The sequence below is a fragment of the Eublepharis macularius genome, chromosome 19, assembly GCF_028583425.1.
Source record: "Eublepharis macularius isolate TG4126 chromosome 19, MPM_Emac_v1.0, whole genome shotgun sequence".
NCBI lineage: Eukaryota > Metazoa > Chordata > Lepidosauria > Squamata > Eublepharidae > Eublepharis > Eublepharis macularius.
Window position 1 is genome coordinate 24,376,247 of NC_072808.1, and position 144,179 is coordinate 24,520,425.

The following is a 144,179-nucleotide window of genomic DNA, read 5'->3' on the forward strand; positions in this document are numbered from 1 at the left end:
TACATAGGTTTATAATTCAGTTCTAGCACAGAATACAGTACTTACCAACATGAGATGTAACGACATTACTGTGAAGAATGCATGCCGAGTGCTCTGCCTGGGCTTAGACTGACATGTTTAACATAAAAAATATGTTTTAAATGACCTTACATATATAAACATGTGATTGCCACTGTCTTTGTTGTCAAAGGAGGGGTTGTAAATTAAATTGTTTGCGTTTAACAACCAAAAAATGATAGAGACACCCATAAAGAAGGAACTGTTTTCTTGTAAATTTATAAGGCAAACTTTTTATATAATAAATAGGATACAAGGGTACGGAGGGAGGTTGGTGGATTTTTTAAACATATACATATACATTCAGACGGATTTTGTTATTTTCTTACTGAAATTATACAAATTTTCCTTTAATAAATTTCTTTTTTTTCTTTTTTTTAAATATAGTCAGTGCTTTCAGTCTTTTTTTTTTTTTTGGCTGTACACAAAACCTACAAAAAGAGCAATCCATTTTAAAGTTTTATTAAACAATCTACTCAGAGTTCTTAAAAGTAATTGTCCCAAAAACGCATCAACCAAATGAAAGGTGCAATCAGGAAGCAAGAAGGGGGGAGGACAGACTGTGAACAACAAGCCTTTTAAAATTGATTTCAGGAAGAATCAACAAAATCTGCTACAATCTCTGCTTCTATCCACTTCTAACATGACAGTAAAATCTGGAAGATTCTTGGATAAATTTTATTTCATTTAGACCAGAGATTTGCTGCGGATGGGTCAGAAGTCCACATCGATAAGTACTCATAGCAACTCTTCACATTTTTTTTTAAAAACCCAATCAAACTTTTCCAGACACACAGAGATCTCCTCTAATGGTGATATCCATTCAGCTCTGAATCCATTCAGCAGAAATATCATAGCATTCCCCTTCATTGCCCTTATGGCAGTAAGCTAGCCTGTCCCCCCACCAAATGAGTATTTGTATGAAGGCCTCTAACCATTTCATTTGCCTACTGGTGGCGGACTGACAGAAACAGAAACTATACAAAATACCCTGGAAATACTTCACATCCCCAGCGAATCTCCCTTTTCTCTTTACTGCCAACAGATAAAGCACAAAAAAGTATACTACCCCACCCTTTTAAAATATATACATATGTTTGAAATACACTCAAAAATCTGAAGCGTTTGTACCTGGAACAATTACTTTACAGAAATGTTCACAATACGTACTTGTAGACCATCAAAAACACACGTAAGGTTTTCACCGACATTCTTTTTTTCCTGGGGGGGCAGGGGTAGATAAAACCCTACACACAATGAGAGTCTCAAACACCACAGTTTCTCAGAGAAAAGACTAGCAGAAAGGAAAACAAAAAAAACCCCAAACCTTCCCCCCCAAAAATCTGTGTCTGGAATTTAAAAAAAAAAACTGAAAACATTTTAAGAAAGAGAAAGGAAGGACTGCCACTGGGTAGAGAGAGAGAGTTGGCTACGGAGGAGTAAGAGCTGTACAGGGTAGCAAGCACTCAGCATACATTTAGTAACAGTCCTTTGTAATATTTGGTCATATGGTGATCACTACTAAGTTGTGAAGCGGAAGGAAGTTGGTTTGTTGTGAGCGGCATGTCACTTCATGGAAGCCAGGGGAGGGGGGGGACCCATCCCTCCCCCAGTACAATAAAGGAGGAGAGAAAGAAGTTGCCAAGGTGGGTGAGGGTTTTGTGTTTTTTTTGCACTCAAGGAAACCAAAAGGACAAAATTTCCAACTCATCCACTTACCCTTCATGCAGATATGTATAACTGGAACAAGCGATGCCCATCTGTATGAGCTTGCCAGTGTACAGAGTGGGAAATAATCTCTCCCCACCTCTATTAGGAAGATATAGTCAAACTCCCCCCCCCCCCGCCTCCCCCGCGTAATTTGTGCTCGGTCTAGTTACCTTTGCTTTTGGAAGAACGGCAAATTTAAGTTGCTACCTCCCGAGCAGGTATTGCTGATTCCACGACTTGCAGGTGGAAGCTGGCCGAGAGCAACACATCATCACCTGCAGCCCTCTGCTGAATGGTCCCTTATGGGATGTCGTGAGAACCGGTTAGTCAAGCGTTGGCAAGCCGACCCCTTCAGATCTACCTTCCCTTTGCAAATGCATCAGCCTCCGATCTGATTCATGCTAGCAGGGCCCTGATGTTACAGGTGCTAATTGTGGTTGGAAACATTATATTGTTTTATACAAAAGTGCATTATTAAGCAATTATACCACTCGCAGGTACAGTCACACAAATATTGGGAACAAAAAGGGCAAATGTCCACTGACTGCCCACATTAACTGAATTAAAAGGCAATTGTAAAATACAGAATTTTTACTGATTTGGGGAAAGATTTAATACGCAAGACGAAGCTCCCACAACATCCACTCAAGAATCTGTTGCACCTTCTTTACCCATCCTATTTCTCTGTGATGCTGCCTCTGCAGGCAAAATGAGGGTGGCCTATAAACACGCAACATCAAAGACAGAAGAGATGGCTGTGAAAACGGGATCCAAGGTTGTGCCAAATGAGGAGCTGGGCTGAGAAAGAAGAAACAAGTTTCCAGTGGTAAGAGAGACATTATAGTGGAGTGCTGCCAATTTATACTGGCCAAGACACAAGAACAGGATTAAAAGGAGCTACTGGTCACAGACAATCTCTGAAAATGATGGAGGTGAGCCAAAAAAGGCAAGTAAAAAAATTGTTCGCTGTGAAAAAGGAAGAGATCTACTCTATCAGAAAAGCATTGTATCGTTCACGTAAGAGTCAAAAAGAATTTTCATAGATGAATGCTAAGCCAAATTGTTCTTCAGAAGTGGCTATAAATTCCAGAGTTAAATCATGCTAGCAGCATGCATTAGGGTAATCTCCAATTGGAAATGCAAGATTTTCTGTTAATGGAGGACAGAGTTGTGACTGAATGCAACCCTCTCCATATCCCCGAACGCTGCCCCACTTCCGCTTCACCATTTCAAACATAAATAATTGCCCCCCACCCAATTGACTGAGTGCAAAAAAAAATTTTTAAGTTGACTATACTCATCCACTTTGCTTGTGTTCCCCTCCACAAGACAAAGAGGCAATCCCCTTCCAAAAATGTAGGAAAACAGCCAGAGCTAAAAGGCAGTTCAGCTGTCAGAGAGAAAAAATTACTGGCAGGCAGGTTTGATGGGTCAGTTTTATTCCCCCTTGTCCTATGATACTGAAAGACCAGAAAAATGGTCAAAAAGCGATATATGATTTCTCAACAGACCGTATCGTTCCTTGCTTGCCGATCTGTTTTCCTTCGAGCGGTAGTGGCACAACAAGCAGAAAAAAAGCAACCCTTCATTTATATAATGCAATATACAGATATATAAAATTAGACAATTTTTCTGTTTCTACTTGGTGCCTTAAAAAACACACACACACACACACACAACAGAAATTAAATCCCCAAACAAAAGAGAGTTAGGCCTAAGGTTAAGCTCTACACATTATTGAATAATAATTGAAACCGACGAGCAGTTTATTTTCACTTGACACGAACATCGGGGTGGTGCACGATGCGAACAAGGGGTAGAAACCTCCTGTGCAGTCCCTCAAGCGCCGGACACTCTCGCCCCACATGAGTCTCCGAGGCTGGGCTGGGCGGGCGGGCCGGGAGCATGGGCGGAGCTCACCTTTTTCAGCCCCCTGTTTCCCTGTGTGTAAGTAGACCGAGACAGCCAAATGTCTTTAGGACAACTCACTCTACTGAAGTGGCTAGATTCAACAGCATCATTCACACAACAAGGGGGAGAGGACCAGGTTCCATTTCATATCCCGCTAGCTACCCCGCCATTTCACTTTACCAATCTGTTTTATTGGAGATGGGACACGCACACGCGCACGCACACACACCCAGGCCTAGAAACTCGAGTTGTCAAACAGCTGTGATATGCAGCAGAGAGCTGGCATGCAAGGTGGCTTGGGAGAAAAGGACTTGCAAGACGGCGGGGGGGGACGACGACGACAGATGGACGGACAGGCACTGCTGCTGTTGTCGGGATTTCTCTGACACATTAAAGATGCCTAATCTATTTGCAGGCACAGACTGGATCTGAACAATACCCAGCCTCAGTTGCTCTCTTTTCAAAAATATATGGATTTCTATTTTCTAGTTTTCATTAGACTCCCCAACAATTTACATATATAGAACTTAATCTCTCCTGTGTAACACTGTGTACGAGACACTGCCAAAACCAAGCAGTCTTCCCATGGGCTTCTGGTTCTCTTTTGCAGTTATATTTTCATTCTAAAGGGGCGGGGCGGGGCGGGGCGGGGCGGGGGGGGCAAGCAAAAATTTCTCTGTTGGCTTTAAAGTGCATCATCTTATCCAGAGAGAGAGAGAGAGAATGAAAGGGGGGTAGTCAAAAAGGCAAATCAACTTACATTTGAAGCAGCTCTAGCGGGGAATGAGGGTGGCATGGCAAAGAATTACAAACACCTGACATAAAGGAGGCACCTGTATCTTTCAAAGCTGCATGGCAGGGAGAATTCAGACTGATGGGGCTTCACCTGCCAGTGTTCCAGAGACAGCAAAAGTTTCATTTTCTATCCCACTTTGTCTAATAGGTCAAAAAGCCTGAAAAGCTCTTCCAAGGCTGCAGACTGCCCACATTGGTTCTCTGTGACAATGCAAGCAGCTTTTCCAAGGGAGTGAAAGAAAGGTATACTGTCCCTCTACCCAAGATAAGTTTGTGCCTTTTTTAAATCAAGGAAAAGCCCTTTGATTTGTTTAGAACAAAGCCATTTCTTCCCTATCCCTCGTATCTTTACATTTTATGCCATAGCATCATTCTCAGACAATCCACCTCTGGCAAACGCTTTAAAAAGTCAGTTTTCAGATCAGTTACTCTTGGAGGTACCCTCCAGAGACAGCCAGCAGTAGCAGACTCCAGCCCAGCCTTAAAGTGCAGTCACATAGGGGACTCTGGCTTTCATCCAAGAAAACAGAATTATAAGCCAGTCCAAAATTTACTGCAATCACTGAGAGTTTAGTAACACATTACATTTACCCCAGGTTCTCCCTGGTCTACCAGGAAGACATATGCTGGGAGTTCTGTGCTGAAAACTTAATTCCAGGCACTCATGGGTCCAATTCCAGGCACCTGGGAATCAAGTTCCTGGCATGAAACTTGCAACATGCCTGATCGTGTGGATCCAGAGAAAAAATGTAACATGTAATTTGGGAAGAACAGAAACCAAATCTGGTCTTGACTGGGGTGCAAGAACCCTTGGAAAAATGGGGAGTCCTGCTATGAAGTCAAGCCATTCAGTCCCATCAGTCCTACCCTCAGAAAGACAGGCTCTGTTACGACTACTGCACTGTCCCTTATTTAAACTAAATAACCAAAATAAAACTAGTTCAGCTGCTGACATACACAGAAGAAATTTTACTTCAGTGTCTGATGAGTAGATAGGGGGGAAAGTTAGGTTGCCTTTTTTTTAAAAAAAATACTTTTTTAAAAAGTATTTTTTAAAATGATGACACTCTACTCCCTGCCAAGACTGCTGACTTGGACCCATGGACGCCATCTTGAAAATGGGCACTTTGCTGTTGTCCAGAAAAGGAGGTACAGATTCATTCTGTGCTGCCTATGCCACTTAAAACAAAAACAGACTTGGGTGGCCAATCTTCTTTGCAGAGCCTTCTGCAATTCTTTTCTAGACTGGGGAGTGGGGAGATGGGTGACCACCACCAATATGAGACCAAGTTCCCTCTCCCATATATGCTACACTTCTGCTGAGCCCTACTTTCTCGGAGGGCGGAGAAAGGGATGCTCAACTGCCATGGAAGAGCTTGGTTGCCAAACACCAGCAAGTCCTTCGAAATGGCAAAGACTAGGCCTCTCAGTTCAGCCTCATCACGTACTAACCCCAGCAGAGAGTTACAGGTAGTTTTACACACATTCAGCTACCTTCCTGCCCCACAAGTAAGGTGAGGAGGTGAGCCAGTATTCGGTCAAAGTCCCATTCTCCCCATCTCACCCCGCCCCAATATACACAGGCACACTCCATACAGCTTTCATGCCAAAGCCTCACAGCAGGTGGGCAAAGGCCTCCGTTAGTGCAAACAATTCCCTAAGCTGACATCACTGACAAAAGAACTGGAAGAACTTCTCGTTTTAACTCTTCACATGTGACAAGCACACACACACAAACGCACACGCTTCGGCACACTCAGATTGCTTTAACGAAATCAAAGGCCTTTCAAGACACAACAGGGAGGGAGGACATTCTTACAAAGCTGCCCCCATTACCTCCCCAGCGGTCTCTTAGCAGCAGAACTGTCCTTGGGTGAGAGGAGGTCAATCCTAATTGCTGGTCTGAATGGGAGATGGGGGAATATCAGCTCCCACGGCACCACAGCCCCATCTCTCTCGCTCACGTGGACATGCATGCACACATCCTACTGAAAACTACGGAACTCCAATTAAGACTGGACAACTACATTACATGGCACTAGGGAGGTGGAGTGGAATACACACATTGTCCCCTGCCCCTCCCCTGATCTGTCCATGGGGCCTCTGTAATGTGGAGGGCAAGCAGGATCAGGGAGACAGGCCAGAGTTTGTTGCTGCCCTTCTCCTGCCAAACAGTTTGCTTTGTCAGTAGTATATGCAGCAAAGCCTGGCAGAAGGGGCCTGGGGGTGGGGTGGGGGGGTGGGGAGAGGGTGCCCCCATTCTGTAAAAAAAAAAAGTGCAATGTGGCTTCCAGCCCTGGGAGGCATGTCTCTGTACCCCACACTGTGCTTGTCTGCATTAAAAAGTGGGGAAAGGAGGGGGACAGAGGAAGAATCGTTTGGGGAAAGCTGACTGCTTGGAAGCAGGGGCACTGCAGGGAAAGGGGGGAGTCCTACAGTTGCCTGGAGTTTCAACTGGGGTGTGGGGCCGGGAGTGCCTGTCCCTCTCTTTGTTTCCTCTGGCGCTCACTTGCTTGCTCACCCCCCTCACAGTCAGCTGACTCGTTCTGACACAGGCGTCCTGGTGTCCACGGCCTCATCCCTGTTTGTAGGCCGGGGCATGGCTGCAGAGGATGACACAGTGTCTTTGCGCTCATGTTTGTAGGGCACTGCCGTGCCGCCAGGCTGAGTCTTAGGTGGCTCCTTGGTGCAGCCATCACTTTCGGGAGCCTTTTCTTCTTTACAGCTCTTACTGCTCAAGTCCTGGGGTTCAGCTAGGAGGCTCTTGCTGTCCTTGGGGCTTTCTGGGGACTGAGCTGGGGGGCTGCCATGGGGCTCTGGAGGTGGCTGATGAGGAGGATGGTGCTGATCCTTCTTGCCAGGGGAGGAGGAAGAGGCAGAGGATGGAACAGTGTTGCCACCCCGCCCCTTCGGGCTGCTTTCCTTGCTGCGCCGCCCTGGGCTCTTAGCAGCTATTCGCTGTCCCTTAGGGCTCCGCTCGTCTGTGTTGCTTGGAGGAGGGGGGGGGCGGCTTGGGCAGCTCTATGCTGACCGTCTCACGCGTCTTGCGCTTCTTGATGGGAAGCACAGTTTCCTGGACCGCCTGGACCACTGGCTCTTTGACTGCTTTCTTTTTGGCCTCAGCTGCTGCTGCTGCTAATGCCGCACTACCTGGCTTACGGCCCCGTTTTTTGGGCACAGCCTGAGGGTCAGATTCAGACTTCCGCTTGCGTCCGGGACGCTTAATAACCATGACTTGTGCCGAGGTGGTGGCCCCACCTGTGCCTTCTGCTCTGGCCCCTGCTGGAGAGGACTGTAAAGGCATCTTGACCAACAGTTTTCCCGGACTCTTCTCCATCACCCGCTTCACCTGGACCCCTTCTGAAGCAGCTCCTTTGGGCTTGGCAGAACCACTCCCTTTGGGCCGCCCTCGCCCCCGACCTGTGCCAGACGTTTTTGTGGCCTTGGGTTTCTTGGGAGGCTTTTGCTCTCGCCGCGATGGACTCCCACGTCCAGTTACCGTGAAATCAAAATCGTTGGGATCTAGAGAAGTGTCACCCACCTTCTCAAAGTAGGCGATGAGCTCCACTTTGGAGCGGAAGGCTTTTCCCTGGGGGCTATAGTTACAAGGGTCAGGGGTATGGGGAGGAAAAGGGGGAAAAGAGGGAAGGGACAGAAAAGAAAAATTAATAGAGTTCCTTTATAGACATATCCCTTAGATTATTACACACTTTCAGCATGCCTTCCTCTTGCAGAAATGCAAACAACCAGAAATCTGCCAGGTTCTGGCCTTCCAATCCTAAATTAGCAGCACATCAGCAGTTCCCAGACGGTAGGGATGCCCTGCCGGTGGACCTCCCCGCTGGGAAATATCTCTGGCCAGTGTCTTACTCAGCCTTATTCTCTGACAGTTTGCACCTTCCTTTCTAACTGGATGGCTGACGGCCAAGTGTACAAAAACACCAGCACAAAACCCATGTCTACGCCTTTAGTATGTCCTTACCTCACTTCCTCAACAGTGTTACAAAAGCTGCTCTTCCTGATGGGGTCTGCTTAGACATGCTATGCAAAAAAAGCTGCACATGGCCTTCTTGACACTTCCCAAGCAAGATGAAAGCAGAAAAATGTCTGTCTGTCATCTTGGCATAACTGGAAACCACACACACCCTTTCAAACTTGATTTTATTTTGTTTTTCAACATTTTATGGTGAAAACTTGTAGCAAAACATAGAACAGGTAGGAACAGCTGCAACCTACACAGAGCGCACAACCACAGTGGCTTGGCTTAAAAACACTTGAAAGTTCTTACTTCTTTTTTAATATTCCGAAATATAAGAAAGCAATATTTGAGATGTCAACATAATAAAAGTGATTTCTCCCCCTCCCACACACAATACAGGAGAGGATTTCAATACACAAAGGTTCTCATAAGATGTCCTCAGGTAGTACCTTCCAAATGATCCAGTTTTAATTCTGCTAGGACCCCTAGAGAGCAATCCTCAGCAAGTCTGCTCAGAATCCTACTTAGGTCTGTCCAATGAGGCTTACTCCCAAGGAAGTGTTCTTAGGACTGCACTGTTAGCTGGTATTAAGAGACTGTTCCAAGGATGAAGAAATAAACGTATCTAATTCACAGTGCTGCCCAATCTGTGCATACTTAAATCCAGAAACATGGCTAGACAAAACAAATCTTTCTACAAATCTGAGAAACACCTCAGGTTTTGCAAAAGAATCTGAAATTTTAAAAAAAACCATGGGAGGCATTTCTTTTTTTTAAAATCTCCCAATATGATAAAAGGAGCACCTGCAGCTTTATGAAATGGATACCCCCAGAGGCAGTTGCTGGGAATCACAACAGAATCCTGAAGAGTTATAATATAGAGCAAGAGTGGAAACGTGAATAGTTAATATTTTTTGCTGATAGGTATTTTAGTCATGTCTGAATACTCAAACATGATGCAAAGCTGTATTTTAAAATTAAGTAATACAGCGTACAAGTGAGAAGAACAAACAAGACTGCTTTCAGATTTATACCTGGATAGCTGGGATTCAGCATGAGAGTAATTATGGGGAGAAAGCAGAAAAAGGCAACAGAGCCCTCCCCTTTCACCCATACAGCGGAGTCAAAATGCAAAATCAATGATCAATGTATGATCACTGAGAAGGCAGGCTTCACAAAACATTGGGGGAGACAGTACAGAATGTTAGGGCCAAGTGGAGCAAAAATATGTCATGAACTCGTTTAAATTTCAACATGAAAAGCCAATTAGTGTGAGGGCAGGCAGTCGTTATTCCGCGCTGTGTAGAAAGACACAGCATCTGCTCAGACGCACTTCTTTTCACCTGCTGCAGAGCTAAAACACAGCACAAATCAAGTTCTAGTGTTACCCTCTTGGTGAGCTCTAGTTTAGCTGAAGCCTTGGAAAGCACCTAAACAAAACAGCACTGGCACTCACTTGATAAGGTAGACATCATACTTCCCCGCTGAGCGACCAGATTTCCTCTGCTTGAGCTTGCGGGTCCAGCCTTCAGGTAAGGTGGGGTCATCATACATGGGCCCACGGTCCCGGATGACAGAACGGCGCTGCTTCGGGGAGGCCGAGGCTTCGGGTGCGGCTGGAGCAGACCCAGCTTCTTCCGACATCTCTGCCTTGCCTGCTTCAGCGGGTTCTGCAGACGGCTGTGCTGGCTCATGTTGCTTGTCCTCCTTCCTTTCCTTCTTGGCTTTCTTGGCTTTGGAGGATTTGTCCTTCAGACCCTGCAAGTCTTGGTCCTCAGACTTCTCCTCCCTGCAGGAAGGGGGAAAAAACCCTCATGTGAGCACCAAGCATGTCACAGAACAAAATGCAAATGGCATGGGTAGAACAAGCCCCCTTGATACAGCTGCTGCCAATACATAACCAGGATCATAGTCAAAGAATTCCCTGCCATACACGCACACGGAGGAGTCAACGCTTAGAAACAAGGGGCGGGAGCCTCATAGTGGATTTTTTCCCCCAAATACAAAATATACTAAATGCATTCTTCTTCAAACATGACAAATACTTAAATATTCCGAACGTACTCTACTCACTGATTTCAGTGGGCTTAGACTGGGGTAATTCTGTATAGGACTGCATAGCTAGTGCACCACAGGAGAACTCTGAGCTATCAACAGGCAGTCAACAAAAACAAAGCAAAATTCAGTTCTATTGTATACAGGTGGAGATCGAATGCCACTGAACGGGGTACTCTGAAGGGGGGGGGGCAGAGTACACTCCTGCACCATACACATTCCTTTTCCAGCAGAAATTGTGAAACGTACTATATTGCCATATTAGGGTGAGTCATACTGAAAGCTGACATGTTCATATAGGCAAAAGCGCAGTACAGGTTCTAAACATCAGTACAGATATATGTTTTAACGCTTAGCCCTGTTATTGGGTAACCCATTTTCTCCCCTCTCTAGGAACAAGACCAGGTTTTCTGAAAGATCAGGAATGAAATTAGGATATGTAAGAGACATCTGCATGTAACATTTTGGAGGAACATTGTAACTGTTGGGGGCTAAGAAGGTTGGATTGAGTTCTTTAAAACACTTATAAACCTTTCTTTTTCTGAAGCAAATGGAGCTCAGCTTCTTTAGTTTCCCACTACTGCCCATTTTCCAAAACAAGGGAGGAGGTAGTCTTGAAAAAAGTCTCCCAGGAATTCAACCAACAACATCAGCAGTATCTCAGGGCCTGGCTCATTTGTGCCTGAATGAGTGCTTGGGAAATCGCCATTTTCTTCTCAGCCCTGCACAGTGTTGGTGCCCAAAATCCTGATGCCATCTCTTCAGAATTTAAATACTTTTCCAGATTTGCTAAGCAGAGAAGTGACAGACAGGAGATCCCCCCCAGGAAATCCACCCAGAAACGTTACTAGAATATGGATGATTCAGATCATCCCAGGGCACACAATTCACATAGCCAGATCTAAAGTAACAGCCTCCTATTCCCGCCTCCCAGTCATTCCTCCTTCGATGCCAGAATTTATTCTTTGGCCTCACACTTCTCTTCACACAGAAGAGAACCCAGCAATAATGATAAACAGAAAGACTGGAGGCAGTCAGGAGGAAGTGCTGAAAGCCTCCAAGGCTATAATTACCGTTGCAAAAATTCAAACCATTTGTAAATAAAGCTGGGGTAACAATCTTTGGCAGAAAACACTGCTGGCTTTTCTTCAAGAGCAATGCAAGAAATCCTACCCAAGACTGCACGCTGCTGTCCAGTTTATGCTCCTGTTTATATAACTGCAATGGCAATGAGAAGCTTTTACTACTTAAACATCGAATACATTTTGGTTCCAAGAAAAGACAAAACGAGTAGTGCCATCCACTGGTGAGCTGTGTCACTAGCGCTGGTGGCGTACAAGAATGGATCAGCAGCCCTTCTATGAGGCTCCAAGAGGTCATGATGTTTCCAGCACCGGCCAGCCAGAACGTATGAGCATTCCCCTACATGAAGCCTCACCTGGACAGAAAATACTCGGAGGGCAGGAAGGAAGTCCACTTAGAACCCTTTCCTTTAACATGCTGTCCTTCAGCTATCCGTCTGCAGTGTGCCCGATTCATTGAGCGTTTTACACTCTCTGTCACCAGACGAAATACCGCCAGGCACCGAGCTCTTCCCTCTGTTCCAGCCATCAACGCCATTTGAGAAATGCTCGTTGCTGAGCAGAAAGTTTCTCATGCATGGAGGGCAAACTCTAAATATTTGAAATTCCACAGCAGTCTCAAATGGTACAGGGACAAATATATCACTGAGGAGCGGACTGCTCATCATCTGTTTTGCATTCAGTCATGAAACAGCGCTGAATTAGTATACCCACACAACGGTCCTTTTCCATGCAGTGTGGCAAACACTTGCAAGAGCTCAGGTCGAAGGAAGGCAGACATACAATGCCACACTGCTCTGCGTATTTCTACCTTTTTCTGGATAGCAATCTTCCTCAGAGTATTGAATGAGAAAGCACACCGGAAGACACTGAAGTACTCTCAGAACATTGTGTGTAAGATGCCATCAAGTCACAGCTGACTTTGGGCAACCCTTTCAGCAGGCTCTAAATGTTACATATATCACTAAAACACTTCTCAAATATATGGCAGCCAAGGTAATTGTGTTCTGAATTAAAACTGAGAACTCAATGCACTCTTGCACATGAAAAGGTTTACTTTGAGAGTAGGAAAGTTTATTTTAGAGAATCACCCACCTTCAGAGAGTTCTATTCCTTATGTGACTGCATGATAACTTGTTTTTAAAATATTTATCCTATTTTTCTCCTAACAATGATCCAAGATGTATTCCACACATGCAAGGGAGTCATGGGATACAGATACGACATTTGTCCATCTTTTCTCTATTTTTTTTCCTGCGCATATCCCGCAATTTATTTTTTAAGCTGCTGTCTAGTTACTGCTGCAGTGTGCTATGTCTGTGTGAAACACCATAATCCTGTTCCGCTTCTCATACCCTCCCCTCTTCCTTTCCCCCAGGAGCTGATCCGTCTGTCCACCTGTAATCTCTCCCACCCTCCTCAGCTCCACAAACTTTTTTCCGCCATTCTTTTTTCTTTTTCGAACGGGCAGTAACCCTGGGACATTACTGCACTTACACTCCTTCTAATTTGTAAATTCTGAATCTAAAAACTCCAGCTAAATCTTGGCCAGCACACAGAGAAGTTTACAGAGAAGGGTCATAGCGCTGCATCTTCCTCTCGAATGGCTGTGGAAACTGCTCTCTCTCTCTCTCTCTTCAGCTCTCCAAATTTCTGACTCCCCCCCCCCAATCAAATAGGGTAGTAACACTGAAACGGTACTGCAGTAATATTCCTTCTAATTTCTCTATTCTTAATGTAAAAAACTCATCTTGGCTGGCACACAGGGAAGTTTTCAGAGAAGGACAGTAGTGCTGTGTCCCCCTCTCTCAAATGGCTGTGGAAACAGCTCCCTCCCTCCCCATCTCTCCACATGCATCTTTTTCTTCGTCTTTGGTGTTAGGAGAAGCCTGAAACAAGCCCCAAGCAAATGAGCATCCAACCCCCCCCTTTTAAAATTAGGGGTGAAGTTGCAACACTGTGCGACACCCCTGCATTCTGCCCCTTTAAGCACAAGGTGTCCCACTACCTAACGGCAATCCACCTTCCCCACTGATCACTTCTTGGGTTCACTTTTTTATTTCCTTTCTTTACAACTAGGGCTCGTGTTCAAAAATAAAAAACTGGTGGGCACGAGTCTGCCCAATCAGTGAATCCAGGGACAGGGAGAAGGGGGTGGTGGTGAACAAACGGGGCTCCAACACTGCAACGTTACTATGCATGCTCTGTTTGTTTGTTTGTTTTTTAACTGACCCCAGTTCCAGCCCCTCAAAAAGGTGGCCTGAAACAGACACCTTTCAACTCGTCTGGAGTAAGAAAGCAGACACCAAATCGCTTCGAGGTCACACAGTGCAGACACCAAGCCCAAGGCGCCCAAGCCAACTCAACGCTGATCAACGTAGTATGGGCTTAAAGCGTGCCATGCAGAACGGGCCTCTGTCCCAACTGGTGTGAAGGCTAAAATTACTCCTGGAATTCATCCCTATGTTTTGAAAGCTGTGGAAAGACATGCTTTTCATAGATCCATCTCGTATACCGCCTTGCCTCTCTGTTAGAGAGGTCTGACTAGTAACTTCTGTAACTCTCAAGCTCAGCTACTCTACATGAGATTGCCTCTTGAGGACAATTTGGATGTTTCAAGCAGTACAGAAAGCATGTTTGTTTAAATACTGATCAGCCACAAACGATATGCAACAGCTACGATACTGAACTAGTCAAATACCTGCAAGTAATACAAAGTATTAGTTTAAAAATAAAAAGTAGCAGAACATATGTTTAGAGCAGCAACAGCTTTATGTATAATTTAGCAGAGCTGAAATTCGAATTGCAGTCTCTCATAGTCGCTTTACAAAGTTTTCCTCAAAAGGAACGTCCTTACTATGAAGTATTTGTGATGGGCAGATTAAAATTATCTTTCCCTCCTTTATTCCTTTGAAGATGTTTCTGAACGAAGCAAATTACCAGATGAAACCAAACACTTAAATGAAAACTGCTTTCATTTCGTTCCACCAGTTTCAGTTGATACAGTCTACATTTTAATGGTGTTCAACAGAACAAACGCATCTGTCACTTCCTGTTTGGGATCCATGGAGGTCTAACGCAGCTCCACTTGCGGAGCTGACCGGACTGCCGTTTTAACCGGCCGGCGGGGTGAAAATAGCCCGCGGCCGACTGCTCTCAGGCGGGGAGCAGGCAAAGAACGCTCAAGACCCTAGGGTGAGCTAGATCTCGGACGAGGGGGGGCTCTACACAGCGAGTCTCCCCCCGATCCTTGAGGTCCCACCTTGCGACGGGTCGGCTATAATCTCTGCGGCAGTTTTGGGGCCAATTCGGCTGGCATAAGACCTACATACCCAAGCATCGATTGGGGGAAGAAGCTGAGAGGAGAACTTAAAATCGAAACAGCGATTACAACCCGAGAAAAGTGAAGAGAAGGTAAAGATCATTATCTTCTGAGACGGGACAGATTGATAAAAACAGAGAGGAAAAAAAAGTAGATTTTTAAACTGCAACAGACTAGTGAAAAGGAGGGGAAGACTCGGCAGGAATCGAATTTAAAAAGAGACTAAGTTTAAAGAAGTTATTAAAGAAATGGGACTATTGTTTTGAATACCTGTGGCTTTGGAGCTGTGAGAAAAAGACACCATCGCGAGATCTGCTGTGGGAAGACGGGAGACAGGAAGTGCGTAATAACAATAGAGTGGCTGGAGAGAAGCGGCCCTTGCTGGAGGGCAGGAAGTAGGGAATCGCCATTTTTGAAAGGGGAAGGGTCGCGGCTTCAGCGGAAGAGGAAGTAGGCCATCTTGGATTACAAAATCATAGAGAAACCATAGAGAAAAGACGCCCGACATTTTGGACTCTTTAAAACTTAATTTCTATAAGAAGACCGGGACATTTAAAATAGAAAAACGTTAAATTTTACGCCACGGAGTTAAGGAAGAGAGCGGATTCGTGGGAGCGAGCTAAAGCAAGCCCCACGATGTCAAAAAAAGAGTGGCAATCGGCAATAGAAAACCTGGATAAAAACCTGGACAAAAAACTTTTAGATATGATTAAAGAACTTAAGGACACGAAATTGGAGCTGATAAAAGAGGTTAAAGAGGTTACACAGACAGTAAAATCGGAGCTGTCAGAAGTGAAAAAAGGTATGGAAACAATACGAAGTGAATTACAAGGAACGCAGCAGAGAGTTAAAACAGTAGAAGACGCGATGGAGAATTTAGCAGACACGCAACAAACAGAGATGAGATTGGTGAAGGGGAGAATGTCAGTTGCAGAAACTAAACATATGGAGAAGCTGCTACGTTTTCGTGGCTTGCCAGAAGTGGAAGGAAAGTCAGCGCAAGAACAGATGACTGAGGTGTTGGCTGAGTACCTGGGGAAGGAGGAGGAGGAAGTTGTGGCTATCCTAGATGTGGCATACCGTGTGAATTCGAGAATAGCAACCCAGAGGAAACTACCAAGAGATGTGATTGTGCAGTTTACAACACGAAATATGAAAGAGAGGATTGTGACAAAACAGTTTCAAGATCCATTGGAGATTGATGGCAAGACGATTATTATAATGAAGGAACTGCCCAGATCAGTGTTACTGGACCGGAAAAAATATAAAGTGCTAATTCAGATTTTGAAGGACATGAAAATCAGGTACAGATGGGAGTTACCGGAAGGAGTGTCCTTTGAGTTTGGAGGGGCCAAAAAACGCATCAGATCTGAGCGAGAGATGGAGCGATTTATTAAGGACAATAAAAAGACTTACCAACAAGATCATGAGTATGGAGTGTAAAGTATTATCTTGGAATGTAAATGGACTAAACTCACCGAATAAGAGGAAAAATACTTTTCACTGGCTACTAAAACAAAAATGTGACATTGTTTGTTTGCAAGAGACCCATATCAGAAAGCAGGATGTAAAATATTTAAAATCTGGAAAATTGGGCAAAGAATATGTAGCGGCCTCCAACAAGAAAAAAAGAGGAGTGGTGTTGTACATAAAAGAGGAGCTACAGCCAAAATTTGTTATGAGAGATGTGGAAGCTAGATTTGTAGCAGTGGAATGTATTTGGAATTTAAAGAGAGTGTTGGTAGTCGGACTTTATGCACCTAACGGTGCAAAAGAAAGCTTCTTTGAGGATTTAAGGAAGCATTTAGACGATCTTGCATACGACCAGATAATTCTTGCTGGAGACTTCAATGGAGTGACAGACTTGGAACTAGACAAAAAGACTACAACGGCACAAAAGAAAAGAGGACTATTACCAAAGCTTTTTTTTGAGTTGATTCAACAAGAGACTCTTGAAGATGTATGGAGGAGAGAATATCCTAAAAGCAGACAGTTTACTTTTTATTCTGCAAGGCATTCTACATTATCAAGAATTGATATGATCTGGGCCTCAAAAGACTTAGCATTATGGACTAAGGAGGTAGAAATAATGCCTATGGTAGGCTCAGATCACAACCCAATTATGTGGAAATTTGGAAAAAAGAGAAAAAGGAAAGCATGGAGAATAAATGAGGACTTGTTACAGGAAAGAGAGAATATGGAAATACTGAGAAGAGAGACAAAGTTTTTTATACAATACAACGTGAATAAAGAAGTACCAACCAATAAAGTTTGGGATGCTTACAAGGCGGTTGTAAGGGGCATACTAATGGACTTAAATGGTAGAGCAAGAAAGAAGAAAGAGGAGAAAAGACAAGAGATTGAGGAGAAAATAAAAGCCAAAGAAACACAGCTAAAAAAGAGACCAGGGAAAAAGAAGGTATACCAGGAAATTAAAATACTTCAAGAACAGCTAACAGCAATGAGCAATAAAGAATTGGAGTGGAATCTCAAAAGACTGAATCAAAAAGCGTTTGAGGGTGCTAATAAACCTGGGAAGTACCTGGCATGGCAATTGAAGAAGAAAAGGGAAAAGAAGATAATAAATAAAATTTGCGAAGATAACAAAACGTATTTGGAGCAGGCTACCATTAGTAGAGCCTTTTATAAATTTTACGCTAAGCTGTATAATAAAAAAGAAGTAAACAAAGAATCAATAGCGTCATATTTGGAGAAAACCAAACTTCCAGAAATCTCGGAAGCTTGGAGAAATAAGTTGAATAGTGAAGTAACTGACGAGGAAATAAGTAAGGCAATACAATCTGCAAATCTAGGAAAGGCGCCAGGGCCAGATGGACTTACGGCTAAATTCTATAAGACAATGGCTAATGAACTGGCACCATTCCTAAAAGAGGTGATGAATGGGGTTTTAAGGGATCAAAGGATTCCAGAAACTTGGAGTGAAGCGAATATATCATTGATCCCAAAAGAGGGCCAAGACCTGACTAATGTGAAAAATTATAGACCTATATCGCTACTCAACAATGACTACAAAATTTTTGCGAAGATATTGGCGGAGAGATTGAAGGGGTGGCTCTCGGAAGTCATAGAGGAGGAACAAGCAGGCTTTTTGCCAGACAGACAAATAAGAGACAACTTAAGGACAGTGATCAATGCTATTGAATATTATGACAAGCGTTGTGACAAAGAGGTTGGTTTCTTCTTTGTTGACGCTGAAAAAGCGTTTGACAATTTAAACTGGGACTTTATGTTTGCCACTATGGAAAAGCTACAATTGGGAGAAAGATTCATCAGAGCAATTAAGGAAATTTATAGAGACCAGACTGCAGCAATTGTGGTGAATGATGAATTGACCAAGAAATTGACGATAAGTAAAGGAACAAGACAAGGTTGCCCGTTATCTCCATTGTTGTTCATTTTAGTATTGGAGATTCTGATGATACAAATACGTCAAGATGATGAAATTCGTGGAATAAAAATAAAGGACTATTCATACAAGGTCAGAGCATTTGCGGATGACATAATGTTAATTGTAGAGGACCCATTGGAGAACATGCCAAGAGTGATAGATAAGATCAAGGAGTTTGGAGACTTGGCAGGTTTCTTCATTAACAAAAAGAAGTCAAAGATATTATGCAAAAATATGACTAAGCAGAAACAACAATTGTTAATGGAAACAACGGATTGTGAAGTAACAAGTAAAGTGAAATATTTGGGAGTCGAATTAACTGCAAAGAACATAGATCTATTCAAAAACAATTATGAAAAACTATGGACTCAGATAGAGAGAGACTTGATTAAATGGAATAGATTGAATTTGTCATGGTTGGGTAGGATTGCAGCAGTTAAGATGAATGTGTTACCAAGAGTAATGTTTTTGCTACAGACAATACCAATCATCAGAGACTCCAAACAATTTGAAAAATGGCAGAGGAAAATATCAGATTTTGTTTGGGCAGGCAAGAAGCCTCGAGTGAAAGTGAAAGTTTTACAAGATGCAAAGGAAAGAGGCGGAATGCAACTGCCCAATCTGAGACTTTATCATGATGCAATCTGCATAGTTTGGTTGAAAGAATGGATGACATTAAAGAACAAGAAACTATTAGCCCTAGAGGGATATAAAAAAATATTTGGATGGCACGCATATTTATGGCATGACAAAGTAAAGGTCAACTCGATGTTCCTGCATCACTTTGTTCGGAGAAGTCTATACATAATCTGGAAGAAGTACAGAATTTATCTACAAGAAGGAACCCCTTTGTGGGTGGTTCCATATGAGGTGATAGACCCGAGAGCTGTTGATAATGAACAACAATGTTTAACGTATAAAGAAATAACTAAAACTGAAGCATCCAAACTTAGAATAAAGACACAAGAGGAACTATCACCTAACTACGATTGGTTCCAGTATAGACAGATCAGAGACTTATATAATTCGGACTCTGTAAAGGGAGGTATACGAATAGAGAATTCGGAACTAGAGCAGACCCTTCTTAAAGAAGATAAGAAAAGAATATCCAAGGTATACCAAGTACTGTTGAAGTGGTATACCGAGGATGAGATAGTTAAAACACAAATGGTGAAATGGGCTATAAACTTTAATAAAGAAATAACAATGGAGGCATGGGAATACTTGTGGAAAACTACAATGAAGACAACGACATGTATTAATATCAAAGAGAATATTCATAAAATGATCTATCGTTGGTACATGACACCAAAGAAGATTGCGCTAGGGAATTTGAATACTTCTAATAAATGCTGGAAATGTAAGAAGCATGAGGGCTCCCTCTATCATATGTGGTGGTCGTGTGAGGTAGCCAGGCAGTACTGGGGGGAAATAATAAGAGAAATGAGTGAAATTTTACAATTTCAAATTAATAAGAACCCAGAACTCCTGCTACTGAACTTGGGAATGGAGGGAATTCCAGCCCAACACAGGACGTTGATATTTTATATGACAGCAGCAGCTAGACTTTTGTATGCGCAAAAATGGAAAGTACAAGAAGTGCCAACTATTGAAGATTGGACTTACAAATTGCTGTATATGGCTGAAATGGACAAGATGACAAGAAAATTGAGAGATCTGGACTCAGGGCAGTTCAACACAGACTGGGAGAAGCTGAAACAATACCTGGAGAAGAAATGGGAGGTGGGAGGAAAACTGTGGCAGTTTGAGAACTACTGAAGTATTGAAGTAGAGGGGGGAGACTTTACCGGGGGGAGAAGAGATAAATGTGAATTAATAAGCAGTCAGATTAATAGATTGACATATATATAGATATATATAGGTTAACAAACAGAACATAGAGAAAATAATTAATTATAAGGACTGAATATAAGGAGCGATTAACTAACAATATTTTCTTTTTTTTCTGACAAGTTTTGTACCAAACTGAATGTCTGAAGATATAGATGGGTCAAATTGATTGACTACGTGAGGAGAGATATATAGAACTATTATAAAAAGATAGAATGAGTAATATATATAGAGAATAAGTCAAATTGTTTGATATAAACGAATGTATGATCTATATGGTTTATGATATATAGAAATACCTGAAATTGAAAAATTGGGATAAATTGTTTATCTAAGATAGAAACAAAGGCTTACAGTTTGGGCATATAATGTTAAAAATAGTTAAGGATGTACTGCTTAGAATAATGGAGAATATATATTTGTTTTAGATAGAGGAAGCTAATAAAAGTAAGGGAAAGGGGACAAAGGGTTGGAAAGCTGTTGGAAGTCAACAAAAAGGGGGGGGAAAGGGAGGGGGTTAGAGATGAAAAAATTGGGGAAAATTGAATGTAAATGTGGAAATAATGGATTCTAACCCAATAAAAATTTTTCAAAAAAAAAAAAGAACAAACGCATCTGTCTATGGAGCTGTCTAACCTCCAGGAAGGCATGAAGGCATCGGCTGCCAAGGAATGGGACAGCTCCACCTGGAAGGACAGAGCCACCAGAAAGCACAGCAAGATCAGCACCTTCGGCGCGACTGGGATGCCCCTGGGTGCCACGACCTGCCCCTGCAGTGCCAGGGCGAGCTCCTCACACAGGGCCTAGACGGCAGTCCAGGCAGATGCCATCCAAGAAGGGGAGGGTGCTGATTTGCTCTTGGGACTGGCGAGCTCGGCCACTCCTCCAATGCCTTCACGCAGCCCCGGCATACAGCGCTGGCAGGAGGTGGATGAGCTGCACTGCCTGGATCGGGGCCGGCAGCAGCGGGCACCAGTTCAGGGCATCATTGTTGGGTCCTGGGGGAGGTGGAGAGACAGATGGGCCCTGGCATCTGGGCTCCTTGGGGCCCTCGACCCCACCTGGCCCATCACCCAACCCTCACTCCCTTCTGGCCCATCTGTGGCCAGCAGTTTGGCATCGCCATCCCAGCTGTTGGGGTCCATGGCATGGAATGGCTGTTAGGGGCAGCCAGATATCCAGCTCCACTGGCTTTCTCGTGGCGCGCAGCCCCTCCTCCAAATTCCTCTGGCAGGGTCTGCCTTTTCTGCAAAGAACACTAGCGGGAGCAGTTCCCAGGGGCAACCTAACTGGACCAAGGCCGAGAAGGCACTTCTCTACAGGTTGGTGGTGGAGCACACTGAGGTCATTCTCACGACAGGCAGGGGAACGTCGGCCACCGCTTGCAGTCAGGCCTTTTGGCTGATGGCGACGAAGAGGGTGTCTGCCCTGGGGCAGGCCATGTGGATGGAGCACTCCACCTTGAAGCGCTGGAATGATGCGCTCCCTCACAGCCAAGAGTGCCCCTTATGAGAGGGCATTCAAGGAGGGTTTGCAGTGACCCAAAGTGGCTATGCAGGCTGTGATCCCCCCAGTTGTTGTTAGGGGTCTCAGTATTGAGGTCCTTTCCGGTGAGTCCGGGGATGGGACTGGTGGTGTGGAGTTCTAACAGCAACTATAAACTAATACGGTTATTTTCCAGCATAGGCAAAGAAGCTGCCAGGCTAGTCCTCTCCAAAATCCAAACACAAAAGCCACATATCCTTTATTAAGACCAACCACCCAATACAGTGTGCAAGCTTTTGAGTACTGTAGAACGTTTCTTCAGGCTGGATGTTAAACAACAAGAAGGGGGAGAAAGATCTTTCAGGACATGCCCCAAGGGCCTCTTTGCTGTCATCAGCCTGTGCAGAATGTCTTGCTGGCTTCAATGGGCACAGGATGTGTTTGGCTGGCATCAGGCTGTGCCCTAAGCGTGCTGGGATCAAGCAGCAAAAAAGGAAGCCCTCCCACTGAAAATAAAACCACCAATGATAAAGTTAATAAAAAGTACCACACAGTGTTTGGTTTGGGATTTTGCACACTAATCAAGTATTTCATTATTTGCTTGAAAAATACTCTTCACTGTTACTGTACTGGGGGCTCAAGACAATGTATACTGCTGAATTTTGGCACCTACCACTGTCATGTTAACTTGTTAAAATGCCTGGGACCAGCCTGATCTCTCATTACAGAAGAGTGCAGTCTCTGTCATGTTTCCTAACATTTAGCCACACTTCCTCCTTTATGACATTTAATTTGATATTTTGTGGAAACACATTTTCAATACCAGTTGGCATTTGGGATACCAGAACAAATGCAACAAAGGTATCACAAAAGACTGTGATGCACTGTTCTTGCTGGAATAAGCAAAACTGCAAAAAGCCACTGAACTGGTCAACTGGGGCAAAATTTCTTTTTTAAAAAAATCTCCATTCAAGCAGGCAGAGAGAGCTCTATAAACCTGGTAAGAGTCTGATAGCCTGAAAGAGGAAAGTAAAAGTACCACAAGCACGCAATTAAAATGCTATGAGCTTGGTAACAGTTGTTCACCCATATTCACAGGATGGCTTTAGCCACTAAGTGTCTTTCAGCCCAATATACGTTACAGAAATCTTGGTGAGACAAGAGTCCAATAGCACTTTTAAGACTAACCAACTATATAGTAGCATAAGCTTTCGGGAACCACAGTTCTCTTTATCAGATGCATCTGACAAAGAGAGCTGTGGTTCTCGAAAGCTTATGCTACTATGAAGTTGGTTAGTCTTAAAGGTGCTACTGGACTCTACTATTTTGTGACGACAGACTAACACGGCTAACTCCTCTGGATCTATGACCTTGGTGAGACAATGTGTGTGCATGGAAGTAAGAACTAGGTATGCCACCCTGAACTCCTTGGAAGGACAACTGAAAAAAATGATTAATTGATCAGTTCTTACAGGCCTACAGGTAGCACACAATGTCTCCCTCCTGAGGAGCACAAGGTTTTACAATGTCTTCCTGTGAGATTTTTCATATCTCTAAGAGAGGAAATGCCCCTATAATTGAAATATGCACACATATCCCATATAAACCTACTATGTAAAGTTCTGCAGTAAACCAGAAACAATGGTCTGTGGAGAAAGAGAGGAATAAGAAAGGCAGACTAGTAAATAAATTTAGATTTAGTAAATAAAATAAAAGGGAAGAGTCAACATCTGAAGAGGAAAGAAGAATAGAAAGAATTTAGCACTGCGACTAACAAACATTGCATGACATTTCTAGTCTTTTTTTTTTAAAGAGTTCTACTGCAGACATTGCATGTAATTTTCAGAGGCCCTAAAGGTTATCTATCAGGTATGTTGAACACGTAAAATTGTATTGTAATGTAAACATATATTTATTGTATATGGAATAATGTTTTAATGTTTATTTATAATGTTTTTATTGTTTTTAAACTGTATGTTATTAATTGTATGTTGTCACACCGCCCTGAGCCTGTCTGACGGGGAGGGCGGTCTAGAAATACAATAAATAAATGAATAAATAAAATGAGTAACGCAGGAGGCAAACCTAAGAGTCTCAAGACGTGCCCAGCCAACTAACCCCAATTTCATGATAACTGACATTCCCTCTCAAGCTAAATAGACTGTTGATTGGGATAAAGAGTGTGAACTAGAAGCATTTATTAGAGGGGGCGGGCGGATGCAGATCCTCATGGGAGAACTGAGCCAACTGCTGTTGAAGACCTGCCGTCCCGGTGGCTCAGTACAGAAAAAGGTTGACCAGTAGATCGCAGTTCAACATCCCCATTGCTGACAGTTCCCTCGCTGTCTCAGCAATTTTAAAAAGGTACTGGAAAGTACTGCGAAAAAAGCCCTTTCTGTTTAACTGAGAGACCACAACAGAGCGCAGGAAGACAGCTATCTTAATGAGTCCTCGCGGCCAAGAAGAACAGAGTCTCAGCTAGCCTCCAAAGTCATTAACTGCTAATCTGTAGGCAATTCTTAAGAAAATATAATATACGGAGCAGATCCTTACAAAAAAAATCATGGCAGTAAAGTCAGGTGTTATATGGATATAAACATATCCTTGGAAAGGTACAATACACCTTGGAAAGCCTGTTGAGAGAAGTACTGCAGCAGATTGGGGCAAGAGGAACTCTTCAGTTTACAGGAAAAAGAGTTTCGTCTCTAATGGCAGAGGTGGTTTTCAGGATGGGGAGAACTCTGCTACGTTTTCAACTGAATGCTTAGTTTTGTTAGTTCAGGGTTAAGCTGGCTGGGGATAAAGGTCTGAAATTTTCATAAGGTTGCCACCTGTTAAACTTGCCACTGCTGCACAGAGAAACCCACAGGAAGCCGCTAAGTCATAATCTGAATCCCGCATTAACCTCAGCCCAACTGTAAAAGCTGTTGGCTTCAGCACAAATGGCGACCAATTAAACATCTATGTTAGCTGTGCCCAGAGAAGCGGTCTCCAGTGCTTTGTACAGCTCCTCTGATACTCAGCCTGATCTCCCCCTTGGCAGAAGTCTCGATCAAGTCCAGGTCACTTTGGCCAGAGCTGGTCGGGAATAAGCTCAAAAAGGGGGCTTCTGGTTCCAGCTAGCATTCTTTAGGTCACTTCCTGTATACGCCAGGCAAGGAATCCTAGGCTGACCACACTGAGGATATAGCAAAAGAACAGAGAAGAAAGAAAAACTCAAACTTTCCAGGCCTCAGACGCATGCTTCTAGAGTCTTAATCTGTTGTACTCTATTTATAGCAGACATTCTTGGCAGATGAGGCAACAGCGGATCCCCCCACTCCAAATAAGGAGTCTTCAAGCTCTGGGAACTCCCTGTTCATATAGCCAGCTGAGTTGAAAGGCATACCAGCTCAGCATCTGGGCCACGACCCCCGCTCTGAAGGGCACTGAACGCGATCTAAGGGACTGCCTTCAACTCTGCAAGAAAAAGTGCCCCCTTTTTTGACTAAGGCTGAAGCTATTAAGACTTAAGCAGAGCTATACATTCTTCAACGCTGCAGCCGTCTTTAACATGAAAAGTGCATGCTTTCAGGACAGAAAGATGGTCCAATGCAGGAAGTGAAGCTGTTGACTCTGTCATGGACTCACCTCCTTAAGGCCAGCCACATTCTTGCAGCTGCAGCCCCAAGTCCTCCATCCTTAACATGAAACCTAATATTGCAAAATTGTCTTACAGAGTTGAGAGCATTAGTGAGATCACACATGCATGACAGAAATACAGGGCTTTTTTTCAGCGGGAACACAGTGGGACGGAGTTCCAGCACCTCTTAAAAATGGTCACATGGCCGGTGGCCCCGCCCCCTGATCTCCAGGCAGAGGGGAGTTTAGATTGCCCTCCGTGCTGTCGAGCAGCACGGAAGGCAATCTAAACTCCCCTCTGTCTGGAGATCAGGGGGCGGGGCCACCGGCCATGTGACCATTTTCGCTGAGGGCAATTTAAACTTTAAAAAACTCCCCCCTTTTCCCAGCTGACACAAAGTGACGTCATTGCGCGGTCTTGAGTTCCACCACCTCTTTTCCCAGAAAAAAAGCCCTGCAGAAATATATAATTTCCAGGATCCAGGTTGCTGTCAGAGGCTAGCATCTGCCATTGCCATGCCGGAGGGAGGGAGGCGGAGGTTCCCATGAGCTGACGGTTTTCACTATCTTGCTCCTAACGCTGGGGAAAAAGTCTCGGTGGCCTTGGAGGCTTCAAGGTCCTGTTCAGATAGTTCCCAGCAGTAAGGGAATCATTCCACTGGGCCTGTAAGATGGAAATGTTCCACCAGGCTTTGATGGCTGAGGCAAACAGGTCTCCTCTCCGGCCTCCTACTGCAGGGGAGGGAGCGTCCCCTCACAGTCTTTGCTTTTCTTATCTGCTGTTTTCCATCGCCCACTGTGGGCCCAAATCACTATATGCGAGATTGAGCAATGTGCGCTGATAAGAGTGGGTTGTAAAACTGCAACTACTCTCTTTATGCTCTTTTTAATTGCTTATTTTTGTATTTTTAAATTGATGTGATCCACTCTGAGCTTGCTTGCAGGGAGAGCAGACTATAAATTTGATGATGATGATGCACTCCGAAGGGCTTGAAGTGATGTCACTTCCAGTTCAAACCAGTTAAATCCAGCTGTTTCCTAAAGAATTGTCCCTTCTGAGTGACCATCACTTCTCACTGGAACCAGAAGTGACATCATTTCAATCATGTGTACAATTTTGCCATGTGCCCCACCTCCCTCTCCACATCTCCCCCCACTCCCCACAGATGAGTGGTGGCAAGAGGGCAGCAGCTGGGAGCAGGGTATCCCCCACCTCCAACAGGGGGCTTCCAGCCATAATTCAAAAACATCTGCCTCTGAAGGTAGATTTTTAGCTCATAGTCTCTTTAACGCCTTCTTAAACCTCCCACAGTTTTATCATTAGTCTCCCTCATGGTAGCACCCACTGCCTGTTCACAAAATTCCAAAAGGACTCGCAGCTTTCAACAAGATTGGGAACCCCTGCCTTAGAAGGGATGAATAAAAGGCACAGACAAGGAACAGCTGGGTCCAGGCGCTGATAAACAGGCTCTGAATATTCTTTTGTTCTACATCTACATCTAAGAGAGGACAGAACACCCTCACCCATCATGAACATGTATTGCAAGGAAACAGCGGTTGGCTGTTAAGCAAAGGGAAGAAAAAATGTGACCTTGAATGCTAAATCTGGAAACAATGCAATTCACATTTGTAGCACAAGATGGTGCTAAGGTCCTACAGAATATAAAAGCGTGTAGCTCTTTAGTCAACACAGAAACACTGTGGTATGTTGGCCACACAAACTAAACAAGAGCTACCTTGTAGGACAATTTTGTCCTGCTGAAGTCCTTATCTAATCTTTGCAAGAATGGGCCCAATGTTCTTAGATACTCTGAAGTGCTTTAAAAGTTGAACATTTCAAGTGCTTCAAAATGCTCACACACACCTTCTGCAAAGGAAGTAACAACTCTGAATTAACCACCAAGGCACTAACCTTAGATTGGGATCTGTTCAGATGCTTGTTGCTCTGAATTTTTTGCTTCTATTATTCACTTGATAATCATCCCAGCAAGCAGTTGTATCTATGCACTATTAATTGTCTCACTTTGCATACTCAAGCTTAAATTAACATACAAAGGTACATAGCAGAAGGTGGGTAGATAAAAGAAAGCCACTCCCAGGTAGTGGCAGCAGGGAGAAGGGAATTCTTGTCCTTTCCTTGGCAGAGACGGGGGGGGGGGGGGGGAGCAAACTGGGTGGGCAGGCAGACGGAAAGTCCAGCATCCCCACCGCTCTGCTGCTCTTTTATACCCAACTGTTCATACAAGTGGCTTTTCCTCATTTCTATAGGCTGTCAGTTGGGCCTCAGCAGGCAGACACAGAGAGAGAATGGAAGGTGGACTAAATTCTCTGACAGAAGTTTCCTGTTTCAAATTCCAACTCTTGTTCTGTTGTCATTTCAGAAATCTCTACATAACTGCAACAATTTAAACCGGATTACATGTTCTCTGAGGCAGAGGACATCTCGGGTGTTCCCAAAGCAGTGACTGTTTCCTGGGTAAGATATCATCTCCGTCCTGGATCACATGCTGTGGGCGGCCCTGGCCAAGTCAAATATGTTCAGCTTGTAATGCTTCACGAAGGTGGAAACAGACTATGCAGCTGCCCTGCAGACTTCCCCTGTTGATGTATTCTTTTAAAATGTGGTGTTGGTGGCAGCACTTCGCACGGAGTGAGCTGTTGTCCCTCTAGGTACTTCCATTTTAACTGCTTTGTAGGCCTCAGCGATACAAGACTTGATATTGGCTCCTATCGTTGACATAGACATTTCCCCCCCAGGTTTGGTGGGGATGTGTTGCTGAATAAAAAATCAGACTTCCGGATAAGACTAACCAACTTTACTGTAGCATAAGCTTTCGAGAATCACAGTTCTCTTCGTCAGATGTATCTCAAAAGCTTATGCTGCAGTAAAGTTAGTTAGTCTGAAAGGTGCTACTGGACTCTTTTCTATTTTGCTACTACAGACTAACATGGCTAACTCCTCTGGATCTATCTCCTAGTAAGGTAGGCCTTGAGAGATTTCCTAACGTCCAGATTATGCCAGTCCTTTTCTTTGGGATGTCTGGAGTCCAAACAGGAGGACAGAACGCTGATTTCCTGTGATCTGTGGAACTCAGACTAAGCTTTTGGGAGGAAGGTGGTGTCACTACAAAGCACCATCTTGTCCCTGTGAAAGATACATAATTCTGGTTTGACTGATAAAGCAGTAAGCTCCAAAATCCTTCTAGCTAACAAGATTGCAGTGAGAAAGATGGTCTTTAGTTTTAGCCATTTTAAGGGGATGTTTCTGATCAGTTCAAATGGTTAACGCTGAAAGTACTAAATGGAGTCTCCACGTAGGAAACTGATGGATAGGAAGAGGTGAGCTCTTCTCAAATATGAGCTTTTGGAAGCTCAAGCCCTCACTATTCCAGCAAGACAGAAACACGATAAGGGCTCCAAGAAACCAAAGTAGATGAACAGAGAGCTCCAGAATAAGCTAAGGGAGAAAAAGGAAATGTTCAGGAAATGCAGAGAAGGCCAGACCTCTAAAGAGGAGTATATGAGGGTTACTAGGTACTGCAAATCAGCCATCAGAGAGGTCAAAGCTCAGTATGAGCTGGGTCTGGCCAGGGGGGGATCTCAACAATAAGAAAAACTTCTACAGATATATAAGAAGCAAACACAAGGTAAAAAAGGCAATTGGACAGCTGTTGGGAGTAGGAGGAGAAACTCTGATGGAGGACAGAGAAAAAGCAGGCAAATGTATTGACTTTTTTGCCTCTGTTTTCTCCCTGAAGAACTCAGGCACATCTAGAGATGGTAGAAGACATGACAGGATACATGGGTGGCTAGCTGATATTGACAGAGAGGTTGTGGAGAGGCCCCTGGTAGCACTGGATGAATACAAATCCCCTGGGCTGGATGGTGTGCACCCAAGAGAGCTCAAAGAACTTTCTAGAGAACTTGCAGAGCCTCTGTCCATCATCTTCCAGTTCTCCTGGAGGACTGGGGATGTGCCACAAGATTGGAGAAGAGTGAATGTTACCCCAATCTTAAAGAAAGGGAAGAAGGATGACCCGGGAAACTACAGGCCGGTCAGTCTGACTTCTCTTGCTGGGAAGATATGAGAGCAGAGTTTAAAGGGATCAATCTGTAAGCATCTGAAGGACCACTTAATGATCCAGGGAAGTCAACATGGTTTTGTCCCAAACAGATCTTGTTAGATCAACCTAGTTTCCTTCTTTGATCGAATGACGAGCTTACTGGATCGAGGAAACTCTGTTGAGGTGATTTACCTGGATTTCAGTAAAGCTTTTGCTAAGGTTCCCCTTGACATTCTAAAGAGTAAACTGGAAGACTGCAGACTGGACTATAGAGAGTTTGGTGGATAGGTAACTGGTTAGAGGACCTCATCAAAGAGTAGGGGTCAATGGTGTTTCATCAGATTGGTGTCCAGTGGGGTCCCACAGGGCTCGGTGTTGGGCCCAATACTTTTCAATATTTTTTATCAATGATCTGGATGGGGTAAACGGGGCTACTCATTAAATTTGCTGATGATACCAAATTGGGAGGAGTGGCAAACACCCAAGAAGATAGAGTTAAAATGCAACAAGACCTGAATATTCTGGAGAAGTGGGCAGTTGTGAACAGGATGCAATTCAACATAAAGTGCACAGTATTACAGCTGGGCCACAAAACTGTGAAGCACAAATACTGGATGGAAGATACACTTCTGGGTAGTAGTGTATGCGAAAGAGATCTTTGGGTAAGAGTGGACAGTAAACTAAATATGAGCAGCCAGTATGATGTGGTGGCAAAAAAGGAAAACTCAGTCTTGAGTTGTATCAAAAGGGCCATTGCATCGAAATCGCAGCAGTTCTGGAGACCTCATTTAAAACAAACTCTTGACACTGGCAGTTTTTAAGAAGAAGCTGGATGAATATTTGTCAGGGATGCTTTAGGTTCATCCTGCATTGGGCAGGGGGTTGGACAAGAAGGTCTGTATGGCCCCTTCCAACTCTGTGATTCTATGAAAACCAAGAGGGTGCAGAAGAGAGCAACAAGGAGGATCAGGGGTCTGGAGACAGCCCTACAAGGAAAGGCTGAGGGCCTTGGGAATGTTTAGTTTGGAGAAAAGGAGATTGAGGGGGGATGTGATTGCTCTCTTTAAATATTTGAAAGGCTGTCATTTGGAGGAGGGCAAGGAGCTGTTCCAGTTGGCAGCAGAGGATAGGACCCGAAGCAACGGGCTTAAATTACATGCAGAAAGGTACTGGCTAGACATTAGGAAAACCTTTTTCATGGTCAAAGTAGTTCAAAGGTGGAATCAGCTACCTAGGGAGGTGGTGAGCTCCCCTTCACTGGCAGTTTTCAAGAAGAGGCTGGATGAATATTTGTCAGGAATGCTTTAGGCTCATCCTGCATTGGGCAGGGGGTTTGACTAGAAGGTCTGTATGACCCCTTCCAACTCTGTGATTCTGTGACTTAGTATTGTTGCTCCTTGTAGGAATCGCTTTATGTGAGGATAATTGGACAGAATGATCACCTCCACTGGGGGAAGGACTGAACTTGAGGCCAATACTTGTTTTCAAAGTATAGCTGGTTTGAGACCTGTACTGTGTTCAGGAAAGGATGTAAGGTATCCTGTTTCTTTCTTCTAGTCTATCTAAGAAAGGCCTTCCATATCAAATTGTATATTCTTATTGCTGACTGCTTTCTACGGGCTAAGAGGATGTTGAGTGTGGAATATACTCTCCAGGCAAGAGTCTCCCTTTAAATTTCTAGGCGGTCAGACAGAGCCAATCTGGATGGGGGTGCCAGCATGTCAGGTTGTGTCTCTTTGGCGAGAGGCAGTGTGGTTGATATCAGTTGTAGGGTCGAGAACCATGGTCATCTTGGCCACCACAAAGCAATCACTATTATCTCCACTTCATGTTCTGTAATTCTTCGTAGGAATTTGGGGATTATTAGAATGGGAGGAAATGCTTATAGCAGACCCTTCGGCCATTGGTTCGTCAGAGCATCTGTCACTTCTGCCTGTGGATGGAAATATTGGGTCATGAATCTCGGGAGCTGATGATTGAGATGAGATGCAAAAAGATCCATTATTGGGGCCCCCAACTGATCTGATATCATCAGGAGTATTTCCTTCGTGAGAGATCATTCTCCTTCCTGTATGGTCTCCTAGCTTAGCCAATCTGCTTGGATGTTGGCTGTGCCCCTGATGTGCTCTGCCTGAATGGATGCTAAATTCGTCTCCGCCCAGAGACTTGCTTGCTTGCTTCCTTGAGAGGACATGAGGACTTGGTGCCCCCCTGCTTCTTTATGTAGGCTTTCGCCAAAACATTGTCTGTGCAGACCAAGATGTCTCAGTTGATTATTTTGTTCTTGAAGTGGGTAAGGGCTAGACAAATTGCTCTCATCTCTATGACGTTAATTGGAAGTTACTTTTCATCCACCGACCAGAGGCCCTGTGTTGGGCAACCCTCCAGTGTAGCTTCTAAGCCTGTCAGGTTGGCATCTGTGAGGGGTGTGTAGGATTATAAACCTTGTAAGAGGTTGTTCTCTCTGGTCCACTACTTCAGACTTTCCTTGACTTTCAGTGGAATTGGAATCGTTGTGTCCAATTTCTTTATTATTTGTTGCTGGAAGGGTCTGAGGAATGCCTGCAGTGATTGTTGTGGGTTTTCCGGGCTGTATTGCCGTGGTCTTGGCAATGCCAAGACCACGGCAATACAGCCCGGAAAACCCACAACAACCATCGTTCTCCGGCCGTGAAAGCCTTCGACAATACAATGCCTGCAGTGGTTGAGAATGCATCTAGCCCCAGTGTATTGCCTCAATGTTTGCTACTAGAAGGCTCATTAGTTTTGACTAGATACGTGAGCGGGGATGTCTTGTTCTGGATCTTTTCTTTTGTGAGAAACAGTAAACATTTCCTGGCGTCGATAACCATCCCCAAATGCTATAATCGTTGAGAGAGTTGTGTTGAGCACCTGCTGGTATTTATGAGAAATCATGCTGCTGCAAATAAAGTATCAAGATTTGTGTGTCTTGTCGTGACTTTACTTCTGAACTGGATCGGATTAGGATGTCGTATAGATATGGATGGATGTGAATCCTCCTCTCTCTTAGTCTCACCACTACATTGATTAGAAGTTTGGAGAAGACCACAGGGGCTGTTAACAGGTCGAAGGGCGTGGCCCTGAATTGAAAATAGTGATTGTTTACACAGAACCTCAAGTATCGTTGGTGTGATGGTAAGATTGGGTCATGGAGAGAGGCCTTGGTCAGATCCAATGACATTAGGAACTCCCCGGGTTGTAGAGCCTCCGCAATTGAATGTAACATCTCCATGTGAAAATGATGTAGTTTTATGAATCGGTTTAGAAACAGTTGTGCAATCCCCATTCTTTTGGGGGATTATGAAAAATATAGAGTAGATCCCTTGGCCTCTCTCGTTGTGGGGTACTGGTTCTGACTCTGATGTCTAAGAGACACTGAAGAGCATTTAGAGTGATAGCACGTCTCTACGGGTTCTTGCAGAGAAGGGAAACCACATGGTGATCTAGTCATTGGGTGTAAAATTCTATCAAATAACCTCATGAGACTACCTCCAGAGTCCAGGCATCTGCCCGTGACTCAACCCAAGATGGGTGGAAGTGAAGTAGTCATCCCCCACCAGAATCCCTCCGGAGTCAGGACTTGGAAGTCTTGCTTTCCAGGTCATGTCTTTCTCTACGTGTCGCTGGTTGTCTGTTTGAACCAAGTACCAAAGGTCAGTCTCTCTGATCTTTTTAAGGTTTTAGGGATTGCCTTCTTGTTTCGGGTTTCCACCAACATCTTTTCCAGTGCATCGCCAAAGAGTTTGTCCCCCTGGAAGGAATAGGCCATCTCTATGGATTTTGAATATAGATCCACAGGCCAAGCCCTCAACCAGAAAATTCTCCTTGCTACAGCTGCTGAGGCTAAGGCTCTGGAGCAGAAGGTCAGTGCATCCTGAGTAACGTCTGCTGTGAAAGTGTTGGCCTTGAGGATCCTGGAGGCCCCTTTGTTTCCTGAGAGCAATTGTATTCACTTCTGAATCCACACCACTGACGCTCTGGACACCATGGATGCAATCGCTGTGACCTTGATGGCCATCGCTGTGGCCTCACACACCCTTTTAAGTGCGGTCTCTCCTTTTTTGTCCAGGATGTCTCTGACTGTTCCCTGACCATCTTTGGACAGCACAGCCACTGGAACATCTATTATTGGCACCTGTAACAACTCATTAGCAAACACAGGTAAAGTATATAATTTCCTAACTGAGTTAGGAAATTGTTTACTGGCTGAAAGCATGGCCCATTCAGCCTTAAGCTGTCTTTCAAAGAACCCAGGGAAGGGGATGACATTTCCTGGGCATCTACTCTGGGGAAGAACTCCCTGTTTCCCTTGGGTCTGGATTTATAGCTGTCAGATTTGGGATCCTCCTCAGCTGTGGGAGAGTCACACAATATTAAGGCAGATAATGTCTTAGAAAGAAGGTATTGGTAATCCTCAGCCTTAAATAAGTGGGCTGATTGCTCTGGAATGGGAGAACAGAGAAGAAAGATGGGGAGGAAAATTAGAGCTAAGAATCTTATTATATAAAAGGCAAGTCGTATTTAAGACAACTGACCTTTTATCCTGGTGCGCCTCCAGAGGGCATCACTGTAGTGGGAAGCTCAGGCAAGGCAGCCCATCCCTCCAGAGAGCACAGTGCAGTGGGAAGTTCAGGCCAAGATCAGGCACGGAGCAGGTGGCAATGCCACCCCCACCTTCACCTGGCTGGGATCAAGAGGGAGCAGGTGGCAATGCCTACCCCCCCCCCCGCCTTCATCCGGCTGGGATCAGGAGCAGAGCAGGTGGCTATGCCCACCTCCCCCCATCACTCGGCTGGGATCAGGCGTGGAGAAGGCAGCAATGCCTCCCCCACTTCACCCAGCCGGGATCAGGCAAGGAGGAAGAGGCAATGCCTGCCTGTCTGCCCTCCCCTTTCTAAAGCCCATTGTATTTCCCCCAATAATGGGCTCTCTCTCTCTCTCTCTCTCTCTCGCTCTCTGTGCATGCGTGTTAGAAAGAATAAAAGAGCAGAGAGGAAGATTAAGTAGAGTTAGGACTGCTTATCATGACGCCTCTAAAGTTATCACATATTTCATCGAAATTGTCGCCAATGTGCTGGAAAGGATGCGGAGAGGCAGGCTCCTTTGCCCACTGTTGGTGGAAATGTCACGTGCTTGACAAATTTTGGAAAGATATCTTAGCAATAATTAAAGTGATAAAAGGTTATGTAATTCCTCTCTCTCCAGAATAAATTTTTTTGGACTTGTGGGAAAATCCTTATGTCCCTAAAATTAGAAGAGACCTAATAATAATTTTACTCACTGCTGCTAAAAGCATCATTGCTTTATTTTGGAAATTAAAAAAAATCCCAACATCAGAAATCTGGTTTGTCAAAATCTGGGATCATTTTATTTTAGAGAAAATACATGACAAAATATATCAATCTGAGCATTTCCCAAACAAACAAACTTTTTAGAGAAATGGTTTCCTTTCTTCAATTATATAGGTAAGTACAATCTCCAACCTAATTCAAAGCTTTCAATCTACAATAACAGTATAAGATACTGCACAAGTTTTGCTTCTATTTTGTTACCTGTATGTTTATCCTTTTGTGACTTGTTTCTTGCTATCTTATGCTGTTCACACTTAGCTACGATTCCTATCTGTGGATTTTTCTAAGTGTACTACGCTTTTTATTTGTATTGCGTATATAATCTATAAAGTTAAAAAAAAAGGACTGCCTATGTGAGAGAGAGAGATCTGCTATTGAACTTCTCTCCTCTGAGGCAGGAACAGAACTGAAATGGGGGTGGCCAACACACCAAACAGGAAAAGGAAGAAATTAATACTTGCCTCCTCGATTGGATATTGGGAACCACCCAAGATGTCCTCCATCTCAGAAGGAGAACACTAGGGAAATTCCTCAAAACAAAAATGGAACCAAATGGGGGGGAAGAGGAACTGAAAACAGAAGAACTGAAGCCAGATCCTACTAACCATCTTTTCTATACCAAGATTGCAGATTTCTTTTGAGCAGGTTAATATACTCCCAACCCATGAAATATACAAATTACCTCATTTGTTTCTAAGATGGTTTTCATTAGCTACATCCTTTTTGTGCCTCCAAACATCCAAAAGGTCACTTCTATATATCAGATTTCTCAGTTCTGCCATGGGGGCTTTTAGTCACTTAACACACATGCACAGGACTCAGGGGGGGAGAAAGTACATTCTCAATTTTTGTGTTCATTTGCACAAATTCTGTGGAACAGGCAGCTAGCTGCCTCTGCCATTTTTAACAAAGGCAATTAAAAAGAAAAAAATTCCAAGTTTTACTTCGCAGATAAAACATATGTAAGGATCTGCCAAGCAACTCTCAAATGTCTTCACTGTAGGCAGTAAAAGAAATTCATTGAAAAGCTGCTAGTCCCTGAGCTTACTCCATCTTTGCCAGGAATAACGTTCTCATGCAAGCATCAAACATGCACAGGCTGTGCTGAAATCCTCCCCCTCCCAGTCTAAGGGCTAGCTAGCCTCAGCAGGAAAACAGCAGAACTGATGTATGGGATTTTCAAGGTCGTGGTGGTGTCTCAGCTGCACCATAGAAATAGAAACCTCGAAGGTCTACAGAAAGTTGTATGTAAATTTTGTAAAATTTTATAGTTTTTTTGTAATTTTTATAAAGTTCAGTGCATAATACAAAGTGCTAAAGCGCTGATAAATAATTCATAATAAATATACCATGCAATAATTCAATAAATATCCAATAAATAATTCAATACAGATACATGCAATCCTGATCAAAAAGTCCAACCGGTTTAGTTTCTCCAATCAGATGCTGCTGTATGCACTTGAGATGTTGTACGTAATGTCTCTTCAGCCCAATTTTTGGCCTTTGGCTGTAACCACTAGACCATGCTGTCTTGTGAAGACGCTCCAGGAGGACATTAACATCTGCACAATAGAACCACAGGACAAGAGACATTACATACAACATCTCAATACCCAGAGAGCAGGAATCCAGCTTCCAGTCCCCCTCCCTCCAGTTTGGTGTAATGGTTAAGAGCAGCAGAGCTCTAATCTGGAGAATCGGGTTTGATTCCTCACTCCTCTGACTGAAGACAGCTGCGTGATCTTGGGTCGGTCACAGTTCTTCTAGAGCTCTCTCAGCCCCACCCACCTCACACGGAGATTGTCATGAGGAGAATAATAACGTACTTTGTAAACTGTTCTGAGTTGGCATTATGTTGTCCTGAAGGGTGGTATATAAATTGAATGTTATTAGTATCATTATTATTATTGTCACCTCTCTTCCTGCTTTGCCACATATCTGTAACCGTGCCCATAAGAAGTAGGAAGAAGGATCGACAAAGAGGCAAGCAGTCAGGAGAAAGTAAGTGAGACATATGACTACCTCATTTCTGAAACTAACACACGATTAAGGTGACTGGAGATTCTCTAGTCTGCAACCTGGCAAATTCCATTCAATTACCAAATATCAGCGTATCGCTGCATTTCTTACAATACTCTAGTTACAAAGTTCACTATAACAACAATATTATTTCCTACAATAACCTCAGCCCCAAACCCACCAATCAAGAAAGGATCCTTCAAATTGCTATTTTCAAAGCTAGTTATAAACATTTTAAAATCTGAGAGAATAAAAGGCCTCTGCAAAGAGACTGAAACAAATAATCACTCCTGTAGAACTGAGGCAAAAAGTAACAAAATGCTGTTACTACAAAACTGTTGCTATCTACATATTAGTCTCCTCTCACATATACAGAGAGCCAACGTAACAACCAGATGTTTCAAAAGAAAAAGGTCAATTAGACCAGCATGACACAACATGTCTGTGATATCCCCAAGCCTGCAGAATACATTTGAAATTCAAGACCACCAAAAAATGGTTGCCATTGGAGGGAAGGTGCAACAAACGTCCATCTTGTGCTCTGGACCCTTTTCAATCTGGTTAGCCTGGGTTATGGGGTCATAGATGGCTCTGGTAGCTTCAGTTGAATATAGACAAAGGCCATGTTTTGCATTGCTCCTCCTGGATCTATCTGCAGCCTTTGATACAGTAGACCAGGCCATCCTGCTGAGGCAGAAGCAGGTATCAGGAAATCTGTCTTGGACTGGTTCATCGCCCCTCATGGGAGTGGATGCAAAGGGTTGCTGCTGCAGACCAGCTGTCTTCAGTGTGGGAATTATCTTGCAGGGTTCCACCAGGAGCAATCTCATCCCTCATATTATTCAACCTCTATGTAAACCAAGCTCTGAATTCACCTGACTGGTTTTGATTTGACTTGTACAGCCAAAGATAAAATTCTTATTTATATGCCTATGTGGGAGAACAGATACTGTAATCAACAATCTGATGTGGAACTAACAAGTAATGAGATGCTCCAGTGACCTCCATGGATGAGAGTTAAACCACATCCAAGGCACGTAAGGCAGTTAGTTCTCTTAGGTGTCTGCCAGAATTAAATCAGCCACAATCAATCAGTCAGCAGTTTTCAGTGGCTTCAGTATTTCCCTTTAAATGTAAAGCAAAATAAGGGGAGCAGATTATTATCTTTAAAAATTTACAAATATTCCAATTATAGTAATTTCCACCTAAAGATTTGCATGTATCATTTAAGCCATGTTCCCCTGCAGAATTTGGTTTTCCCTACTTTGGACAAATGTTCAAAGACTTTCAAAATCTTCCTCAGTTCAGAGGACTAATATAAATGTTTTCTTTTAATTTTTCCTTTTTGGGGGGGCTCTTGTAGCTCCACAAAGGGATTGGAGGTTGAGGGGGGGGGTAATTAGTTTTTTTCTGGTTGTAAAGTTAATGTTAATGTTAATGTTAAAGTTAATGTTAATCTGCCTCTTAAGTATTCCTTGTTGTAATGGTACATTTAGAGTTATATTGAGCAAATCTCAGCCATGGGCTAAAACGTTTGTTATATCCTGGTTAGCAAAATACCGCTCTTATAGTGCTTTACTGGATGTTAAAGCTGGTGTCATAACTGAGAGCCTGCAATTTGCACCCTCAATATATTCATTTTTTTTTTACAAATCAGTCTCTAGCTTTCCAATGCTGGATACTGCTAAAGTTATTACTTTAAACTGCAGAAGTCTAAATAATCCTGTTAAGCTTAGTCAAATCACATCTGCCGTAATTAAACAACACTCTGACATTTTATTTTTACAAGAAACTCGTTTTAAAAACAAACAAAAAACACAGGTTCAGTCTCATTTTCAGGCCCCCGAGTCCTCTAAAGCTAGAGGAGTAATGATTCTACTCTCCAAAAACGTCAGGTACCAACACCTAGATACTAAGGCTGACCCTAGAGGGCGTTATATCTTTAAAAAAGGCATTCTGGAGACAACCACAGTAACTTTAGCATCCATCTATGCCCCCAACAACAGGCAGCTGCAGTTTCTTCCGGGAACTCTAGACAATCTCTCCTCTTTTGCAGAAGGATACATGTTGGGTGGAGGCAATTTCCAGGAAAAATAATTCCACAGAATCTTCAAAACTTAAATTCATACAAGACAATTTCTCGTTCTATGATATTTGACGTTCTTGCCATACTATTTCTCTGCCCAACGTAATACAATAGAATTGACTATCCAGGGCTTTTATTCTGCCAGAACGCTCTGGAACAGAGTTCCGGCACATCTCTGTGTGTGCTGCCTCACCCTCTGATCTCCAGATGCAGATCAGTTCCCCTGGAGCAAATGGCCATTAAGATAAGCCTTCTCCTGAGAGGGAGGGAAGCACACGTGGTGGGAGGGTGGGGGAACAGCCTGGAATATGCTGCTGCTAAGCGGGGGAGCACTCCCCCACTCGGCAGCAGCCTGATCCAGGTCGAATCGGGCCCAAAACAGCCCATATTGGGGCCAAAATGGCCCAGATCAAGCCTGAAATGGCCTGCTGGGTGGAGGCTCTCTTGCCTGGCAGTGGCCTGTTCCAGGCCGACCTGATCCTGACCGTTTAAGGCTCATTTGGGCCCAAATCGGCCAGGATTGGGCCGCTGCCGGGCAGGGGAGTGCTCTCTCATGCAGCAGCAGCCCATTCCAGGCCAACTCAGGCCCGAAATGACCAGGATAGGGGCTGAAGTGGCCAGGATTGTGCCGCTGTTGGGTGGGGGAGTGCTCTCCCATGCGGCGTCAGCCCATTCCACACCCGATGCCGGCAGTTTGGGGCCTGTTTGGGACCTAAACATCCAGGATCGAGCCACTGCTCGGTGGGAGAGTAGTCTCCTGTGTGCTGCCATGTGGCAGCAGCCCGTTACAGGCTGATTTGGACCCGATCCAAGCCGTTTCAGGCCCAATTCAGCCCAATTTGGGCCTGAAACGGCCCGGATCAGGCTGCTGCCAGGTGGAGGAGTGCTCCCCTGCACCACAGCCGTCTATTCCGGGCTGGTTCAGGCCTGATCCTGGGCAAATTCAGCCTGATTCAGGACGAATCAGGCCCCCCCCCATGGAGCACGAGAGCATTTCTGGGGTGGCCACGGCCTTCAAGATGACGTCACTTCCCAGAAGTGACGTCATCGCAGTCCCAGGAGCACATGCGCAGCATGTAGTGACAGGGGCGCCACCTCCTCCCAGGAGTTGACCCAGATGACTTCCTCCACCTCTTTCCCCAGAAAAAAACCCCTGAGACTATCTACTAACATCCTTAAACCTATTACATCGTATAGTATCTTCCAACACAGGAAGCAAAATTTGGATGGACCACACCTGGGTAGAAAGTAAATTGATCTTGAAAGAAAAAATCAGTCATGATTCACAATGGATACTTAACAAAAATCTTTTATTAGACCATTCTATCGTAAAACAGGCCAAATCAGAGTTAATCAAGTACTTCAAATTAAACATAGCGGAAGACATCAATTAGAGAACAATATGGGATGCTATGAAGGCGTAGTCAGGGGGTAAACTTATCTCCTTAGCTGCATTCTATAAAAAAGAGCAACTTAAATCAGAAATATTAGCAAAAATCCATATACTTAGACATAAACAAAAAAATATGAAAGCTCTAAATTCTACAAACAATTGACTCAAGAGAGAAAAGAATTGGAAGCATTGGAAGTATTTACCATTCAGAAAAATTGCTATTTCCAAAACAAAAATATTGGCATAATAACCCAAAATCTTTGTGTCTTTTAAAATGGAAAGTTAAAAAAAATCTCCTCAAACTTAATTAACTCTATTAAAAAACAAAATGGCACATTTACAACAAAATCTGACGAAATTTTAGACACTTTTAATGATTATGGAGGCGCAGGTCACAGCGGCTGTCAGGTCCTCTTTTTTCCATCTGCGGCAGACCAGGCAACTTGTCCCTTACCTGTCAACCCGTGACTTAACTACAGTGATCCAAGCAACGGTCATCTCTAGGCTAGATTACTGTAACTCGCTCTACACGGGGCTGCCCTTGAGCCTGACCCGTAAATTACAGCTGGTGCAAAATGCAGCAGCGCGTGTTATTACGAGAGCGCCAAATAAGGCGCATATAACACCGTTCTTATGCGAGCTGCATTGGTTGCCAGTGGAGTACCAGATTGGATTCAAGGTTCTGGTGTTATGCCAATATAGATTAAGATCATATGCCAATAATCAATACTGAACAATACTAGGCCTAGCTTCTATACTCTCTAGATGAACTTTTAAACTTTGCATGAATTTTCAGTGTATTTTTTCTATGTATAAGGTAATTCAGCAGGTGTGCTTTCATCCTTTGACAATTAATTAAAATAGTGGACTCTACCGAGATTGATGTTCCTCTATTAGAGATTCAACCAATGGTGATCGTCCAACTTAACTTTTCCTGACACTTGTTGGAGATTTGTAGTTTTGTTGTGAAGTTTAGATTATGACATAATTTTTTAACTAATTGGAAGGCTGTACTATGAAATTATGAATATTCAGTGAAGTGTCAAACCAATCAATATTTGTTTGTGCTATCATGTGAATAGACCCTAAATATTTACATATGATTAGGTATATAATTGCAAACACAGAAAGAATAAGCAGGGTACTGATGGAAGAAATCTCTTGAGAGAATCTAGGTGAGAAATTATTTCTACCTATGTATTTCATAGAAACTTTGAGCAATGTAAACTTAGGATTTATTGAGAAATGTTAGTGAACTTATTTCTTATTGCCTTTCTATGTTCTGTTGTTATAGGATTCATATTAATAGCCATTTATATTTTGATTGCTTGCTTCATTAAAAAACTAGGGTGTATTTTCAATAAAGTGAAATAAACTCTAGATTAGTGTCTGTGTGTTTGATAAGGAGTTGCAAAGCAATATTGAACCCTATATAAATAAATGTACTGATAAACAGCTGGTTCAAAGAACTTATCTGTTTGACAGGTCTAAAGACTAACTGCTTTCTGCTTCCCCGGAGAGAGATCCATCTTTCTCTTGGCAAGTTGAAACTTGGTTTTAGACACGGGAACTGACTCGTTACAATTGGCGCCCACGTGGTTTCTTGCTTGCCTCCCTTTTAACATACAGAACTCCTAATTTATTTCTCTCTTTTGACCCCGAGTCAAGAGTTCTTGAAGGCCTTCAGTTTAAAAGAGATTTAAAAGTTCCCACTCATTGTTGGCTAAAAATGGCTCAGCAAACGGCTATCTTGCCGCCTGCCAGACAAGCCTTTTTGGATCATGTTACTCATTATGGAGCCAGAGCCGGTGCACATGTTACCTTTTTGATTAATGTTGCAGATGATGCCAGTGGCATTCATTCTTCTTTTTATACCTTAGATGCTTTAAATGCTCAAGGACAGATAGAAAGTATGACTTTTCGTCCAAACATTCATTATGAAGCTTTTAGAGAAACAGAAATTCCACTCACCCAAGCTCAGATTCAAGCTTGGCTGGGAGGTAATATACACATTCCTACAGGTGTTTCTAGATATGGCCCGTTAGGAGCTCCGGACAGTTTCTCTTGGCCTCAAGGCCTGTCTTATTTCCCTCCCACGGGAACTCAAATTGCTGCTTTTCCTTTAGCTGATGTTCGAACTGAGATGAGGATTCTTAGGAGTCATTATCTGAGACTTCGTAGTCATGCTATCATGTTTGCAGCACTGACTGGTTCTACTCCTATGACTGCTCCAAGTGCCACATCTGTGGTATCTACACCACAGAATATTAAAGCAGTAGCAGGACCAATTCCTCTAGACAAGGAGAAAATTCCATTCTGGTTTGCTTCTAAAATTCAAGCATTCCAGGCCTTTCTCCCAGATTGTGATGATGCACAAAGGCATAAGATTTTAGCTCTCTTGTTGCCTGAAGGGCTTATCCCTCCACGGCATGAGTGTTCCAGCTGGGATGCAATATTTGCCTATCTCTATAGTGCAGTTTTTGGGACTCCATCAATAGCTTCCCTAAATGACACTCTTCAGAAAATCTCCAGAGATCAAGGTCCAGCCCCAGCAATGGCTTTGGGTCTGAGAATCTTGAATAATTTTCCTGTTGTTTGGGAGATTCTTAAGTCTTATATTAAAGGAGACACTTCTAAATTTGCTATTCAGACTCGGCTAGATGCCTTGCAATCTGATGCTGAAAGAGCGGCCCGTTTTTCCGTATTCGTAAAAGAAGTCTATTCCACCCTAGGCAGAGATGTCACAGGACAAAAATTAGGTCAGAAATCTTCCAAAGATAATTCTGACAAGCAACACTCTCAGAGCAAAAAAAAGTCTAAGGATTTTTCTTCTCAGAGAGAGAAGTCCAGACAGTTTTTTGAGAGCTCAGATAAAACATCAAAGCCGGAATTCCATTCTAAGAGTTTTCCCCGTTCTGAAGCTCCTTCTCCCTCTACTTTCAGGGACAAACGCTTTTACAGAGACAAGCTTCAGCTTAAGCATAGAGACTCTTCTCAGTTACAAGCGGAATACCCCTCCGCTTCTTCTGCCCAGTCTCAGCCTCCTCGTGAAGGTCAGCAAAAAGTTTTTTCTAAGTTTAAAAAGGCAGCCGTTCATTCCAACATAAAAGGAAATGACCCTGCCACAGATCAGAATTCTGTCGAAGAATGTTTGGCTCACAGCCCTGTGGGACACGGGAGCGGAACAAACAATAATTAATGAGACCCTCCGTTCTCAATTTGAAGCCATTCTTACTAATTCTGTGACAGATATTCACTTGGTAGCAAATACTTCTTTACCATCTTTGAAAATTTATAAAGTTGTTATTTTTTGAAGCATTTTGGCGTCAAACAGTGGAAGCAGTCTTTTTAGACATTTCTAATACTAATTATGATATCATCTTAGCTTATCATGATTTTCCTCCACTCTTTGTTAGGGATTGTCCCCCTTCACTGCCCATAATACAGCAAGCCTTCTGCCCAGAAGTTCTTTCTGAAGCACAGTATCTTTGTGACAAATGGGAAAAGATGGGTATTTGTAGACGCTTTCCAGAACATGCGGGGAGAGACTTTCAAGCCCCCCCCATGTCATTCCACTCCTTGCCCCCCCTAAGCCACAAAAACAATATCCTATTCGGAGAGATTCCATTCCCTTCCTAGCTGAAATGATTTCCAGATTAGAAGCACAAGGCATCCTAACTTCTATTGAAAGTTCTATGAATTCTCCTATTCTTGCTGTTCCTAAAAAGGATGGGTCTTACCGTCTGGTACAGGATTTAAGAGCATTGAACAAGCAGGTTAAGACTTTAGCTGTTCAAAATCTGCATAGTTTAGGCATTCCTTTTTGGAAACGCTCCTATTGCTTCAACCACCTAAAACTTTGAGACAGCTTCAAAGTCTTTTAGGCATTTTTAATTTTGCTCGGAATTATCTTCCTGACTTTGCACTGAAAGTCCGTCCCTTCTATGATTTACTGAAAGGAGGTAAATTTACTCCTTCGGCTTGGACTGACGAACACACTCATAAAATGCATCAGCTCATACAGGAGATTAATTCCGCTGAGAATCTTACTCACAGAAATAATGCTTTAGGGTTGACAATTTATGTTATTCTTCTTTCAGGTGGTTTCACTTTGAAACTCCACAATACTGGGGAAAAACAACCCATTCTTTTTGTCTCCCACACTTTTTCTTGTGCGGAACAAAAATTTAGTAGAGCTGAACAAACTCTCACAGCTATAAATTATGCTTTGATTAAGTTTAGACCTTTAGCTGCTGGTCAACAAATTACTTTTATCACTTCAATTCCCTCTTTAGAGTCTTCTACTCGCTCAGGAGACCAATCACATAAAGCGCTTCATAACCGCTGGATTTTGTGGTCTTCTCATATTTCTGACCCGGATCTTCTTTTTTTTATATGACCCTGCTCTGTCCTCTCTCCAAAACTCTCCAGAAGTTTTTCTTACGGGAGAGCCAGAGATTGACAATATTCCTTTTCCTTTATGGCAGTATAAACAAGTATTTTATACAGATGCCAGCTCTGTTCAGGCTATAGGAACAAAGCACAAATACTCTGCAGGATATGCTTATGTGAGAGGTTTTTTTTCTCATACAGAAGAATTTGTTTTACAAGAAAAACAAATCTTCCCTGCAGGTGATATGACGGCTCAACTAGCAGAACTTTTTGGGGTTCTTTCAGCCGCTAAGGCTGCAGATGCCACCGGCCCTGTGATAATTTATACAGACAGTTTTTATGTCTACAGGGGATTGACTATTGATCTTTCCTATTGGAAGCAGAATGGCTTCCGTGATTCCAAAGGCAAGCCAATTAAAGCCAAACGTCTCTGGGAACAGATAGCTGCCCTCTATGATAGGAAGCTACTTTATATTGCTCATGTCAGGGCACATCAATCCACTGGTTTACATGCCTCTGGAAATTCAGCAGCAGACCTTGCTGCCAAAGAAGCAAGATTAAAATCATTTGTAGGTGTTACTACACGGTCTCAAACCCATTTGGATGAAGACCTTAAGACTTGTCTAGATTCTACTAAGACAAATCCTACTGGCTATCCTCAAACGTACACCTATCTTCTAAAAGATGGTTGGTGTCATGTAATTTTACCCAAAGCTGGGGAAAAAATTCTTCCTCCAGTCTCCATGCGTCAGTCTTTGCTAAAAGAAGCGCATGAAGGATTGGGATTCCTACACCTTGGCCGTAAAGGCACAACGCAGGCTCTACAAGCTAAATTTTGGTGGCCAGCCCTTGCTAGACAGGCTGCTCACTATGTGGCAAATTGTGAGCCCTGTTTATTAGTTAATCCAGCTAACATTTCCAAACCTCCTAAAAGGCCCATTCCAAGAGGCTCACAGCCTTTTCAGATCCTTTACCTGGATCACATCGGTCCTTTACCTCCATCACATGGCTTTAAATATGCTTTAGTCATTGTGGACTCTCTAACTAAATTTACATGGATCTACCCTCAGAGGGAGTTGACAGCACGTGCTTTAGTTATTCTGTTTTCTCCATTTGCTGCAACGTACGCTCCTGTGATGGTCTACACAGATCACGGCCCAAGTTTTGCCTCAGCAGAATTTCGGAGCTTAGGTGATCAGTTAGGCTTCCAGGTTATGCACTCTTGCCCCAACTCTCCCAGGTCAAATGGTTGCGTTGAGAGGCACGTTCAAGTGATAAAGAACGGTATCTCTAAGCTCTTGCTCTCCACCACCCTCTCTTGGGTCAAGGTCCTTCCTATAGTTCAGAGAGGTATTAATAATATGTTAAAGGCTCCTTTGCAGAAAAGTTCCTATGAAATGCTGTTTGGTATTCCAATGCACACTGATTTGACTGTATGTCTTAATGAACGGACACGTGATGAAATTTTGGCTGAATTGCAATCTATGCGTTTGCAATAAAACACTCTCATTGAGATTCCTTCCACAGAACTCTCCTCTGGATGGCAGCCACAAGCAGGGGACTACGTTCTGGAACGCATTCCTGATTCTGCTTCCTTAGGACCCAGGTTCAGACCTCCTGCTCCGATTTTATCTGTGCCTTCCTCCAGAGTAATTGAAGTTCCTGGCTTGGGAACTGATCAATCCTCCAGATTTATTTCAGTAGACAATGTAAAGCCTGTTTCTCGTTTTTACAATGTTCCTTCAGACTAGGAATCCTATGCTGACCTCTTCTTTTCACAGGAGACAGCTGTACAAGAAACCAGGTTTTGTCAAAATGCTGACCCTCAGCCTGTTCCTGATCTGCAAAATTCTGCAGAACAGGGCTCCAAACTCTCTTTTTCTTTTTCTGTTTGGAGTAATAGGCTTAAACAATGTTTTTCTTTTCCTATTACTTCCCTTGATAAGAAGATTTTTTTACTTTATTCTAACTTTGACTTTTTTGTTTTTTATTTTTTTCACTATTTTTCTCTTTTTTGTCTTCAAAGGCATTTTTCTCCCTCCTGCTCACATCAACCCTGACACTCAGGTTGTAAATTCGCCCAGCCGCTCTCTCGGCCGAGACAGGAGAGAAATTCGGCAGGCACTTAACTTCACTTACTCAGACGTTCCTAGTGGCCTCTTACTTTTAAATCGGCCATACCTTTTTGTTGCTAATGCCACTTTTTTGGAAATTCCAGTTACTTTTGTGTATGACACACAAACTTTGTTTCCTCATGATGTTTTTTACAACAACATTCCAGCTATGCAGTCCGCTGTTAAGACTCTAGCTACAATTTTTTCAACTCCTCTGCCACTGACTTCTTTTTCAGTCTTGTCAGATGCTCCTGTCTCTTCACTTTTATGGCAGGAACAGACATGTTTTTTGCATTTTGGTCACCTTTATGCGGTGAGCCTTGATCCAGTTCGCCCCTACCCGAGCTATGTCCATTGGGAGCATTGCTCAGCACCCTTTCCTGAAGATTCTGTTTCTAGGCAACAGAGTTTCCCAATCTGGTCCTTCAGAATCCTCAAGTATCCCGGAGCGTGTAATTTTTCCACTATTAAACCGAGGAATCTTTTGATTTTTGAGGGCACATCCCTTTATAATACTCAATGGTGGAATTCAGCTTTTTCACATGGGGATGCAGGTTTTCAGGCATGGAACAGAGCAATTCCTATCTCTGCTCCATGGGGAGGGATGGATACTGGAAATAAAATATGGAAAGTTGGAAATAAGGATTCCATGCAGTTAGCATGCTGGTATCCTGAAATACTTTTATTTTTGAATGAAACTATATGGGAAGTTACATGTTTTGGTTCAAATTATGAAGAATTTGGTGAACCTTGGAAATCTTTACATGCAAATGTAATGCAGGTTAATGAAACCTTGAGAAAGGAACTTTTAGCTAATGGTACTTTAAGACCTGGACATAAGACAGGTGAAAGAATTCAATGGGATATTCAGAGAAATCTGTGTAATAAAAGGTTTTTTGGTTCAGCTACTGGACCACTTAAATTGTATACTAAACATACTGCTAAGAAAAAGGTTATCCTATACTCTTTGGGAAAACAGTGTATCAATTGGTTAAGAAATGGTTATTCATTTCAGCAAGTACAGGATCATTTAAATAAATGGATTCCTGTCAATAATTGGTATCAAACTTATAATGCCAATGTGACAGACCTTTTGAATTTGTTCCCTGTCAAAAAGGTTAGAAAAACTAGACAAGCAAATGCTTTCATGGAACATTTTACATGGTCTGAAGTTTTACGGTTCTTACTAGGGATAAATACTGGTTTTGCATTCACTCAGCGTAATTTTCAGGTCACAAAGCAAGCTATTTATCAGCTCAGAGATGAGCTAATAGCTGCTTTGCAAATAATCACAAGTGATCTATCTGAGATTCAGACTGAATTCTTTGCTCATGAAGTGATCCAATCTGTGCAAAGAGAAATTGACATCTTATTGAGTGGAAAACCTGTATGGGAACATATTAATTGGAATGAGATTTTTAAGTTATTGAACTTAACTCAATTGCAAAGGATTGCTTTAAAACAGAATGCTCAAGTGAGTATTATAGCTGTCTATGATTTAAATGGCAAAAAGACTAATTATTTTCCTTGGATCTATCCAAGAAATAAATGGATTGTTAAGACTCTTTACAAGGTTCCAGTTTATGGGAAGATATATACATCTTGTCAAGAGATCTTAAACTGGGGACATTTTCAAACTCAAGATAATGTAACCTTACATCTCTCTCTAGATATGAAATACACACACCTGTGTATGAATGAAGCTTATCAGTTTGAACTTATTCAAGTTGCAAAATGTACTCAGTATCCAATTGTTTTTTGTGAGGAAGTCTATCACTCTCCTTATTCTAATCTTGTAAATTATACTGACTTTGCTGTCAAAGCAGTTAAGGTTTCCAATAATGTGACTAATCTGTTGCGTTTACCTAACGGATCTTATGCTTTATTATCCACTGATAGTTTTTGTTTAATGCCAAAGGGTAGAACTTTAATTTTAACCACACCTGTAAAGACAGTATGTAATGATTTTGTCTTCTATCCTCCTCTTCCTCAACAAACAACTAATGTGAGTTATGCATTTCTGCACTCATTGAAATTGAAATATCCACTTTTAGGTGCAATCATTTCTGCTTTGAAAGATATAAAAGTGATTTTGTTGCAGCCTTCAGAAAGCTTTGACTCTGCAGTCTACCGGCTTTCCCAGCTCCTGTCTGCTGCAATAACTACTGACTTTAACTTGTTGAACTCTATATTCCAACACAGTAATTTTTCTGCTTTTGGACCAGTTTTGAGCAACTTTCTCTCTCTGCCAGCGTATTTAGCCTCACAGATCCTGAATTTGGGAACTGGAATTTTTGGCTTTTTTACTGGAACTCTGCATTATTTTTGGCCGTTTCTCCTTCTAGCTGCTGTGTTAATTTTGATTTGCGTCTGTAAAAGATGTCCTCCCTGATGCTACGTGAAAGATGGAGCCTTTCCAGATACAGAGCTAATCTTGCTCGTCTTTTGGGATGTGACAACCTTGCAAAGCTACACCCATTTGGTCGTTTTTTCTTTCAACAAGACCATGGAAGGGTGACGCCTGTCTTCAAATGCTTTACTTGCAACGAGAGAATTTTTCTCAGAAATGTCTCTCTAGCTGGAGATGCCTTTGGAACCCAGATGCGGTCTGCCTGCATGTCGTTAATCAGAGCTCACCTCGATGTCTGCTGTTCGCTTCGTTTCCTGCCCTGGCTGGAAAGCATCACCTTCGAGGAGCCTATATGTGTGCAATCTGGGCGGCATCTCCTGGAAGCGCTACTTGCTCCGAATCGTGCAGAGCCTCAACCTGATGGCAGAGAAGCTGTGATTCAGCCCCGTGTCCTTCCTGGGCCATCTGGCCAGAATGGAATTGAACCTCGAGGGAATCCACACTCTGTCTGATTTATGACGTCTCTGCAAAGCAGCAGCATGCAGTTTTGTTTTTTAACTACGGCCTCACAGCGGAAGTAGAAGCTTCGCTCACAATGAAAGATTTTTTCCAGTGATCGTGCTTTGCGATTTTTGTAGTCTAATAAAGTTTTTTTTTTTATAACTTACAAATATACATATTCACACATTATGCTAAGCATTTATATTTTTGCACCATTTTTATATTTACTGAAATAGTTAAGTTTTCCGATCAGGGGAGGGTGTTATGCCAATATAGATTAAGATCATATGCCAATAATCAATACTGAACAATACTAGGCCTAGCTTCTATACTCTCTAGATGAACTTTTAAACTTTGCATGAATTTTCAGTGTATTTTTTCTATGTATAAGGTAATTCAGCAGGTGTGCTTTCATCCTTTGACAATTAATTAAAATAGTGGACTCTACCGAGATTGATGTTCCTCTATTAGAGATTCAACCAATGGTGATCGTCCAACTTAACTTTTCCTGACACTTGTTGGAGATTTGTAGTTTTGTTGTGAAGTTTAGATTATGACATAATTTTTTAACTAATTGGAAGGCTGTACTATGAAATTATGAATATTCAGTGAAGTGTCAAACCAATCAATATTTGTTTGTGCTATCATGTGAATAGACCCTAAATATTTACATATGATTAGGTATATAATTGCAAACACAGAAAGAATAAGCAGGGTACTGATGGAAGAAATCTCTTGAGAGAATCTAGGTGAGAAATTATTTCTACCTATGTATTTCATAGAAACTTTGAGCAATGTAAACTTAGGATTTATTGAGAAATGTTAGTGAACTTATTTCTTATTGCCTTTCTATGTTCTGTTGTTATAGGATTCATATTAATAGCCATTTATATTTTGATTGCTTGCTTCATTAAAAAACTAGGGTGTATTTTCAATAAAGTGAAATAAACTCTAGATTAGTGTCTGTGTGTTTGATAAGGAGTTGCAAAGCAATATTGAACCCTATATAAATAAATGTACTGATAAACAGCTGGTTCAAAGAACTTATCTGTTTGACAGGTCTAAAGACTAACTGCTTTCTGCTTCCCCGGAGAGAGATCCATCTTTCTCTTGGCAAGTTGAAACTTGGTTTTAGACACGGGAACTGACTCGTTACACTGGTATTGACCTATAAGGCCCTGTGCGGACTGGGACCAGCGTATCTACGGGACCGTCTCTCCCCATATATTCGCCGGATATTCCCAAATTCTGCACCGGGTCTGGCACCTAATTCTGCGCCGGGTCCAGATAGGTCTGTCATCCCAGTGTAAAACCTTTGGGCACTGGGCTGCACTGACAGAACCCACATCAGTAAAGGGATGGGCTTTGATGGAGTGGAATGTGTTCCATTTGTACTGGAAATGTAGGGAATTTTGTTTTAAATCCTACTTCCTATTACTTTCATATTGATGAACAAATTTGAGTCCAGTAGCTCTTTAAAGACTAACAAAACTTTCCAAGATATAGGTTTTCCATATTGGCGCTCCAAGATCACACCCCGAAAACCTTGCTGGTCTCCAAGGTGCCACTGGACTCAGATCCTAACGTCCTACTGCAGACCAGCACGGCTACCCACTGGAAATGTTTCATATTGTTATTTCAACACTTAACTTTTCATTTATTTGCTGCTATGTACTATATTCTTGGTTTGTGAGAACTTTATACACGTTCTGGTTGCGCAGCTTAGTTGCCAAGCAAGTGCACACTTGGGCACTGCCCCTGTGCTTGTCCCGCCAGCCTGCGCGTCCGCTGAGCACCAGGCAAACCTTTGGCCAACGAGAGAGGCTATGCAGCACCTCACTTCTTTAGTGGCTGGAGCCCTGCTGGAGCACAGTCCCCCCTCTAGTTCCTCACATGCTGAGGATGCGGCAGGTTCGAAAGGCCAAGCCGCAGCCCCAGGCACCATACTGGAGCACGGCAGCTAAGGGCACAAGAGCCCTCCTCCCGCCCTTGCAGCACTGGCAACACCCATCAGCCTCTAGCAGAAGCCAGCAGAGAGGCTGCTGCACTCCGGCTCCCGTCCACCTTCCTGCGGCTCTGAGTGTTAGTGGCTGGTCAGAAGAGCCAGGAGGGCTCAGTGCAGCTCCCAGCAGGAGGGGCAGCAGGCTGCGCAGGGCAGGGCCGGCTCCAGCTCCCGAGGGGGCTCTGCCTTGCTCGCCTCAACAAAAGGCTCGCTCTAGCCACTCTTCCACCCCTGGCAGTAGTGCCACGGAGCCTCCGTAGGGCCATGTTGCCCGATGACTCACTTTTTATCCCGAGCGCACCTGCGTGGGGATAAAAAGCGCATCGTCACCAATATGCCTCAGCTTTTATATAGTAGGATACTTAAATTACTATAAAACCTGAACTTCTCTTATTGATTTACCAGCATAAAATGCATCACTGAAATTGTTTAAGCTTTTCTATTCCTTGGCTCCATCTTCAACCAAAGGGGAGACTACAACCAGGAAATCAGGAGATGGAGACTTGAAAGGGCAAGGAACTTGAAAGGATTCTTAAGGATAAGGATGTGCCGCTGGAGACCAAGATCAAGATAATTCATACTATCATATTACCCATTACTATGTATGGATGTGAAAATTGGACAATGAAGAAAGCCTACAGGAAGAAAATTGACTAATCTGAAATGTGGTGTTTGGGGGGTTGTTACTTCATAAAGTAACCATAAGTAGGAAGCAACTTGAAGTCACATAGCACGCACGTTTAATATAGTTAGGATACAGAATTTTGTTTTCTTTGTTTTCTATAAGAAAAATGGCAAGTATATCCAATACTTGTAAAGACTGACATATTGGTGTACCCATGTGATCACAGCACATGTACTTTATAGGTAGGTAAAAATAAACTTTGAAGGTTGGAAAAACCTGTAGTAAACTAAAGAAAGTATTATTTGGGCAGAAGCACTCTTATACAGTCACAAAAGGAAGGGCTTATGAGCACATTTTGATACTGTTAAACTTCGTAACACTGAAAAAACTGGACTCTTCAATAATAATTATTAAACGTATTATAGCATATTAATTGTTCACAGTATTATTTACATTTAAACAAAAAAACTTGAAAGTGTACTTTATACACACAAATTATCTAATATTGTACCATACTACACATTTTGAAAATGGTCTTTCATTTCACTCATCCCAAAAGGAAAAAAAGAAACCATGGGAGGTTTTTTTTAAAGCATTCCCCTGTATTTCCTAATGAAAAATTACCTTGGGGGGGGGAATGGGGGGGGCACACACACCTCAATTTTTCCATTTCCCCTCATGGCCTGTATTGGGAACAGGCCACCTTAACGGGCCCCCAAGCAAGCCTCACAGACCTTCTGATTATCTGCAAGCCCAAACCTTGCCAGGTAGTGACAAAGGCATCCACACCCAAACCAAATTGGTCAGCACAAAAAACCAAACTGTGCTTGTGACTTGCTTTATGTGTGGAAAATAAGGGAAAAAATTAGATGAGACTTTTGGGATGAGTCAGATGTAGGTTTCCCAACCTAAATCTGAATGACTCACTGTCAAACGCAATCTGCAGGAAACAAAGTTCCTAATTGCTCTGGGGACTAATTCAGATTAGGACTACGGTGGAGTGGGGGGGGGGACTTCAAGCCTTTCCCCACACCAGTTTCCTGCCCCAAAACTGCCCTGCAGAGTGCTATTTGCCATAGTGTGAAGTTGCACATGTGGGGGAATCCAGACCTGACTTGAGGCACTGTCTTGTCTAGTTTGCGACTAAGATATTCCAGGAAAGCCCACAGTTGTCATGGAAACGTGAAGTCCTAAACCCAAAACAGGAAGACTGTTAGGCTGTGGGTGGGCAGTACACCAATTGAATTCCTAATCTGCTCTATGTACAAACCCTCAAGGATACTGTGCACTCTCCTAGGAGCAAACTCATCAGAGTTGTCCTGGAATGGTACAAGCTGCTGCTGCTGCTGCATGGTGGTCTCTTGGGCCCGGCACTTCTGTTATGGAGTAGATTTCCTGATATTATTTGGAGGTCATTTTCGGAACGCAGGGCTTGAATGACACCAATAAATTTTGCAAACTGAACCAGGAAATATGCTTGTTTCCGGAATGGTAACTAGTCCGTAATACTCTATCTGCCAGTCCATTCACAGACTGAGTAGCCTGAAGGAGTGGGAGGCGTTTCGGTTTTTTTAAAGCAGACTGAACTATCTGCTCAGTCTTTGGGATACGTGTTTGGCCACTCCATCATGTGTCGTAGTAATATCAATGATGCCAACTTCAGTAGAATCTTTAGATAACTTAATGGCAGTTTGGAAAAGACCTGCCACGACCTGAACCTCAAAGTTAAGAGTGCAAAGAGTAGAAAAACCACTAAGTACAGCAACATGCAGCAGTAGTAAAAGCGTGCTACTGTGGTTGGATTTCGCCACTTGATGTGGAGCACAGGGCACACAAGGGGCTTCTCCATATACTCAATTTATTCTTGATTTTCTTAGCAGTCGATCCCCAAGCACTGGAATCGGTATGGGTAGAGTTCTTCAGCACAACTGCCCTCCCTTTGCACTTTTACAGTTGTGGAGTCAGTTTATTTTGTCCTGCACGTGCCTTAAACAATCAAGAGTTTTAAGTAAGGGTGCTGTCATCATCAGTGGCATCGTCAATGACATCACAGCACTCCCGCCCCTTTTTATTTTTTGCACGTGCTTAGAATCTTATGCCGATATAAGGGCTGAATCTTTTTAAAGATCAAAAATGAACACATGGAGAAGTCTTTGCATGGGGAAGCTTAAAAGGGGGGCAGCTCTGCCATCCATACCTTAGTATCCCCCCACCTGGGTCCAAACCAGAGACCCCCCCACCCAGGCTGACCCAGAACTAGGAAGCAGAGGCTAGCATCAGTGAGGCAAACCCACCTCTACTGAGATGGAGTCCAGAGCGGCGGCAGCAGCTATGTACTTTTCAAACTGTGCTGCTTTTTTCCAGTACCAGAAGTGACCCCCCCCTTCCCTAGGCTCCCAGGGCCTTTGCAATTTTTTTTTTCAAAATTGTCATTTTCATAGTTATATCAACCTAGCGTTGTAACAATACATGCAGCAGATTCTCCGAGTTCCCAGCTTCCATTTTAAAAAGTAAGTCCCTTGCATCCCTTGCAGAGATACAAGGAAAAAGGCACAGGTCCACAATAGAAGGTGCTGGAGACTGACTTTTTAAAAATGAAAGCTGGGAACTCAAGAGAATCTGCTGCATGTATTGTTACAATGGTAGGTTGATATAACGCTACAAAATGAAGATTAAAATGAAAGAAAGTCAAATCAGGGGGCAGGGTATGACAAACATCCAATCATCAGAAACTGGGCTGAAGGTAAGTGGGAGTGGACAGGACAAAGAAAAGCAAAAGAAACACTGTACACAAGAAAAAAAATGGACTCAAACTCACCTTCCAGAAAAAGATCGAGGTAAAAGTAGTTTCAAAACAACTATAGAGGAGGAGGAAGCAAAAAAACCCAAAGCAAAAACTAAAGGTAAAATAACGTGTACAGAAATCAGAGGATAAATCAAAGCAGTATAGGGTCAGAACCAACAGAAAAAACCTGTGCAGGAAACTCCCGAGGACTGAACACAGAGAAGCAGACATTTGGGTGGGCTTTGAACCGGTGCATCATTTTTACCTTATTGATGGACGGCTGTGCTGTTTGTGTGTCCCTGAAACTCCTGCTGTTTTGTTAGCTGCCTTGAGTCTGAGGAGATAAGGTGGGATATTAATATTTTTAATTAAAGATATAATAAAAATAGAAGAACCAAGTGTCCACAAATATCATTGCCCTTGGTGACCCCAAACTTAATCTTGGCAGCAACAAGAAATAGCACGCTCCATCACAGGAATAGCAAATTATTACAATGGTGCCAGGGTATCATGATTAATACAAAAAAAATACAAAAATATTTAATACAATTCTAAACAATAAAACTATATGGTTAAAACAATGTCAGTCAAGTTCCACATATAAGTGCCTACACCTTGTGTAAAAATGAATATACCCATACACGTAGGGACATAGGGATGTCCTATGTTAGAGGAAGCTTATACATTACCAGGTACTATAATACAAGTCATAGTACACAGGTCACCAAACGTGTTTCGGCCATGAGGTCTTCCTCTGTGGTCTTTATTTAAGATGTACTATATAATATATTCTTGAACTACAGAAGGCTGGACTAAGCTCAGAATAACCACAAAAGATGTAAATGATCATGAAGTGAATAAATCCCACTTCACCTTTCAAAGAGAACAGAACTATGAAAAATACACTGGTATAAATTACGGTTTTTCAGTAGTCCAGGTTCCTTTATAAGACAGGTCATGACAAATGATAACCAAAGTGGTGTATGTAGCCAGAAACCAGACAGTTATTCTCTCTTTGTATGTAAAAGGCCCATTTTGGCAGTTCTTCAGAGCAAATCTGGAATCACTACCATCACTACATCTAAGCTGGTGGTTCATACCAAAAGCAACAAATCAAAGCACCTACAAATAAAGCAGGTGTTTCAATATATTCTGGGCAATCCATGGGTATGCAGCCCAGTGACTTTGTGAATTAACTAAAGGGGAAAGGAGCTGCTGAGGACTGAGTTTGCTTCAAGAAGCACAGAATATTGAAAGAATGTGTGAACGGGTAAAGGAGAAAGTGAAGAGTGTGAATAGGTAAAGGGGTAAGTAAAGGGGTAAGCCTAGTCCGTCCATTTCCCCCCCCCCCCACACACACACACACCTCGCAAGACCTTACAGAATCCTGGAGATTTGGGTGTGCAAGGGTGATGAACTTCCACTTGCAAAATTTAACTGAAATACTGCAAGTAGACTTCAAAAACCATGAAGTTCAAATTAACATTCCATGCACACTTACAAGACAGCAAGCCCCAATGAAGAAAATGGGACTTCTGAATAAACATGCATGCAAGTCTTGCATACCGTATCTCCTCTGTAATGTCTTTGTTTCTTCTGAAGTGAAGACTTGTTTTGATTACAATCTCTCTGCTCAGAAAGTCGGAGTTTGTTTAGCACTTTTTAACTTCCAACTGAAAATTGGGAGGGCTGTTATTCCAAAACAGCTCCAAAAAATTTTTGTATTTCTTAATCTTTTAAAAGCGTTCATCTTGAATTCATGAACACTTGCTCCACACAACATAAATAAACTCTTAGGTCTAACAATAAGAGAAAATGTAACCAGAGTTACAAGTTCCACAAAGACAGCAATATCTTCTCCTGTCAACAGGCTTCAACAGCACAAGGCCAAAGCTTCCATCAATGAACTAACAATTTTCTATCAAGGTCCTCCCAAGTGTGAATGCCAATGTATTTCTTGCTTGACTTGCAGGTGAGTTAACTACATCAATAGTTCTCCAGCTTTTGCACCACGACTCGCTTCTACACTTTATCTTTCAGGGCCCACTTACAAAGGAACTCCCATGTTTTTATCCCCCTACTCAACATGAACCCTAAAACATAATTCACATCAGTAGGCTTTAACCAAGTTCATATTTTAATTTTTCATTTTTTTTAGTATTTATAAATTTCTAAATGTGTATATTGTCCAACAAGCAACTGTAAGATAATCTGTCAAGAAGTGGACCGAAGTTAAAATGACCAAGCTCATTTAATGCAATTAGTTATAGGCACCTATCTACTCATTTGGCAAAGATTGTCTCTTCCTTTAGAGAAAGGCATCCATAATCTAACTTCCTTTTAATTACAGACTTGACAATTGTATTGCCAGTAAGCTGAGTGGTGTGTGGGAATAATGAGCATGGTGATTTGTTGAACAAATGACTCAGGATGGCTTTCTAGAGACAAGGGTATATGGCCTTGTCCAACTAGGAAGATAGTCATAATGTTTATTTAGCATGGTATCATTAAATACTGCAGATTCTCACTGAAAACAGAGAACCCTCAAAAGAGGGGGGGAAACACCCTGCAATTTGTGGCAGTTGAACTGTATAGGCGTGGACAGGACCATTCATGTTAGAATCATTATGTGATCGTCCCCCACTTATCAAAGAAAAAGATTTTTTAAATATCAGAAAATACAGCAGGTATTCTTCCCAAAGCCCTGTGGACTTCAACCCTGGAACACAGCAAAGGTTTTCTAAAAACAGAAAGCCACATAAGTGAGACATTTTAGCCCTGCACACAGCCTGAATCCAGCTTGGAACATGGCTGCACACAGACAATGCAAGCACAAGATACTTTGTCAGCTCAAGCAAGTAAACTGTCCGTTATCTCTTCAAGAAGATACAAGTCAAGCCCTAACAGCCATAGCAGAGCCACTGGGGCTGCTCAAGCTTTGACCCAGCAGATGGTAACGTTGGACTGTCCTTTTCTGTGCTACAAATGGATTGGAGCATGCCAAGACCTGTGGAGCTGCCAGCACAACAGGAACTCTGATGTGGGCAGTGGCAGGAACACGCTACACTTGTCTCTTCCTTCTGCACCACTAGCAGCCAGAGGTTAGCCAAACCCCTGCAGAACCTCAGCAGCTTGCAAAAGATTTACTGATAAAATAATACAAATATACTTTGGACTGGGTATCAGCTGTAATATAGGTGAGGTGGAAGAAATGGTTAGTATACCATCTGGTTCAATTATGGACCGTTTTGTTGCAATAATATAGATTAAAGCACATTACACTAATCAATACTAAGCTAATACATAGTAATGCACTTGTATTGTGGGTGAACTTTTCAACTTTGTATAAACTGTCTATGCATTTTTTTTAGTGTCAGGTAACTAAAACAGGTGCACTTTAATCTTTTGTCACTTAATTAAAAATAGTGAACTCCATCTAGATTAACGTTTCTTTATCAGACTGGACCAATAGTGATCTAGTATCTTAACTCTTCCTGTCATTTCTCACAAATTTATAGCTTTGTTTCACAAGTTGGCTATAACATCATTTTTTGGCTAATTAGAAGATTATACAATAGAAATTATGAATATTCACTGAAGCTTTAAACCAATCATAGTTTGCTTATGCTATTACGTGAAAAGATCTTAGATATTTGCATATGATAACCTACAAAACATGCTAATCTAGATAATGGGTTAGAGTTCTGACTGGAAGAGATCTCATGAAGATTAGGTGAGATTCTTATCTTTCCAATGTAGGCTATGAAAATCTTAATGCATTTCAAAAGGACTTTATTTTAAACTTAAGAGTTAGTTAGGAAATTGCCTTTCTGTGTTCTATTTTTGTAGGACTTATATTAATAATCATATATATTTTAACTACTTGCTTCATTACAAAAATAGTGAATTTTCAATAAAAGAAATAAACTCTAACAGGTGTCTGAGAACTTTGATTAGAGGCGGCAAAGCAATAAAGAACCTTTTACAAATAAATGTACTGATAAGCAAATGTTCAAAAGAACAAAGTTGCTTGACAGGTCTTGAACTAATTGCTGAAAGCTATCCAAGGGGAAAAGAGAAATCTTTCCTTTGGAGGAGTGGAAGCTTAGTTCAGACATGGGTAGAAGGCTTGTTATAGTTTTGACCAAATTATAATGATGTTACAAATGGGGACACTATGACATCTGTAAAGGCCACTACTTGTGCACTGAATTCTTGCCCATCTTGGCTATTAGAATCATGGAAGGACTACATAAATGAGCCCTTAATGTCTATCACAAATTGGTCACTAACTCAAGGCACCTTCCCTTGACCACTCAAAGAGCTGCTACCTAAAAAACATCCCCATACAAAAATGATGTGGCCAACTATTTCCCAGTCTCTGATCTGTCCTTTCTATGCAGCGATTGAGAGAACAGTAGCAGACCCACTCCAGATCTTCTTGGATAACTGGTGCTCTGGACCCTTTTCAATCTGGTTTCCGGCCAGGCTATGGGATGGAGATGGCTCTGGTGGCTTTAGTTGAAATTCAGCAAATTTAGATCTGGTAGGTGTCTGGATGGGAGACCTCTTCGAATTCCCACACACACTGCCATGAATTTTAAATGCCCCCCCGCCCCCCAGTGATCTGCGATGTTTAAACCTGCCCCTTAAGAATGATTCAGCCTGCAGAGTTACCAACGGTTTTCTATAGACTTGTACACTTTTTCGAACTCAGTAACAATACAACTGTAAAATTGGATGAGGTGGTGGTGAGGAGCCAGCATCTTTGCACAGCCTCATACAAGGGCATAAACATTCTTGCATGGTGGGCGTCCCCCCCCCCGTCTGCTTGCCCTGTCCTTTCAAGGGGAGGGCGAATGGAAGCAGGGAGGGAGAAAGGGGGGGACGACTCACATGGATTCCACAGCGCAGGCGCACTCTCGCATGCCCATAGCGGTGAGGAGAGGTGAGTCTCGGCAACAGGGCTTGCCAAGGAGGACAGAGCAGGAGCACCCGGCTGCCTGCTCCACTCTCTCCCCCGTGCCTCCAGCCGAACGGGGCCAAACTGTGCACCTGACAGACAAAGGAGTGTGCCATGCAGTCCGCTCCACTCGCCCACCCCCACCCTCGCTGTGCACCCTGCACCTGCCAGCTTTCTCCTGCCTGATTGTCTCATCTTCCCTGCATTCCCCCATCGCCTACCCCCACCCTGCAACTGCCTGCCTGACTTCTGCCTACCTGTCGCACCTTCCCTGCATTCTCCCCCAACACACCCCGCTGGGCATGCCCCACACCTACCACTCTTCTCCTGCCGGACTTCTTCCTGCCTGTCTAACCTGCATTCTCCCCTCACCCACCCCACCTCACCCCTGCCGCACACCGCGCCTACCAGCCTACTCCTGCCTGACTTCTGCCTACCTGCCTTCTCCCCTCCCCCATCCCCATCCCTGGCACCCCTCTACTCACCTGCCAGCCACCTGATTAGGCTGAACTGCAGCTGGCAGGCGCATGAGAGCCATCGCTCCTGCCACTCTAGCTCCCTTTGCTGGGCTGGTAAACCTGGCCTCCTTTCCCTCAGAGACCAGGTCTACCTCCCCTTTCTTGGCTGGTTCAGTAGACCTGGCCTCTGGACCTGTGTAGGCCAGGTAGACACGGCTTCCATATTCTCACCTACCTGGCAGTGTTCCCTGCCTGCAGCGGCCCAATCCAGTGCCAACGGGGCCGGAACAGGCCCCAGCCGGGTCCAGGAAGCTGCCAGGGCACCTGGCGCCGCCCCCGCCCCCCTCAGCAGCATTCCCTGCCTGTGGTGGCCCAATCCGTCCCCAACGAGGCTGGAACAGGCCACTGCCGGTCGCAGATGCCCACCATGGCACCTGCCCTCCCCATCGCGGCACTGGGGAGGGGGCAATGCCTGGCCCGCCTGCCCTACCCTTTCTAGAGCCCGCTGTATTTTTTTCCCACAAAGGGTTTTGTTTCTAGTATCAATATAATTCATAGCATGAAGTTCGTTTTGAAGAATTATTACAGCTTGTAAACAGGACTGCAAGACACATAGCAGGGATGTAGTGTTACATTCAAACTGATTTTAACTCTTCTCCAGCCAGAAGCTGCTGGAAAGTTAACCAGGTTTATGTTTTGACACAATAATGCACAGATCCACTAGCTAACCCAATCATCTATTTAGTTGCTGGTTTAGCATCCAAAACAGTGTAAAGATAAATACCATTAATGCAATCTCAAAATACTGAAACAACTATTTCTTAGGAGTTTCAATTTTTATTAAAGAAAGAAGGTGAGAAATACATTTCTAGTTTTCATTCTTGCAGAAAGAAAATCTGAATGCGTAATCTGAGCAGAAAGTAAACAGCCAACTCAGAACAGAATAATGCCATGCCGGTGAAACCCAGTGAGGTTTGGACACGGAGTCGGGGCCTTTATGTTCTTTTACCCAAGTGCAGTTCTCACACACTTTTTGAGAGCCTGTTTAATTATCTTTGCATAATTAAAAAAAATCTAAAAACAAAAAAAGCCCAGTACTTTTTGCATCTTCTCTTTTCGAACTGAAGACCGAGAGAATAAAGAAAGCAGAAGTTTCATTTCACTGCTGTGAGAGGTAGAGAATTTGAAAACTACACCAGGCACATGGCCTGCATGAAATCACATTTATTTTAACAAAACAAAGATATAAACATGAAGTGATTGCATATCCTCAGCTGAACTTCAGATTGGTAGGACATATTTTTCAGTGACTGGGACTAAACCATCTTACATGGGTTAAGGAACTAGTTTGGCTGATTGATTCCCCATGTTTTAGTGAAGGAAAGCAACAGAGAGCTGCATCTCTGTCAAGTAAAGAAATACAGAATGAAAAATGCGAACAGAAGGCGACACCTGCTGAATCAGATCAAGGATTTCCAAGAGGACTAGCCAATCAGATGCTTCCAGGGCAGTGATGATTCTCCACATCACATGCATTGCTGCTACAATACAGAGAGATTCACAGCAGCAACAGTGTCCACACAGAAGTTTCCATATGTACTTGCCTAGGCTGAGTCTCATCCCGTAAGAGTTGCCAGACCCCAGTGCACTGAGGTGCCTGCAGAAAGGAAGTGCTGTGCTCTGGTGGGTGCCTCAAGTTTGCAAAGGGGGGAAAGAAAAAGATTATGTGAATGGCAGCAGGTAAAGGTGAGTGGGAGGGAGGCAGAAAAGAGAAAGAAGCCTTCCACCCTCCTCCACAGCTGCTGCTGATTTGCTACTATTGGCCTTCCTTCAGTTTTCCAGGCAGAGTTCCTGTTCTTCACTGTCAAACCTTGCTGCCAAAGCGCTAAAGCCAGCCAGCTGGCATGTTTGGAAAACGGGGAGCTCTCTCACCACATCCTATTTCTTTTAGGCAGCCAGTCCCAAAACATCAGTCATGGTGCCCTTTCTGCATGGCCTTCCTAAGCCAGAAGGCACCAAATTGTAGTAGTTTAGTCCTACCAGGAGGGTAGTTTTCAGAAGGTGGTGCTGGGATCCCACTTGTCCTCTATGCTCCTTAATATCTACATGAAACAGCTGGGTGAGATCAACCACAGATTTGGACTAGGTTGTCATCAATATGCAGATGACACTCGCTCTCACACTTCCAGCTGATCTCAGGGATGCTTTAGAATCCCTGAACTGGTAGGCAGTTTGGGGGTGGATACAGAATAAAAAACTAATGCTTAATCCTAGCAAGACAGAAGTGCTACTGGTGAGCATAAAGTCTGACCTATGACTTAGAAGTCACCCAGCTTGGATAGGGTTGTACCCCCCCTTGAAGGAACAGAAATCTGACCACTGGGTTCATGCTCTGCTGACATCGAAACTTGATTACAGCAATATGGTCTACTAGCAACAAAGCCCGTTGTGGGGGGAAATACAACAGGCTCTAGAAAGGGGAGGGCAGGCAGGCAGGCATTTCCTCATCCCCTGTTGCTGATCCCAGACTGAAGAAGACAGGAGAGGTGGGCATGGCCACCTCCTCTGCACCTGATCCTGGCTGAGTGAAGGGGGGCGGGCTTTCCACTTCCTCTGCCCCTGATCCCAGCCAGATGAATGGGGGGGTGGGGATTGCCACCTGCTCCACTCCTGATCATGGCTGAGAGAAGGGGCAGGCCTTGCCACCTGTTCCGCTCCTGATCCTTGCCTCATACTCTGCGCCTGACTCTGGCTGAGTGAAGTGGGGGGAGGACATTGCCGCCTGCTCCGTGCCCGATTCCTGCAGGTTGAATGGGGGGAGGGCGTTGCCTCATGCTCTGCACCTGATCCGGGCCAGGTGAAGGGGGTGTGTATTATCACCTTCTCCTCTCCTGATCCCAGCTGCGTGAAGGGGGAGCAGGCATTGCCACCTGCTCCACTCTTGATCCCTGCCAGGTGAAGTTGGCAGCAGACATTAGCACCTGGTCTGTGCCTTATCCAGGCTGAGTGAAGGGGGATGGCATTGCCTCATGCTCTGCTCCTGATCCTGGCTGGGTGAAGGTGGGCAGACATGGCCATCTCCTCTGTACCTGATCCTGGCATTGTCACTGACTCCGCTCCAGATTCCAGTTGGGTAAAGGGTGGGCAGACATTGCCACCAGCTCTGCACCTGAGCCCAGCTGGGTAAGGACAATGGGCAGGAATTGCCAGCTGCTCCACTCCTGATCCCAGCTGGGTGAAGGCGGGGGGCAGACACTGCCACCTGCTCCGCTCCAAATCCCAGCTGGTTGAAGGCAGGGGGCGGCCATTGCCACCTGCTCCACTCCTGATCCCAGCTGGGTGAAGGCGGGGGGCAGGCACTGCCACCTGCTCCGCTCCAGATCCCAGCTGGTTGAAGGCAGGGGGCGGCCATTGCCACTTGCTCTGCTCCTCTGGGTGATGGCAGGGGGCAGGCACTGCCACCTGCTCTGCTCCTGATCCCAGCCTGGGCTTCCCGCCATGGTGCGCTCTCTGCAAGTATGGCTGCCTCATCTGGGCTTCCCTCCACGGTGGCGCACCAGTGTAGGAAGTGAGTTGTCTTGAATATGCTTAGCCTTTTATATAGTAGGATGTGAGGCTGCCCTTGAAAAGTGTTCAGAAATTTTAATTGGTACAGAATGCTGCAACCAGGTTATTCACAGGAGTGGGCTGCTGGGACCATATTACTCCAGTCCTGGCCCATCTACACTGCTCCCAATCTGTTTCTAGGCACAATTCAAGGTGCTGCTGTAAACTCTTAAAGCTCTATATGGCTTGGAACCAACTTACCTGAAGTGCTGCCTACTTTCTAATGAAGCTACCTGGCTACTGCAGACATCTTCTGATGCCCTGCTCTGAATCTCCCCACCTTCTGAGATTAGGTGGGTGCCTTCTTGGTCATAGCACCAAAACTAAGGAACTCTCTCCACAGGAAGACTCATCTGTCCCCTTCTGTTGCCATCTTCCACTAGCAGTTGAAGACTTTTGTTTGGAATTCCATCAGTGATCCCTCCTTTCTGCCCAATGTTTTAATTGTTATTTTTTTCTGTTTATTGTTTTTAAAATCACCAACAATACAAGTAACTTTTACAGGAATTGGTATCTACAGACAATTATTACATTCAGTGTATGTTTTCTAAATTATTATACATTCATACAATCATAAACATATATTCAATTCATATACAATGATATAGCAATGTTTATATCTTGCTGTATTGAATATCCATCCTGTTACGTGCTATTGTATCTGAGCATGTGGAAGTGAATGGGCTGAGGAGATATAGAGGAATTATATACTTCCAATTTACCACAGATCTAGGGCTTTAAGTCTTTGGGGAATTTCTTGTTGTTTCATTAGGTATTCTAAGACTGGGTACCAGCTAGGTATAAAGTCTCTTGATGTCACCCGGGGGCCTATACATGAGAGATTATCTGTAACGGCAGCCAAAGTATAATTGTCCCATAACTGTTTATGCCATACAGAAAGATCTGGAGCATTTACACTTTCCCAGCGGGTGGCAATGGCTGCTTTGGCAGCTAGTAACAGGATCAACATAGTTTGTGTCTTTTAATTGTTATTTTTGTATAGACAATTTAGCTCTAGCCCTGACCTGGGCAGCCGAGACCAACCAGACCTCATCAAATCTCAGAAACTAAACATGGTTGTCCATTGTTAGTACCTGGATGGAATATCACCAGGGTAATCCAGGGTTGCTATACAATGGTGGTCAAGGGCAAACCACATCCATTCATTTTTATGCCTTGAAAACTCTCTGAGGCTGCCCTACGTTGGTTACAACTTGTCAAAACTTTACCCGCACATTTTAGCTCTGGTTTTAATTGTTTTAATGATGGGGTTTTCTAAGTTATGATGGATAAGCAAATGTGTGTGCTTTTGAAGCTCACAGTATACTCCATCACCTGTGTTAATGCCACAGGTAGAGATCAACAGCATGCAGCCCACAAAAGACAGCAAAGATATCAGAACACTGGAGTGACTGCGAAGGTTGCTTCTACTTGAAAATGAGGACAAAGTACTATGGGTACTCTCGTTCTCCATGATATCTGAACACGGGAAGTCAGATGTTCTTTCCACCTCCAATGGGGGGGGAGTGCCTACTGCCTTCAGTTTGCAGACTTCCACAGCTGTTCAGTGTCTCTGTGATGTATGCCTTGAGCAGCATACTTCTTTTAACAACTAGAAGAGATTAAACTAGACCTTTAACTGTTGAGGAAAAACAGTAAAGAGGAAAAAGGGAATAATAAACAATAAACACTTCCAGAGTTGTAAAACAAACACTATCTAGACTGGTTAGACAAGTTGGCAGACAATCTCCCAACAAAGAACACCAGACTCAAAGACAGACATGAGCCCCTGAAAAAAAGAACAGATAGATAATCCACATGGATTGGTGCAGGTAGAAGGAATGTTTCATGGTAAGCACAATTCTCTTCTTGTGTGTGATGACAACACAATGCACATCCATTTAGGAAGACAACATAAACTGCTAACAGTTATGGAGGTTCCTATTAAACTTCTGTGAATCCACTTCTGATTGAGTGTGCCATGATGCCTTTCGGTGGCTTCCAATTTCTGAGAGGAATATTCTAAGGAGATGTATTATCTGAGCTATTTACTGGGTGCAGCCTTGGAAAGCTTCTTTCTTTTAACTGCTGGATGGTAAGGAATGAAGAAAGTCCGATTTCCTAAAAGATTTGGTATACACATACGCAAAGCTCAATTAATTTAATTAAGATAATTCTAATTCTTTTCCGGACGATGGCGCTAGTTTCAGACAAAAAGATAGGTAAACAGATCTCTTGTGACTTGTGGAAGAAGGAATTAACCGTAGGCATTAAGGCAAGGTCAGAGAACATCACCTTATGTATTCTTCATAAAGAAACACCAATGGTAAGGAAAACCACAGCTAATTAAGCCCTCTTCCACATAGTGAACTTTACACTGGGTTTTCTGCATATTCAGCCCATGAGGATTGGATCCACTTTATTCATCGGTTCTGACCTCATATTGTTTCGATTCTTTAATTCTGCACTTGGAGAGAGTTGAACCAAAGTGGCATCTGTTTTTTATTTCTGTACTAGAAAAAAAAACCGATTCTGCTGCAAACTGAGGATTGGTCAGTTCCCTAAGTGGATTATCTGAGGACTGGTCAGTTTCCTCAACTGATCCTTAAGGAAACTTACAAGGATTTTTTTTGTCTTTTTAAATGGCACCAAGGTTGCAATGTTGCCATTAACAATTCAGGGAAAAAATTGATTGATTGCTGTTCAATCGCAGGGGAATAAAGGGCAGAGGGAACGGTAGGACCAGGGCCAGACCCCACACCAAAGAAATCATTTTGAACTTAAAAAAAAACCCCGCTTGGACTTTGCTGGGGAAAAACCATCAGGATTATGTGTGCATGGACAAAAGCTGCAAAAAAGCCAAGAAAAGATTGATTCTTTTCTCCATGTGGAATGCAAAAAAGTCCAGGAAGCAGTTTGGATACTGAATTGAGGTATTTTGACCATGCATGCAGAAGTCTGGAGAAAAACTGATGCACTGTGGGGCCAGAACCAATGAAAATGCCCCATGAGGAAAATATCTCAAGAGACTTTTCTAGAGGATGTTACAGCCTTGAAAGACCTCTTGCAATGGTTCAAATGATGCTTGGGTCAGGGTCTGCATGACTGACTACATGCATTCTTCAGAACGAGAATCAAGTGCTCACGAAAGGTTAAGAGAAGCTCCCTTCACATTTTACCAACATAGGTGTAGAAATAGGAATTCCCCCAAGGGTAACAGAACTGAAGCAATATTCAGGTACTTGCCTATAGATGGTGCCAGGTCTCCACCCTTAGGATTACATGTAATGAGGTGCAATTTTGTATATCCAGTCCAAAAAATAAACCCAAAAAATACCTTATCAGTATTTTGGGGGTATGTTCCAGAATGCCAATTAAATCTGGGATTGTCAGATACAACAAGATCACAGGTCCCAGTTTTCCCAACAATATTCAGAAAAAAACACGCAAAAGGGGAGAGGGGATGCAACTCTCATAAGCAAATGGAACTGTACATTAGGGAGAACTAAACTGTCTGCCCAATCACATTCTCTTGTGGTCTATGAGAGAATCATTAGGATTGGATGAACATTTGAACTCTTCCCTAACATGAATTTCCATTTGCCTGTGAGAGTAGCCTCCCTCCCCCTTTTTTTTGGGCCTGGAGAGTTGCAAAGGGGAAAAAAAGCAGCTGCAAGCCGGCAACCAGCTGTCAAAACCACAGAGTTTTTGGAAGAGTGTACTTTGCCTTCCGCTGTCAGGTTGGTTCTGCTGGGACTCACTGGCTTGGCACCGGTTCTTTTGGGCTTTCTTGGTTCTGTTTCTGTTGGTACTGGCTTTTAATCAGTGATTGGTCTTGTGTATTTGGCTAAGGCTTCTCTGCCATGGAAAACACATTGGATTTTTCCTCCTATAGAGAACTATGGAGGATGGCTGGAGGCACCTGGTTCAGCAAGCTGTAGTATTGGATGTGTTGGTGCAATTTCCTTGAAACTTGGGAATATTTTAGAGAACAGGCGACCCTCACTGTGCGGTAGTTTTGGTGTCATTTGCTCCAAAAACACCCCCCAGAAAGATTTCATCATAAGGAATAATGGACCCAGTTAATTTCAGAATCCTGAAAAAATACAGATCCAAATATAATGACCAGTATTTTGGGATCCAAATATCAGGAATACCAATATTTATGGCATTCCAATATCCAAATCTGAAAAATACTCATTTTTTTCAGTGCACACCCTAATAATGTGTCTTGGAGAAACAGCACTTTGAGGAAGACTTTACCGCTGATCAGAGGTTAACGGTTTTTCCTCCTACACCATCTGGATGTTGACAGCCTATGGAATAACACTATCTGGATCATCTGTTCAGAGAACGTTTCAGTCAGCTAGAATTGCTGCTCAATCTCCAAGAGGTTAGTTATGGTCCACCTGGGTCTGGTATAATATTGGTCACTGGTCAGCTTGATAGAAACTATCAGTAATTCCCATTTCATTTACAGTCCACGTTTGTTCAGTCTCCATTTGTTATCTACCTTGCGTCACCATGAAAGTCAAATGGAGACTCAACAGAGAGGTATATAAAACTTGAAAACAGCTTCCAAGCCAACGCAGATCAACTCCGCCTCTTCAGAGTTCATCATCTTTGACAAACACTAGTAATGGCAGGAAGGCATACAGAAGTCCTAGTGGCTATAAGGTCTTCATTGCGTTTATTTGTCCTACCTGTTGGTAGATGTAATGAGAAAAGAACATTGGCAGTTTTCTCGCGAGATGCAGAGATCCACTTGCAGATGACCAAAGCATTTAATCAGAATCTAGAACAGATCTGGCTTGAGAGACCATCCTCTTGTGGTCCAGTTTGCTCCAAGTGAACCAGTCCATCTGAACACTCAGGGAACCACTGATATGCTTTGCTCTCTGGGTGGTTTTCTGCCCAGCCTGGGAGTATATCCTTTGTGGGCTGTGGGACATGATACAATATTACATGAAAGCAAATCAGAGCAACACCAGTTTGGTGTAGTGGTTACGAACGGCAGGTTTGATTCCACGCTCCTCCACTTGAAGCCAACTGGATAACCTTGGGTCAGTCATAGCTCTCTGGAACTCTCTCAGCCCCACCCACCTCTCAGGGTGATTGTTGCGGGGATAACAACAACACATTTGTAAAACGCACTGAGTGGGTGTTAAAATTTCCTGAAGAATGGTATATAAATCTACTACTACTACTACTACTACTACTACTACTACTACTACTACTTCCTGTTAATTACATATCCCCTGAACACGGCCTCGAGAGCAGTGGGCCCTCCTCCATCATGGACTCTGTAATGATCTATACCAAAGCACGCCCTGTCTCATCTCCATGACATTTTTCAACCCAGTGACCCATTTCATGGCATGAAACATCACTGGCCCCGCCAGCTCCATGGTGCACCGGGTGCTAGGACGGACGGCTTGCCGGCTCATGGTGGGGCTTGCTTTTGTATAGCTGTCATTCCACTGTCCACCACTTGAGGTCTTGCTTCAGCTGTTGACTCCTCTTCACTCTGAGGAGTATCAGTTAGGGACTTTTAATCATGCAGAATGTCTGACTGAAACAACCGGGAACAACCTCTTTCTTAAGAGATCATTACGGATGTCCACGATCACAAAGCCTTGCACCAGAGCCACTGCCATGATTAGCTTCTTTTTTTCTTTTTGAAGAAAAATTTTGCCTCTGACAAAGCCAGTGATTCCACCAGGTGATGGATAGCTTGTAATGAGACATGTTGAATTTTCTGGTAATGTATCAGACAACTGTGGCCTGACAGACATTGGATAGTAATCTGTGTATCTATGACTGCCTTCAACCTGGGGAGACACCTGATTAAAAGGCCAAGCTAGGGATAGAAGTGGTAATGAAATTTGCTACCATGAAGCAGAGCCTTCATGGTGGCCGGCGCCCAGTGCAACCCTTGTCCAGCCCTCCGCGCACGTGCACTTCCAGCGCTGCATGATGCATGCCGCACGCACGGCAAGCCAGCCACCCCAGCGCCCAGTGCACCCGGTGAGCCACAGAGCTGGCGGGGCCAGTGATGTTTCATGCCATGAAGTGGGTCACTGGGGTGAAAAATGTCATGGAGATGAGACAGTGTTCTGCACCTACTGGTCAGAGGCTGCCCTTAGCCACACTCACTGAAAACTCTTGAGACAGAACCACACGGGCTGCAGTCTGGCATCAGCTGTGCTACTTGTTGATGTTTCTGGACTGTTGGATCCAGAAAACTATCCTGATGTGTGTGTCTGGATCTCAACTCTTGCAGTTACTATGAAATCCTGGGCAGGATCCTTTTCTGTACAAAAAGACAGAGAACTGTAGTTTTTTTGTCACCTACCCTTACTTGTTGCAGAAGAGTATCACTTTTTCTTTGATTCTGATCAGAATGCCATCCGTCTCTCTTTCAGTAAAGGACAAGGAAAGGATGAGACAGAGGCATGGCTTCATGAGATCTTCTATCTCAGTTTTTCACCAATGTTTTTATTGAAGGCATCTGAGTGAACCACGGGGAGGGGGGCACTCCAGAAATCAGAGACTAGTAATTGGGCATCAACTACTAGCCTCTTATATAGATTAGAAACCTTATATGGAAAATAATATAATTTGTTAATATGCTCTATGCAAAAACACTGGCTGTTATGGATTGCCCACTATTTTTTCTGTGAAAAGGTAGGAAGGGGAACGGACCTTTGGACACTTACCATGAAGGGTCCTTCTCCTCTGAGGTCAGGAGGACATCTTGGGTGATTCCCACCATCCAATTGGGGAGGCAAGAAGTTGAATCCTTTTCTTCCTCTTCCCTTGGTGTGTAGGACCACCCTCTCTCCTCAGTTCGGGTGACTCCCCACAGCCGGATATTCTCTGTACAACAAAACTAATCTATAGTAAAGAATATATCCTTTAAAGGGAAGAAATGAGACAAAAAAAGTAGAATGGTACAACAGCAATGGGACCAGGAAGGATTGGTCCTCTATTGTAAAGATGGCCTGTCCGAAGATCTTGGGAGGGCAAGATGTCCTCCTGACCTCAGAAGAGGAACAGAGGCCTCCCTCTGAGGTGGAGGACATCTTGGGTGCTCCCAAAGTAGTTCCTTATATCCCGGGTGCGGTAAGATCTTCGTCCTCAACTACATGTTGTTGTACCCTTCTGCCAAAGGCTGCATCTGCTGACACATAAGTATGTAGATGATAGTGTTTGATGAAGGTCGACGCTGAGGACCAAGTGGCTGCTTTACGTATGTCTTCTACTGAAGCGCTCCTTCTAAGAGCTGCATTGGTTGCGGCGCTTCTTGCTGAGTGTGCTGTAATCCCTGTAGGGATGTCCAGTTTGAGGCATTTGTACACTTCTCTGATGCATATCTTGATGCTGTATGCGATTGCTGCTGCTGACATGCGTTGCCCTAGCTTTGGAGGTGTAATATTAACGAACAGAGAGTCTGTCTGACGTATATGCTCTGTTCTGATCAGGTATGCCTTGAGGACTCTTCTCACATCTAGGGTGTGCCATTCCCGTTCTTTGGCATGTTTTGGATTTGGACAAAAGGATGGCAAATTGATTTCCTGTGACCGATGGAATTTAGAGTATGCTTTAGGTAAGAACGTTGGGTCCATTCTCAATACGACTTTGTCTTTATGAAAAGTGCACAAATCTGGACGTATGGATAGTGCTGACATTTCGGAGATGTGGTGCGCAGAGCTACTAAGAAGATCGTCTTCAGCTTCAACCATTGCAGAGATATGTCCCTTAGAGGTTCGAAGGGAGGTTTGATCAGAGCTGTTATTACCACATGTAGATGCCATGTAGGAAAACGGTGCATCATTGGAGGATTCAGCAGGGTCGCCCCCCAAAGGAATCTGCGGATGTGTGGATGTAGTGCGAGTGGATATTTCTCCATCGTAGGTACGACTTTGCTGATTGCCACTATCTGTTTCTTTAAGGTTGCTGGCTTCAGACCTCTATCGAGTCCCTCCTGCAGGAAACCCTGGATACTTCCTAGCGATCCTTGGGTCTATCCTCTTACATCTGCACCATCGGGTGAATGCCTTCCACGCAGAGTTGTATATTCTTGTCGTGGACTTCTTTCTGGAAGCTAAAAGTGTATTTATTATTTCTGGAGGGTAGCCCTTCTGTTGGAGAGATTCCCGTTCAATTTCCACCGTGTCAAGGACAACCACTCTAGATGTGGATGCCATATTGGGCCCTGCTGTAGTAGATCCAGTTGTACCAGGAGGTGGAAGGGAGGTGCATTGGACATGAGTCATATGGTCGAGAACCAAGGTCTCCTTGGCCACCACGGAACTACTACAATTACTGTTGCTCTTTGTTCCCGTATCTTCCTCAGAAGTTTGGGGATCATCGGGAGGGGAGGGGAGGTGTAAAGAAGTCTCTTGGGCCATTGGGAGGTCAGGGCATCCGTGCCTTCTGCTTCCGGGTGGTAGTACCCCCACAAAGAACCTTGGTACCTGATGGTTCAGATGCAAGGTGAACAGATCCACTTTTGGCATCCCGAAATGGGTTGAGAGGAGACAGAATGGTCCCCTTCTTGAGGGACCATTCCCCTGGGTGAAGGGATTCCCTGCTCAGCCAGTCCGCCTGGACATTGTGTACTCCCTTGATGTGTTCTGCTTGAATTGAGAGAAGGTTGTTCTCTGCCCAGCTGATGATCTTGTTCGCCTCCAGTTGTAACTGAGAAGATCTGGTTCCCCCTTGCTTGTTGATGTAGGTTTTGGTCATGATGTTGTCCGTGCGGACAAATACATGGTTGTTTGATATGTGCGTCCTAAAGTGTTTCAAAGCTAAGTAGACAGCTCTCATTTCCAGAACGTTGATGGGTAGTGTTTTTTCCCTCTCTGTCCACAGACCCTGGATCGGGGATCCCTCCAGAGTGGCCCTCCAACCAGATAAGCTGGCATCCGTGAATATTTGTATAAATTGAGGGGTGAGGAAACTCTTCCCTTGTTGTAGATTGGAACTGATAGTCCACCACCATAAACTGTCCTTGACTGTTTGTGGAACCCTCAACTTGAGGACTTTTTTCTGTGTTATCTGTAGCTGATAGGGTCTCAGAAGGGACTGCAGAGGTCTGATGTGGAAGCATCCCCAATAAACTGCTTCTGTATCTGCTACCAGCAGACCCAATAGCTTCGCTAGTTCCATAAGGAGAGAGAATGGCTGACTGATCACATTCGAGGCTAACTGTTTGGTTTTGAGCTGCTTTTCCTTGGTGAGGAAAAAAGACCCTCTTGAGTGTTTAGAATCAGGCCCAGGTGTTCCAGACACTGAGACGAATTCAAGGAACACTTGACTGAGTTTATCAAGAATCCGTGATCCTGTAGGAATTGGATAATGAAGGCTGTGTCCTAGAGATGTTTCTCTTGAGCTGGACCTTATTAATATGTCATCTAAATATGGATATATATGGAAGCCCATCTCCCGGAGTTTGACTACTGGAGCAATGAGGATCTTTGTGAAGACACTTGGGGCAGTAGCCAGACTGAAGGGCATTGCACAAAACTGAAGATGAATGTCCTTTACTGACGGTGAGTTGGGGCAATTGGTACGTGCAGGTATGCCTCTGTCAGGTCTATTGATGTTAGGAATTCTCTTGGTTGGAGGGCCTCCGTAATAGAACTAAGTGTTTCCATGCAAAAGTGTTGTATCTTGATGAACCGATTCACGTACTTGAGGTCTAAGATGGATCTCCAATCTCCATTGCTCTTCGGAACCGTGAAAAAGATTTGAGTATACACCTCTTCCCCTCTCATCGTGAGGAATTGGTTCTACCGCTAGAATGTTTATTAGATGCCAGATGGCCTTGATTGTGATCGTGCGTCTGTGTGAGTTCTTTTTGAGCGGAAAAATTATAAATCGCTCCGGAGGAAATGAGGCAAATTCTATTGAATAGCCGTTGGACACTACTTATCTGACCCAGGCGTCTGCCACGTGTTTTTTCCATATTTGCTGAAAGAGAAGTAGTCTGCCCCCCACCAGAGCATTCAGTGAGTCAGGGTTTTTGCCCCTTTTCCTCTGAGTGACTTTGGACTAGATGTCGACTAGCCAGGCTCTGAGCCACAGGAGATGACAGGCCACCATGGTGGAAGCCATAGCTCTGGAGGAGAAAGACAGAACATCTAGTGTAGCGTCAGCGGTGAACATGCTGGCCTTGAGTATTCTATTGGCTCCTTCCAGAAGGCATTTGTTGTTTCCTGGGAGGAGCTGAATCAGTCTTCTGACCCACACAACGGAAGCTCTAGACACTATTGATGCTATGGCAGAAGCTTTGATTGCCATGGCCATTGCCTCATGTGATCTCCTCAGGGCCACTTCTCCCTTTTTGTCCAGGCTGTCCTTTATTGTCCCCTGCCCATCTTCGGAAAGTAGACCTTGAGACTGTAGAGCTGCTACCAGGGCGTCACTGACTGGTACCTGTAACAGCTCATTAGCAAAGTTAGGCAATGTATACAGCTTTTTTAGTGAGTTAGGGTATTGTTTGCATGCAGCTGGCATGGTCCATTCGGCCTTTGGTTGGCATTCAAAATATTCAGGGAAAGGGAATACTTTGGTTTTATCATCGGCTCTGGGAAAGAACTCCCTATTTCCCTTGGGTCTTGTTTTGGAGCCCTCTAGCCTGGACTCTTCCTCCGCCCCCCAACTGCCCTCCTGAAACTCCAATGCGGAAAGGGTTTTTGTTAAAAGGTACTGATAATCCTCTGGCAGGAACAGCCTATGGGACTGTTCGGGGGTAGGTAACTCTTCCTCCTCATCTTCCTCAGGCAAAAAAATCTCCTTGATCCAAATCCTCATTAGGAGAGGAATTGTCTTCCAGCCAGTTAGCACATTTTTCTGCTTTGGTGGGTCATGACTCCCCTGGGGAATCGTCTCAGGTTGGCAAAGAGACAAGATCTCCTCCCACATAGTCGGCCAGACTGCTGACAAAAATTCTGGGGGTAAAATGTTGGATGAAGCACTTACGAAGTCCTTGCGAGCCTCTTTGTTGGAGCTCTGAGCGTTGAAGTTGAGGTTCTGCCTATTTTCTCCCACCGGGAGATGAGTAAGCACGTTGTTGTTTTTGGTGGGAAAATGGCTGTAGAGTCGTTGTTTCCCACCGAAATGGAGCTCTGAGGTTCGGCACCACTCTCAGTCGGCCAAGTGAGCTGCGTGGCTTTTACAGGCTCCCTTGTGGACAGACAGGGCCATTTTGAGGGCTGACTCTCTGCTGGTGTCGCTTCTCCACCAAGGAACTGCGCAAGCCTAGGAGGCATGCCGGTGCCAGCCAAGATTGTTCCCACCGCCGGAAGGAGAGCTTCCTGGGAACAGCTTGTCGCCCTTTCCATAAAGCTATCCTCCGAGTCCAATGACCCCTTGGAAGCCATAGCCCTATGTCTTTCTCTAGCCGAGACTAAAGGAAATGGAAAGGGAAGGAGTTCCAAGTACTGTTTAGAAAGCGAAAGCAGTGAGGAAAGGAAAAAAGAGAGTTAAGATTATAGAAATGAAAGGTAGATGAGCTAGCGTACTGAAGAACTGCTCTCCCTGGAGGCAGGAACAGAACTGAGGAGAGAAGATGGTCCCATGCACCAAGGGAAGACAAAGATTCAACTTCCTGCCTCTCCGATTGGATGGTGGGAATCACCCAAGATGTCCTCCGCCTCAGAGGGAGAATTATGGAACTCATTTTTTGAGTCTAAAAAAAACCTTATAGCCCCTTCCTTGTCCTCTTAGTGATTGTTTGCTTGTACTTTTAGATGAGACAGCTGAAGGATTTTTAGTGTTCAAGAAAACAGTGGAGAACAGGAAGTTGGAACTTTGGGGGAGATAATTTGACCCAATCTTCAAACTACTGGATTCTATGGCGAATTTCTTGTCATATCTGTACATCAGGGAAGTAGAATATCTGTTCAATAGGGCTATATGACCTTTCCTAGCTATTTTAATGGGAAAGGGTGAAGCATGGGGGAGATTCTTAGTATCTAAGCCATGGTTGCCAACAGGACACCCATGGCAACCACCCACTAACGCCTTTCCTGATGCAGGCCCAAGTATTTTTTGAAAGCAGGCAGAGCCAGACGGGGCATTCACCCTGCAGGGCTTCAACAGGCCACTGGAGATCTGATTGGCTGTACAAATTTTTTAAAATTTTACTTTGGCACCAGCTGCCACCACAGCACAGGGATCTTAACCTGAAAATGATATATTCATTCTAAAAAGCAGCCAGTTTAACAGAGCTTCCGCCTGAAACTTTGAAGAGTTACTATTAGAGTTATATATTTAATTTAATTTAATTTAATTTAATTTATTATATTTATATTCCGCCCTCCCCGCTTTCGCAGGCTCAGGGCGGATAACAAATACAAACATGTTTAAAAACATTTAAAAACATTAAATAATACATTTAAAAACATTTAAAAACATTAAATATAACAATTCATGCTGCACAGTGGTTCATACATGCCTCTGTGTTTGCATAGGGGTGATGGTATAATCTCACTCTGATATTTTGTAGTTCGTGCCACCTCCTGTGGCAGCCATTTTGTATTTGCAGCAACCACCTTCCTGTCAGAATTCCAAAGGTAACCACAGGCTCAAAAAGGTTGGAAATCCCTTTGAGAGTCTGCCTTAAAAACTAAAGGAAAAAATAGCTATTTGATTCAACCATGTGCAGACACATACATACACACACCCTGCACATACACCTTGTGGAACTACAGATGCACAAAGTGCCAGTGAAATCACTATTCAGAATTACAGCACAGCAAGTGTCTAGGATTGTCCTTGCCTCCACACTTCAGAGATTAACAGATGTTCTGATCATGATTCAAGACCACACAAGTGTTCTTCTGATACACACTCAAATCATTTTCAAACACTCCATTTATAAGCATATTTCTTTTCCTGCCTCACTGCAACACCTCTAATCTTCCATTATAAATATTTTTCTGATTGATTTCAAATACAGCTAAAAGGTAACTGTCTTAGAACTGCTACCCTAATTTCCTTTCCAAGACATTAATTACTTCCTTGTCTTGCCATCCATACCAACCGCCTGGATACAGTGCATAAGGGCAACACGCCAGAGAGAATCAAAGCTGGGAACTGAAAGTAGAAATTTTACAGATTAAATAAATTAAATTGAGTTTAATTAAATATTTAATAAAGGTCATTTAAATCACTACAACAGACAAGTTTTAAGATTTTCAAGATCAAGGACATTTTGGAAAAGCCACAGCGTAAAATATGCCAACTGCCAGCAAGAAGCATCTCCTGCTTGGTTACTTTTCTCCTTTGCAGTGTCTTCCACACTGATTGTTTCGGCTGGTTACAAGAAGCAAGAGAGGGAAGCCACAGAACTTTTGGAGTCTCAAAAACTTTTAAAAAGCTGGGTCACACCACAGAGTATCCTCTAGAAAGTCCAAAGGAAACAAAAGCACAAAACTATGCAAGAACATCTACTGGGTAAAGCGCAGTGCTCTTTGAGAATCTTACAAAATGAATATAACATTGGTCTATTCCTTCCTTTATCAAAGGCAATTATAAATTTGAATAGATGAGGATGTAACTTTTATTTATCTTGCTAAAAGAATAGCGGCAGAAGTATAAAGCACTTGCAATATTTGAAATGAACCTATAATGACTGTTTATCCCATATTTAAGCACGCTGCACTTTTTGAATACGAATGGTTTTTAAATCTTTTTCATTCTACTTGCTGATGGGATCTAAAAGGTGGTATAATTTGCTATTGGAGTGATGAGGATTTAGTTATTTGCTTCAAAAGTTCTGTTAAGTGCTGTGAGGTACACACGAGGTTAAACTAACTTGCTTTCTCTTTTTATAAAATAAACTTCTGAAAAAGAGGAATGACAAAGATTAATGAAACATCAAACAGAAAACACAAATAATTCAAAGGCAATCAGAGAGCTAATGCTGAAGAAAAATACAGAGGTTGGAAATGGAGCGGAGCTCTTGTTACTTCCTTGCTCTCAACCAGAAGCAGGAAAGAATGATGCGGGGGGGTTCCTACCATGGGAGGTAATAGTTATTAGGGAAGGTAGAACCCGGTATTTCTAACTATTCTGCACTCGGTTCCAGATGAGAAATCAAAACATTTTGAAGCCAATTTAATTGGATAGATTCTTCTCTGGTTTAAGAATAAAAAGTATCTAAGAGTTAAAAACTGAGATAAACGTAAAAAGAGGGAGAGATTAGTGGGCATAAAGTACTTCAAATCTTATTCATTTTTAGAAGGAATTTAAGCTATTACTGAAAATGTACCTGGTAAGGTTGTTTTACTCATTCTTTATTAACAGATTCACTCATGAAATTAAAAGTCAAGACTAAGAGGTAGAATATTTTATTAACGTTTTTATAAATTTGTTAGAATTAGCTGGTTGATATATTAAGCACAGAAAGACAATGGATGATACATGCAAAACGAGTAAATTGAATAAATTAATCCAATCAGAACTGAATGTTGTGTGTATAGAAACAAGAACAATAAGTTGATCATTATGAACTACGAACTTTAGCTTTGGAGTTGAGAACTTTTCAACAGTAGCTATATACAATGTTAGACACATTAGAATGCATTTCAGCAAACCAGACTGAAAGGCAATCATTAACAGATTTGCCAGTGACAGCTTCTAAAAAATAAGTAGGATCACTATGTTGTCCATCAGATGTCTGCAGATTGATGCCTTTAATATCTGCTCCAGTATCTTCCCTGGGACAGAGGTCAAGTCTGGGAGAGGACGGAGTATGATCAAGGTAAGGAGCTTGATTCTCAAATGCTTATACCCTGGAAATCTCATTGGTCTTTGTGCCACTGGACTCAAACCTTGCTTTGCTACTGCAGACCAACATGGCTACCCACCTGAAACTACAAAATAAGGGAATTCAATGGAGGTGGAACAGAAAAGAATGATTAGCAGGACCAACTGACAAAAAGTAGGTTGATACTAAATCAGAACAGGATGCGAAGAAATTGAGAAATTGGAAGACCAACAGGTTATATCCTGCAATTTCATCAATATAATGTACCAACAGTTGCTCATCTTCCCCACTTTCCCCTCACCCACCAAAGTTTATTCCTGGGGGCATGGGACTATGTGGAGTAACGGCCTTGCCGATGGAAGGGGAGAAGAGGGTTAATCATTCCCTTCTTCCTCTTGCATGAGCACAGTTCCAAAGATGGAAGAGGGGAAAAGGAGCAATTCCATCCCTTTCCCCCTCTCCACTTCAGCCTCCCAACCGGCATGGCTATTAGTCAATGCAGGTCCTACAACCCTGAAGAATAAACTTTCCTGAGGTCAGGAGTAGCTGTTGGGGGAGGGGAAAGCAGGGAAGATCAGGGACCTCAGATGGTCCCTTTACCTGATTCCAATCCAGTAACTGGATTGGAAACTATATTTTCCAAGGGGAATACCAATTATCAGTAAGAAAAACAAATGTGAAATCAAGTATTAGTGCATAATATGGAATGTTACAAAATTCAGCACAGCATTTAACAAACAGAGCAATAAAAATACTGCAAAAATGAAAGACAACTGATTTTTTTTACAAGGAACACATTTGAAGTTTCTGAAAAAGGAAAAGGTTTTGTTGCATGTGTGCCTCAGGACTAAATAAAGCTAAAAGGATGGCTGTATTTTCAGAGGGCTTCTTATTTAAGATGAAGACAGCTGTAACAGATCAAGAAATGAAAATTTTAATTCTGGGAGGACAAATGAATGAGCCAAAAATATTAGAATTTGTATATGTCCCTAATTATAATTAGAAAATCTTCTTTTAAAGTATCAGTGCTTAAAAAACAAAGGATGTATCTGAAGTATTACTAGAGAGATTTTCAGGAAGTCTGAAAGGATTAAGAATGGAAGAGAAGGAAAATCTTTTTTCACCTTTTGTACATAAATGCTATTCTAGAATATATTAGAAATTGAAGCAAAGTTGAAAAAGTAGATGTAATTAATCACTCATGTAAGCTTGCAGCTATGAAGTGGGTAAGTAGGTAAGCCAAAGAGATTGAATCAATTTTTGATATCTGACAAAGAAACAGAAAAACTAAAAAAGAAAATTAAGGGTTGTTAAAGAATACAATACTGAAATTGTTGACAAGGTGATTTGGGAATCCTTTAAAGTATACATAAGGGGAGGTTCAAGAGAACAGGCAGAAGTGAAAGAAAACCTTACAAATAGTATAAAGGAGCTGGAGAATAAAAATAAGATCAGAGTTCAGATAATTCAAAATACTTGATAATATGTAAAAAGCAATAAAATTATTAGAAACAACAGATCGGCCACTAAAGTATGCAAAATAAGATCATTTAAGTTTCTACAAGATTAAACAAATACATCTGTAATACTTCCAACACAAACTGTTTAAGATGTGTATGAACAAGAAGAAATTATAAAAACATTTGAAGAATACTAGAACTATTTATAGGCATTAAAACAAACTACTAGAATGAACAACAACAAAAAACCCGAACCACGTGATTCGTGGTTCATAGCATTCCACGAAACACGAATTTTTCCCAGTTCGGGAATTGGTTCATGAATTTCAAATGCCCTGCACCGGCTGCTGAAGCAGACAACCCCTTTCTTCTGCAGCCCAGGCAGCAGGAGAAGGGCTGTTAGTTTCACAGACCCCGCACCAGTTCCAGCAGGGGGGCTGTGAAACTGACAGCCTCTTTCTCCTACTGCCCGGTCTGTCAGTTTCACAGCTTCCATCCTGGAACCCGCGCGGGGTAGGTAAAACTGACAGCCCGGGCAGCAGGAGAAAGGGGCTCAGTTTCACAGGGTCTGTGCTGGGTTCAGCCGATGGGCTGAAACCAGCACAGCGTCTGTGAAACTCCAAACCGGCCACGGAACGGCTGGAAAACTTAGTTTGTTCCAGAAAAACACATTCCCACGGAACGCGTTTCGGTGCAAACAAACCAGCCATTCCGTACGGAATTTTGTTCCGTAGTTCATTTCGTGTTGGAGAGATGGGCATAAACTTGTAAATTATTAAAATCATTACTGAACAGAAAACACTCACGTTTGGCAATGATTTAAGACAAGAGGAACAGAAGTGATTCAAGGATTATATAGAAATAAAACTCCAAACCCTAACAGGTTGTTTGCTGAAAAGTTTCATTACCTTTCAAGAAGAGCTGATCCCATTTGACAATTAATATAGTTTTAAAAAGGAAACAAATGCCAGAGTCTTGGGAACAAGCATGTGCAGTATTGATACAAAGAACACCTGATGGATATAAGATCACTCAATCTCTAGCCCTATTAAACCAAGGTATAAAAATTTTGATAACTGTAACGACAATAAAACTTAATGGCATTCTAAGTACATATATATTAAAAGATCAAGCAACTGATAAATCCTTTTGATAAGCTAAAGAAGAATAACATTAGGTGACATAAGATAAAGGAGGGCAGGAAAAGTAATTTATGGTATTCACTTTCTTAGATGCTGAAAAGGTGTATTCTTAGAAGCAATACTGGATATAATTTGGGTAGGCATGAGATTTACAGAATGTATTATGACATGACATAAAGAGGCTACAAAACTTATTTGTAAACGAGAAGCTGTCTGGGGAAATCTAAAGATGGGGACTAGGCAGGGTAGATATGGGCCCAGGAAAAAGAATTGGGAAAAAACTTTCCCCCCCCCAAACTTTTTCCAAATTGTCCGATGGTAAAATTGGAAATGTCAAGGAGTTTGAAGGGAAAAAACTTCTATGAAATACCTTCTCTTTCAGATTGAGTGAAAAGCTTTTAAAGACAATGTGAGCATGCTGTAGACATATACAGCTGTTAATTCCGAGATGCATTTCTGAACCTAGAAGGTGTGAAAGAGGAGATAAGCTTGTTCCCATTTGTGCAAACCTCATTCTCTTTCAAGTATTTTATGTTGTTAAAGCACTAAAATTAGTTTGATAGGATTGGACCACTGGATACTTACTGTGAAAGGTCCTTCTCCTCTAAGGAAAGGAGGACATCTTGGTGAGTGAGTCCCATTCAGGGAGTAAAGTCTTTCCACTTCCTGTCTCTTTGGTGGGAGTCACATATTTCCTCAGTTCTGGCGACTCCAAAAGCAGTTAACAATGTCCTAAACTATCACACTCAACACTCTGGATGGAGCATGCTTGACGCACCATATCCAGTCACCCCATGCACTGAATTATTGGTGGGAGCAGGTATTGCACCGCAAAGGAAGCACTTTACGAGAGGATACCTAGAGACAAGAACATCAAAGTGAGGCAGCATGGATACCAAAGCTTCAACGTGCCTGCAAATTATATTGAATCTTAACCCTTAGGGAAGACCATCTGGCAAGAACGCTGTGATCTCAGGGAGGTGGGAATTTTCTACACTGAAGCCTTTCCTTCCTCACCATCAGTTATATGCTCTCCAAGCACCATCACAGTCTCTGGAGGTTGACTTCCTATGACATGACAGCATGGTCAGAGTGACATTTCTGGAGAACTCTGCTTTAATAAAGTTTACCACTCAATCACCAAGTGATCAAGCACAGTTAGCCTGGATCTCAATGGGAAATTGTTACTTGAGTCAACATCCTTCTGAAATGGGCAGGGAAGATGAACCAAAGCCTCCTGGGCCAAGAGAGAGTAGAGTGAATGATCTCCACTTTTTCCATTTTCCCCTCACTCTGGCCAACATAAGGATTAGAGGGAATGCATATAGGAGACCTTTTGACAAGGTCACCATTAGGGCATCCCCTTGTTGTGCCCATGGACAGAAGCAGTGAGGGAAGAATCTGATCAGTTTGGCATTCTCTGGAGAGGCTGGCTAGTGGTTGCCCAAAACAAGACATTAACTCCGAGAACTGAGTGGGCTGAGAGACTACTCTCCTGGATCAAACTTGCTGTGGTTGAGCCAGCACATCTGGATACTCAGGGAACCAACTGATGTATTCCACTCTGAAGGAAGCCATATGTTTCTTGACCCACTGAAGCAGAATTGCAGCCTCTTACTGTAATGTATCAGAGAGGATGCCTCTATGGTTATTCATGCACACCTTGGCCATCATGTTGTCTGTTAATACGCATACATGGGTTTGCAGATTCTGATGCTGTATATGTAACAGCACTAGGTGGATAGCCTGCTGTTCCATAAAATCAATACGTCTGGTTCCTTCTCATTTGTCCCAGGTGCCTTGAGAGTGGCCCAAGGAGCACTGGGCTCCCCAGCCTGACAGAATGGCACTTAGGTGATTTGAAGATCCACTGCTATCTAGACTGGCATGCCTTTGTACTGTGGACAAGTTTAGATCTTTCTAGAGATGGTTGTTCACCTCCACACAAATACGTTGTTTCTAGGCAACGGACCTTACAGTATGGTAGAAAAGTCCACTGTAACAGACAAGACTGAGCTCCTGCCCAAGGGAATGTGTTAACTGAGGCAACAATCTGACCCTGAAGCTGGGATAAAAAAATGAGGTCCATGGAATAAGAGGCCTGTGTCAGCTGGTCTGTGTCAGGTGCTTAGCATCACCTATCATACCCCGTAACACCCTGATGTTTTGATTGTAGTTTAATGCTTTGTGTTATGGTTATGGTTAAATGCTGAAGCGATTCCTTGACTGGACTGCTAATGTTACTCTCCTTGTCTTTTGAACCTGCTATGTGAAACTATGCAAGGGAGGCGTTTGTTCCTGCCGTTATCTGTGTGCTCCTCTGAACTACACCAGGAGCCTCTCTCCTCAGTCTGGGAAGAGGTGCTTGCACAGACACCATGGCCTTGGAAATCCCATACATCAGCTCTGCTGTTTTCCCGCTTTGATGCTTTCCCGCTGAGCTTAGCTGACTGTTAGACTGGGGGGAGGGATCTTAGAATTTGCCTGCACTTGAAAAGCCTACATATGTTTGATGCTTGCATGCAGTATTCCTGGCAAAGATGGAGTAAGCTCATGATACTAGCAGCTTTTCAATAAAGTTCTTTTACTGCCTGCAGTGAAGTCTTTTGAGAGTTGCTTGGCAGATCCTTACAGTCTGCCTGAATTATCTTCCAGGAAGAAAAATTTTCCCTTTGCAAAATATATGATGGCACCTAGGTGAAGATCTACTGAGAGGGGATCAAGTGACTCTTCTGTTTACCATGAACCAGTAGTTCCAAACACTGAGTCCCAGTCTCGAGATCTGGTGGAATCTCTGTAGCCAACCACTCCCCTCCAAGGCTGCAGCCTGGATCAGTTGCACTGTTGACACTGTTTACCTCCCTTTGAGGGGCTGGAAGAGTAGCCTGATGACTGAGCCAGATCTTTTTATGTCACTTTAGAACCTTGGGAGAACCCACTGAGAACTAAAGAACCGAGATGTAGCCTCTGAATCATCTATCTTCTCTTCTGGACAAAAGGGCACAGCCTTCTGCTTATACTTTGTCTCAAGGAAAATGTTGTCCAGATGATCGCCAATCAGCTTACTACCCCTAAGGAAAGGTTATGAAGGTAACAAACTTTGAAAATGTGTCAGCAGTCCAGTTCTTTAGTCACAGATCCCTACCGAGAGCTACCACTGATGCTACTGCTTGAGTTATGAGCTTCATTAAATCTAGGTTAGCATTTGAAATGCTTACAACTGCTTTCGTCAGACTGTATAGATACTGAAATGGTTATTCAAGACTGGATATTCTCTCAAGATCTTTCATAGCCAGCAGAATGAGGCAGGTGGGCAACAGAAACCACTGCCTCATGAAATCTATGCAGTTGCACTAGTGACATCCTGTAGGGAGCCTTCTCCAGCTTTGGAGAGCTATACCGAAAACTAGGCTGACCATCAGAGTATCTATGGTGGAAACCTGAAGAAGTGTAATTGTGCTGGGAGGAAAAGAGTACTGATTTTTGATGTGGCTCACACGCAGCCTTGGCTAGTCTGTGTGCTCCCTTTATCCCTAATTTCTGCTCTCAGGGAAGAAAGGGAAACAGTGATCCGAGTCCTTTAGATTTGAAGAGCACCTCCATTTCCCTTCATTCTCCTCCCATCTTCACCGAGACCATTCGTAACTTGCCCCACCTTGGGGCAGAAAGCTTGAGGATTTCTATGGCTCATAATAAGAGGACAGGAAGACCATTTTGAGAAAACAGCTGAATGATTGGTCCGAAAGGGCTGCGACCAAAAAGAACGCCTGTCAGACCTCTTCTGGGTTCTGGGTAACGCCTTCTTTTTATCTTTTGTTTCCACCAGGATCTTGTCGAGCTGGTCCCCGAAGAGCTTATCTCCTTGGAGGAGGTACGCCATCAGGAGGCATTTGGAATGAATATCGGCCTGCCAAGCCTGAAGCCATAGGAGTCTTCTGGCTACTGCTGCCGATGCTAATGATCTGGAGAAGGACATGGTGTCCAGCATAGCATCCGCCATGAAGGTGCTGGCTTTGAGGATTTAGTTCGCCCCTTCGACCAAATGTATATTGCCGTCTGGAATCAGCTGCATCATTTTACACACCCACACCACTGATGCCCTTGTCACAACTGAGGCCGTAGCAGAAGCCTTGATGGCCATAGCTGCCGCTTTGTGTGCTCTTCACAACATGATCTCTGCCTTTCTAGCCAGGCTGTCCTTAACAGTCCCTTGTCCATTTTCTGAAAGAAGACCCAATGCCTGCAATGCCACCACTGGAGCGTCAATCCAGGGGACCTGTAACAACCTGTTGGTATAAGAAGGCGTATTTTTTGACTGCATTAAAGCATTGCTTGTTAGCAACCGGCATTTCCCATTCAGCTCTCATTTGTCTTTCGAAATACTCGGGAAATGGGAACTCCTCCTCTGGTGTGCTTGCTCTGGGAAAAAGTTCTTTACTCCCTTTGGGTCTGATGGAGGATTTGCCCAGCTTGGGGTTCTCTTCCTCCTCCCCTTTGCCCCTTTCTTGTAGAATGCCAGAGACTTAGAGAGGAGGTACTGGTAGTCCTCCATTTTGAACAGTCTGTCTTGTTGTTCAGGGATGGAAATCTCCTTGTCATCCTCCTCTGAGAGGAATTCCTCCTCCTCTCTCTCATCGCTATCTGATGATGTCCCCCCTTTCTAACGGAGATCTGTGGTCTTCTTCACTTGGGTAGCTTTTTGGGCTGCCTTTGTGGGCCAGGAAGCTGCCTTTTTGTATTTATCCTTCCTTAGCCCTAACGGAGGGGGGGGGGAGAACAGGGGAGGAGAAGAAAGTTCACTACTGGCTCTAGAAAAGGGCTCGCACAACTGAGCAAACTTATCTCTCATTGCTTTTCTAATTAAGGAGAGGAGCTCTGACGAGGGACCCGATCCATCATTGCTCTATACATTACCAGTCTTGCCGGAGTCAAAGTCCCTGCTCTGCAGGCGTCGATCCGCAGTGTAAAGCCCTGCAAGGGTCTCTCCCGTCGGGAAGTTGGCCAGCGCATTTTCCTGGCATGCGTGGGGCTTGGCACGCTTGCCACCCGCTTTTTCCCACCTTTTCTTTCGCCCTCAGAGGCGCTGCACTCAGCCTCCAGGCAGAGCTGTGCAGGCGATTCGGACTCTCCTTGCTGTTCTCTGGCCCTCTTGGCAGGCACAAACGGCTCTGCAGATGTATCGTTGCTGGGAGCCTGTTCCAGCCATGAAGGCAGGATGGCACCAGAAAGCTGGGAGCTTGTCGCAGCCATGGCAGCATTTTGTAGGCATGTCTTCTCCTCCATAAAACTCATGTCGGAGTCCATCTCCATTGTGAAATCGCTCTCTAGGTCTCCCAGGGGAAAGAAGGGACAGCCAGGAAGAAAGAGGGGAAGGTTAGACCAGATCAAAGTGAAAGGAAAGTGAAAGAGAAAGGCCTAAGAAGCAGAAAGCCCTGCTGCTGCGTCTGCTCTCCCTGGAGGCAGGAAAGAACTGAAAGAGAGGGCGACCCACACACCAATAGGAAGAAATAATCAACTTCCTGCCTCCCTGATTGGATGGTGGGAATCACCCAAGATGCCCTCCGCCTCAGAGGGAGAACCATGGTTTAAATCGAGTCTTAGTGACTAGTGATTTAACTCAAAACTACCCATTGTCGGCATCACAAATTTTGCCTTAAACTTGCTTAGGAAAGATTCTTCAAATAAAGTTCTAAACACGAAGTGATTAAGTTTACTATTAATTTATTTATTTGTTTAAATTATTTATAGTCCACCTTTCTCAACTGGTATTAAGGTGGACTTCATAGAGTAAATCAATACAAATAACAGGATGGGACATTTAAAAGATGAAGCAATAGGATCTGGACTGTAGGACTCTAGAAACAACCAGAAATATAAACAGAACTGAAGCAAAACATAAGTATTGATATGTCACATTAAACTATGCAAAAATTACATGATAGGATCTTACAACAACGGACAGTACAAGGTATAAATCGTAGTATAGACTACAGTCCACAAATCTTTACCTAGACTAGTGGCCAAAATTGTGGCAACCTTTTGGAAAAAGTGCATTTTTGAGGTCTGATGGCTCCTAACACCGCTTTTTTTTGGAGTAATACCATAAAATTATATATCAATGGAAAGATAATTTAATCAAGAATGTAATGCAACAAAGTTTGTACAATTATCTGTATTCTATCAAATGTTATAGCCAAATAACCAGGAAAAGGAAGCACAACTTGCTTAGGTTGATATGAAGTTGCTTTCCTTCATTTGAATGTAGCCATTCAACGTAATACAATTAAAGAAATGGCACAAAGAGTTGACTGGTCACCCAGAAAGCAATGTAAAATAGTACTATTAAGTGAACAAGGCTACAGTTATGAAGAAATTAGAAGAAATATTGGTGGAAACTTAACCAAAGGTGGCATTTTTAAATTTTTGAAGAGGTATAAGGCAACTCAGTCACTACAAAACCAGACTGGTAAAGGCAGGAAAAGGTGCACACAAGCAAGGGATGATAGAAGGATTGAGAGACTGAGCCTAGGCGACAGAAGAAAATCATCAGGGTGTATACAGAACAAAATGGCGCAATTCAATGTGAAGTTGAGTGCAAGGACTGTTTGGTGCAGACTGGAGGAATTTGGTCTTAATGCTAGAATTCCATGAAGAAAAACATTATCACCTCTCAAACAAAGGTTGAAAAGATTAAACTGGGCTAAAACCCATGTTAACTGGACAGCGGAACGGCCCCTTGGATACTCACCGTGAAGGGTCCTTCTCCTCTGAGGAAAGGAGGACATCTTGGGTGATTCCCACCATCCAATTGGGGAGGCAGGAAGTTGAAAACCTTTCTTCCTGTTCCTCTGGTAGGTGGGACCACCCTCTGGCTTCTCAGTTCGGGTGAATCCCCTCAGCAGTTCCGGATCCCTTACCTTAAACTGAACTGTAAACCAATCTGAAAGAACTCTCTAACAGGAAAGTAACCAACAACATGTAAGAACCATAAACATAAACAAGTTAAGAACACAGCAAAGTCGTGTGCCATACAGTTGTACAGAACATAAGATAAGGAGACAGAAGTGGAAGGTCAATAGGAGAGTGCAGAAAAAGCAAAGGAAAGAACGAAGATCATGGGAGGGCCAGATGTCCTCCTTTCCTCAGAGGAGAAGGACCCTTCACGGTGAGTATCCAAGGGGCCGTTCTCCCTCTGAGGTAGAGGACATCTTGGGTGCTCCCAAAGCAGACCCCTATAAATCGGGTGGGATTGTATCTTCGTCTCTGACTATGTGTTGAAGCACTCTCTGACCAAAGGCCGCATCCGCCGAAGCATCTACGTGTAGGCGATAGTGTCTGATGAAGGTGGACACAGAGGACCATGTGGCCACCTTGCATATATCTTCTATAGACGCATTCCTTCTGAGGGCAGCATTGGTGGCTGCACTCCTCGTCGAGTGTGCTGTGATTCCAGAAGGCACTTCTAGCTTGGGGACCCTGTAAGCTTCTCTAATGCAGAACTTGATGCTGTATGCGATTGCTGACGAAGACATACGGTGGCCCCTCTTAGGTTGAGTGATGTTAACCAACAAGGAGTCCGTCTGACGTAAGTCCTCTGTCCTGATTATATACGTCTTGAGTATTCTCCTCACATCTAGGTTGTGCCATTCTCGTTCCCTAGGGTGTTTGGGATCGGGACAGAAGGATGGGCGATTGATCTCCTGAGAGCGGTGCAAGGTGGAATACGCCTTAGGCAAAAAGGTCGGGTCTGTCCTCAATACCACCTTGTCTTTGTGGAAAACGCACAAGTCAGGACGAATTGATAGAGCGCTCAGTTCAGAAATTCTATGAGCTGATGTTATTGCCACCAGGAAGACAGTCTTAAGTTTCAACCACCTGAGCAATATACTCCTTATGGGTTTGAAGGGTGGCTTTGTCAAGGCCGAGAGGACCACATTAAGTCGTCACGTCGGGAAACGGTGAACCGTGGGAGGGTTAAGTAATATAGCCCCTCTAAGGAATCTCCTAATCAGCGGGTGAGATGCAAGTCTCATACCTTCCTCGTCCGGCGTGACTGAACCAATGGCTGCGATCTGCTTCCTTAGAGTTGCTGGTCTTAGACCCTTGTCTAGGCCTTCCTGTAGAAAACCCAGAATGGAGTGTAAGGATGGTTCAAGAGAAGACACTCTCTTCCGTCTGCACCATCTGTGAAATGCTTTCCATGTGCAATTATATATTCTAACGGTGGACTTCTTTCTAGAAGCTAGCATGGTATTGATGACATCCGGAGGTTATCCCTTGCGTTAGAGGTGGCTCCGTTCAATTTCCACCCTGTCAGAGCCCACCAATCTGGACGGGGGTGCCAGATCGGGCCCTGTTGTAAGAGGTCTGGTTGTATCGGTAGTTGAAGAGGGGGTGCGACTGACAGTAGTTGAAGAGTAGAGAACCATGGTCTCCTCGGCCACCATGGTGCAATCATGATAAGAGTCGCCTCCTGCTCTCTGATCCTTCGAAGCAGCTTGGGGATCACTGGCAAGGGAGGGAAGGCATACAGGAGAACGTCTGGCCACTGAGAGGTAAGCGCGTCCGTGCTCTCTGCAAGTGGATGGAAGAACCTGGAGTAGAATCTCGGGACTTGGTTGTTCTGATGTGACGCGAAAAGATCCACCTCCGGCATGCCGAAGTGTTTTGTCACCAGCAGGAAAGTTTCTCTCTTGATGGACCATTCTCCCGGGTGAACAGACTCTCTGGTTAACCAATCGGCATGGACATTGTGTATTCCTCTGATGTGCTCCGCCTGGATAGAGGAGAGGTTGCTCTCTGCCCATGACATGATCTTGCTGGCCTCTCTTTGCAGTCGAGACGATCTCGTTCCCCCGTTTGTTTATGTACGTCTTGGTTGCAATGTTGTCCGTGCGAACCAGGACGTGGTCATGAACAATCAGACTTCTGAAGTGTCTCAGCGCAAGATGGACAGCGCGCATTTCCAGAACATTGATCGGGAGACCCTTTTCTGTCTCCGACCACTCCCCTTGCGCGGGGATGTCCCTCAGAGTTGCTCCCCAGCCCTTCAGGCTAGCGTCCGTGAAAATCTAAGTGAGTTGAGGGGAAAGGAAACTCTTGCCTTGACGGAGATTGGAGTCGACTGTCCACCATTTCAGGCTTTCCTTTACTGAGTGAGGGACCTGAAGTTTGATATTCAATCTCTGAGCAATTTGCCATTGGAATGGACGTAGGAAGGACTGTAGGGGCTTGGTGTGAAATTTGCCCCAGTAGATGGCCTCCGAGTTGGCTACCAGGAGGCCCATCAGTTTTGACAGCTCCATCAGAGAGGAAGATTGTTGCTTGATCACCTGGGACACTAACAGTTTGGTCTTGGTTCTTTTGACCTCTAGAAGGAAGAAGCGGCCCTCCTTGGTGTCTATCGTCAGACCTAGATGTTCCAACCTCTGAGATGGGTACAAGGAGCATTTGTCGCGATTTATCAGGAAGCCATGGCTCTCCAGAAACTGAATTGTAAAGGCCGTGTCCCTGTCTGAGTCGGATTTGGAGGCAGATCTTATCAAGACATCGTCCAAGTAGGGATGTATATGAATACCCCTCTCTCTTAGTCTGACTATCGGGACCACTAGGAGTCTCATGAACACTCTTGGAGCCGTTGCCAGTCCCAAAGGAAGTGCTCTGAACTGAAAGTGAACATCCCTTATGCAAAACCTGAGAAACCTCCGATGAGCGGGGGCAATGGGTACGTGAAGGTACGCTTCGGTTAAGTTTATTGAGGTCAGAAACTCCCCTTGCTGCAAGGCTTCCGCGATGGAGTGAAGAGTTTCCATCTGAAAGTGTCTCAGCCTTATATATTTGTTCACGTATTTGAGGTCCAGGATGGAGCGCCAGTCTCCATTCCTCTTGGGGACCGTGAAGAAAATTGAATAGACGCCCTGTCCCCTCTCAGCCTGAGGCACTGGCTCGATTGCTTTTATGTCTACCAGGTGTTGAACGGCTTGTAGGGTTATAACTCTTCCATGCGGGTCCTTCTTGAGTGGGGAAGGAAGAAAGCGCTCCGGCAGAAAGGAGGCGAACTCGATCGAATAGCCATCGGATACTATCTCCGAAGACCAGACGTCCGCCGTGGAGTCCGCCCAAATGAGATGGAACAGGAGCAGCCTTCCCCCCACCGGAGCTTCTCGATAGTCTGGGCTTCTGCCCTTTGTCCTCCGAGTCTTGCCTGTTGCCTCGGAGCCCCTGGGATTGACTGAATTTGGGATGGAAGTTAACTCGTCTGGATTGATTTCTGGGAGGATTCCAGGCACGCTTGTGGTCTTTGCCTGTTTCTGGCCAGCGTATGTTGAGATCGGAAGGGTTGGTAGCTGTATGACCTCCTAGGTGTGTGCTTTATGGACTTTGGAAGGGCCTTCCTTTTATCTTTCGTCTCCACCAAAAAAATTTCCAGCTGGTCTCCGAACAGTTTTCCGCTGTGGAAGGGGTAAGATGCCAGAATTAACTTGGCTTGAAGATCGGCTGGCCAGGCCCTGAGCCAGAGTAGACACCTAGCGGCAGTAGCAGATACCATGGCTCTCGAGGTTAGAGAGAGAGCGTCCAAGGTGGCATCCGAGACGAAGATGCAGGCCTTGAGTATCCTGTTAGCTCCCTCCGTCAGCCGTCTGTTGTTATCTGGAAGCAGCTGAATAAGTCTTCTTACCCACACCACCGAGGCTCTCAAAACCATGGAGGCAATAGCCGATGCCTTGATGGAGGTTGCCATTGCTTCGTGGGCCCTCTTCAGGATGGCCTCCCCCTTCTTATCCAGGCCGTCCCGGATGTTGCCTTGTCCATCCTCTGCGAGGAGGCCCTGAGACTGCAGTGCTGCCACCGGAGCGTCAATGATGGGCACCTGTAAAAACTCATCAGTAAAATTAGGCAACACATACAGCTTCCTTAAATAGTTAGGCACCTGTTTAGGGGCCGCTGGCATGGACCATTCTGCCTTTAACTGGTGTTCAAAGTATTCTGGAAATGGAAATACTTTGGCCCTGGTGTCTGATCTGGGGGAAAATTCCCTGTTTCCCTTGGGTCTGGACTTCTGACCTGTTGGCTTGGCCTCCTCATCCTTCTCCTCCCCCTCTGTTGGATCTTTCGAATCTAAGGCTGAAAGAGTCTTTGATAATAGGTATTGATAATCTTCCATTTGAAAGAGTCTGTTAGATTGCTGAGGTATGCTGGAATCTAACTCCTGCTCCTCCTCAGACAGGAACTCTCCCTCTTCAGACACTTCACTAGGAGACTGTTCCTCATCCAACCATGTCGAGGGTTTGCTAAAAGATATGTTTTGTGGCTGTTTTCTGGCCGCTTTGGTGGGCCAGGAGCTTCCTTGGGGAGGGTTACTGGTCAACTGTGTGACTGTAGTAGAGGAGGGACCCGGTGCTTGTGATTGGCTTAGGGACCAGAGTTCCTCCCTAAGAGATCTGTTAATGGCCGCCAAAATCTGCAGGGACAAAGAGGACGGGTCATCACTTACTTGGGCTCCTGGAGTGTCTGCGCCGAGGCCCTGAGTGCAGGATACCGATTTTTGCCCAATCTCTCTCGCCGGGAGGTTGGCAAGCACGTCGGAGCAAATTGGCGGGAAATCGCCGGTTGCCGCTTTTCCCGCCGAAACTGGGCCTCGCATCGATGCACCGCTTCCCTGAGGCTTGGGACGGCGTACTGCCCTGTCTGGCTCCTTGGAAGACAGACGGGGCCGTTTCTTTGTGGACTGTCCTTCTTTCCTGGAGACATCTTCACCGGGGGACCGAGCAGGCCTGCACAGCGAGTCGGAGCCAGCCGGGCATTCTCCCGCCGTCGGAAGGACAGCTCCGGGGAGGCAGCCCACAGCCCTGTCCATAAAGGATTCTTCGGAGTCCGATGACTCCCTTGTGGCCATCCTGTCCTTCTTCCAGGGAGAGGAGGCTCCTCTCCGATGCCAGTAAAGTGTAGGAAAAAGGAAACAGGAAAAAGAACTAAATGGACTAAAAGAACTAAAAGATTAGGGTAGGAAGTGGAATGGTTAGAGGAAGAATTGCAGGAAGAAAAGGAAGTGACAAAGATTCAAAGGTGTAGGAGTTAGGATAGCAGAGCAAACCTACAGGCTACTGCTCTCCCCTGAGGCAGGAAAAGAACTGAGAAGCCAGAGGGTGGTCCCACCTACCAGAGGAAGAGGAAGAAAGGTTTTCAACTTCCTGCCTCCCTGATTGGACGGTGGGAATCACCCAAGATGTCCTCTGCCTCAGAGGGAGAACAATGGGACAGTGTTATTTGGAGTGATGAGACCCAAATCTCCCTGTTTGGTAGTGATGGCATAAAATACATGAGAAGAAGAATCGGAGAAGATTTGCATCCTGATTGCATAACACCTACCGTGAAACACCCAGTTAGTGTTATGATATGGGGTTGTATGACATCAAAAGGTGTGGGCAGAATTTGCATGATAAATGGCAATATAAATGCCCAAAAATACATAAATGAAATACTTGAGCCCAAACTGAAGCCTTCCACACGTGATCTTTTCCAAGATAATGAAGCATTTATATTTCAACAAGATTCAGCTCCATGTCATGCTGCTGTATGCAAAAAGTGGTTTCAAGATAATCATATTCCAATGTTGGAATGGCCTGGCCCAGACCTTAACCCCATCAAAAATCTATGGAGCCAACTAAAGAAACTGGTTATTGAGAAGCAACCCAGCAATAAACGACAATTAATAGAAGCAATAACTCAATCATGGTTTCACATTATAACAGCTGCAGAACTAAAACATTTGGTTCACTCCATAGGAAGGCGTTGTAAGGCCGTAATTAAAGCAAAAGGTTACCCAACTAAGTATTAACTGACATGGTGAGAATTGTTGTATAAATCATTTTTTCTGTGTGTTTCAATTTTCTTTTTTATAACTACTGTTCTAAAAAAAGTTCCTTCATAAAAGTTATTGCATTACATTCTTGATTAAATTATCTTTCCATTGATATAGAATTTTATGGTATTACTCCCCAAAAAAGTGGTGTTATGAGCCGCCAAACCTCAAAAATACACTTTTTCCAAAAGGTTTCCACAGTTTTGGCCACTAGTGTAGTATCTTTCAGAAATGTATTACGCTACGGTTGTATCTGTATAGAAAAGCTCTTTTGAATAACCATGGAATACATAGGGCTGTAACAACACTGGGAGGTGGAGTTGAAAGACAGATAGGAGATCTACAACAGCCAAGATCCTGCAGAGGTATCCAGGATCCATTCCCTGAACTTTCCAGCTATCATTTAAATACAAAGCATGAATTTGTATTTGTTTTAAGAGATAATGGGAAATTATTCAAATAATATACTATATAAATAGATCTATAAAATGGAAATGTATACCAGCTTTCCAGTATTCTGGCCAGCAAATCATGAAAAAGCATTTGCTTGTGACTACAAAGCTTTTGTGCGTTTGATGTGCAATCATGTCTATTCCTATACATACATGCAAACTACCTACCTCCTGTAGAAACTCCACATCGTTTTTCAAAAATTAACAGATTTCTGTATAAATAATTGTGGCTTAATACAACTATTTGCAATTTTTAACTGATCAAATCAAAGTTAGTCATGTGCATTCCTTCCCTAATCAGGAATTCCTGCATTCTCTGTCTTAAATATGGTGCTTCTGCCACTGATATTTGGTTTCTTTCACAGACATGCTCTAAAGAAAGTGGCAGCTGATGTATATGATGAAACAGAACCCCATTGTCTAAAGGAAAGTAACTGTTGTCCCTTAAAGTACTTTCACAAAAAGGAAATAACATGACTGTATACAAAAGCAGCATGAATAAGGAGGCTACCCTAAAGACGGACCTGCATAAAAAAACAAGTACAAAGCAGGGAGCAAATCTGTGTGTTCTGTGCAAGCGCAGAAAACCACAACATTCAGTATGAGTTGCAGAACCTGGTGCTAAGAAGCTCAGCTTTCATTTCTACTCTGTACAGTAATGAACATGTGATTGAAAACATGTAAGCCGTGTGTCTCATGAAATCTATAAAGACAAAGGGATTTCAGTAGGTAGGATATCAGAAGCTCTGCATCTTTCGTCACCTTCCTTATGACTAGCAAAGAAAATATTTTATTTAATAGTAATGTACACTAAGCAAATACATATATTCAGATCATATATGTTACACACAAAAATGTGCTTTATTTGCATAATTTTACAAGTTGCAGAATTCAATTTTCTTTTTAAGAAATTATGAAGCACACAACACCCTGGTAATATACCACTAACCGCCAGCTGAGGTATTATACATGCCACACTAAACGTAAGCTAAGAATGCATACTCTTAAAACACCTACAAAAACTCACAGCACAGTAACTAGCAAGCCTTTAAGATACTACAGTTATTTTTTTTTACCCACCATCAAATCAGGTAAACACAATAAAGTTAAAGTGAAGGAGGGCTCTTTACCACCTAGAGACAACACATTGCTGAAAGTAGGATCCATGCTGCCTGAAGAAATTCTTCTGCCCAACAGGAGAAATGTAGCTGTAAGCTTTAGAAGCTGTGTCATCATATCAATAATGCTGAAAAGCAAGCTTTAGTGACTAGCAGATTTATCTGCTCCTGATGTAAGTAAAAGACAGGAAACAAAATGCTTTTTCAACCCTAATTGGGGGGGGGGGGGGTGAACTCCCCAGAATTACATTTGCTTTAAGCATTTCATTTCTTTACTAATACTTCTTACATATTCTCCACATTAGGAAAGTTGACATTCTGGTCAATAGCTTCCTCGATTTTAAAAACAAAATGAATTCCTAAAAAGTAAGAAAGCACAACTTTAACGATGGTTGTTGTGGATTTTCCGGGCTGTATAGCCGTGGTCTTGGCATTGTAGTTCCTTTTGGTGTAGCACCAAAAGACAGAGATCTCTGTCTTTTGGTGCTACACCTCTGAAGATGCCAGTCACAGCTGCTGGCGAAACGTTAGGAACTACAATGCCAAGACCACGGCTATACAGCCCGGAAAATCCACAACAACCATCGTTATCCAGCCGTGAAAGCCTTCGACAACACATCTTTAACGTTTGCATGGCTTCATAAGTACATCTTAAACACTGCACATTTTCTTTTTGCACGTCTAAAATGTAGGTTAACTTTTATTCTCACAATTCTGCCCCCAATAAAAAACACAAGACTATCAAAGATAAATGAGGGAGGCAGGAGAAGAACAATAGGAAAATTTGACAATCAAAAGGCTTGGAAGACCATCCTAAAACCATACATTTTTGAAGATTAGCAATCTAAGAAAAACAGAATGGCCTACAGAATGAATTACATTTTTAAAGTAACTTCCCATTTGATCTTATATACCAGCTCTACAAACATTTCAACAAAATTGCATTTGCAAAAGCTGCATAAAATGCCCTTCCATCCCACCCCCGCCATTCCAAACATTTTAAAGTTCTTTATGGATTCTACTGCTGGCAGCAATAAGAGTTCAGTTCTTGCTCCACTGAGGGCAGCTTCTAAAGTCCCCCACCCACCCACCCAATCCAGGTGCCTCCTGGACAAGCTGCCCATTGTTTCTTCCTATGGGGCAACATTTCCAAACAGGCTTTCAGGCAGAAACACACGAGGCAAGGCTGCCAGTGGTCAAAGGTACACTCCCAAATGCAAGAGAAAGCCCAACAGAGCCAAACTAAAGCAAGGAAACCAACCTCAAACCAGAGAATCACGTCAAAACAGAGAATTCCACCCATACCAAACTGAAGCAATGGACACTGTTGTAACTTAGCCCAAATGGCCAATGTCACTCACAGAATCCAGGCAGACAAGGAGAGCTCCTGCATGAAATGGTCACTCACTCCGCCCTCCCTGTCACTTCCTCCTCTTCCTGCCCCTCCTGGAAAAAAAGCAGGAATAGCCCAGGAAGGAGCCAGCCAGAGACTGAATCCAAATTCCCCAGATTTATCCAGGTATCTGGATTCAGATTCCTGGATCAGATTGTGGATTCTCTATTTAAATTAGGGAAAGCCAGATGTAGCTAGATCAGCAAAAATTCAGCCTTTTCCCAAATCCCAGATTGCACACCCCTAAAACAGACACTGAATGTTCTCATGCTAGATAACCAAGACAGTGACTCTTCATATTTTGATTGGGTGTGTTCTGTCAGTATCACGAAGTTGTGCATACATCAGCTTCCGCTGAACATGAAACCATGAGCTCTCTGACAACTTGCAGTTTCAGGGTCTCATTAACACAACTCTGAAAGTTTTCTCAACAGCTGGAGTGGAGCTGAACAACCAAAGTTAAATAAGCAATTGCACCGCACTGAATATGCACACCATCACACCAATGTGCTCGGCCATTTCACTACCTTTTCTCAGATCCTTTACCGCTGACTCTTGATATTCACTAACTGTTGACAAGTCTCTTTTGATCTGCATCTACTTTAAGTGCTGCAACAGGGCCATGATCCAGCACTGCCAACTCTAATTAAATTTTGAACTTTTAAGGACACAAACAGGTCTTTATGTGCTGCCTCATTTCTTCACCTTCCACTAGGGATGGGAAAGAAATTCCACAAGGAGAAAGATACACTAAAAATGCTTAACTTCCAAAGTCTTATTAGGACATATAAAAGAAAACTCAAAATACGCAGGTTCATTTTATGCAGAGAAATGGGAATATAGCACAAGCTGAATCACACAGGAAACTCTGGAGCAAAGAGAAAACAGTTGCTGAACCTTTACTTGCTTAGTTTCAGTTTTCTCCATGACACAGCATTACTGAGAGTGCAAAACACATTAAAATCCTCAAGAGGATGAACTAGGTAGCCATTCATAGGTTAAAGCTACCACACAGGGCGAATCTTCTCATCACTTTCACAAAGGCACAGCTACACCCTCAGAGCTCAAACAGTAATATAAATCTGTTTCCAAAAGAGGGCAGTTGCAGGACAAGACAGGATCAGCACTGCAAAAGAATCTGCACTTCTGAGTAAAGCATCGTTTTCAGAAGTATGACAAAAATCTTGACATTATAGTAATGTCTTCTAATTGTTTGTCAGGGAGACCCACCCAAGCTAGAGGCAATCTAACCATGACAAAGGAAATCTTGTCCTTTTTCCAAGCAATCTTCTTAAAAATGTTTTTAGCTTATTCTCAGCATGTCCCTTTTCAGATGTATTAATTAATGATGATGTGTCTGTTAAAGAATCAGTGGTACCCTCTATAATGTTATGTGGACCCAGGGAGTGTGTGAAGTAAAACAATAATGATGGCAATAGCAATAGGAAGCTGCAAAGTACATGAACTGCTCAGTATGATCCTTCCAAATAAATAGACACTGAGGATGGGAGAGAAACTGTACGGAGGAGAAATTGTTAAGGATCTTGTCAGCCTGCAAAATTACAATCCATGCAATGCCATCAAAGACAAGAGAAGGCCTGGTTTAATCAAGTACCGTTGCACACCCAACTTTCTAGCAAACTTTAGACCACTTCCTACTCCTCTCCCCATACCCTGCAGGATTTGCTTCCTCCTCACCAACAGAAAAATCAGCTCTCGCTCAAATGGCCCATGGCACACCTTCTCAAATAATAATGTAGAGGCAGCAACCATTCCCAAGACAGACTGTGGACCAATCAAATTAAAAAAGAGTCACTGCAGGATTTTCACTGTAACAAACATGTGAAGCAGTGGAAGCCCACCTGAAACTACTGTCATGAGTTGCTATTTAGGGCCACTTTCTTATGGTCAAACTGAACAAGATGTAGGTAACAGATCCCTGCGCATCTTTAAAAGCTCAGTTACAGCCATATGCGTCCACTTCAGATCTGGGCCATAGAGGAAGGAGGAGGAGAGGAGATTTTTAATTCTTCCACTACTTCACAGTTCCATAAGCTGACGTTTGCCCTTCAAAGGAAATATAGATAGGATACTCGCTTTGTTTCCTGTAAAGGGAGGGCAGGGTGACGGTGACAGCTTCAACTAAGGAAACCATGCAAGGGTTGCTAGAACTGGAGTCTTGGGTTGCTGTAATTGAGCTTTCAGAGACAAAGATCCATCTTACCATCTCATATGACCTGCCTACACATTCTTCCTATATCGATGGACATGAGTTTAGCAAAAAAAAATCGTATCATGATGTGTGATGGCAGCACACGCTGATTTTGCTACATGTATACATACAGAAATTCTACTGAAACCATAGTTTGTAAGACACGTCCATGAAGAAAAATTCTCATGGGCCAAAGCTTCACGCTACATCATGCATTATCCGTTTGTTTTTTAGAGACACATGTGAAGCAGCCCTAAGTCCCAGTCTTGGGAAACTGTTTTTATACAGTACAGTAGACTCTTAAGGAAGAACTGGGAAAATATGTAAACTATGTGGGAAAGCATATGAAATTGAGGCTCTAAAAGGAGCTACAGCTAAGGCAGGGAGCATCAGCGGGCTTTGTGCCATCTCTGTCCCTTTTCCCCTTGGTCCCTTCACCTCTGTCTGAAGCCACATCTGCCTCCTTTTCTGCAAAGGATCACACAGGATCTCCTCCTAAAGAGCTCAAGGACCACCACTATTCTCCAAGGATTGCAATCCTGCTACTGCTTGGAGTAGCTAAGATGTTCAGCAGGAGAAGACATAAAGATGTCTGCTTGTGAGTACGTATGTGGAACATTATATAGGTGGATTACTGTAACGTTAATTTGAACACACAAAATTGTCTCAACAAGCCAGCAGTATCAGGTAGACCAATAATACGCCTACATTACACCAAAGCTCAGAGAATAATAGCTTTCCTAAGGCGACCTAATGGGCACATAGCTAAGATGAAACACTTCTTAGCTCAAGCTGTAGGCCAAAGAAGAAGCATTTTCTTGTGTTTAAACATGGAACTACCCCAATCACAATGAAAAGGAAGGACAGGGACTATGAGAAAAGCAAAATTGGAGAGCTGATGAGAAGCGCAAACCCCACAGCTCAGCTTCTCCACCCTACTCCCAATTGAGACTTTTATCAGCAATACACCTGGCTAAGAGAAGCATACTTGGAGAGAATGGGCACACAGAAGTAAGCCGGGGAGCGGGGGGGGGGGGGGAGGTGGTTTACAACTCCACTCACTAATCATCACTTTCAAAATCAGAACTACCACAGCACATTTCTCACTCCATAACTGGAGCAGTTCCATGTTTATAAACAGGGAGCCAGCACTGTTACAATTGGTTTGGCCCTTAGCCACTAAGCTACACCAATTCTGTCACTACGCACATAAGCCAACATCTACATGGTAGCCTGGCTAAGGATGAGAAAGGGTCCAAATTTTCAGAGTCTAGTTTCAGAATGTTAAGACCACAGAGATTCTCCCAACCTACTCTTACTGTACACTTTTAAGTGTCATTGAGCTGTCCCTAATAAAAAATATTACATGGATTGTGTTAAAGTCAGAGAGCCATTTTTTCAGCTGCAACACGGAAGTCTGAATTTCAGAAGGGTAAGCTCCTAAATGTTAACATGCCCTGTTAGACACAAGCTCAACGAACATGTGTCACACATGCAGAGGTGGGCGTCAAAACAACCCAGTAGGAATGTACTAATTTAGAACCACCACCTCCTCCCATATGAAGCTCTCAGGGACAAGCTGTAACATTTAAATGACCTTCTCTTCAATCAACTTATAAACTGTCCTGTTACAAACTGATGGTTGCATCAGAGTTCTCCTTTTAAATAAGTTGGAGTCCAAAGGCAACAGGAACATGGAGAGAGAATGAGTTGTTGTTGTTGTTTTTAAAAAAAGGAAAGTATTTTATAATTGGAATTGCCAACTACCACCACAAAACAAGCGGCCATCCTTACCACAAATTATGCTGTTAATGAATGCCCACACTCAGAAACTCCAAACCACAGTAGCAAAAAGTGTCTCACTGCCGAAAGAAAACACATACCTTGCCATCCCATCTACTTGATTTTTTTACTGATGCTGCTAAGCTTTGGAGCTCTTCCTTCTCCAAAAGGCATTAAGAACACAGTAGCCTAAACAAGCAGATGAAGCAGTAGGCAAACAAACATAATGAGCATGTTTAGAACAGATCCCTGCAAGGCTCAACAATATAAAATCCCAGCTGAACTACACACGCATGTGCCTCGGGCACAACGCCAGAGACTTCTCGCACCTCATTATTCCCATCCTTTTATTGAGTATCTGTCATTCTTTGCTTCAGTAAACTCCCGATGAGGCTACTACAATGGGCACTACATGGAGCTGCCCCCCTAAGACAATTTAGAGTATTCAGCTTACAGGTAATTTTACATCCACCTTTTAGCCAAGGTGAGGCACAAATAAGTGTTGGCTTATTTGCACTGGCTTCTTCCGATTTATTTCTGGGCTGCACTGAAGAGTCAAATAAAACAGGGGCCTGGTGGCACCTTAAAGACTAACAAAACTTATTCCAGCCTTTCATGACTCAGAGCTCATGTCCTCATCATCACTGAATTGTACAGCCATAAGGCTGATGCTTTTATATTAACAAGAGAATGTTGCCCCGGGGGGGGGGGGGGGATGCTACAAGAAGAAGCCGGTTACCCCTCCTTTACTTGATATTTAACCACGCCACTTCTTTAAACATACTCTTCTGTGCACCTTAGGAATGAAGCTCGGACTCACAAATACGCATGCAGAAATCAATTTTGTTCATCTTTAAGGTGCTACAGAACTCCTGTGTAATTTCAAAAGAGGTGGGTTGAGAGGCAGTGAAGGAGACCACTTACGGAGTCACAGCTTGTCAGGTGCTGGCTGAGGTTCAGAAGGGGAACATCTGTAGATACATATGCAGTCGGGAGGACAAAAATCTTTTTTTCCATTATTCTATTAACTTTCTGGGCTCAGGAGCTGGACTTAAGGCAGGAAAACATTGGGATTCAAGCATGAACACATTGTGAGGTTGACAGTGTAATCCTATTCATGTAATCCTTACTCTGGAGTTAAGGCTCACTAGACTCAGCAGGACTTCTGAGTAAAAGGCACTGAGGCTCAGCTGCTATTTACCCAAAGCAAACCCCTTTGGCTAACACTGGTGTGTTAAACTGGAGTGGCGCCCACCTATTCCATGTCAACATACATACTTTTCTATTCATTCCAGTTTTCCTTCAACCCTTCACTCTGTTATCTATCCCACTGGTTAGATTGTAAGTTTAGATAGTAAGCTGCCTGGAATACAGACCTGTCCATAAATTTGAAAGGGGGGGGGTGCTGATCTTATGTTACAAAGCATCATTCATGTTGAAACAATACTCATCTACCTCTTAAACATAATAAAAACAGGGACAAACACACAAACTGCAAACAGATTTTAAAAACAACATACTAACATGTCTGGGAAATTGCCAGAAAGCAACGAACAGGAAACTTAGAAAGGTTTTCCCCGCCCCCAGTTTATCAATCCAACCACATAAATGTTTACCCTGGGGCAAACAAAGCCCAATAGGACTTTCTCACAAGCACTACAGTCCACAGCTTTTAATTAGCAAATAAAAAACAGATTAAGATAGATTAAAATTAGATTAAGAGCAAAATCAAGAAAGAAGCCTCACTGGGTGGTACCCCACAGTGGCTAGGAGGCTAGGCGTCCCTCCCCACTCCGTCCCTCAGTCCCCATCTCATCTTCCTAGGCTGAAGGACAGCCTGCAAACAAGCAACTCACCCGCTTCAGCATCTCCAGAAAAACGTTCACTAAACTACGGAACAAGGCCTGGTGCTGTCGTCACAAGGGGAGTACGTCTCCTGGATTTGGGGATGGCTCCTAGATCTGAAGGGAGTTTGTTAAGCCCGTCCTTCCTGAATCTTTTAACAGGGTGTACAAAAGACTGAACCTGGGCTCCTCCGTGTGCAAAGCAGATACTCTATCGCCAAGCCACAGCTCCACCATTTGGGACTTTTTTTACTTCAATAAAAAATCAATATGTCAGAATGCTGGATTAGACCTACGGATAGGTCTCCATTCAGTCATGACGCTTCTGAGCCAGTTATTCTCTCAGAACTCAACCTAGCTCATGGGGCAAGATCAAATGGGAGAATTCCTGCTCACCTATCTGAGCTCCCAGGGAAAAAAAGGAGCAGGCTGCAAAAGCAATAGATACACAAAGCTATTCAAATCATGCATTTAGCCTAATACTCCTAAATACACAGCAAGCCTTGGATCCTAGCTTCCTTTTCAGTTTGTACTATTTACTTTCTATTTGGGCTAGTTACTTCCACTCATGGAAGATTAGAGGCCAATTTTTTCTAATCTCCCCCCCCCCCGTCACTGCAGGCCCCCCACTTTGACCCCTATGGTGTTCCCGGGGGGGGGGGGGTCACATGATCTACAGTGACATGATTTCAAATGTCAAACAAGATAGTTGTGAGAGGGTGGAGTAAGAAAGTTGCTGTTTATTCAGCGCCACTCATACAGCATAGCATCTGAGCCCAAGCATCAGGACTTTATAAGGGGTCTGAAGGCTGCTCTGTATTTTTGGCCTAATGAATGAGAAACCATGATAAGGAGACAGCCATCAATAAATTTTTGCTGCTCAACAGCATAGCACAAGTAGCACATTTTGCATTACCTATGACAAATAAATGGGTCTACTTTCAGGAGGTACTATCATGCACAACTGTGCAGGAATAAGCAAACAAACTCATCACTCCACATATTCTTATCATCAAAGGGCAGTTGAAGCAATAGTACTGGCAAACTCTGCAACTAGAAAAATCAGTTACTCCTGGGAAGCAGGTAGCTAGATGCAAGGCTACTCTTACCTGAATTGCTGAGGAAATAATGGGGGGGGGGGGGGAGGATAGCATTTCTGTCTTGGAGAGATTTATGAAAGAATCCAGATGTGATGCCAGTTTCCATGCCTTCTCTCTAAGACTGACATGTTGATTATAGATCTGACATAATGGCCCTATGTAAGCACAGTCTGTTTAAGCAGCCTGCGGAATACCTAAATCAGAGTTACAGCCAGATTATGAACCAGGATGTGAAATTGTGGACTGAAGTTGGTTTACAAACCATGGTTTGCATTAATCACAGTTATGTTGTACCTGCTTTGAACTAAGGGTGCCTAAAGTGTTCTGTATATCTCTGTTGACACCTGTAACTCTCTGTAATCCACCCTGAGCATGTTTGCAGGGAGATAGGGCTAGAGTCAAATCCAAATCAAATCACAGTGAGCACCAGTCACTTTCTTTTCTCATCCTCCAGAGCCAGGGGTTTAGATGGGCAAGTGAGACAATCATTTCACTGGGATTTTAACCAGGGTTAGGGCAACAAACCAACTCCATGGTTAAATGTTGTATAGATAAATGACACAATCTCTTACCAGAGCAATTATGTATTTGCACAATTATGCATTTCAATTATGTGAAATGTAGTAAATTGTCAAGACCTGCCAATAATAAACAGTAACTTTCCCCCACAAAGCGCTTAAATGTCTTTACGTAGATTCTTTCAATAACCTACCTGATAACCCTCTAACATTTTACCTTCATTCAGCAAAAGGAGGAAATGGGACACAGAGACAGAGGCTTGCCAAAAAACTATCTAGCAAGTTCACAAGACAGTTGACCAGTACAAAACACAATATAACTCTGTCCTCTGCTTACAATTCTACTACAGGTTCCCAGAGAGCACATAGACAATCGCCAAGTCATGCTGAACTTCTGATTAGGCTGCTAGAAGGAGTTGTTGGTGTCTATAGTGCTAGGAACTAAATGAGAAATTCACATGCAGCTCATATATTGGAACTATCAAGCAGATCCTCAGTAAAAAAAAAGTCACTATCCAAGATCTAAATAATAAAGGATATTAGAACAGACTTTCTGCCCAGATTGCTGTTTGTTCTGCATTCTTGATACAGCTCATCCCGGGACATGCATAGGAAAATAATGTTCCGGTGTATTTGTCTACAAAACAGAATGGCATGGCTCACAACCACAAGCGTGGCCAACTTTGCCATGGAGCTATATACCCTGATCTCAGCCAGTCTCAGAAGCTACACATGGTTGACCCTGATCAGAACACGGATGGGAGACCACTAGGGAAGACTGAGATTGCTCAGCAGACGAAGGCAACAGCAAGCCATCTCGGCTTCTCACTTGCCTTTTAAAGCCCTTGCTGGGGTCGCCCAAAGTCGGTTTCAAATTGACTGCATATATATGTGCATGTACAAACCTTTACTATAACCTTTGTATGTACAAAACTTTACTAACATTCTGACTCAAAAAGCTTAGAACTTGTGTCCACAAGTTCACACTGGCCTGAACCCCTCTAGACATCTTCCAGAGGGAAAAAACGTAACAATAACTACCTTATTAAATACTTAGTGTATTCAAGTATTATCTATATACATTCTCTCACTTAAACACTTATCACACATTTCCGTTTAATATCCCAATAACACACAATGACTCCTGTCAGAGGGATTACACTCTGTGTATACTCAAGACCACAATGTAGCTTACCTTACATTATATTATCTGCTTCCTAGAATGCAATTTATATTAACTTAGAACATTTAATGTTTTTGCAGCACCTACAAATACTTGAACTTGTTTCTAACTAGACATGCATGTGAAACAGGGGCGTCCTATACTTTCTGAATTTCAAATCCAGATTCATATATTCTCAAAACCACACATTTTAGCCTGACAAACAGAAAAACTCATTTGTGTCTTAAAGAATCCAGTTTGCTCAGTGAAAAGACAGAAGATATTTGTTCAGCATTTTCAACTCACAGAAGAACCCTAAAAGCGAACCATAAGAGACTGGAACAATATGTTTGACTTGGGAAAGGGAAGGAGGGGAATGAAATCACAAGCAATTGCAGTGGTAGAAGTACTAAAGAACTAACAGGACAGATAGTTAGCTTTTTTGTTACAAACCTAATATAATTATTCGCATGGTTATAGATTAGCACAACTACAGCTGCTATGCAAGCAACACGTGAATTATTGGTAGGATGAAGTCACATCCAGATCTCCTCAAGTATCCAGACTACAGCTATAAACAAAGCATTTGTTTGATTAGTGACAGGTATACAAGACTGGATCTACATTGTTGACTCTACTGTCATTGTGATAGTATGATTCACTTTTGCACAATTACTACTTACTGCCAGCATGGTTAAGGTAAAATCCCAACACCCACAAATACAGGCTCTTTGGTAATATATCCCACAATACAATATTCATAAAAAATATAGGTCACATCTAAATGTTCTAGGGTTCATTCAGACAATAGAACTGGAAGTAATTTAATAACTTAGTGTAACCAACATCTCAATGCAGTATGAGACTCTTCAAACTACGACAGAGGATCGGCCTTGGGAGTAGAAAATGTGTATGGCTTTGAACTAGAGTGCACAGGACCAGTGCTAGTACACTAAGCTGTGTTAGCTATATACAGGTCCATCTCAGAGCATCCTTTCCCCATACTAATCATTGGTGTGCATGTGTTCTCTAGACAGATCAGGGGTGATCAGAGAATGAGTGGAAAGACATGGCCTCCACTGATTCCTTGGTTTGGCCTCACCTTGAGGTACCTGCAGGGATTGTATATTTGTAGCACAGGGAGCTCAATCAAGCTTGCCTCAGGCAAGGCGTTTCTCACAGATGTTGTAAAGCAAGGCTGCAAGCAACAGCGAAAGCAACTGGAAGGAGTGTGCCCTTCAGCCACTGATGGGTTTCAACTTGTGATGAAAAGCTCAGACACGAAGTGAAAGGGAGATAATATTACAATAACTTAATAGCTAAGAAGCAAGAAGGAAATAGTTGTGTAGTCAAAGGGTTACCAAGAGAGGGACTGAAGTTTAATCCAAGAAAAAAACAAAACTCTTAATCAGAAATGACAGATTTTGATGGTTGACCACATAATGAAGAGCACATTCTATGCAACTCAAACTTTAGCCAAAGCGACAACAGTTTATAACGATACTTAATCAGGTTTGGATGGTGCTACAAAATAAAACAAAACAGACTAAGATTATAAATAGCCATTCTGGTCCATTTAAAAAATCCCAGGAACTAAACTGCTACAAGCTAGCTTTCAAGTTCCCTAGAACTTTATTTTTTTATTTATGTCATTTATAGTCCGCCTTTCTCAATGAGACTCAAGGTGGATTACACAGTGTGAGATTAGTACAATCAATATCAAGGACATTTCCATAAACAATGCCATAGGGTAAATAAACACAACTTTACAAAGATATAGCATTAGCAAGAATCCAACACAGAGTTGAAGAAACGTTGAAACGGTACATAATTCTAGGGCTGACATTAAACAACATGAAGCACAGGTAGCTCATAGGAGCGCCTATTTAAAACAAGATAGTATGTAAGGCAACAGTGGTGAAGTCTATGGTCCCTAACTAGATGTACATATTTTATACTTTATGCCCAGCCCAATTAAGAATTCCGTGGAACGCAAAAGCGTGCTTACTACTTTACAGCATTTTGGTTGGCAAACAGTGGCAAACTCTACCTCCTGTACAACGATTTGATTTTCACCAGACACGCTTTATAGAAAACCAGTGTGCCTGTGTAAGAAAATTGTGTCTGCATCAAAAAGTTAGTTTAGGACCTAAAAAGGGGTTCCACGTTAAATGAGATTACAGCTTTGCAAATTACCACACTTCAACATATGGTCCCCCTTAACCCACGATGAGTGCCAGGCACGCAAGACTAATATTTTCACCTTTTAAAGTTTCTGGCTAGAAGTCTATTCTTAAAGGAAGAGATCCTTAAGAATCTGATGAATGACTCAAGCACCATATTACAAGTCATGCCTTGTGTTCCACACAGAAACCACGGTCATGCAATAAATTCCAAGACTCCACGACATATATTTGCAGTGCTACAGATACACTGATGTATCTAGGTGAGTAGGTGAAGCAATACAAGGAAACAAAAAAACCATACTGCTAAAAAACTAACATAACGACTCCAGGGTAACATAAGGTAATTTAAAAGTTCATTAGAAGGCCACATCATGTGCAAAGTTTCTGAAGTTTCATAAACAAAGGCGTAGAAATACCACCTATGAAAGTGACAAATATCATGACTTTACCACTGCAACACCTCATATAAATACAGTTGGTTAAACTTGGGCAAGGGAATAATTGGAGAAGCAAAAAAAAATACTTGAACAGTATTAGAAATCCGACTTGAATACAACAAAGTGAACTCTGATGTTACGGGATGTCTGAAAAAGCCCAGATGAACATCGATTTGGACATTCAACCTGCTAGATGCGAGATGATTTTGATGTTTTTGCCTTAGCTACTTGGTCAAGGTAAGCACGCATAGGATCTGTTTACATCAAAACCAACAAAATTTAGAAAATATACCCTGTTTTATGTACTACTTAGGCCTAAAAACATTATAGGAAAAGATAAATGGCCACAGGACCAAAACACAGATAAGGCTCTGTAGTACAGGCGAATATCAGCTTGTAAATGTTTCAAATGCACCAAATGCTCAGTAAAAGAAGATGATATCTAAGAATTTGCAATAATAGCACCCAAACAAAGCAAGAAAGTTAGCATCAACGGGGTAGCCTAACATGCGCTAGAGCAACATTATTTAACCGATCTGACCACATCGGGAAGAACCCCAATATGGAAAAAGGCAACCCAAGAAAAACCTAAGAGCACATTACAGAGTTGCCATGCACAATCCTATGTTGACAAGTGTGCAAAACAACTCGTTGGAACTAGTCAGCTGGCATAAGCAAGGAGCCCCCCCTCCCCAAATAAAGGCCTGGAGGCAGCAGGACCTCAGCATTACCCAAAGGGCGACGGCATTCGGGCCCCCCCAGTCCAGTTTGGATAACAACAGCAACCCACTTCAGGGGAGACGTGCGTGCGTGCCTGTGTGTGTGTAGGCACAAACACACAGATGGGGGCAACATCCCAAGCGCTTCTAAGGAGCTGGCACGCAAAGGGCCCGCTGGGGGAGTTGGCCTGAACGGAGGCGCCAGGGGAGGCCGGGTCGGGGCCAGAGGCGGCCAAGCAACGGTCCTGGGGAGGGAGGCTGAGGGGCCAGCGCCGGAGAGCCGCCACCAGCAGGGAGCGGCGGGCGGGAGTCCCCCCTGGCCCCGGCCCCTCCCGCGCGGGCCCTGCGCGCCAATTCCGCCCCCTCCTCCCCTCGGGGCCGGGGTCGCCCCTCCCCTCGCTCGGCGGAGGGGATCGCTGTGACGCACTCGGGGCCCTCCCGGGCGCGCAGAGGCAAAGGGGAGGAGAGCCGCGAGCGGGAAGGAGCCCGCGGCCCCGCTCGCCGCGCAGCCCGCCCCTGGCAACGGCCTCCGCGGGGCTCCCGCGCGCCGCCCGCGCCGGCCCGGCCCCGCTCGCCGCGCCCGCCCCCCGCTCGCCTCGGGTCACTCACAGTCTCTCCTCGTCTCCGCTCGGCGCCGCCGCCATTTTCTTCGCAGCGAAGAACCCGCGGGGGGGGGAGGGGGAGGCCGAGCCGGAGAGGAAACCTGGAGCGCCAGGCCCCGCCCCCTCGACGGCCATTGGCCGCCGGGCCCCGTCAATCGGGACACCTCCACAAAGTTATTGGCCGGGGCTTTGCAACACGGGCGAGGCCGCCGCGTTCCTGGCGGCCGTTAGAATTGGCGGGAAGCGCTGTCAGTTACAAGGATAAAAAGGGGGCGGGGGGACTCGAGCCCGCGTTGCTTCTGATTGGGCCCTCTGTGTTGTGAGCCTAGCAATAGGCCCATTGGCTCATCGGTCACCGAGGAAGGGGGTGGGGCTTGGCCACAGGCTAGGGGTTGTTTGAAATGTAACGGATTTAACGGTTTTGTTTCTTCCTTCTATTCCATTCGTCCCTTTTTCCGTTTTGGGTAGCCATGCTATGACTGTCAGTGCATAGTGCGAACTGATACAAGGACTGGCTCCATCTTCACTGATGCCGAGGCCATTTGTCCAACCAGTGCATAACTTGTCCTAACTAGTGTGGAATCCATTTGTGCAGCCACAGTGTGTGTGTGGTTTGTAACATGAAGACTTCACTGCATGCAACATGGCTGCACTTACGTCACAGCAGCCTTTACTGTGTATTTGCACATCCAGACAGGCTCAGGCCACCCTCTTCTGTTCTCTGTTAAAATAGCCAACCACGCTTATATCCTGCCTTCTTTATAAAAAGGACACATGTAGGACTGCACACATTTTTCCCAGGGGCCACGCATCAAATTTCCCAATGGCTACAGGCAGTTGTTTTCTTAGAGCCACAGAACCTTGCAATGGGATTTATCTGATGCTTACAACATGAGAGAGGGGGGTGATCCAACACCCCTGGCCCAAGCTCCACTATATCTCCATACTTTCCAAGTGGCTTGGAATCTTTCTTCTCCAATCACATTTGCAAATGAAACTTTTAAGAGTGGTTTTCAGGTTAGCCTGTTTTATACTGCCCATGTACACATCCTGTGGGGTTCTGCCCTACGCCCCACCCAAATTCCCATGATGAACAACCATGTCTAGTTCCACCCTGCTGCCAGGGCATGGTGTGCTGTGCTAAGAGGAGGAGGAGAAAGGGTACGGCAGGGCCTGGCTTCATTCTGGGCTTGATAGGACCAAAGAGAAGGAGCCTAGGCATGTGCATGACAATGCCCAGCTTGGATGCCGAGGAAGAGCATGAACATGGTAGCACCTGGTAGTAAGGAAGCCCATGGTGGTGCCCAGATTGGCTGCTGAGAAAGAGCATAGGCACGCCAACACTTGCCTTCACCCTGGGCCAGCTTGGAACTAGTGAGGAGGAGCATAGACACTATGGTGCCATTTTGGCCAACAAGGAGGAACACAGGCACAGCAACAGTCAGCTCGTGTGGTGAGGGGTACGAGTCTTCACAGTGGTGCTTGATTTGGCCTGGCCAGTTTGGGTGTGGGGCAGCCTCATGGTGGAGGAGCACAGTGACCCTTCAGCTGGCCCTGCAGCCTTCCATTAGGTCAGGAGTGTGACCATGTTCCAGGGTTCTTGTAGCATCCCAGTCTGCCCCTGGAAAACACCTATAAAAAGACCTAACACTGTACTGGATCGTGACCTAAATTAGCTAAATATTTTTGCTGTCTGAGATATAAGGCAAAGGCTGAAGTGTGGGGGGTGTTATTTTACAAGTTGAACATATCTGTAACTGATATGGCATAGGATTGGTAGGTGTTCCCTGTTTTAAAAGAATGTCTCTTATTGTGAAAACTTGTCCGCTTTCCAATATAACACAGCCCACAGCCTCATGGCAGAAAAAGGATATATAACATTTCGAAATGCTAGGCTGCTTAATTTTGCAATGACAACCATTCTGGAATTAGTAGAGTGTGTGTATCAGACCTGAGGGAAGCAGCATGGTTTTAAGTGGCAGACGGATTGTCCCTGACTAGTTGATTGCTGCTATCTGCATTATTTTAAACTGATGATATTTCTACTGTTGTGTTTTATTGATTTTAAAATTGCTTAAGGTGTAAGTTTTATTGTAAATGTTTTTAATTGATGTAATCCGCCCTGAGCCTACTTGTGCGGGGAGGGCGGAATAAAAGTCCAAACAAATACATAAATAAATTCATGTTGCTTGTTCTTTGTTTCCATTCTAAGAGGATAGGTTCTCACCAACAGTGATACAAGTTACTTCGGTTGTATTATCATAAAATAAAGTTCTCAGATCATGCTGCTGTTGCTTATTCTAATGTATCTGAAGCACAATGTGTTCTTTTTATTTGGGGTATGTCTGAAAGTACCTTTCTGTAGAACTTGAGCAAACAGAAATTAGAAATTATCGGCCAATAAAGTATCCTTCAGTTATTTATGTCTTTTTCTTGTACCAGTCAGAACAATTAACACCTTTACACCTCAGGTTTTCCTATCTGTTTACTTTCTGTTGAGAGATTTCATATTTGGATAAACTAGGTTTCTTTTTCTTTTTCAGTGTCATATAGGCTGTTTTCTTATTTCAAAAATATCTGGCTTGTTATAAGCAAGATAGATAATGGCAAGAGTAACAGATATAGCCCTGCTTCTTACATATGATATGATACACAAATATTACATTGTAACAATTTTCCCCCTTTTTTCATGATCACGCGTGCTGATTACCCCTTATCCATTAAATGCTTACTCTTATTTGAACTCCAAAGAGAGGGAGGTATTGGACAGGACAAGTGACGGGAAGGGAAAAGAACGGGACAGATGTATCTTCTCTCCCCACTTCTTCACATGAATTTGCCTATAATATATACTTAGCTCATCAAAACTGTACAGGAAATACTGCCTGCAGTGTGTCCAGATTTAATCAGAAATCACATGCAAATATACAAGGAAATGAGGATGAAAATATATACACTTTCCTGTAACCGTGAATATGGAAAAATAGAAACTTTAAGACAAACTGAAACTTATCTAATATCTTCTTACTAACCTATGTAAACCTGCTGTACTTTGCTATTTGCCAAATATGAAACGTCGATTAGTAAACACAATTTCAATGGTTAATACATTAATGAAACAGGTACACATTCTTTTGATCTATTTGAACAAAAATTAAAAATAGATCCAGAGTTAGAGCTGCAACCTGGTGTACTTGAGAGATAAATAAATAAATGTTTACAGTAACCAGCAAGATGATCATAAACAAATTAAAATTTTATTATCTGTTCTTGAGAATAGTATATAGACCTTAGGATCACCATGCAAAAACTGAAGTTTGTATTTTTAGGGAAGAAAGCGCAGAAAATACATTCCTGGATTATAAGTAAGAATATGTTTGGATATTCAGTTAACTTCAAGGCACACAGTAAAGCTGCAAACCTATTAACACTTCCCTCCTATTGAGCCACATTAAACTTACTCAGCGGAATAAACATACACAGGACAGTCTGCAAATTATCACAGTAACAATAGATGAAACCACCTGTCCTGAACCCATATTTATTTTATTTATATCCTTGTAAAAGGGGCCGGGAAAGCAAAATTTTCATTCAGTAGTACCACTGAATACCTTACTGGGGAATGATCAGGAGATACTGCTGACCTCAGAGAGTGTTTTAAAAACCTGCCTTATATGTGCTAGTGAAGCACTCAAATCCTGCTTAGGAAATCATAGTCTCTCTCCTTGAAAATATTAGTATGTCCCAATTTTTATTTTTAAATCTAGTAAAACAGGCAAATGCAATAGCTGTATTGTCAACGCTAACATTACAAGTTGCAACCTGGGAGTCTTGGATTTAGAAGTCAGACTGGAAAAAATATTATTTAATTTCTGAAATATATTTTAGGAAATTTACCGTTCCCACCAACCCCCCTTTTGTTTTGTTCATCCCTTAAATATCAACAATCCTATTGCATCAACAAGAATCCGTTCCAACTGCCCCTAGATGGGAACCCCGTATCCAAGGTCTCTTGCATCACGTTCAACAAGTTGCAAACACTTCTGGCTGAAACAGTATTTACCAAGGACGATAATTTCTATTGTTTAACATTTTAAGCTCTTTTGATCCTCTGTGACTAGGGAGCTCTATTTAAATACATATGTGTGTTTGTATACTTTTTACTGAATCACATACATCCTTTTATATTTCCTTCTGTTCCCCATGTCTCTCTATTATAGCAAAGCCAGTAGTAAGACAAAATTAACCACATAGGACAAGCAATAACCTTGTCAAAAACATGTCAGGCTGCATACGTTTCCTACATCACAACATCAACAAAAATGCATTCCATGTTAATAAATACAAACAGGAGTGCTTATGCAAGTTGCATTTGATACAGCATTGTTAGTAACTGCCTAAGAGCTGTAGCCATAAAATCTTTTTCTCAAATGTGTTGCACTCATCAGTATAGCTATTTGTATACCATAAGAGAGAGAAAAGGGGAGCTATTGTATGTGAATCAGGTCATAGTTTCCTCATTTACATTAATTGCATTTCAAAGTGTATATGCAGAACAATATTTTTAAGGTGTGCATAAATATCCTGCATATATGTAAGAGAAAATTTGTCCCATTCTAGTGAATGTTTGACAGTTACTAAAACAGACCAGTTAAAATGTGAAATGGGTTAAACTACTGAAATACAAAACCCAAACATCCAAACCCACAAGCGGTAAATTATTAATGGCTAGTATATCAAACTTGAAACCAAACAGAAATTTACTTCTAGCAACATGCCACATTAGAATTATAAAGTAGGATTCAACGTACTGGCTAAGTGCTGTAATAATAAAGAGAGAGAAGTAGGATTCACCAAAATTCATCCCTCTCCCAATAAGAAACTCAAATGACTACCAAAATACAAACCATTGTAGTGAAGGTGAAATATTAAATCTAAATGCAATAGAAAGAACAACCTTACAAATGGCAATACTCTGAGGAACATTAAATGTAATATTATCTAGCAATCACCAGTGCATGCCAACACAGGAATATAAATAATAAAAATTTAAAGGGAAAATGACAGTTATTATCAAATTATAGAAGAACAGTGGCAAAGCTTCCAACAAAAATGCAACCTATTGGAATACAAATTGTAGAAAACTGTGCCACTTCATACTTTACATTACATATTTTCCCAAAGTCCAGGGTGAATTATTCTTTGTAATTTCTGCCCCCATGTGTATGTGCGCACATGTGCACAAATGAAGTGGGGTATTAAACTTTAAATTTTTACTTGGCACACATTAAAATAAATGAGGGGAAATTAAATACTGTATGTCTAAGGTCTTCAGGGTTAATTTAAATTATTCTAAGCATGGTCAAATCTCCTACATTGTCCTTCTACAATCTCCCTCCTACGTTGTCCCTTCAAAATAGCTTTTTATGTTGATACTTCAGTTAATATAAGAAGGTGTGAATCGTTCAGTATTTGTTGTAGTGTGTATGTTCACCTCTTAAGGAGGTTTTGAATTTTGTCTTTACTTGTGAGCAAGTATCCATGAGCTCCCCAATAATCATCTTCCAAGAAAAATTAACTGTCACTGGAAAGCTTAGCTATCATATCTGTATTTTTGCACCATTTGTTCAACACATCTTTATTTTTAATTGTGACTTAACTTTCAGATTTCCAGTACCAAGTTAGTAAACTGTTAAGGTCTACATTTCTGGTTTGCTTCACTGTGCGAAATATAAACTTTAGAAATAATAAATTCCCAAATCTCATCCAAATACCAGCTTTGGGCCCAATCCACAAATCTGGAGAAGGTCCAATCAACAATCTTATGGCATCAATAAGAACCAGTTCCAACTGCCCCTAGATAGGAACCCCGTATCCAACGTCTCTTGCATCATGTTCAACAAATTGCAAACACTTCTGACTGAAACAGTATTTACCAGGGATAATTCCCATGGTAGGTTCCTCATCCTGGTAAATCACTGCCCCGTCAACAATGTAGAAAATGCTAGCATACGGAGAACAGCGTTAGAAAAGTCACCTGTTTTCATTTGGAATGTTGGAATACGGGGAGCCCAAGGTTGCTCACACATACACTTGAAATTTGCTAGAGCTTGACTCTCTGCTCTAGTGCTGAAGTTATGGGCAGGCCAAAACATGAGGGGGGAAACTGGAGAAGGGATCCTAAACACCTCAAACATTAAATTGTTACCCCAGCGAAATAAACATTACCGAAAGGTGATATATCAACTTACCAACCTTGCATTTCAAAAGCATCACAAATGACTTGGAAAATTTAGTTACTAAAAACCAAAACACTGTACAATATTAAATACAAATTATTGATGTATGTGCTACTAAAATGCAAAATTACTGTAAATATATTGGGCACAATTCAGTCATTGCTAAGTTCCTCTGGGAGCACGGGAGAGTCAAACATGAACGTCAGCCTCTCCCATTTAAATTAATGGAAAAACAGTGGTTAACAGACTCCCAGTATAAAAACCAGCAGCCTAGCATAATCAATGCAGCCAATTTAAATAAAAATATGAACTCTTGAAAGGCAGCTTATGAAATATGTCCCATGAAACACTTAAGTACAAAAATGAGTAACGTTCTGCAGGTACTCCTAGAGACACTGATTCACATTTGGATTTTTGTAAGTATTTGTGGTTTTGGCTATCTGACTTGCAACCTGAATTTGGCTAGGTTTGCACATAAAGGGACACCCTTTTTTTTGCTTCTATAAAAATAATTGCAGTACATATTTGACAGAATGGTTTAGCATCCTACTCACATATGGGCTGTTTTCACACTAGGAATATTTGAGTTGCTATAATATTATAGATATATTATAGCAAATATTTGAGTTGCTCCAATTTGTTCATACAATTATTACAGAGAGTCCAGCCGACATCTCGGCAAAGCCATCGCAAAGCAGTGTTCCTTCTCCGTGCTCTCATCTACCATTTTTCAGACTTGGTTGCCGGAAATATTTTTAGCTTTGAGTTAACCTACAGCACTAGCCTGGCTGGTGTAGACTTGCAAGCAATGACCGATGTACCTGACGAGAGGAATGGCTGGGTTCGTAGCAGCTGGCACTGCTCTGCCGTTGCGGCTTGAACTGGCATTTTACTATGTCTTGCAACATGATCCCTTGTCCCGATTATTTTTAAGCAGCCTGTGACTGGGGGGGGGAGGGAAACAAAATCAGGAATTTTAAATTAAGGGGTTGCCAACCTCAGCAGGAGATCTCCTAGAATTTCAAGTGATTTCTAGACTACAGAGGTCAGTTCCCTTGGAGAAAATGGCTACTTTGGAGAGGGGACTGTAAGGCATCATACCCTGCTGAGATTCGGTCCCTTCCCAAATCTACTCTCCCCTGCCCCCATCCCCCCAAATTTCTAAAAACTGCTCAATTCAGAGTTAGCAACCCTAAGGGCAAGTTCACAGAAATGGGGACACCGTTTCTGGAGGGAGTTGCTTTCAAATGTTATTCTTTTTTAATTATTATTTTTGGCTCTGTTAGTGCAAAACAGTAACATTGTGTTGTTCTTGTTCTTGTTGTCGTTGTTTATGTCATTTATAGTCCATCAATTTTAAAAAGATGAAGCTGTGGGATTGCAAAGCGGAAACGAGATCAGGATATTTTTAATGAAAGGATCATTTACTGGGAGCCTCCTTGGACCAAAAGGAACAAGATTACGATCTTGATCTGTGAGGACAGGGAACTGCAACATGAGAACGGGGAATATAAAACTATATTAAGGGCAGAGCCAGTATAATTCTGCTTCCAGCAAATTGTAGAAGAGCAATCAGCAAAAGATGCCCTGTGTGGAAGAGCTAAGGTTGAAATAAACAGGACAAAGGTAGCCACTTTTTTTTAACGCCCCGATTTTTGTGGTGATGCCTATTGCCCAAGTGTTACCACATGTGCTCCCTTTCCTTATTTCTTGGTGGTTTGTTAAATACCTCTTCAGTTTTTGTGTACTATAAATGCGTGGTTTATCGCAAAGGATCCAAGAAAGCATTGTCATTTCCCTCGTGGGGTCCTGCGTTTGCTCAGCAAGCAAAGTCTGTTTGCTTTGCTGCTTGATATATGTGATTGTTTCCTTCTTGTACAAAATGTGATTATTTCATTAATTCGTTCAGTCATTCATTTGTCTTATTTATGTGTTTGTGTATTTTTCCATCACTTATTTATTCATTCATCCTCCCCACATTCATTGCACTAGTTGAGTGCCCCAATAGCGATTTTGAGTACTATGTAAAATGTCATTGCTGAAGTGTCCCAGAGACTAGTCAATGGCATTTTAGTGCCTGAATGGTCCCTCCCACAGATTATTTAACCTGGGACTTAAGCCTCTGGACTATCCTGTGCAAACCACATGGCAACCCGTGGAAGCTGTGAAAGAGCATTGGAAGGGCCCCTTGGATCACAGCTGTCTCCTTTATTGTTTTTTCCAGTGCAGTCCTAAACAGCGTTACACCCTTCTAAACCCATTGATGTTGGTGGATTTAGAAGGGTGTGACTCAGTTTAGGATTGCACTGTTAATCTTCCTGAGGTAGGCTTGTTGATCGTAGAGCTTGTATTTAAAGTCTGGGACAACACAAGTGATGCAGCCAATGAAGTGAGCTCCTCTAATTCAGGAACGCTTATGGGGGGATACATTTTGTTAATTGTTAAGGAGTGCTGCCAGACTCCTCTTTTATTTTGCTGCTAGAGACGAAGAACCAAGTTAAATGTGAGGTTTTTAAGTGAGTCAGGAGGACCAGGGAACTTCATGGGCAGCTTGACAATGAGGTAAGTGATGTCCCCTCGGGCTGTTTTGGCTCAGGAAGTGGCATGCAGGGAAAGCAAAAGTCCATCTTCAGCCCGCAACACCAAAGCAGGCAACTGTTGTCCTTTAGAAATCAGTTCTGCACAGCTGCTGTGTTTAAAATATCATGTATAGTTTGGCCATAACCAAGCTACAAGTGATGCTTGACACAGATTGGACACTTGTCAGCTTCCCTCAAGTTTTGATGGGAAATGTAGGCGTCCTGGTCTTGCAGCTGTAATGGAGAGCCAAGCTGTAAAACCAGGACGCCTACATTTCCCATCAAAACTTGAGGGAGGCTGACAAGTGTCCAACCTGGGTAAGGCGTCACTTGTAGCTTGGCTCATGAGGAGCGACCCAGGTACCCAATACACCAACTTTTAAAAACTGCATGTTAAACTCTTTAGAGGGTAGATGACTCCCTGTCCGGCTACCCACATATAGGAATGCTCACATAACTCATTTTTTAAGGAACGAATGCCGGTACATCCACTCACTCACATTGCAGACATGTTCTTTATTGGCCCTATTCCCTTGTGATGTAGTGTTTTGCAGAGTGTGCACTTTTCCTATCCATGTACTGAAGCATGTACATTGCCCTTAAAAAAAATAATAAGCGCACACACTCTCAAAGCAAATCTCCCACCCTTTTTGCAGTGTGGGGACAGCATATCGTCCTACTTGTGCCAGATAAACAGTGCCACAAGTATAGTGGTAAGAAAAGAAATAGCGTCCCACAGATGATCCTGGCTCACATGGTTTGGTGGCATCCTGTCCCTGAGTCCTGTTGGAGGAATACTCGGAATTAATTGGGTCTTGCCCTTTTGAAATAAATTAGTGCTTTCCTTTGATCATCTCACTGATGTGAGTCCTTCCAAAAGCTGTGGTGTTCTGAATTTCTGGAGCATCACAAATGATTAAACAAATTATTCTGTCGTTTAGAAGTCTACCTCAATAATAGAAAATTGGACTGAGTACCTTTTAGATATATCCACTAAAAATATTTGTATATATTAGGAGGGATAATTCATAAAATTTGTTAGGGGAGTTTTTTTTAAAATAGTTCTCTGCTGCCAGTTTTTAAGCTCCCCTATTGCCACTTACCCACATATATTTCAAGACTCCAAACGTTGTGATGCGATGTCCCCCCATGGGTCAGTAATAACTTGGTGCTTGCACAGGGGACTACCTTTACCTACCTTTAATATATATATATATTTATATATAGGTTGTTACTTAACCCATCTATTTTGTTCACATGTATTCCTCTCTGTTCACTTGTGCCCCACTTGCGCTTCACTTGATCATGTGATCGACTGGAGTGCAAGTGAACAGGGAAGAATACACGTGAGTCTGTTCACTTGCCATTCAAGTGTCATTCGTCACTTGTAGCTTGGCTCTAAGTTGAGAGGGGAATTTAGCATCATGTCTGTGTGTGAGGATGACACTGATGGATCTGCCCTGGTATTTCAGCCAACCTGTACTGGCTGAAAATGGGCACAGATGGACCACGCGGGTTGGTTTTCCAAGGGGAACTCATGGCTCTAAATGGGATGTCACAGGAAGACAAACTGGAATTTGGAAAACTTCAGTGTGAGGGAACAGCTGAAATGTGCATAGGAAGTTATAAAATATCGGCAGTAGTTCTATATTCTATATTGTTATAGTTCTGTATTCTATAATCTCAAAAATACCTCTCTATTTTAAAAGTAAATTTTAATGCAATATTAAGAAATTGTAACAATGGGTGGGATCCAGACTATACTTTCCACTTTCATTAGCAGAACAGAATTTTCCTGCATCCTCTCTCTCCTGCTGCAGCCAATTGATCTCCCAGAAATTTGTTCGGGAGGATTCTCAGCAATGTCTTGGGGGGCAAATTGAGGGCTTGCAACAGGGAAGTGGAATTGCTGGGGATGACATCTCTCCTTTCATTACAGGAAAATGTAGAGTAAAGCGAGACATGCAAGTTTTTAAAGAGTAGAGTCTGGGTTCCTCAGACCCAAATCAGATTGGGAATGGCTGTTAAAAAATAAAGCGAGCCCAAACGGCCTCAGAAATGCCTCCACGGGGGGAAGAGAGGCTCCTTCCTCCCCCCTCAAGCCGTTTCTCCGTGACACAATAGCGTGGGGGAGTTTTTTCCTCCTATTTCCACTGCTCCACATGCACAGAATACTCCACGTGGAGCAGAAAGAGCTGAGAGAAAACCTTCCTCCCATGCTATTGTGATACGGGAAATGGCTTGGCGGGGGAGGAGCCCCCCCTCCCCCCACGGAGGCATTCTGAAGCCGTTCTGAGATTGTTTGGGCTCACCTTATTTTTTAAAACAGTTCACCCCTTTTTAATTTAGAGTCGAAAATGTCGTCAACTTCATAGTGTGGTTGTCCATTCACAATCGGGGGGGGGACTCCTCATTCCGGGTGCCATTTATCCGGGGGGGGGGGTGCTTTCTTCAGGAGGCTGGAATGAAATACAGGGTGGACCTTTTTCAAACTTTTTGGTAGTTTCACCTCCAGAGTCACCTCATTGATCACCCTCAACACCGGGAAAGGTCCTAAGAATTTCCACCCAAGTTTTTTATTTGGTTGCTCCCCTCGCAGGTTTTTTGTGGATATACACACATAGTCTCCCACTTGTAATTTCCATGGGTCAGATCTTTTTTTTGTCTGTCTTTTGTAATCCTCTTTTGCTTTGTCCAGGGTTTTTTCTTATCACTTCCCATTGAGCTACTAATCTGGACCACCCGTTTCTCAGATCCCCAGGGGGAGCGCCTGGTGGACTTTGAGCAAACGGCGTGGCCTCCCCCTCGTATCCATGAGGCCCCAGAAGAAGTATATGCCGCATTGTTATAACAAGATTCGGCAAAATCAAAAAGCCTGTTCAGTTATCTTGTTGGTAATTAACATAGCATCTTAGGAATTGTTGCAACACTTGATTAAACTTGGGAGGGAGGAAGATCAGTGATAAAGTCCATTGAGACTGTCGCCCACAGCTGGAAGGGGGTTCCAATGGTTGTAAGAGTCCTGGTGGTCCCCCCCCTTTTATTCCCATCAGACACACCTGGCATGTAGATACAATTGGGAGGTATCCCGTCTCATATTTGGCCACCAGAATTGTCAGTGTGCTAGATGCAAAGTCTTTAAAGTGGCCTGCTAATTTTGCATCATGACAGGTTTTTAACACTTCCCCTCTCAGACTGGCTGGAACGTACAGTTTACCCTTTCGGTACCAAATCCCATGCATGTCCTGTTCCAGTTCCCCCTTGGGGGTGGCATCCGCTTCTTTTTCCACCTCCCCCTTTACCCTTTTCTCCCATTCACTGGGTTCAGGGGTAATTTTAGAGCTCTGTGACTGGCTCTGCATGGTACCCTCCCCCCCACTGGGTGTGTGAGAACATTGTATCCACCACGTCCTCCCTTTGGCTGTCATGTTGTGGTAGGTGTGATAAGGCATCCGAAAGGAAATTGGATTTGCCTGGGAGGTGTTTTAACACGAAGTTGAATTTGGAGAAAAATTCAGCCCATCGCAGTTGTTTAGCCCCTAACCTGCGGGGAGTACGTAAAGCCTCGAGATTCTTATGATCTGTTCACACCTCAAACGGCCCCTTGGCCCCTTCTAGCCAATGCCTCCACATGCTTAACGCCAATTTGATGGTGGAAGCTTCTTTATTCCGCACTGCCCAGTAATGTAAGCACAAAGGTGCAATCTCCCGTTCTCATCCTCTTGCAATATGACCTCCCCCCCATCGCTACATCACTCACATCCACCTGCACAATAAATTTGCGATTCTTATTAGGGTGTCTTAGAACGGGTTCTTATATAAACAATTGTTTTAGTTTCTCAAACGCTGTTTGGAAGTTTTTTGTCCATTCTAGTCTAACACTAGGCTTCACTCCTTGTGGTCCTTTCCCTTTTGTTTTCAACAGGTCAGTCAATGGCAAAGAGATCTGGGCAAAGTTCTTTATGAAGGGCCTATAGAAGTTTGCGAATCCCAGAAACGACTGCAATTGTCATCTAGTTTTCGGGGGGGTCCCACCCCACCACTGCTTGTACTTTATTAGGGTCCATTTTCAATCCCTCACCTGAGATTCGATAACCCAAGAAATCCAACTCCTGTTTATGGAATTCACATTTAGACAGTTTCACCGGCAGGTGGTGGTCCCGCAGAGTTTTTAGTACCTCTTGTACTAATTTCACATGTGATTCATAGTCTTTTGAATAAATTAAAACATCATCAAGATAAACCACCATGCCCTTGTATAGGTGCTTGTGTAGGACCTCTTTAATTAGAGTCATGAAAACTCCCAGAGCCCGTTGTAATCCGAAAGGCATGACCCGATATTCAAATTGACCCAATGGGTGTTGAAAGCAGTCTTCCACTCATCCCCTTTCTTTATTCTCTCCTGGAAGTATGAATCCCTTAAATCCAATTTTAAAAAGATTTTCTCCTGGGCTACAACGTTTTGCCAGCAGCTGTGACTGGCATCTTCAGAGGTGTAGCACCAAAAGACAGAGATCTTTCAGTGTCAAACTGTGGAGAAGATGTTAGCAGGTAATTTATATCTACTCAGGAAGGTGAGTTTGGGTTGCGTCATCCTGTAAGAGTTTCCCAGGGTGTGGAATGCTAATAGAATGCTAATGCTTCACTGTATCCTGAGGAGGTTCTTTTGCATATGGATTGCTGCTTGATATGCTAATCTTATCTGCAGGGCTATTGTAAGATGTAAAGTATTTTGTTAGCCTGGTGTTTTTCAGGACTGGAAACTATGCTCTATTCATTCTTAAAGTCTCTTCTTTCCTGTTGAAGTTGTATTTATGAATTTCAATTATCCTTGGTTTAATCGCTCTTCTGATTTCATTTCTGGAGTAGCAATTTGCTTGAAGTGCATGGTTTAGATGATTAATTTCCTCATTGAGAAGTACGGTTCACATATCCATCTTGCACAGTCTACTAATGTTTTTATTATGCCTCTTTTCTGTCAAGGGTGGTGATTGGAGTTTTTGTGTAAGTACCAATCCGTGTGAGTTGGTTTTCTGTAGAACTTGTGACCTAACTGAAAGTTTACTTTGCGGATGACCAAGGTATCTAGAAATGAGAGTTTACCCTCGATGTCTTTCTCCATGGTGAATTGTATGTTCAGGTGGATATTGTTGAGGTGGTTTAAAAACTCCATCAATTCTTCCTCCCCATGGCTCCAAATGACAAAGGTATCATCCACGAACCGGAACCAGATTGTAGATTTGTGGGGTGCTGATTCTAGAGCTGTTTTTTTCAAAATGTTCCATGTAGAAGTTTGCTATAACTGGGCTGAGAGGGCTTCCCATGGCCACCCCATCCATCTGTTCATAGAATTCGTTATCCCATTGGAAGTAGCTGGTTGTCAGACAATGGTGGAATAAGGTTGTTACATCCTCTGGAAAAATCTGATTAATAAGTGCGATTGTGTCTTTTACCGGAACCTTAGTAAACAGGGATACAACATCAAAACTGACGAGTATGTCCTGTGGATTGAGTTTCAGAGAACTGATTTTGTTGATGAAATGTGCTGAATCTTTGGTGTAAGATGTGGTTTTTCCGATGTGGTCCTGTTGAAGATTGGCCAGATGTTTAGCTAATTCATATGTCGGTGAACCAATGGCACTCACGATGGGTCGGAGTGGGACTGAATCCTTATGAATTTTAGGGAGTCCATATAGTCTAGGTGGCTGTGCTTCTGTCTTGCATAGTTTTCTGTGCATGTTGGGATGAAGCTGTAAAGTACATTGGCCTCTGGGTAGCTTGTCAAGCTGAAGACAGAGATGTGAAAGCCCAGTGAATACTGGGGAAATTTCAGGAAAATGACCCTCACCCTGGTTTCTTTCAAAGACCCCATTACCTGTTTTTCCAACAGAAAAATGTGGGATTTGGGGGAATGCTGGGGAAAGCATCTATGATTTTTTTCTTTTAGAATGAGAGAAATGCTTTTTAAGTAGGCTTGCCAGCCTCCAGGTGATAGCTGAAGATCTCCTGGAATTACAACTGATCTCCAGGCAATATAGATCAGTTCTCCTGAAGAAAATGGTGGCTTTGAAGGGTGAACTCTATGGACTTATGCCCCATTGAGGCCCCTCCCCTCCCCAAACCCCCCTCTTCAGGCTCCGCCTCCAAAATCTCCAGGCATTTTCCAACCTGGACCCAGCAACCCTACTTTTAAGACAAGGTTTTTCTCACTCAAAATGTATAGCATAAAAATGTCTGAGGTCTTCAGTTTTTCCAGTAGAAAAAAATGCAAACATTTGGGGAACGCTGGGGGCAGGGGGTGGGGGGCAGAGGAATCTCCTTTGATTTTTTTTCTCATTTTGGAATGAGGGAAACAAAAGTTGAGGTTTTGCTCCAAATGTGTAATATTAATTTCTAATGTAAGACAAATCTACAGCATTAAATAATTCCTATGTATATTTCAGAAATATACAACCTTTTCAAGAATTTTTTTTTACACAATCCTGAGAGGACGCGTGAGGACGCTGTTTTTTTACTTGTTTGACTGATTGGTGTTATATGGTCTTAACTGTATTATTTTTGCTTGGTGGATCTTCTCTTTGCCCCTGAGGAGGTTGCTTTACAAAACATCACGTCTCAAGTCTGCACTGCATGTCGGGCGACGCAGGCTTTTGCCTTCTCTTCCCGCCTTTCCAACTTCCACCTATAACAAAGTGAATGTTTCATTATTAATAAGGACAAGAACTATACTTACCTGTACTTACTTTTGTAAGAGATACCTGGGAACGTATCTGTTGGATGTTTCCTCGAATTGAACGGGTTTACACCAACCATAATGATTACTTGTCTGTTGGTCGCCTTTCTGTTTGAAATGGTTTATATGTAATATTGCTCATATGACTTACTTACTTGAGTCATATTATGTGATACTTGAAAAGCTTTTGTGCTTCTTGTAAAATGAATATATTTTGTATTATTTTTGACTCATTCCTTGTATTTCCCTACTCTTGTGCTTCTGCACCCAGTTTTTTTCGTGTGCTTAGAGAGGGAGCCTCTCTTCTTTGGTAGCCTCCAGGTGATAGCTGGAGATCTCCTGGAATTACAACTGATCTCCGGGCAACAGAGATCAGTTCCCCTGAAGAAAATGGCTGCTTTGAAGGGTGAGCTCTACGGAATTATACCCCGCTGAGTCCCCTCCCCAACCCCCAGGCTCTGCCCCCAAAATCTCCAGGCATTTTCCAACCTGGACCCGGCAACCCTACTTTTAAGACAAGGTTTTTCTCACTCAAAATGTATAGCATGAAAATGTCCGAGGTCTTCTTCAGTTTTTCCAGTAGAAAAAAATGCGAACATTTGGGGAACGCTGGGGTGGGGGGGGATCTCCTTTGATTTTCCCCCCTCATTTTGGAATGAGGGAAACAAAAGTTGAGGTTTTGCTCAAAATGTGTAACATTAATTTCTTATGTAAGACAAATCTACAGCATTAATTAATTCCTATGTGTATTTCAGAAATATACAACATTTTCAAGAATTTTTTAAAATAGAAGTAATTGTACAGCACGACCCTGAGCTGGGGGGCGGGGGGTGAAAGCACACTGGAAGCTCACTAGGAGTCACATCAGTGCCCATGGTTCCTGCCGGCACCTGGACACGGCAGCTGGGCATGGCGTAATCAGGGCATAAGTCCAGGGCATAAGCGAGGAATGCTTCAGCTGCCAGCCTGGACTTTGTCAGAAATGGGGGTTGGGTGGGTGGGTGCCCTGTCTGCACCTGTAGTGTAATCCCCCCCCCCTACCTATGGAGCAGGGCTCCTCTCAAGGCAGGCATCTCAGTAGGGGTGTGGCAAACCCAATCGCGGGAGTCTTTCTGTCCTGTGCACCCACTCTCTGTAGGGTGGGGGAGTAGCATTGGCAGCTGGTGATGGCGAACACGGCTGAGCCCATGGACTGGCTACTAATTTCCCTGCCAGTCACAGTTCTGTCCATTGCAGCAGCTGGTGGATTCTGCCAGTGTTGCCAGGACAATTAGGGAGTATTCTCCCTTGCCCTTACTGGACTTGATTGCTGGTGTGGCTCTCCCACAAAAGTTCCTAGGGAGCGAACAAGTGGCACCATAGGTATGCGGGTATTTGGGCACCATTAGCACGGCAGGCCTCAGGATTGCACTGCCTGTAACAATTAATATGCTATAACGTGTTTAATAATAGTACTTATTTAGAGTTTTCAATCCAACTAGATTTTCAGGGCATCTGTTTTCAAGAGTTAGATATCTGATGAAGAGAGCTCTCGAAAGCTCATACCCTGAAAATCTAGTTGGTCTCTAAGGTGCTACTGTACCCAGATCTTGCTCTTCTACTATATACCAACACGGCTACCCACCTGAAACTATCCTCAGGGTTTTCAATGTTAAAGTTTAACTTAATATCCATAGGGTAGTACCAACTGTGACTGTATGGAAGTGTTTCTGTCCAAATAATGCACATTTTTTTGCATATTACAGAATTTGTTTTCTAAGTTCAACATTTATTTTTTCCTACATCTCAGAGGGCAAAAATTCGGACATATGTTCTGTGGTAGCATAGAATGCAGCAGTTTGCAACGAGGATCGTCCCAGGCCGCAGGAGAATCAGTAAAACTGCTGGAATGGGAGAAGTGTTCAAGACCAGGGGACCTGTCTATATCAAGAGCCATCCAGTTATTACTGACTCATGATGTTCCCTGGTGGGGTTTTCAAGGCAAGAGACTAACAGAGGTGGTTGGCCATTGCCTGGCTCTGCAACCCTAGTCTTCTTTGGACGTCTCCCATCCAATTACTAACAAAGGCCGACCCTGCTTAGCTTCTGAGATCTGATGGGATCAGGCTCACCTGGGCTATCAAGGTCAGGATGGGGGTGGGGGACACAAAATTGTGTCCAGACTTGGATTCAGAAAGACTGTCTGTGTCCAGCTTTTAACTCTTGGATCCATTCCTGAGAGAGAAAGGTAGAGTTAGCTAGCACTACATTTTATAGTTTATTTTCTTACCTAACGTTCTATTTCCTGTGATCTGTCTTTGGATTGTTCCCGGTGGTATATGTATTTATGAGGATTGATGCTTAGTTATTAAAGATTTATTCTAGCAACAATGTTGAGTGAAAATGCCTGGGCTCATGCAGCCCAGCCATTTCCCCATGCAAACAAGATCCACCCATGTGCTGAAGGAACAGCATCAGCTGAGCAATCAGGCGGGGGGGGGGGACAGAATCAAAAAGGGGAGGGTCAGCCCCCACACATTCAATCTTTCTCTTGCTCATTGCCAAATATGCTAGGCCATGCTCACTTTCTGAAAACATTTTGAAGACACCTGGAAAGGTGTTGGTGGGCACTATGGCTCCCATGAGCACTATGTTGGGGACCCCTATTTGTCCCCTGGCCTCTGAGCATGTCCCGTGGCCTCTGAGCATGTCCAAAGTGCAAACCAAACAATACCACGAGAGTTTACATATGCATGGGAATGTTGCTTCCTGTTTATACTGGGTTCCCGTGGGGATGCAGTTCCTTGTAACCAAGGGAAAGACAACAGGGAAAGGAGATCACTTGAACAGCCTGTCTTAGAACCCGAATTAGCATCACCTGACCAACCACAAAGAAATCACTGAGCCAATTCATTTAATTATGGTCAAAAGGATTTACTAGTCAGGTAAACATACAAGGAAATAGCTGCATATGTAACATGCAATGCCCAAACTACCACAATTATAGAAGAGCAACATGGACAGTCTCATTTTCAACTTCTCAACAGTAAGGCAGATGTAAATCTCAGTCTTCATCTTCTAGGCTCTAACAGGAGGCTTTGTCAAAACTATACACAAAAGGAAAGGAATAGTTACTAATGCAAATGCGAGAAAAACTACAACAAAGAAGACATATACAAAGAAAGGACTGTTGCCCAACACACATTCTGTAAGGAAAAGAGTTATTTCTACCATATACCAGTGATACTAAGTTAAAATGAGGCTGTGAATCTTCAGTTCCCCTATCATGTTTAAGTGTGAGTGCACAAAGAAAACTGTACCACCTGCTCTGAACAAAGCTGCCTCAACAAAGGATCTTCAAATGTGGCAGTTTCCACATACTGTGAATAAGGCGACGAGTGAAGGCAAAAACTACTCTTTGGGGTGTTACCTTAATACCTGGGCAACCCATATACCATGTAAACTGGGTCACTTAATATGGATACTTGGTACACATCTCTGTGTCAGTTTGGTGTCCTGAGTGAACTCAGGCTAGGATTAGAAGTCGGAGACGGGAAAAGCAGGGAAAATCTGATTGATGTGCCGTAAGAATTGCACAAAGACAGAAGTCCACATGCCTGGGGTTCAGAGTTTGAAGCTCCTCTTTCCCTAGCTGTGTGCTAGCGCTAAGGTGAGGAAAGGATGCAATATCCTGAGGGAACTCTTCGAAATATAAAGTTCACATCCTAACAGCTTTGAAGTACATGAAAAATCAGAGCGCGAAAGTAGGCCTTGATACAAAGCACTGTGAACTGGGATGTTATCATGTTTGTGCTGACACCTTTCTAAGTTTGCAAGTGCAGAGGTTGTAAATGCAAAGACTCCTCCTTTCTCTTGCGTCCTTGGAAAAATTAATGACCCTTGTATATTAGTGCGTTGGCAAAATACAAAAACAGTAATCTGTCTGAATTAAGACAGAATCACTGCTTTCTTTTGGAGGCTCGGCATGGAGACCTTTCAAGCCTTACAAAAATAACAATGCTAGCTATTTATTTCCAAAAGATTCATCTTTTGTGTCCCGGCATAGGGAAGATAGCTGTTGATGGTAGAGGGGGGGGGCGGTAAGTGGCTGCCTGCATCTTCAGCAAAGTCTTCTTCCCTCTGTGCATGCGAGGTAGTAGTGGTGGAGTTGGAAGATCCCCTCACTCTCTACTTCCAGGTCGTTGAATTCCTCTGTGGATGTTACAAGTCCAGTTTTAGGACTGGGGTGGGGGGAGGTGTTCTAGGCACGCCCCATGTTCCCTATACCCTTCTGCTTCGGACCAGGCTATCCTCTCTATGGCATTTTCATAGTTGGTTTCCATTTGAAACTTCTAAACACTCATATAAGAAATTATGCTAGTCATCACAACCTCTTTCCCCCCAATGCAGCTTCCAAAGGAGACTTTACATTGCGGAAAAGTGATTACTGGAGCTTTGTGTGTTTTGCTTGGGATGTGTAGTTTGCCAGGCCTGCAGCAGAGGGCAGTGTTGAACAAAATAGCGGCCATCTATGGAAAGGCATGCCCTGACCTGGATAGCCTGATCTTGTCCAGTCTCAGAAGCTAAGCAGGGTTGGCCTTGAGCAGGGCTTTTTTTCTGGGAAAAGAGGTGGTGGAACTCAGTGGTGGAACTCAGGACCGCACAATGACATCACTTTGGGTTGGCTAGAACGTAGTCACATGGCCGGTGGCCCCGCCCCCTGATCTCCAGACAGAGGGGCGTTTAGATTGCCCTCCGTGCCAGCGGCACGGAGGGCAATCTAAACGCCCCTCTGTCTGGAGATCAGGGGGCGGGGCCACCGGCCATGTGACCATTTTCAAGAGGTGCCGGAACTCCGTTCCACCACGTTCCCGCTGAAAAAAAGCCCTGGCCTCGAGCAGTAGTTAGATAGGAGACCTCCAATGAAGACTAGGGTCACTATGCAGAAGCTGCCAATGGCCAAAGACCTCTGTTCATCGCTTGCCTTGAAAACCCCAGCAGCGGTAGTCATAAATCGAATAGCACTTCTCACCACCTCTGTGGAGAGGCACCCACAAGTTCACCTGGGCAGCTCGATCTGTGTGAATGTGCGTGGCTGTTCAGCCCAGGATCACTTAAAGTTTTAAGCAAACCGTAGAGGGTTTCCTCCCAAAAGCTTCAAGAAGGATGAAACTTCTGAGCATACACAGAATTCAGGATCTTCTAAGCTGTGAATAGGAAAACCCTAATACAGTTCAAAGGACTGGAGTGGTGGTGGTAGTCATTGGACTCAAAGAATGTGCGTAATGGACTGGGTTTTGTTTTCTTTAAGCAGCAGCTATTTACTACCATGCCATAAAGATCTTCGGCTGCCCATTTTTCTTCAGACTTGTTGGCAACCCGACTGCCTGGTAACTCTAATTCTGCCTCTCCTTTGCTTTTTATAAAACCTGTTTTTATTTATTTATTTATTTATTTATAGTCCACCTTTCTCGCTGAGATTCAAAGTGGACAACACAATGTGAGTCAGTGCAGTCAATATCAAAGACATTTCAATAAACGTGTAATAGGCATATACAAGCAATTTGCCAATGTTTAAAAAACCCACAGAAATCCAACTCAGTGCAGAAGGAATGCCGAAACAGAACATAAGCAATTCTACGACTGCCATATCACACAACAGAGGAACTACCCAATAGGATCATAATTATAGCAATTGTAGTGGACTCTAGGGTCCCTCAATATTTACAGCAATAGTAGTAAAGTCTGTGGTCCCTCCCTATCCCTTTACCGATGCATCTCTTGATACCACTTCCTTACAGTATAGCCCTCCTATCTGAGTAAAAAGCCCTCTCGAATAATTCAGTTTTGCTTTGTTTGCAGAAGGCCAGGTGAGTGGGAGCTTTCCTAACTTCCCCAGGTAGACCTTCCATGAAGTGGGGGCCACCACAGAGAAAGCTGATAGTTGGTTATTCAGAAACATGAGTAGAGGCCCCTTTTCAACCTTTTTCTGCATGTGATTTTGCACAGATCGGCTCATACTTCCAGCTCAGACCCCTTTCAGAGATGTTTTCAGTTTTTTGTGCCTTTATTTCTTTATTAATATGCCAGTGTTTAAGAAGTGACACACGTGTAAATGCAGATAAATGTGTCATAATTAATACATAGCAACTTTACATTTCCTCCCCACAAAGAACTGCCCAGTTATTGCTGCAATAGGAAGTCCATACATATTACACCTAGGTTGCAAAGTGTAGCAGTGGCAGTTCTGAAGCACGTCTCACAGTGGCAAATAATAAATGATGAACTAAGGAAACAAACCAACAAGAGGACTATAACAGGTGGATATATTCAGAATCAGAACAGAGAATGTGCTCCAGGGCAGATCCTGTACCAGGTGGTACTGTCTCATGGAAATCAGTGAGACTTAAGTTCATTATGAACTACATCCTGTTAACTGTTTTCTCTTTTTAGCCTTATTTTGAAAACGAAATTGCAAAGATTTGTCTGATTTATGCATCTTGCGAGGAGGGTCACAGCAACTTCACAAACGGCAGGTTTTTGTCATTACATCTTTTGTTCACTCTTGTGTTTAATGAATCAACAAAACAATTTCTCAATAAAGTCACCTATTCTAGGACAAAGACAATAATTCTCGTGGAAATAATCCACTTCGAAGAGGTGGACGAGAATGTAACGGGCTGATCTCTCGTGCCCCCCGCCCACCCCTCCTTGCTTAATGAGGATCAATGCATCCCCCTCCCTTTCTGAATCCAACACCTCTAGACAAACATTCAGCCTAAATAGCAAAGAGTCCAATAGAAACCTTTAAGACTAACCAACTTTATTGTAGCATAAGCTTTCGAGATCCACAGCTCTCTTCGTGCATCTGACAAAGAGAGCTGTGGCTCTCGAAAGCTTATGCTACAGTAAAGTTGGTTAAAGGTGCTACTGGACTCTTTGCTATTTTGCCACAGCAGACTAACACGGCTACCTCCTCTGGATCCATGACCATTCAGCCTAAAGGCACCACTCTGCCCTCCGGTCTTTCCCCAGACCCCTCAGCTGTATGGCAACCTCAGAGAACTTCAAGGGCAGGGAAGCCGTGGGTCCTGACGGTCACTCTGGGTTTGTTTTGAGGTTAAGATAATGTTCAAGAAAATAAAAGTTTGGAAGCTAAAAAAAAGTCACCTGTTCCTTCTGACTATTTAGCATTAGTTTCCCACACGTTATACATCTGTGTTCTTTTCCCAAGCTGTATTTTCTTCAAAAATATTTTGCAGATTTCCAGTATCTATCATAGCCAGCAGCATCAGATTATAATTTAAAACTCGTGCATGTATACAAATAGATACAAAGATGTAGTTGTTTCCAGTGGTCACACTTTTGCTAGTTTGTAATCTTTAATCTTTTAGCAGGCAATTTATACAGCTGTAGCTAGATATCTGGTTCACTGGGATGAACCAACAAACAAGGTAATCTGTTCTGTTCCAGATCTCTTTTTTTTGACTGGAACCAATATGGCAACAATCGTTTATTCCATTGGGCTTCAAGAGATGCGTAATGTTCCATAACTGGGTTCTGCCATGACTTTAGCAACACTACCATTTAAAAACTGTTTGTCAGGAGAAACAAAGGAGGAAGAGAAAAACAGAGGAGATAGACATACAGGTTAAAAAAAATTAAAGTTAAGCTTCTTAGATTGGGATTTTATTTGCAAAGCTCTACAGCCTGAGTCCAAAGCGCCCATGGGAGTACTATACCAGCTCCCATAAGGTCCTGCTCAGAACCCCAGTCCACAAAGGGAGCAATCTTAAGCAGGTCTGCTCCAAATCCTATTCTAGTCTTTTAAATGGGGCTTACTCTCAGGAAAGCATTCTTAGAGTTATGTTATATATCAAAGTCCACTAAAAGCAGGGCCTTTTCAGTAGCTGCCCCAACACAATAGACCAGCATCCTCTGGGATTTCGCCTCATTGTCTTTTTGAGGGGCTCAACCTGCCTTGGCCACCTTGGCAGATGATGCTCACTGTGGGAGGTAGGGATTGCAACCCTGCTTATCTTGCTGAACCAATCGGCTCCATTGACCATGGTATTCTTGTGGATTGCCTGTCTGGAATGGCACCTGGGGGTATCACACTGGAAAAGTGGGAACTAGAGATGGGCACGAACCAAAATATGAACCAAAATCAAGCACAAATCAGGCCAGTTCATGGTTCGCCAACCGCGGTTCGTCAGATCTCATTTCTGACAAACTGCCATGAACTTTATGCTGGTTCTTTTGGTTCATTTTTTGGTTCGTGACTGCAGACAGCCTGGTGCCAATCAATCAGTTTCCAAGGCAACGGGATGGGCTTCCTGCAGACCTTCTGCTGACCCAGGTGACCTTCGGCTGACCCAGAAGTGATGATTTTCTGACCTGGATGTGGCATTTTCATGAACCAAACGAACCGGTTTGTGAACCAGGGGCAGGTTTGTGGAAGTTTGTGGTTCGTGAAATTTGACGAACCACGAACTGCATGGTTTTTTCCCCCGGTTCGTGCCCATCTCTAGTGGGAACCGGTGCGAGGCTCAGTCTCCACATTCAAGAGCATTTAAAAACATTTCCTTGATTTTGATGGGGTAGTGCCTAAAATTAGGAATCAAGCCTGGAAATAACAGGCTCCCACCCTCTAACAGCAATGTTCCCCGCCCCCTTGATTATGTGTGCACTGTTACCTAATGTTTATGTTGGATCTTGTCTTGTAAGTAGCAGCATCAACAGGGCAGTTGCTTATGTTGTACCTCAGAAATGATCATCTGTAAGCAGCCCATGAGCAGAAGCGTAGGTGTGACACCTAGAAGAGCTGATTCCTCCAGGAAAGACTTCAAAACATGCCAGTCTCTGGACTGAAAAGAGTCCATAAGTAGAATTAATTGCATAGCAGAGCATTAAGCTGAACTAGAAGAAGGGATTTGGGTCTCCTTTGGGCGTAGGAAGCATCAGATCAGCAGTGGCTGCAGGAACCTGCTGAGAAAAGAAGGGCAACCATGAATTTTCTCCTCAACTTTTGACCTCAGCTTCTTAGCCTCTTCTGGGATCTGGCCTGCCCTCCTCTCTCCACCTTCTGGTCAGGCCGTTGCAAAGCTGCTTGGCTCGCAAGTGGCTAAGCTGGTCTTTCCTGGCCCCTTTTGCTGCAACTGCTCCATAGCCTTTGAGCTAAGCCTGGCTCAGTGGAGGCTTTACAGCCTTAAGGTCAATTCAAGAAGATGGGGATGTGGGGGTGGGGAGGGCAGCTCGCTTGTCACCATGCTAGAAGAGCTCGTAAGGCCAGAGAACAAGAAGGACGTGTATGTTCCCCCTTGGCATATGACCCGCTTGCCATGATGCCCCAGCCTATTAGCGGGCCAATAACTCCATACCACCTGGGAAGGGAATAGAGGTGAACAGAAGCCAGGTTCTCCACAGAAGCCTTCCTGGCTGCTTCTTGGTCTGTTGGATCCTCTCGCCCGCTCAGGGCTTTTTTTCTGGGAAAAGAGGTGGTGGAACTTAGTGGGTTGCCCTCGGAGAAAATGGTCACATGGACTGGTGGCCCCGCCCCCTGATCTCCAGGCAGAGGGGAGCTTAGATCGCCCTCCGTGCCAAGCAGTGCGGAGGGCAATCTAAACTCCCCTCTGCCTGGAGATCAGGGGGCGGGGCCACCAGCCCATGTGACCATTTCCAAGGGGTTCCAGAACTCTGTTCCACCGCGTTCCCCCTGAAAAAAAGCCCTGCTCCTGCTCTGCCTGAGCTCTGCCTCATGCATCCAAATGTACACACTTCCCACCGTCCTTTCTACCATCCAACCTCGCTGCTTCCTTTCTCTCCATCATCTCCCCCTGCAATCCCCACCATACACAAAAGTCTGGCTTTGATGCCTGGGATGACCGCCTGAAAACTTCTTCATCTTGGTGCCCTTGGACATTGCCTACATCACAACCTTGAGCTCTTCCCTGGTACCTCAGACTCACCTGGGAAAGTTCCGGCCTCTTCACGAGTCCATGACTATCTCCATGTTTGTGTTGGTTGTCCTTTGGATTTCCATCTGTGTCCTGACCATCTTCTGCCCATTCAAGAAACAGAAGCTCTGCTCCTACCACAACTACACCCTGGTCAACCTTGCCAGGGTAAACCAGGTGGAAATCTGCTTTGGATCCGCCATGGCTTTCTACCGCTTCTCCCAGATGTACTTCTCCCTGGGGCAACCACCTGCAAGACAGAAGGTTTTGCTGCCACATTTGGCAGGTTGGGGGGGGGGGGAGGCAAGTTAAAATGAAAAAGGAGGATTCAATCACACTCTCAAGGCCAAGTGTGTATTTGGTAAGGTAGGGTGAACATGAAAGTTTGGAGCTACAACTTGAATCTGAAAGGGCATGAATCTCTGGGGATACCTGAGGACTGAAGGGTGTTAGAAAGAAGCAACCAATAAGTGGGAGACAGCACAGGGAAGGCAAGTATATTTAGAGAATAATATTTTAAAAAGGAGTCTGAACCCTGGAGAAATTGGGGCTCAAGGGCAGGGATAGTTTCCACAGCTGCAATCCCATATACGTAAATTCCTCAGATGTTCTTGTCCTCCCTGAACCAGCTGTGGTGAGTCTGTGGTCCTGTGCAGTTGGGGCCGTAAACAATTCTGCACCAGGCTAATGAAATACTCCACATCCCACAGTAGCCCTGCAGAGAAGATTAGCATATCAAGCACCAATCCATATGCAAAAGAACCTCCTCAGGATACAGTGAAGCCTCCTGCCATTAGCATTCCACACCCTGGGAAACTCTTACAGGATGACTCAGCCCAACCCCACCTTCCTGAGTAGATATAAATTACCTGCCAACATCTTCTCCACACTGTGACACTGAGAGATCTCTGTCTTTTGGTGCCACACCTCTGAAGATGCCAGCCACAGCTGCTGGCGAAATGTCAGGAACTACAATGCCAAGACCACGGCAATACAGCCCGGAAAACCCACAACAACCATCAATTCTGCATTGTTTGCAAACCCCTGGGGGACTTGACCCTCTGGGGCACCCATTCTATCTCAACTGCACGATCATTTGGCTTTTTGCCTTTGTGGCCTCCGTTCCTCTTTTCATTGGAGAGCAGGATTCTGCGGGGAGGGGTGCTGAGCCAGGGAGGAGGACTTTGGATTCCAAGGCTGGTATAACAAGACCATGACGACCTGTCCAAGTTCTGTGCGTTTCCCCCCAGTCCTACCTGAGACTCTCAACCCCTTCCTGAGCAGTCAGACATGCTGAAGGTCTTCATCTTTGCAATGGAAAAGCGCTGCCTTAAAGTGATTTCGCTCTTTTAGATCAAGATGCGAAACCGTGTTAGTTTGTCCGTAGCAGTAGAAAAGAGCAAGAGTCCAGTAGCACCTAGAAGACTAAAAAAATCTGTGGTAGGGTATGAGCTTTTGTGAACCACAGCTCATACGAAAGCTCATGCCCTACCACAAATTTTGTTAGTCTTATAGGTGCGACTGGACTTTCACTCTTTTAGATTAGGTTGCATTCCAAGAGGATGCTCTGCTCATAGAGTCCAAACACAAGAAACAACAAATGGAACAAGAAGTCCTATGTGAGATTCCTCTTCTGCTTCGGAACACCACTGTCTTTCCTGTCTTCTCATAGGGTCATCTTCTCACACTGCTGGCCACCCCCTCCCTCTCCTCTGATTCTGGGGTGCAACACCAAAAAAGGGTGGCAGCCAGCTCAGCTGGGAAAATGCAAGTGTGCAGATGTGTAACGACAAGATCTAAGGAGATGAGTCCAGATAAGGTTAGATATGAAGCTGCTGGTCCATTTAATCCACTACCATCCACTTTACCTGGGTACCCTGAAGATGGTGAATCTGGGACCTCCTGCCTCTGGATGTTCACATGTCCCACTGTCATAGCTATAGCTCAGTGCTTGGCTATGTGCTGGCCTATGATCTATGAACCTACCCCAACACTATGGTCGTCTTTGGGGGCTAAACTGGTGGCAACCAAAGAAAGGACCTTTTTGGTCATGGCACCAGAGTTATGGAGGTCCTTCCCTGAGGAGATTCCTCCATCCTCTTCCATCATTGACTTCTGCCAGTGGATGAAGACTTTTTCTGTTTTTCTGTTTTGTTTGCCATTCCCTCAATGATTCTCATTGACCCTTCCTCCTGTTTGTGTGTTTTAATTGTTTTAAATGTGTATGTGTTTTAACTCTTGTTTTATTGTTTGCTGCCTTAGGATCCTAAGTTGGGTGGAAAGCTGGCTACAAAATGTTTTAAATAAATGCCTCTATGTGAAAAATGTCAGCTATGAGAAAGTTTGGAGTTGAAGAAGGCATCGGCGTCCCCCCAGGGTGAGAGGCCACCCATCCTCGATGCTTGCTAGGGCAGTGCTCTTAAGAACCATGAGGCTCCGCCCAGGGTCAGGCCCAGAACTCTGCAGATACTCCACCCCTAACAGCAGAAGAGAACAAACGTGTGGAAGCACAAAGCAAGGCTGCATATGTGCAATCTTATGTAAGGACGGAGGGAGCTTCGGAATTGTCCCTTCGCGTAGAAGCATAAGTGAGGTCAGGCATGGTCATAATTGGAATGACGCTGCCTCAATGAGATGCCGCGCGCATGCCTCCATACAGGGCTTTTTTTCTGGGAAAAGAGGTGGTGGGACTCAGTGGGTTGGCAGCACAGGGGGCAACTCCCTGCGGGAGGTGGTGCCCCTGGTACCACGTGCGCACGCACAAAGTGTGCACATGCTTCCGGGACTGCACAATGACATCACTTTGGGTCAGCTGGAACAAGGAGGGAGTTTTTAAAAGTTTAAATTTTAATAATAATATGTTTATTACTTTTCCGGCCGAAGCCATAAGCCATACAAACACCAACAAAATATGAAATGTACACTTGAACAAAAGTTTAAATTGCCCTTGGCGAATATGGTCACATGGCTGGCGGCTGGCACGGAGGGCAATCTCAACTCCCCTCTGTCTGGCGATCAGGGGGCAGGGCCACCGGCCATGTGACTATTTTCAAGAGGTTCCGGAACTCCGTTCCACCGTGTTCCAGCTGAAAAAAAGCCCTGCCTCCATAGCCGCATGTGCACAGCCAACGGCCATTACCCTGCAATTACTGCCTTCAGTTAAGCTGCTTCCCCCCACCCCACCCCTTGCTGCTGCTGCAGAAAGTGCCATTCCGAAAGGCAGGCAGAAAAAAAGGTGAGCTGAATGGAGAAGAAGGAAGGGAGCAACTGTGCATCCTGTGGGAATGTTGTCCACTGGGACAAAAGCACAGCAGGGCTCTTACAGAGTCCCATTCGTTTCACTGGGACTGGCGCAGGAGAACAAGAGCAAAAATGAGAATCCATTGTGATTCTGAGAGCATCACAGTGGATGTGGGTCTTCTGCTCTCAAACATTTTCGAAGGGAAGTGGGAAGCCATCTGTTGGCGCTGCTCCAAGTAGGGGCAACTTTGAACCAGATGGGCTGCCGAGCCCCTTGCAACCCTGTCGGAACGCTGCTTGCAGTAACCTCCTCCACGGTTCCTAGGCTCCGGGGTGAGATGCAAAGCTCATGGTGAAAGACCTGGAAGCAGATTTTATTCAGGCAAGATCTGCACGGCAGAGATAGGGCCCCCTCTTCCCCCCCCCCATCCCGTCCTGTTTTAAGACTCTCTGGTGCCTTTAGGACTCACTGCACTGATGTTCTCCCTTTCCAGAACAGGTTTATGCAGCTTCTACTCTGCAGAGGACGGCAACAGGAAACCTACTTCTCACAGCAAACCGACTTCTCACCTTGCTTTGAAAGCCTCTTGCCGGGGTCTTCTAAAGTAGATTGTGCTTTGATGGCACGTATGTATGTGATGCAGCTTCCACCCGTCTGGTGGCCTCTCTGTGCTGTGCCCGCTCATCGCCAAGACTTCCGCGACTTTCCCATGGCTAACCCTGCCTCCCGTCTGGTTGCCAAGTAGCAAGAGCAGGCAGCCACCGTGCAGAAGGCCCAACGAGTGAGAAGCCAACGAGGTGATCATGGAGCGAGTGCGGGATGTCCTGAGGAGCAGGCTGCCATGCGCCTCCTTCGCACTGTGGGTAGTGATGAACCACAGGGAGCTCCGGGAAGTTCACACAGCCCCTCTGCCTTCTGCAAGGCCTCCGCCATGTCTAGTCCCATCATGAGGAAGCAGGTTGACATAGAAAGGAAGCGGCTGAGGCCAGCCTGGGGTGGGCAAGAAGAAAGAGTGCAGAATTCATCCTGTATTGCTGCTATACCCCTTAGGCTCTCCTTTGAGTCATTCAGAGCTCTAACATCCCTTTCCCTTCGCTTTTTTTCTGGGAAAAGAGGTGGCGGAACTCAGTGGGTTGCCCTGGGAGAAAATGGTCACATGGCTGGTGGCCCCGCCCCCTGATCTCCAGACAGAGGGGAGTTGAGATTGCCCTCCGTGCCGCTTGGTGGTGCGGAGGGCAATCTCAACTCCCCTCTGTCTGGAGATCAGGGGGTGGGGCCACCAGCCATGTGACCATTTTCAAGAGCTGCCAGAACTCCGTTCCCCCGTGTTCCCCCTGAAAAAAAGCCCTGGTGGTCTCACTCCTGCAGGTGCTTGCTCCAAAGGAGCTTCTGGCAGGGGCAGTCTCGCCCAGACATTGAGGAGGAAGGCAGCTTGACTGGGACTGTGGAGAAAGGAGCAAGAGCCAGGCCGCATGCCCGGCCCATGACTCAGGTAGCAGACTGCACCTGGAGACAGGCCAGAGGAGACTGGCAGCAGCTGGGGCCTCCAGGGGCCTGGGCAGGCAAGCATTGCAGCCTCTTAAAACCTCTCAGGAGGGCTGGGCAGGAGACTGGGGGCCCAGCCAGGGCGGCCATTGGCCCAGATTCTCTCCTCTCACCTTAGGCCCACCCCCGGAAGAGAGGGCATGGGGGGAGCCCAAGATCAGCCCACCACCGGGGCGGGTCAAGCAGGAGGAGCATAAGAACAGGGGGCACTGAAGGGTGCTGTGATCCTGAACTCTGACCCAGTGTAGAGGGACTCTGAGACTTGCCCTCAGCCAGAGCTGCCTGTGCCTTTTACTCTCCTGAAGTGCTGCTGCCTGTGGGTGCCTTGCCTACCTCTGACAATGTATCTCAGCATTTCTCCTCCGCCTTATCTTGATTTCGAGTGAGCTCCATTGGGTGTGAGGTTGATGCCCCTCTTTCAGGTTATCCACAGCGCAAGAATGCCTTAGCAGGCCATACCTCTCTTTGTGGAAACTACGGCACTGGAGACAGCAGGCCAGTCATTTCCAAGAAGATGTTTCGGAGGTTTTCTTCGATTATCAGGCAAACACCTGCTCTCGACCAGCACAATCCCGCTTCCCGTGTGATGTGCAGCCGCAGGAAACTGTCGACGGCAGGAGGTCTTGGGTCATCTCTTCAGTTCATACAAGGGCTGTTTTCACAGTGCTTACTGGCCACGGAACATCGCGCTGAGCTCCTGGAATGAAAGTGTCTTCCTGGCACGAAATCGCACCAGGAAGACGCTGTTGTTCCGGGAGCTCGGCGCGATGTTCCGTGACTGATAAGCACTGTGAAAACGGCCAAGGTGACAGCCAAGCCAGCCCAAGTGGTCTGGCAAGTGTGCCAAGCGAACTGGGCATGCCTGCCCTCAAACATGTCTCAGGACCCTCTGCAATGTACAGGGGTTATATGGCAGGAATGCTAGGGTTCCTCAGCAGGCATCTCAGTGTAGGAAGATTTCCTCCATGGTAGAAAGTTTTGACACCAGAGCCACTGACTGCCTTGTGTTCTTCACTGGGGAAGCCCCAGCTGCCCTCCAGAACAGGCTCAGGCTCTGAAGACCCCGTCTCCGACCCTCAGGTTATCTCGGGATGCGGCTTTCTTGCGAATGCACCTTCTTTCCTTTGCAGTTCTGTACCTCCTCTTCTGTGGCAAAAGCCCCCTAGATGTTTTGGGTTCATCGCAACCCGTTCAGGTCTCCTTGGGGGCCTATAGCCAGGTCTCCCCAGTGCAACGCCCCCCTGCTCCGCTCTGCCATCTTGGCACTCTCTTGCCACTGCACACAATGCCGTCCTCTGACCTGCACAGGAGGAGGCCCCTAAAGTGTGCCCTGCTCTGGCCAGCCACCCATCCCAGTCCCATTTCTTCCAGGGGACACTCGTAGGATGGAGACCAGCAGGAAGACTCTCTCCAGGCTGCATGGCCCTTCGGGTGGCTGTTGTGCTGACGGGCTGCTTTCTCCCATTTAATCGAGGCAGGTGAGTTCTTTGCACACATTGGAAAACCGCAAGGGGCATTCCGAGGGAAGCGGCACCCACCCTCTGCTGGATTAGCCTTCCTTCTTTCTGGTGGGCCTGTCGAAGGGACAACAGCGGGTTCATACTTGGTTATTTCTCAGAGCCCTGGCTGCCCCCCCTTAGGAACAAAATGGATGGTTAAAAAAGCCATAAGTAACAGCAAGAAATACGCTTGTCCATGTGCATTCCACCAAATAACCTATTTTTAAAATGTCATTTTACTTTATAACAACAACAACAACAACTGCACTTACTCAGGATCTAGACAGTAGTGCCTCACCCAAAGCAGTGAAAAGTCAGTGTTATTATTATCTCCACAATACTGCTGTAGAGCTAAGGCTGAGAGGAGTGGCTTACCCAAGGCCACCTACTGAGCTCATGGCAGTAGTGGGATTCGAACCAGCAGAGTGCTGATTCGCAGCCCAACCACTTAACCACTGGCTACAGCAGTTCTTGCCTTTCTCTCCAAATGTCACCCAAAGAGGCTTACATCATTCGCCTCTCCCCCATTTTATCCTTACAACAGGTTAGGCTGAGAATGTGTGGCTGGCCCACACAGCAATGTGTGGCTGGCCCACACAGCAAGCCTCCATGGCAGAGCGGGGATTCGAACCTGGGTCTCCCAGATCCTAATCCAACACTCTCACCGCTATGCCACACTGGCTGCCATCCTTATCCACATCAGCACTTCAGATGCCCTCTTCTACATTGGAAATGTAGGGAAATCAGCGCCCCCCTCCCTATTCACGCACTCTCTCCCACCTCACTGCATGTCACTCCCTCCAGCAGGGGGCAGCAAGATTAAGCAAAGCAGATCTCACCCAATACTCTTCAGAAGCTCAAGTGAGGGGGCCGAGAGTCCACGAAGTCTCTCTGTCTTTCTGATTACAGATACATTTGAATGGCAGTTGCATTCAAATGTAGTTGCTCTGAAGCTGCAGCACGTGCCTTTCTTGCATCAACCGCATGTGGTGCAGCTCAGCAAAGACTTCAGACTCATCATGTCAGAAGGCATCCAAGCCGTCATCCAGCCTTCCCCGGGAGATATGCCTGTCTGCAGTGTTTGAAATCTCTGTACAAATGGGACTTGCACCACTTCCCTAGACAGCTGGTTCTGCTACCAAGCATCCCTTTACAGAGCCGTTTATGGGATAGATGCTCGTCTTTAGAATACTCAGCAAAGCAACAGATAAATGCCAATAAAATGTATCATTTATAAAGTGGGGGAGAGTGCTTTGCATACATTCACCCAGGGCTTTTTTTCAGCCAGAACGCAGTGGAACATTGTTCCGGCACCTCTTGAAAAGGGTCACATGGCCGGTGGCCTCACCCCCTGATCTCCAGACAGAGGGGAGTTGAGATTGCCCTCCACGCCACTGGCGTAGAGGGCAATCTCAACTCCCCTCTGTCTGGAGATCAGGGGGTGGGGCCACCGGCCATGTGACCCTTTTCACCAAAGGTGATTTAAACTTTAAAAACCTCCCCCCCTTGTTCCAGCTGACCCAAAGTGATGTCATTGCGCAGTCCCGGAAGTGTGCGCGCACTTTGCGCATGCGCACGTGGTACCAGGGGCACCACCTCCCGCAGGGAGTTGCCCCCTGTGCTGGCAACCCACGGAGTCCCACCACCTCTTTTCCCAGAAAAAAAGCCCTGCATTCACCTCTTCCAAATGGCAACGGTTTGGGTAGTTTCCTGGTTGCAGCTGCAGATGTTGATCTAGCACATTGGCAACACGGCTCACACCTGGCAGGCTTCCCTGCATTTTCCCTGCCCCGTTCTCCTGTGGCAGCCTCCCCCCCCCGCATCACTGGGGGGGGGCTTTTTGACTTCTTATTAATTAGTTATTGACATAACTTTATATCAATATGATAATTATCAAACTCTTAGGTGATACAGGGTGGATGAATGGTTGCAGCCGGGGTCTTGAGCATGGCAAATCATGCTGGTGTGGGTGGGACTTCGACAATCCTGTCCACTCTCACTTTGCTATGATCTTTCCTAAAAGAGCAGAGTAAGGCAGGTTTTGGAAAGAGCACAGGAATGGAAAGGAAAAGCCAGGAGGTGCACGGGAGCATCACAATGTTGTGGAGGGGGAAAACACACTTCCCAGTAGCATCCAAGTTGGGGCAACCAACCAGTGTTCAAAACCCTTTTAGCCTGCCAGGAACGTTCCCTGCAAGTTACATGGCCAGCCTTCCCCCAATTCTACCGGGGTGGGTGCGGAGGGTGAGGGTTTGCGGAAGGAGTCCATGGCCAATTCAAGATTTGAATGGAGGACTTCCTAGAGCCCATCTCACACTTTTTGTCACAACAGTAAAAAAAACAAAATGACAGAATGAAGCTCGCAACTTTTCTGAGTTGAGAATGCCTCATGTCACACCCTGATCGTTCGAGCCTTTTTGGAACGGGCGTGTCGCGTAATCCCACCTGCTTCTTCCCTGTACTTCCCTCCTGCTGATGCCAAAGAGGAAAAAGAGAGAAATCAGTTACAAGTCTAGGAAAGAGAAAGAAAGCGACCGAGACGCACTGCAGCACATAAACTGAATTCAAAAGCTACAACAGCTGCCCTCTCTGCTGCCCAGGCCTCTTTATTGTGCCTTCCTAGGGTGGGC

General features: G+C 44.0%; 1 protein-coding gene across 1 annotated transcript; it reads right to left on the reverse strand.

Moving 5' to 3' along the window:
- Positions 1 to 220: 220 nt before the first annotated feature.
- Positions 221 to 109,833, reverse strand: MECP2 (methyl-CpG binding protein 2). The gene is given in 5 exon segments (XM_055003335.1): positions 221 to 7,468; positions 7,470 to 8,069; positions 9,909 to 10,241; positions 55,246 to 55,314; positions 109,786 to 109,833. Coding segments are annotated over 5 exon segments (1,500 nt in total). The 5' UTR covers positions 109,821 to 109,833; the 3' UTR covers positions 221 to 7,005.
- Between the last annotated feature and the right edge of the window lie 34,346 nt (positions 109,834 to 144,179).